This window comes from Cupressus sempervirens, chromosome 9 (genome assembly GCF_028749045.1).
Source record: "Cupressus sempervirens isolate cs-2001-9-10 chromosome 9, ASM2874904v1, whole genome shotgun sequence".
Lineage (NCBI taxonomy): Eukaryota > Viridiplantae > Streptophyta > Pinopsida > Cupressales > Cupressaceae > Cupressus > Cupressus sempervirens.
This window is the reverse complement of record NC_143126.1, coordinates 393357741-393501919: the sequence shown is the minus strand read 5'-3', so window position 1 is coordinate 393501919 and position 144179 is coordinate 393357741. Positions and strand designations below refer to the sequence as shown.

Below are 144179 nucleotides of genomic sequence, written 5' to 3'. Positions count from 1 at the left end.
AAATTAATTAATAATAAAATAAACTATATTAAAAACATTAATAATTAATAATTTTAATTTAATTAAAAAATCATTAAAAAATATGTTTTAGGCTTGCTGGCCAAACCATAACTACCTGCAACAGCCTTGGGCATGTTGTGACAGTTTGAAGTCTGCCTATGGCAACCCTTTGGCCTACTCACAATAGTCTTGGTATTGCACGTAGTAGCCAGGGTGTCACCGAAAAGAAGGAAAGGAGGAGAGTGGGGGTGGGGGGTGGTGGCCCTTGTCCACCAAAACAAATTTTAATTTTTTTTTGTTTCATTTTTTTTTAAAGGAAAACAAATCCACAAATAGAAAGAAAGGGAGGAGGAGGGAGGTAGGGTTGGTGGGTTGCCTCCCCAAAACAATAGAAATTTTGCAAATTAATAAATATATGTATTTATAATTAATATAGTAATCACAAATTACTGTGATATATATGTATATATGTATATATATATATGTATATATATGTGTATATATATATACACACATACAGATATATATATATGTATATATATATATGTATATATATATATGTATATATATATATATGTATATATATATATATATATATATGTATATATATATATATGTATATATATATATATGTATGTATATATATATACATACATATATGTATATACATATCTATATATACATACATATATGTATGTATATATATATGTATATATATATATGTATCTACATATATATATCTATACATATATGTATAGATATATATATTTATATACATATATATATACATACATATATGTATGTATATATACATATATGTATATACATATATATATATATACATATATGTATGTATATATACATATATATACATATATATGTATATAGATATATATGTATATACGTATATATACATACATACATACATATACATACATATATATATATAAAATTCTCCCAATTAGATATGATATAGTAACTTGGTATAAACAACCAAAATTACAAATCCTTAAATTAACAAACAAGGTTTTCAAAACTGATCTCATTCATAAATGTCTTCAAGAGACAAAGAGCAATAACTTCAACACGAGGGTTTCAAATCTCCGATTTTCATACAGATGATCTCAAAATGAAGGACAATAATATCAAGAACAAAGGTTTCAGATTCAATTCATAAACATAGTTTTCTCAAATGAAGAATGATAACAATCACATACAAGGGTTTCAAATTCAATTCAATTCTGAAAATAGTTTCGCAAACATAGAGAAGATAGAGAAATCAAGGACGAGCAACTACTGCACAAACCCACAAGATCCTACCTAGATCTAATGCTAAAATAATGAAAGCACAAAACATAGAAGAATCCCTTCTCTTTTGAAAGCCCTCTTCTTAGAATTCGGCTCCTCCAAAGCTCAATTATTGCAAAATGAGCTTTAGACCTCTGATAAGGAGTTACCCCTAAATTTAGGGCTTTGATTGTGCAATCATGTGAGAAGATTCATTGATTTTTATCTTTTATTATTTTATCATATTTTAAATTTCATGCACAACCTTTTTTCCATTTATTTAAAATATCTTTATTAAATAATTTTTTTTCGTCGTTAATTAATTTATTATATTTTAATTTCATGAATAAGCTTTATGCAGTTTAATTAAAATAGATTTTTATTAAATTTATGTTTTCTCCCTCTAGTTAATTACGAGACATTTTAATAATATATTTATTAATTCAACTAATAATATTATTTAGAGTTTATTATTATTATTATTGATCGGTAAATGACCAAGCCCTTGATAATTTTATTAATAAAAGGTAAATACAATAGCTTTCTCTGTTCAAACGGGCATTGGTAGGAAAGAACGGAGAGGAAAACCTCCAGTTTAGCCTGGGACATATGTCCTTTATTATTACAACTCTAAAAGGGGCATATCCCAGTCAAATCAAATAAATCCATTACAACTTATTTCAATTACAAAAACTAAGGGAACTACCCCATGAAATTAAATTAGATAGAGATTACAGCTATGTTTCATTTAAAACTGAATTTGAATAAATTCCTTGAAAAAGCTGCAACACCTTACATTGATCCTCTTCTCATATTGGTTAAGTTAGATATCCCTCTATATGATCTTATCAATCAACAAGGTTAGTAACTTTTAAACATATAAAATAATAGCAAGTGTCATACGAAGAATCTCAGGATCCTAACCTTAGGTAAATCATAATAAACAATAGATATATCTACAAGCTAAAACCTACCAAATATAAATAAAATGTCAAAGAAAAGAACATTTAATCCAAAAACATGAGAATAATCTAACCAACATTTGTACTACTATCTTAGAGAATTAAGAATAGTTAACCTAACTTAAGTAGTGAAAGATCTTAGTCCATGCAATGAAGTAAAACAAATCCCAACTCTTGCTTTGTTTGAAACCAATGCCAGACCCAAAGCAACCATTATCTATTCTAGGAACTTAGCTAAATCTATTTAAGAGCTATAAGAAATACAATGCCAAAGATAGTTCAAGAACAAATCAAACATCGTCCCTCATTATTCACAAACAAACATCTGTCTTACAATGCATCAACCCTCTTGCTTATACAAATATAGAGATAGGGGAGAAAGATAATAACCAGTCCATCCTAATAATTGATTAAACTTTCATTGCCCAAGAGAAATACTATGCCTCCCAGACTAATGCAGTCAAAATCCTTCTTGTCTCTAAACTGTCTAATAATGAAACGAAAACTAGAAAATTTGAACTGAACTATCTATCTTAGAAGTGGTTGATTTCCATATGAAACTCTTGAAACTAATTAATAAACACCATATGCTTAACCAAAAAAAAAAAAACCCTTCTCAAAGATTACTGATAAATGACCATGTTATGCAATCAGATTATCATACATGCTCTATAAAGTGAAAAATGGTAATCAAATCTACTCATTAAACTGAACTAACAGAGCCATCAAATAGTATTAATAATAGATTTTATTGATATGTTCATATGTCTAATTATAGGAACATACTGTAAGGTTTATAAGTAGCTACCCACATTGGTATTGTATCTGTATAACCTGTTACAAAACTTTACCAGGATAATGTGACATGCTTAACTATAGCTAATACACCATGATATTGTATCTATAAATTGTTACAAAATTTGATATACTTCGGGGAGTGCTGTGACACAACCAAGGGCACCACCCCCTAGAAAACCTATTTCAAAAGATCATAATGACCTCAAAGACATCATTAGGGTTTTCCACTTGGAAGTTGGGAGGAAATTCAAATGCCGACTTACCCCTACTGGTCTTCTCTGCATTGGGTGTGCAAAACATTAGGCCATCCAAATTGTCAAAAGAAATTCCAGGGTGGATGTACACATTAAAGGCCTTGTGATAATCTATAAGCTAGTCCCTATTTTCCTCTACTACAATACCCCTCTAGTGAAGGAGAAACTGGATACTCACCACCATTTTGGGCCATTCTTTGAAGAACGTAAGGTTCTCCTGAATGAATAGTGATGGGCATTGGAATGCAACCTCCTGGTCCAGGTCCCCCAGTGGAAGAGCCATATACTTTTCAGGAACCACGATACAAAACTTGTTGTTGATACTCCTTATTGCGTGTTCAAGCCCCTTCCTCTAGGTAGGTTGGAAAATATCACAGTAGAGGTGGATAATGTCATCATGCTCAACCTTAGCTCTTGCTAGGAAACCGATAAATGATCTGATAACGTTGCTATTTTTCCTCCAAGTAAATTCATAATTAAAGACACCTTCCCCAATTTCCTTACTCATCGCCATTCTTGTCATGTCATCCACCTAGTTCAAAATTCTATTCTGATGCTCTGGTTTCACCTTGCCACGGAAGGCCATCATGCGAGACTCCCTAGTATGGAAAACATGCACGTTGGGCTTCATTAGACATACACCGAGATCCAGTTAGCCACAAAAATGACAATAGTAGAACCTAACTCCTAGCACAGTGATGTGGAAATGAAGATAAAACCTAAATCAAATAATCCAAAATGTCTATTTGAAAACCTAGTGTCATGATGGCACAAACAATTGACATCATGAAGAAACCATGAAAGAAATCACCCCCTTTAAGTCATGATTGTGAGACACACAAAGAACTTACCATATTCAAAAAAATATTCCTTTATCGACAAACCACATCATGAGAAGAAAATCATGTGATGAGCAGGCCAAAAGAATAAATTAAAATATAAGATAAATAAAAACAAAAGGAAATAAGAGAAACTAAAATGGAATAAAAAGTAGAAAAAGAAGCCTAGGTTAGGGTATAGGTAAATAGTAGACCCTAACTCACATTGACGATCTGAAGATTGACTCCATCAGCTCCTTTATTGTCTAGCTGGTCAGCCTTTTGAATCCCTTCCTGAAATATATGTTCTATTTACCATTCTGCAAGCTGGTCTAGCAGATTTAGAACCTCGCTTAACTTTGAATTAAGAATCTAGTTAGGGGTGGCATGCTTTCTTAACACATTTAGGATGATCTAAGAATCACCCTCTATGATGACCCTTTCTAGACCTAATTCATGGCAAAGTTGGAGTCCTTTTTCTAAGGCCTCTAATTTAGCCAAATTGTTAGAAGTAAGATGAATTGAAGTGGCTTTCTTTGCAATCCATTTACTTATATCATCATTGATGATGCAATCTATCTCTGCCATGCCTAGGTTACCTCTAGCTATGCCATCAAAGTTGAGCTTGAACTATTTGTAAGGAGGGGGAGACTATTTACAATTATTTCTAAGTTCCTTACTTTTCTTGAGATAAACTAGGGGAGGGTTAATCAAATTGGGTCATTACTTCTTTAGGAGGTCATCCAAAAAGGAGAACAATCCTTCCTCTATCACAGTCTTCCTGAGATGGCAGTTGATTACTTCCACAATGCTGGCCTCAATTTTTAAAACTAACTCCTCCGATTTCATCTCAGAATCTCTAAAAATATGTCTGTTTATTTAGAGTTTATTATTAAAAATAGAACTCCTAAATAATAATTATTAAATCTAATAAATATAAATACACCTAAATTAGAACTTTAATAAAATCTTTTAAATATTATTCTTTTATTTAATTAATTTTTTGATTAATTAAATATAATTAAATATCAAATTTCTTTATAAAATTTCTATTAAATTAAATCATTAAATTATATTTTAATTTGATTTAATTAAACAAAAAATCACAATAGACCCACAAAACCAAATATGACAACTCAACTAAAGACAAAGAACATAATCAAACTCTAGAGTCCTACTTTCTAGGACAATTGGCTCAGGTTAGGATTTGGACTCAAGAGTTATCTCCCCACTTATACCATTGAGATATTGCGATAGGATACACTCATCCTAGCAATTTAGGGAAGCTGATACCTGGTACCTCCAATCTGGATAAAATCCATGCATGTACATACATATATTCTAAACTAAATAGGCAATGGTAGGGAGTGGTACATCATGTAGATCCTGACTAGCAAGTGACCATGGCTCCCTCCCTCAACCACATTAGGAATGACAATCATAAAGTAAAACATACACGTATACCATACACATGCAAGTATGAGGTAAGTAACCATAGAAACTGCATATAAATCATTCCTCTAACTAACATCATGAAATAACTAAAAGTCATTAAATGAACATATATATCATCATCAAAATAATCTTGAAATAACTAAAATAAGTAATACCAAAGTAACTCATCATATAATCAACTGAGTATGAAAGAATATCCAACAATCTGGAAAACAATGTCACTAATCATCAAGCATAAAGATAAAGCTAGCCTAAAAGTGTTTTGCAATATAATATGAAAAGTCAACTAGGGTTAGGCATTACATGACACTTTGATGTATTGCACACCCATTGGAGAACGGTTGTACAATACTTGTGAAGTATCACATTCCTTTAGGAGAAGTGTCACCCAAACCCTAAAAGTATCACACTCCTTCATTAGAAAGGTCATATAATACTAGAAAGTATCACACAGTGCTGATTTATAGTATCACCTGGGTCTTGGAAAAACCTATTTGGACAGACAACGAGCACTTTTTGGTTTGACTAGAAGTTTTTTAGAGGTGTTTTGGATACCCTTTATGGTGTTCTTGAATACCTTGGAATTGCATTTTGAATTCAGAATATTTTTGGATTCAAAATCATTTGCATCCTTTCATGGTTATTTGTTTTGGTTAGTAGTAGCATTTGGAGATCCGTTGGTGTTTGGATGGTTGTTTAGTTTTTTGCTGTGACCTATGTGATCCTCATATGTTGAGTGTCATGTGCATTCATACTTTTTTTAATTTTTAAAAAAATCTTGGCTTATATTTATCCTTGTTCCAAGGATCTCTAGGCGGGGCATTACATCTAGTATCAGAGCCCATGTTGCTACATGGGGATCTTTGTGTTATGCTTCCACTATGGTGTTGTTTTTTGTATGTGTATTGTTAGTTACTAGCTATTATTTTGATATCTTGCAGTGACTCTTATGCTTGTGGCTCGTATGTTCTTACCTTATCTGGTTACCTCCTTAGTGATACCTCTTGCATGGATACTTGGTGGCTAGGGTGGTATCTGTAGCAATAACCATAGGGAAGAACACCAAGAAGAGGAGCATCAGGATGGAGAAGGAGAATAGGGTAATAATGAACAAAATGGCATTGGGGTATTAATGTCAATGCTTCAGGAGATTCTTGCTCGGTTGATCCCTCATGTAGAGAAACATTGATAGGATCATGATCAGGAAGGACGTTAGAGCATAGAGAGGAGAAACAGGTGCGTGATTGTTCTCATACTCCACTGGGTGGCCAAAGGCATCATTGAGGTGGTAAGGACCATTTGGATATCAAGAGATCACTTCAACAATTCAAACCACCATTAGATAAGGGTAAGGGAGGTGGCCTCAAGGCAAAAACTTGGTTACTGGACATGGAGTGTTGCTTCACCATGTATCCATATGCAACCAATATGAGGGCCCATTATGCAATTATGTAGTTGATGGACCACACATCTGTCTGGTGGAATATCGAGGGGCAAAAGCTCCAGATTAGCATTGTAGATCTCACCTAGGAGATCTTTGAGTAGAGGTTTTGAGAGAGATTCTTATCTCCTCAGTTTAGGGAGGCCCATATAGATGAGTTCCATGAGATCAGACAATGGACCAGTATGAGATTCAATTTTTTGAGCTTAGATAGTACTCTTGCTACAACCATGATGATTTACTCTTGACTCATCATTTCATCTAAGGCCTTAATGATGCCCTTATTAGAGAAGTTCATATGCATTATCCTAGGACACTTGTTCTTGTTGTTGAGAAGACACGTATTGTGAAGAATAATTTGGCTAGAGGCTTAAGTGGTAAATTAGGTTCTCAGAACCAAAGTACATGGAACTTAGGATAGGGTGTACAATTTACCCAATCCTTAAGGAATATCCAAGCTTAGTCAACACCCTCTCAGGGTGGTTACCAGCATAAGAATAAGATAAATTTTTGGAGAAAGGGTGGATAGTCTTCAAGTTCTTTAGGAAAGAAAGGAGATAACCGAATCCATGGACAAAAACCTTAGTAGGATCAACCTCATCAGAGTGGTCAATAAAACTCTAGTACGAGTAGTGCACCTTATCATAGCACTACTTAGGGTGGCCATGGAACAAGTCCCAACTTTGGAGGAAACTGTTACTCTTGTGGTCAGCCCAACCATAAGTCTTTTGAGTGTTCTATTAAACCATTTACAAGACCTGGTAAGAGTGCAACTAGATATGAGCCTATGATGGGAGATGCTAGAAGGAGTCATCGAGTATTTTTGACGATTGATAATCATCAAGCTAAGCATCAAGGTATGGTAGTTGAGGCTATAGGTACGTTGCATGGCATCTTGTCTTCAATTTTGTTTGACTCTGGTGCTTCAGATTCTTTCATTTCACCATCTCTTATTCAATGATGTGGGCTAGTGGCAACACATTAGGTTGATAGGTGGTAGGTTGAGTTAGCCATAGGTTCCAAAGTGTCTGTAGATTCTTTGGTTAGAGATTGTAGTTTGAATTTAGGTACCTTTACCACCATAGTGGATCTTCATATCCTACCTCTGGGATCGTATGATATTGTCTTAGGCATGGATTGGTTAGCCACCTATTAGGAGATTATAGATTACCACTGTAAGTTGATGCAATGTGTTGATGACATAGATGGGCAGGTGGAACTTTAAGGGTTTCGGAGACTAGTTTCACTTCGAATGATCTCAGCTAATCAGCTAAAGTGGAGTGTGTGGAAAAGTTGTTAGATTTCTTGTTTTTGTTAGTGATATTGAGGAAGCTGAGAGCCGTACAATGGCACTTGATGATCACCCACTCCTTCATGAGTATGTAGATGTGTTTCTAGATGAGATACCAAGTATGCTACCACAATGTGGCATTGATATTCAAATCAATCTCATACTAGAAGTGGAGTCAATTTCATAAGCTCCTTATCGCATGACTACTTAGGAGCTGAGTGAGCTCAAATTATAGTTGGAGGAATTGTTGGCCAAGGGCTATATCCACCCTAGTGTATCTCTATGAGGTGCACCAGTCATCTTTGTGAAGAAGAAGGATTGATCTTTGCATTTGTGCATTGACTTTTGATAATTGAATAAGGTGATGGTGAAGAACCGATATCCCTTGCCAAGGATAGATGACTTGTATAATCAGATGAAGGGAGCACGAGTGTTCTATAAGATTGATCTTAAGTTGGCATACCATCAACTTCATATCTAGGAGGCTGACATTCATCAAACAACTTTTTGTACACGATATGGACATTATGAGTTCACGGTTGTACCCTTTGGGTTAACCAATGTGCCATCAGTGTTTATGAGTTTAATGAATGGAGTATTTCAAACTTACCTCAATCAATGCATCACTGTGTTCTCAAATGACATATTGATCTATTCAAAGACTATTGAGGAGCATGAGGTCCATTTATGTTAGGTGTTTTAGTGTTTAAGAGACTATTAGTTGTATGACAACTTGAGTAAATGTGGGTTCTTCTAGTCAGAGGTGAAGTATCTAGGGCATATCATCATTGGTGATGGTATAATGGTGGATCTGAAGAAAATATGACTATCATGGATTGAAGGTACCCACTAATGTTTCAGAGGTTCAAAGTTTCATGGGATTGGTGAGTTACTACCATCACTTTGTGAAGGACTTCTCACGAGTAGCTCATCCCATTACTTATCTTTAGTGAAAAGGGAAGAAGTATGTTTGGTCAAACTAGTGCAAAGTAACATTTAATGCTCTTACTAGTGCACCAGTCCTTGTAGTGCTTAATCTTGTAGGTGATTTTATGGTTTGCATAGATGCTTCATTGGAAGGTGTGTGCATGGTGTTGATGCAAGATGTTCATGTGATTGCATATGAGTCTAGAAAACTCAAGGACCATGAGCTTAACCAACCCACTCATGATTTAGAACTTGTGGCCATAGTGCATGCTCTAGTTTGTTGGAGGCATTTCCTTTTGGGACACATGTTTGAGTTGCATAGTGATCATGGGAGCTTGTAGTATATTTTTACTTAGCCAAACCTTAATGCACGACAACTTTGCTAGATGGAATTCTTGTGTGAACATGACTTTGTTGTTCACTACATTAAATAGGAAGAGAATGTTGTTGTGGATTCCTTGAGTAGGAGGCAACATGAGATATTAGTGATGTCATTGGGAGTGGATTTGCAAGGCCGTATCTTGGATGCTTTTCCTAGTGACACTTGGTATTAGGAGGTGAGGGCAGATATTGAGTGTCGATGTACCCTTGAGGGGATATTTTTAAGTTATTTTCATGAGTCCAATGGACTACTATGACACTTGGGACATATCTATGTGCCATTGTTAGGAGATTTTCATACCTTAGTATTTTTAGAAGTGCATTGTGCACCATATTTTGCACATCCTAGTGTTAAGAAGATGCATTCTGATCTAAAACAACTATACTTTTAGGTAGGGATGAGGTGAGATGTTGCTAATTTTGTTGCTAAATGTCTCAAGTGCTAGAGAGTGAAGGTAGAGCATTAACATCTAGAGGGTCCTTTGTAGTTGCATGCCATTCTCAAGTGGAAATGAGATATGATATCCATTGAATTTATCATAGTGTTACCTATGTCATCATGAAGACATGATTGTATGTATCATGGTAATAATGGACAAGTTGTCCAAGGTAGCACATTTTTCACCCATGAGAGCATCCTACATAGCTTCTTCTATAGCACATGTTTTCTTGGAGGATATTGTTCCTTTGCATGGGATCCCTCATTGGATTATTTTAGATAGAGATCCAGTGTTTACTTCTACATTGTGGACATCTCTCTAACATTCTTTGGGCATGTAGCTCAATTTTAGTTTGATGTATTACCTAGAGACCAATGGTCAGATGAAGAGAGTGAACTAGGTTCTGGAGGACATGCTTCACATGTATGTGGCAGATAGGCATGTGAAGTGGGAGGATTATTTATACCTTGTTGAGTTTGCATAGAACAGTGGGTATCATAGTTCTCTTGGTATGTCACCTTTTTAGGCTTTGTATGCTAGACCATGTCGTACCCCTTTAAGTTGGGATCATTTAGAGGACTGAATTCTTTTAGGTCTAGAGATGCTTCAAGATATGGAGCAGTAGGTTGTTTGTATTAGAGAGCATTTGGTTACTACTTAGGATAGATAGAAGAAGTATGTTGATGCCCATAGGTTGGATCGTCACTTTTCTATAGGTAACAAGGTGTTTTTGTGAGTGCAACCAAGGAATAGCCCCATTTGTTATGGGAAAGGCTCTAAGTTGGTGCCATGTTTTGTTAGACCATTTGAGATCCTCAAGAGGATCAATGCTATTGCTTATCAACTAGTGTTGCCACCTAGCCTATCACACATCCACAATGTCTTTCATGTTTCCATTTTGAGGCAGTATATTCTTGATGTAACCCATGTTCTTGATTGGGATGCTTTGTAGGTGGAGGACGAGAAGCTTACTTTGGAGCCCATATGTATCCTTCAACATCATAGGTTGATTTTGAGAGGTTGGACATTGAGCAGGTAAGGGTCCAGTTAGACCCGAGCAATGAGATCTCTGTGACTTGGGAAGATGCTACACTTTTTAAAGGAATGTATGCCTATTTGTTTATCGACTTCTAGGAGTAAGCCTATGCTAGTGGGGGAGGATATAGTGCCTCTTGTGTTTGCAGTCTGAACCTTGTTATATTTTGATTCGAGAGATAATTGATACTCATGTTATGTTTCATTTGAGATGACTTGAGGGTCAGATGTTATACTTTGATTTTAGTGTAATAGATGTTATATTGTTATGTTATTTAGTTTATCATATTTGCATGTGGATGCCATTTTGAGATGATTGTAGGTCTATGAGGATATCTGGTATTTTTGACATATCTCTAATTCTATTATATGTTGGATTTTATGCTATGGATATTTACTTCATTATGTTTCATTATGCTTTGTGCAAATGTTAGTGATGTAAATAGATTATTTAAGTATAATTGAGTAAATGGTAAAATTATGTATTTCATGCATTTATTGCTTCAACTATGTTATTGTATGTAATTGCACTTGATCGTGTGTTTTAGTGTGTAGGAATTATATCCTTGGCAGTGGCACATGGAGTTAGTGATTCAATTGTTCATAATTTCCAATGTCATCCTTGTATGGTTGACATACCCTTAATTAATTGTTTAAATTAAACCTTTTGGTGATTATTAAATCTAAACTCATTTGTATTATGTGACTAGACCAGTGAGTGTGTCTATGCATTTAGGGGTTCACATTGTGACTAAATTTGTTAAGGAAATTTATGTGATTTGGGTTTTTGGGCTTTAAACTTTATTGAATTTAATTTTTGGTAGCTTTGCCATAGCTAAATTCCTATTACTAGAAATTACTTGTTTTCATTTGGGTTGATTCAGAGCCTAGCTAGTCTAATTGGCTATTTGCCCTAATCAATTATTCAATCGAAAAGTGAATAAGTATTGAAAGAGGAATTTAATTCCTCACTTCTCACTTTTACAAAATACAAAATTAAGAGCTTTTTTTGAGAACCCTCTTTTGGAGGATCACATTTCTATTTGGTGTGAGAGCTATAGTCATGGGATCTTTGTGAGGTCAATCTCATTGGATCCAACTTGGGGAGATCTTGTTGTGTTGTGATTTTTAGTAGTTTATACACGCAATTTTTATGGTTTTAGCCCCTTTTGCTATCAGGTAGGGCCTTCCCAATTTCTTGTTTTAGCTCAATTTCTTTATCTGTTTCTAGTAGCTATTTTTTTGGAGGTTGAAAACTAGTGTTCCCCTCTATTTTTTTTTGTTAGTTCTACCCAATTGGTCAGGTATGAACATTTTCCCAATTTTTGGGATGAGGGTTTGGGTTTTGCACCATTGTGTTGGCCATTTTGTATACAGTGTCAAAACCCAAACTTTATTGGATTTTTGAGGTTTTTGTGCCCAAATACTAAATGGTTTTTAATTTCAAAGTTTTCCAGTTTTAGGGTTTTTACCTCATTTTATGTGCCACCCTATTTTCTCGGGTTTTCTTGGCATGATGTGGGTCATGGACCTGGATCATCCATTTGGATGTTAATCAGACCATTGTTGTACTTTTATGTTGCATTGAGATGTGTGTCACATCCATCCTTTGGAGTCTATTTTTTTATTAAGTGTATTTTTGCATTGTGTTCTCATCCAGTCCTTGTGCAATGATCTTTGTGATGGTGGTGCACCACACATGAGCACATGCATGTGCATTTTTTGGATGACTTGTGAGGCCTGATCTTCTGTGGTACTTCTGGTAGTTATGACAATTGGGGTTGGATTGGAATTATGCATGCCTAAGGGCATTCATCATTTGATGAGCATGGGTAGGGTAGGATAGCCTATTTAGGGGGCTTCTATCTTGCAACCTAGTGATCATTGTGCTCAGAAGGTTTGTAGATGAAGTTTTAAGTGATAACTAAATAAAAATACTGGGTGGTAATAAATTTAAGATAATTGAAACTAGATTGTGCATTTTGTTGGGGAGAGCAGCTGCCAATGCTAGCTTGGGCTTGTCGATGCCAAGTGACTCTCCATGATGTCAGCCCCCACATAGTAGCCCATTGAGTGTTTGACCAAAACATGTTGTACTTGCATTGTTTCATGATCTTGGTTTTAGTCATCATTACTATATGATATGTGTTTTAGTAGTCTATTTTACATGTGTTTGTGGTTGGATCTTTATCTCCATCAACACAATAGGAGTGGACCTATAGGTTTCACATGGTTGGAAGCCATAACTACCTATACCACTAATTAGGACCAATGTACAGAGACAATCTATTATCCTAGTGCGACCATTGTTGGATGTTTTCACTTGGTACTTCAGGTTCTAGAGTACGCTATCTTATGATTTATGATTTCATTGGAATGCTTGTATATCATGTTTAGATGACATTAGTATTGACGGATTTCATTATTATGGTGTTTGATATATGATGTTATGATCTTATCTTCTTAGTTGGGATATCTATTGCTTTTGGTTTAACATGTTAGATTTCATATTCATACGATGTTATTACACTTTAGTAGTGACATCCTTCTAAGATAGCTTTGACTATCTAGTTGGTAGTTTGGGATGTTATGTGCAAGGGATAGCTAGGACCTTTGAGGTTTCATGACACTATTTTGGTTAGGAGGAACAACAAACTTAGCTTGTTATTTTTGTATATTGTGATGTTTCTTTCATTTCTTTCCCTTTACTTCTATGTTAGATGGTTATATGCAGCTTCCATTTAGTAGTTATTGTTTCTAGTGTCTATGCCTCAACTATGGATCCGATACTCCCTAGTGTGGAGGTTTTGACTTCTGGTTTTATTCCCTTGTTTACCTTGGAACATTTCTTGCATTTCTTGGGTGACCATGCATCAACATTAGGCGATACTTTAAAGTATCACACACCTAAAGAAGAAGGATCATGTGATACTGGAAAGTATCTCACACTTATAGAAACTCTATCATGTGAAACTTTGATGTATCACATACCCATTGGAGAAAGGTTGTACGATACTTGTGCAGTATCACACACATTCAGGAGAAGTATCACTCAAACCCTAAAAGTATTGCACTCCTTCATTAGAAAGGTGATACGATACTGAAAAGTTTCACACAATGCTACTTTAAAGTATCACCTAGGTCTTGGAAAAACCTATCCAGTTCAATAGTGGGCACTTTTTGGTTTGACCAGAAATTTTTTGAAGGTGTTTTAGATACGCTTTACTATGTTCTTAAATACCTTGGAATCACATTTTTAATTTATAATGTTTTCAAATTTGAAATTGTTTGTGTCCTTTTGTGGTTAGTCATTTTGGTCAATAGTGGAGTTTGGAGATCTGTTGGTGTTTGGATGGTTATTTAGTCTTCCATTGTGATCTATGTGATCCTTGTATGTTGAGTGTTGTTTGCATCTATACTTTAAAAGAATAAAAAATCTTGACTTATATTTATCCTTGTTCCAAGAATCTTTGGGTGGGGCATTACACTAGGAGCTATCAAAAGGTTATACATGATTAAATCAATATCATGGTTGGGCATGTATGCATATGTCCAAGCGAAGTTAATTTTCTTTTCTTGAAAGAATTGAGTGAATTGTGTATTTTCTTCAATTGACAATGACTGAGCTAAATGTATGATCTTGGGAGACTCCTCTATACCTAGGTTGATAGACTATGTAGGCTTAATTAAAATTGATAATATATCTTGGAAATAGATCAAAAAACTACCAAGTACCTCATCTTTGGGCACTTTGAAGAGGTTTTCACCCTTAGAAACATCTTTGTTTTTACTATGTTTTGGCTCTGACACCACCACAAAATGGTTTTTGTCATCAGTGCTCCTTTTTTTCATTTTTCATTTTAATTTAGAACTAAGGTACTTGATAATTAACTTAGTTAGATTAACAGTTGGTTAACTAGTGGAAGAGACTATTGGCTCAATAGAATTTATATAGAAAGCCATCTCATAATCATTTTGGAATGATGGTAGCTCAGGCCTTTGGTTTTGTATGGACCAATCAATGAGGTAAAGATACATAAGGGTTAATGATGGGGAAGCTTCAAGGTTATTGACCTGAAAGGAATTGTCTCTAGTGATGAGAGTCTATAAGGAAATATGCAAAGGTACTTAAATTGGGGTAAGACCTAGGAGAATCAATGTGGTCCACTAAATCAAATTAACTCATCAAACCCTATGAAATACTTGTTAATTGTGTTGGTTTTTTTAGTATAAAAAAGTGCAACATCTACTCCCACTTCATGAGATGCATTAGAAAGAGAGTCCCATTCATATTAATTTGAATTAGTGCTTTGATTATGAGCTATAAGGTGATCAATATTTCTTCTAATTCTTTTTCTATTAGGATCTTTTGTGTTAGACTCATCAAATTTAGACTGTCAAATTCAGGTTGCCTAGAAGTGAAAGCCTCAATAGTATGATCAATGAGTAGCTCATCTTCTCCTCAAAGAATTGAGGTAGACAAAATGAAATTATCCTTTAGAATATTAGTAGTTATAGGTTGAACCTCATCATCTGAATCACTAGTCATAAGAAGTTCTTTGTCATAGATAGGAAGATTGTTATCAACCCCACATCCTAAGACAATTAAATCCTAACCCTTACAACCTTTAGTATGACTCATAAGTATTCAACATGGGCATGCTTATTATAATTCAAAATTTTTTATTCAAGGTAACCCATCTTCTTAAGAAAATGATAAACTTTTCTATACCTCTTGGGAGAAACAAGTGTAGCAAGTATAACCTCGTTGACTGGGTCTTCCTCCCTATATATCCAATGCCTAATAGCTTGATCTTCTTTTTCATCTTCTAATGGGATTGAGGATTGAAAAAATGTATCATAGATGTTCATAGATGAGGATGAGGGCTTCATGCTATCAGATGGATTGCCATAGGATTATGCAGAAACTAGCAATACAACAATAGAGTCCAAAGTATATTCCCCTATACCAATTCTCATCATTTTTAACTTCTTCTCACAAGTAGCAAGAGAGGCTCTAACTTTATTAGAAGGTTTTTTGGATGGAACTAACAATTAAATGATAATGAGTATGTTTATTAACATAGAGTTAGCTCTAGGAATCACAACTTCAGTACCATTAAAGGGAACTTTATACATTGATGAAAGGTTGATGGCACCGCTTGTATATCATGTATCCATGTTCTCCCTAGAAAAAAATTATATGCAAGTGGAATGTCAAGAAATTGGAACACCACATCATTTTCCATAGGACCAACTTAGACAAGGAGTACAATAAGACCTTTAGAAAAAGGTTCAACCTCGTCATAAGCTTTGATTGTGATTTTTCACCTAGGATCAATAGAAAATTTAGATAGGCCCAATTTTTGAACAACATTCAAAGAGATAATATTTAAACTTGTACCATTTTCTATCAACACTTGTCAGACTTAGGTAGAATGAATTTGTACTTCAATATCTAATGCAAGGTTGTGAGGGTGGCTAAGAGACTTGTCATCTTCTTTGAAAAATGTAAGGTAATATGGAGAGGAAATATGATTCATCATAGTTTAGAACTTATCTAAATGACTATCAATTGGGACACTAGTTGCATGTAGAGCCTTTTTGAGGATCTCCTTGTACAAAGGAGATAACTCTAGTAACTCAAAAATAGACATTTGAGAGGGCTTTCGTTATAACTAGCTAAAAAGTTCATAAGTAGACTTAGCAATAGTAAAAATTTTCTTAGGAAAGGTAGCTTGTTTAAGATTATCCACAACATTAAGGAAAACTTTGGACTAAGCCCTAGTGATAGAACTTATTCTTTCACAACAACAACAAGAAGAGGAGCCTACAACCCTAAGTGAATCCATAGGTCTATTGTAAAGTTTTGGTAGGAATCAAGAGTTCTCAAAATCACTTTAGGCCTTTCATCATCGATATCATAGTTAGACTCTTGGTCAAATTTGGGTCCCATCATTTAGACACTATCCTCAATAGGTTCAAGCATGTTTATGATATTTACATATCAAGTCCATACAACAACTTATACTCCTTACTAGTTGTAAACCATCATGTACATACATGCTCTAAAATAATCTCTTGATACTTGGTGAGAAAATTTTCAACTTCTGTTGGATTTCTATGAACACTAGCATTACTTAGTGCACTAGGAATCACAACAAAACAAACTTTTCCTTTCTTTATATCTTTCACAAACTAATTTCCATTAGCCATGTAAATCCATACTACGGTATAATGATTTTCATCAAGTGCCTCTATCATAGGTAGCAAGACTTGTCTTTTTCCATTTTCCCAAATAGTATATTGATTTGATCTACCATCATGCAATACTTATCTAGCATATTGCTAGGTTCTACCCAAAAGTATATGGGAAAAATCCATAGGCATAATATCACATAAAACTTCATTGTAGTAATTCCCAATCTTTCATCTCACACGACATTATTCACTTACAAATAATTTATGCTCATCGTTGATCCAAGAAACTTGATAGGTTTTAGGGTATCTCATCCTCTACAACTACAACTTATTAACTAGCTCCTCTAATGCTAAATCTTTTGAACTACCGCTATCAATGATTACCTTACAACATTTTCCTATAATCTTGCATTTGGTCTTGAAAATACTTCTCCTTAGGAGGGATTCTCCATGCATTTTCTCATTACACAAAGTTCTCCTCACATTTAAAAACTTCCCTATTTTAGGTTCATTTGGTAGACTCACAAATTCTCCTTGGACTAGAATATTTCTGTCACTACCTTAGTTTTCTTATAGTCAAAGGCTCTATGTGCTTCTTTACCACATTTGAAATAGGTTACATGAAATCCTTCTTTTTCATAACCACCTCAGCAAGAAATACCTCTTCCTTAGTAAGAACTACCACCTTTCTACTCAGTCTTGTCTTTCTCATCACCTTTCCACTCATTTTTTCCTTATCTTGTACAATATTATTAGATCTAATATTTTCTCTATAAGATATACCTATGCTTATTTGAAATAATCCTCCTCTACCTCTTTGTCTTTGTTCATGCTTCTTTGTCAAGGCCTCCTCATCTTTCAAGGTATATTGATATTCTTCTTCCATACCATCCAATTTCACAAAATTGATCTCATCTTGAACTGTAGTCCTCAAACCATTCAAACAGCTAGCTACTTTCTCTACCTCATCATCATTGTGTTAATATATAATGTCCAATTTATAGAACTCTTTAGTATACTCTTTTACGCTCATATCCTTTTTCCTTAAAATTTGCACGTTCCTTAAGAAGTTGTCTTGGTAATCACTAGGGAGGAACTTATTCTTCAATTTGTTCACTATCTTCACCCATGTCCTGATCTTTTTTCTCTCTTTAATTTGTCTATAAATTTGCAAATATTTCCACCAAAGTGAAGCATGATGCTTCAACTTGGTGACTTCTATCTTCACTTTCATGTTATTGGGGGTAGCTTCAAATTCAAAGAAATTTTCCATCTTAGAGATCCAATCCAACAGAGTGTTGATGTTCAACCTTCCATCATAACTAGTAACCTCAACAATAGGCTTAGAATGTACTCTAGATAAAACTCTCAATAATATTTCCTAACTAGATTCCACATCAGGTTTAGGGTTAGGATTTGGTGCACTAGGATCTCCTTCATCATCACTAACATTACCAAGATATAATCCTCTCCTTTGGGTTCTCTCAACAACATATAATCTTACTATAATTTGTATCAACATGTCCATAATCACATTATCAAACTTTCTCCTACCAAGAACCATTTTTCACAATAGGTTACTGCAAGATCGTAACCTTCTATAAGTTATAGGTCAAAATTTAGATCCACCACCCTATAAATAAACCACTTAGGGTTCTCCACAATACAATCTTCACAAGGATGAAACTAATATTTTATACCACCTTACACAAGGTGGATATGATAACTAGGGTCAAGGGCTCTCCTAATCACTATACAATCTCATCGAGTTAACATAACAAAAGAAAATTACAAGGAAACAATGCCAAAAAGGAGAGAGAACCAACAATATTTCATTAATTTTTCAAATTTTCATCAAACATGCCCTAATGTGAGGACTTTTGGGTTACAACCAATAAAATTATTCAAACATAGAAAATATCTTCCAACTTGCAATATCTACAATCTTCTATTTAGATTCCAACCCCCATAACCCTAATCTCTTCCTTTCTTAAACATTGACCAAGACCCTCTATTTATACTTTCCAAAATGACTTACAAAAGATTCCAAATTATTATATGGAGAAGGCTAACCAACTAATGGTCTATACACATCCCAACTATTGATCCAGTAGATTAAATCATGACAACAATTAAATACACAAGTCATCTATCAAATAATAACTAGACAACCAACTCAATAAAGAAGAAAAAGATATCATCAAAAAATAACAAAAAAAAGTCACCAAGGAACTTAGTGAACATAAGACATAATTCCACATGATGAAAGAAGATCTCAAGCCACCTAGTGAACAAAGACAAAATACCTTTACTGAGCCAATCAACAACAAAGTCATTGAACAAGTCCACAATGATAATTGAGCACATATCTACTGAGTAGGGTAGTATTACAACTTAGAATGCTCCTATATAAGGAAGAGAAGGATACTCATGAGGACAACCTGAATAATACAACAAATAATAAAGAAATTATGATTGAAGCAATGGACATGGTAGGTGAAATTGATAATAGTGATCATGAGGATCATAAACATGAAGAAATTCATAATCAACAAGAGGATCAAGGGTAACAAGCTATGGATATTGATTAGAATAAAATGACATCTATTGAAAATGAAGATAAATCTTCAATTCACATAGTAGATGATAGTAATAAAGTGGAAGTTAAATCCACTTCACCAGTACAAAGACCAAATATGTAAGAGATTACTGTCTAGTTGAGAACTATAAGGTAGTAGCCACAATTATTACTCCTAACACTTCATTCCAAACATTGTTGGAAAGAAGTAACTTGAGAAAAGACATTAGCAAGCTAGTTAAGTAAGATGTGGATGAAGATGCATTTATGAAAATATCACTATTTTCATATGCAAAAGTAAAAGAGCAGTCTGAGAAGAATTCAAAAAAGCATATAAAGATTTTTGAAAAAACCTTAGATTGTAAAGGATGCTACTTGCTCCCACAACACTTCCAAGAAACAAAATTGCAGAGCATTTGATCAAGGTAATAGAAGAATTTGACTCTCCTTATTCTTTACTATCAAAATTAGCTAAAGTAAGAGCATAGAGATGATTTGAATTAGAATAGTTCCACAAGTTACGTGTAAACACAACTAATGACATATAAAAGAGATTAAAGGATGTATTCATCAGGAAAATAAAGTCTACATTTCCTACACCAAATCAATAAAACATGTAGAAGATGCCAAAAAATTCATCAAGGAAGATAAGGAGAAGCTATTGAAGCTAACTACTAATTTTGAGCAGAAGGATCTAAGTGTTACTGTTATGGATAAGGTAGTTAACAAAACATATGGTGTCATAAATATACTTGTGTTTGTGTGTATCAGAGAGAGAGAGAGAGAGAGAGAGAGAGAGAGAGAGAGAGAGAGAGAGAGAGAGAGAGAGAGAGAGAGAGAGAGAATATTAAGGAGATTTATCTTATTACAAAGTTTGTTAACCCCCAAACTTGATATGCTGCAAAAGGAACTTGAAGTATTCAATTTTTCAAGGGAAAGTAATGAATCTTTTACACCACTGGACCAAAATGGACAAGAGATAGTAGCCTATGGTATATGTTTGGTTTTACAAGTAGCATAAAATATGAAGAAGACATGGGATACAAAGTATAAGACTTTGAGAAATTCTTTTGTAGACTTGTCGGGGTATGTAAATTAAGGATGGTTGACACTATAATTTTGACTTATACATAAATCACCCACCTTTGAAATTGATATCACAAGGGGAGCACATACTCAATGTAAAATATATGCAAATAGGTAGTTAGGTAAGTAAAAATGGATTAGTTAGATATGTAAATATACTAACAAGAGTAGAAGAGTATAAACCATGCTATCATCTACCCAAAGGAGTCAGTAGAAAAATACAAGACACCCAATATAAAAAATATACAACCACATAAGTAACAATAAAGATTATCTTGTTACAAAATTTTAGAACATTTTATGAATGATGTTTAATTATCTATCTTCTTCTTGACTGCTAAAATCCATGGTGGTATATTAGACAGGAGATGGTATGATAGGAGACCCACTCATGTCCATGCTTTTTCCTTGGGCTTCTAGCTCCCTTCATCTCTTAGTTTCTGCACTAGCTATGTCAGTGGGATCTTGATTTTTTTAACCTTCTTCAGTGACGTGTAACCATGATCCAAATCTTTTATATCAATTGTCCCCTTCCCTTACTGAAGGATCTTAAGGAAGTCCCTTTCTTTAAGTTTGAAGACCACTAAGACCTACATAACAACATCAATAATTAGGAGTCTCTTTTGAAACTCAGTAAGATGCCTAGCTTTCCCTTAAAAAAATCATTGTTCCTAAATTTCCAAAGTAGCCAGAGCATGTCAGAAGATAAAATAAAGCAAAATGAATAGAACAATTTATTTCTACATAAGATCATACTAGAAATGATGTTGTGAAAATAAAATTTCCATCAAAGAAAAAAATGAAATAGCTTCCAAATCTCCCTCGAAAATGGGCAATGGAGAAAAACATGAGAGCCAGATTCATCCCAGTGACATACTGAACATATATTGTTAATTCCCCTTGGTTTTTTAAAAGGAACTTTATGAAGGCACATCCTACAAAGAAATCATAAAATTTTAGGTTATTTCAAGTTGGACCATAGGTGTAGGAGATATTTTTTCCATGTCTTCAAGTCAAGGGAAACGTTCTAGCAATAGTTAAGGCACTCAATGATGGTATAATTGTTTGTAAGGGTAGGATAAATAGACTTGGACTTGACAAGCTAGAAGGGATAAGAATCATATCAATGCAACTAGAAATAATAGGAGTCTAAAGAGTAACAATTATATGATACTTTTACCTCTTGAATAGCATGGTTAACAATGCAATAGGTTCTACTATGGAAGTTAGGTAGATTAAACATGGTTTTCAAACTATCCCATTGAATAATAATACCATCTTTGAATATGTCTTTAAACACACAGATTCCATCTTGAGCCCATTTCTTTGCTAAGAAGCCCTAAACAAGAGCACAAGGTTTGTTATTTTTCTTCAAATTCTAGGATATGGATCCCTTCCTACACCACACATTACCTAATTCCAATCTCTATATAGAACCCAAAAGTGGTCTGAAACTACTCCAAATCTCCCATAATGACTTGAATACATTAGTTTTGTTAACATAAAATTTGATCTTGGGTGATAGAATATCCAACATATCCATGCCATTCTAGAACTTAGCTTGACTAGGACATCCTCTATTGATATTTCTCCTAATGAGGACCTTCCATGGTTCATTTCCTTTGATGGCTTTAGTAATTTATTTTATTTCTAAAGAAACACCTTGAATTCTAGGGTCTTTTTGCCCCAAGCCCCCACTCTCTTTTTTTTTTTGATGCACCAGCCCCATCTAATAACATGACCAGATTCCCCCCCTTGCCATATGACCAAAAGAAGTCTTAGATGAGTTTCTACAAGAATCCAAATTGACCAATATTGAAATACCATGCTAATGAAAAATACACTTTATATCATGAGAGATTTTTTTGACACACTTGGATTCTTCCAGTTAGTGAGAGATACGAGGAATTCCCTTTACTGATTTTTATGGTAACCTTCTCCTTGATCTAACTCCACATGTTGTTAATATTGGGATTAAATGCAAAAGGAATACCTAAGTATTTAACAATATGATTTGGGCCTCCTCCCCACCATATGCTAAACTTGTTGCACCAAGCTGGGGGGTGTTCCTCCCATCCGAGTAGGATAGATTTTCTTGTGGAAATCTTACTTTCTGATGCATTACAAAAGAAATCAAATTATTTTCCTAAGCCCTTCTATCTTTAGCTTTTTTCTGCCCACTAGCTTAAACAAATTCTACCAAGAATGGAGATTAAGGCTCCATTTGTTGACTATGTCCTCATGGTGCCAAATTGGAGATTTATACTAATTAATGATTTTGATTTATTATCATGAAAAATAGGGTGGCCAATCTTGAAGATTTTGGTTGTAATAGGATGTTGACCAGAGAGAGTAAATGGGATAACTTGTACTAGATTGTCTCCTTGAGGTTCAGAACAACTGAAAAAGTATTTATTAAAGTACACCCTATCAAGACCGCAATAAATTCTTCTATCTTTTTTCTACAAGTTCAGCCATATATACCATATGCCCCTTGAATGGGACTTCATACTAGCAAGAGGGTCAATAAGATTGAATTTACTGGTAAATCTATTCCGTCTGTATTCTTCATTAATTTTCTAGTCAAACTTAATTCCTCCACATTTATTTTGGGTCTATTCTACCATATTGAATTCCCTAACCACAACACATGGAAGGTTAGGTAGAGATGGAAGCCACTGCCAAAGATTAATTATGTCATAGAGATCATTTGGGGCATAGATCAAGCATATACCAAATTTAAAGCCATTCACCTTGAAGAAAACCCAAGTGACCCTATTGCAAGGAAAGTATCTCAATTGATTAATACAATTCTTTCACCTAGGTCCAACTAGGATAGAGGTGCCACCTTTTCCTCTAGTTGGGTGTTTGATAGAGAAGATAAAAGCATCTTTCCAAATACATTTATCCAAATTAAAGCCTACAACTTTAACTTCTTGAAGAAAAAGAATACCTACCTCTTTAACCCATTGAAGGAATCTCTTAACAATGTATTTTCTATCAGAGGATCCCAATCCTCTCACATTCTAAGAAGCCAATTTAACTAATCCATCACAGGTTATTATTTATCAGTTTCCATAGGGGAGTGAAAGCTTTTATAGCAATCAAGGAGCTTCTCTCTTGTAATGTTGGAAGGATTGGGGTTCCCTTGAAATTGGTGAGGCCTTCCTCTTTTTCTTCTCTCCACTTCTCCTTTAACAAGTAAGAGTGGGTTTGACTTTCTAGGCTTCTTCCTTTTAGTATCTAAAGGCTTAGCTTTGAAAGTGAAAGAGCCTCACTCCATAAGATTCTTTTCCTTAAGATCCATCCTTATAATTCCATTTGTGAGGTTATCTACATGCACCTCCTTCCTAGTCTGACCAACACCTCTATGGAGATTGGTATTAGCATTTAGTTTCATACTTCCACCATTAGGGTGAATTTACCCTATATTTGGGTGAAGAGGTATTGGAGGAGCATCTAGAATAACTATCAGATCAAAGTTATTTAACCTCTCATTGAACAGTAGGCAATCTATAGTGCCAAGTATTTGAGGTTCCTCTACATCAATATTAACCTCCTTCCCATTGCAATCACTATGAGCCTCCATAGGGTTGTTGGTGGAAGGAGAAGAAAACATAGAATTCCCCCATAAAAGAGTATGTAAAGACTTCAAAGATTTCAAAGACTTATGGAGCATAGCTCTTTCATCAATTCTTTTGAGAGATAACTACTGAGCATTAAGATGGTTATTAGGAGTGAAGGGAGGTTACAACCAAGACTAAAACCCACATTTGAAATCTTAGGCAACATTTCTTGCTCATCCATTAAGTTCTTCTCATTTCACGAAGTCAAATCACTGAAGGTTTTGTGAGATTTGAGATTATCCAAGGAGGCACAAATTCCTTCAACATCTTTCACCCAATCTTTGCTAGTTGGGATATGATGAGGGATCTTTGAGTCAAAACATAAATCAACCTAGAAAATAGTACATTTAAGCTTTAGGGGGTCCTTTAGAGCAGAGGGGGATTTGATGGAAGGGGGGAGAACATGAGACAAGTTTGTCTTCTTCAAAATAGGCCAGTCTTTCATTTTATGATCCTTTAATCTACATAGGTAGCATGGATTAAGGCCTCTTATGTATGAGATTTGACAAAAAATTGGGGATTTATCCAAGTCCTAGAAAATATGGTTAGGTGCATCTATGCTAAGGTAGATAGACAACAAATCCCTCACATAAGAATTAGGTATTAATGTGTTGGAGTAGTCAATTATCAAGACCTAACCAACTGGTTCTAGGAGTTAAGGAAGAAAACTCTAGATATAAGGTGGGAGGTTATTGACCATAACCTTTCCCAAACTTGAAAGGGAAATAATTTCTTCATTAACAACATCCATGGACCATGGCAGGGCTCTAAACTCACATCTACCAATTTTCCAAAATTGACGTTCCACTATCTCTTTTTGGGATTCAGGATTAGTAAAAATCAAAATGAAAAGACCTTTTTGTGTCATGCAACAAAAGGAATAATGGAACCCAAAATTTTGACTCCAAACCTTGAGAAGCCATTCATTCAAGAAATTCCTTAATGACAAGTTAGATGGCTCTATTGCAACAAAAAAATTGCACAATTCCTAATTCTATCTTTCTCCTTAACTAACTCTAATTGTATTTGATCATTAGGCCTAATGATGAAATTAGGGCAAGCTAGGTTCTTACCTCTAGTTTGATCCCTTTGGGCAGCGATGACAATATTAGTACTTGGTCATGACTTGATAAATTGTGCTCCTAAAGGGATGTCTCTAGAACCTTGGAGTGCTTGTTTGAAAGATCTTCAGTTGGCTTATTGTTCTTTCATTCCACTCTCTTGTCCATGGTTAAAGCTCTTTGACGCTACAACTTTTGATGCTTGAACTTTGTTCACATGGGTTAAGGGTTTGTAAAATGGGTTTGACATAGGAGAATAAGTAGTAGCATGAACATTTTTGTGGGTAGATGCCTTATTATAATGGGGGCGGGTATGATTAATGCCACCTCCAAGAGATACAAAAGCCATTAATGGTTGTATGGTGTATTGAAAAAGGCTATATAACCTCTGAGTTGCAGAGCCCTCCTCCATCCTATTTCCTTTCAAGTGTTCTATGGTTGTCCAAGACAAAATGTTAGATGTTTTCATTTATGGAAACACTATTATTAGTTAAGTTCTCTTATGTTAAGGATAAAGTTTTGGTATGTCGTGATAAATAAATTGTGTAAGTATACTTAGAAAGAACTACCAAGTGTTACATAGTTGAAGTCATCGAGTTTCACTAGAAGTAGATATATGGTTGTAATTTTGGAGTGTCACATGTTATTTTTATGTTTTCTAATTTAATGGTATTAGTTGGAATGAGTTTTGGGTGAATTACATGTAGTCAGTATGTTATCATAGAACCAAAGTATATGGTAAAAATTTGATAATTAGACAAAGGAATTGAATTTTCTTGACAACTCAAGTACTTAGTAATATAGGGAAAACATCCTATATGTTTACCATCACTTAGAATATTATGATAATAATATTTGGAAATGTGTAACACATTTCATAATTCAGGTCGACTGGACAGAGCTAAGCAAAAGGGTATATAAGGAGATTGTTAGAGTAATAAAGCATTTTCTTATTAATTAAATCATATTGATTTAATTATCAAGTCACTTATTATCTCTAGTTGAATTAAGCTAAAATTTGAGCATATAATAATTATTTCTTTTATTAATTATTATCATGCAACCTAGCACTAGTAGAATTGGCCTCATTTTTTGATAATAATTGGTCAAATTTTTGACTCATGTTGGTTGAATGATCTATAATTTTTTTTGTCACTATTTTCTTCATCAAAATTTTGACCAAGTCTTGTGAGCATTGGAACTTTGATGCAGAATTTGGTCAAAAATAGCCTCCATTGTTAATGAGAATTGTTGTTAAACTTTTGACCAAAGCATCAACCATGATGCCAAATCCATGATGAGATTGGTCAAAAGTTTGACCAAGTTTGGTTGAAATTTTGACCAATACTATTCCTCAATCGACAAGGATGCCAAACCCACCATGAAATCTTGGTTGATGCATTGGTCAAAAGTTTGACCAAACTTGGTTAAAAGTTTGACCAAACTTGGTTAAAAGTTTGACCAAACTTGGTTAAAAGTTCAACCAATGCTTACCAACATTGGTCAAAATTTCAACCAACATGTTTTATTTTTTAAAAATTGCCTAAAGATAAATATCCAAAGTAATCATCGATGGTAGCATAGTTGGTGATTAGTTTGGATATTTATCTTTACATCTTTGGTGGGCCTGCCACCACCTTGAGATGAGATTTCATAGACCTATATTGATGGCACTTATAGAGACATGATATTCTAGTATGACATTGTTCCATCTCCTAATTGGGAGATGTTGGGAGTTGGCCATTAAATTAGTAAACATCTATTAGATCTTGTATATTCTCATATGTGGGGAACAAGTTATGATAGAAAAACCCTTGATATCTAACATCTATGAGCTATGCATCTATAAGGTTATGGTAGGTTAGTGGATGATAAAGGACATCTCTACTTGTGGTTGCTTGAGTAAGGATGGTGCCAGATTCTATTGATGTGGTAAATTTTGATGACCATAGTGGCACTACAAGTGGCTGCAGATGGATGATGTTCCCATCTATCAGGTCGTCCCATTCCCTATATCTAGACCATTGAGAGGGAGAAAATATACATGTGAGTTAACCTTATCCCATTGATGCTTATCTCCCTCACACCCACATACGTTCATAAAAACCAGACAAAAGGAACAAGGAACTAATTTTCCTTTAGGTCCTTGTTCTAGGAACTTAGTAGTTTGTTCTATGTGCATTTTAACATTTCACATCACCCTATGATGAATCATCAAGCAGATAACATAGTTTGAACTGAAATGTTAATGCAAAAAAACATATACAATTTTATCTACACTTTTTATGAATAACATTGATACATATTTATAATTAAGATTGGACATTGAATGAGTAGAATATATCAAAGGTAAACCAAAACAAACATGATTGAATCCACACACAAAACAAAGGGTGCCCACCACGCTTGATATCATATTCATAAAATGATTGAAGCTCCTATGACACAAGGCCTCTACCAAATGATTGAAGCACCAAGTTCAATCTAGGTCAATGCATTTGTATAATTATAGATAGCTTCTAGGAAAAATTGTTTTCACTATTAGAAAAAGTGCTAATTGATTCATTTTTTACATCATATGTTTTATACTACAAGTCATCATTTTGTCCTAGATAATTTTCCAACGAGCTCACACTAAATAAAACCTAAAAAGTCTTTCACAATGCAAAGACCTCAAATAGAATTTCATTAAAAAATATTCCTCACTACTCTAAGAAACTAACACCTGTGATGAAAAAAATGATTAAATACACACACAAAAAGAGGGTACCCATGATGCTAAATATCATATTCATAAAATGATTGAAGCTCCCAGCAACACAAGGCCTCCACTAAATGATTAATGATTAAGGCACCAAGATTAAGATGACCCATGCATTCATTTAATTACAGATGGCTTCTAGGAAAAGTTATTTTCTAGTGTAGTATAATTGCTAATCGATTCATTTTCAATATTATAAGTTTTAGATCACGCATCACCATTATATTCTAGACAACTTAGCACCAAGCTCACACTGTATAAAACCCAATAGGGCTTTCATAGTGCAAAGACCCCAAATAGAATTTTATTAAAAATGTTCCTCACTACTATAAGAATTCAAGCTATTATTTATACTCATAGGCAAACAAAATGTAATCCATAAGCTGAAACTCTAAAGTTAATGCTTCTCCTGAGTTCACAATTTCCATTTGAAAAAACAAGTTTAGTGAAAATAATTTGAAACTTTCATAATTAAACTAATTTAGACCAGTTTAGGAAGACAATATAGACACCACAAGTTAGACATTAGACATCTACTATTAGATTCATACAAGCCATTGCACTTTCCTCAATCTCAAATATGGCATATTGCAAATTTGGAATAGTGAAGACACCAAGACTGCCAAGAATGAAAATTTCAAAAGAAAGTACCCATTTTATCACCACTTTGAAAAGGGGTAATAAATTCTTTTACAGGAACATGAATTGGAGAAATAGGCAAATATAAAAATTAAATACAAAACAAAGATGACATGGTACCGACTTTGTAAACATTAAAAAAACTTCAATATCATAAACATCCCAATAATATTTTACTTTTAAATGGCACCTACAAAAGAAGAGGAATCATACCATACAAGAGTGCATCCTACCTATGGATACACTATATAATTCCTAAAGATATTGCAAAATTTCAATAATTTTAGTAGTCTTGTTGTATTGACATCAACTTAGGTAATGTGAAAATTAGTCTAAATAAGAACCCAAGCCATTTCAATTGCATTCAACATCTAGAACCTTGTAAATGTTCTGGATTCCCTACAAATAGAAGCATAACCCCTAGTAGAATGTCTAGAACATGGACCATATCCTCTAGTTGGGGCTGAGTGACTAGCACTAGACCATAACCTCCAATAATGCCATAATGACCACTACTTGGATCATAACCTCCACTAAGGCCAAAATGTGCAACACTTGGACCATAACCTGAAAAAGTGCCTGCAGTTGGACCATAACCTTTGGTGGAATGACCACCATGCCTAGTAATTTTCCATGGGGAAGTGTACATAGAGTATGTTTCAATGTCTTCCATCTCATTATCAACATTCTTTGCCTCCTTCCCTACATCATCATTCTCATGGTCTTGCCAATACATAACTTAAGTAAGAAAATTTGAAAATTCATATCAAGCACTATTACTATTTCAAGCTTACATAGAAAAAATAAAAATCAATCATTACCTCATGTCGATGTCTAGAAAATAAGAAAGCATTTAGTATTTACTAGTTTATCTAAAAAAAACTTATAAAAGTTGAATTATACTTACACTAAGTCACATATCATTGTTAGAGAAGTCATTGAGGTCAGCCAAAAATAAATCTACAAGAGTGGCCTGCAAGAGGGACAATTTGAACTTAGATAAGTCAATAGAATATAGTCTACATGAAAGCAAAATAAAATATATAACAAGTTGTAAGAGGAGGAGTAATAGAATTCAGATATTAACATCAGAATCTTTGGGGCACTAAAGAATAAAAGAAAAATTGTAAAATACAATAAGCAAAAATAACACATTCTTGAGTTGAAAGAAATTTACATAGTTCATATATTGTCAAAAACCTATACCGATTATATGCAATCAGTCAACTTGAAACTTGAAACTTTGCAAATGATCATGTTTCACTATAAAAACATGTACTAGAAAGGCCAACATTAAGAATAGGAAAAGTTTTTAAAATGGGACTAATGTATTAGGCATACATGACATCTTCAAAGTTATCAACAAGTTTATTACTTTGCCAATCTAGTTCACAAAACTGGCTTCATCAACACCTGATCTAATTTTATCCTAGGATTGTGCACCCTTAAATAGGAAATATCAAGACTCAAAATGGAAAATCTACTAAATAAAGAGTTTTAATCCTATAATTGAAAAAAATACTACATAAGAGCAACTACTGAATTTGGGCAACCATGAATAGAAACTACTAACAAAACTCATGTTCTTGTTTACTGCAGGCACTACTAAAGTGTACCTAGGTTCCACATATGCATCCTATTGGAGGTGTTGTAATCTAACACTATGAGCATAGTAACTATGAGCTCAAATTCAATAGTTGCTTCTTTTTTATCTGAGATGTGACTTCAGAAACCCAACTAAAGCAATATCCTGAAGTCCTCTTCTTGTCACCTACATCTCCTGCCTAGTCAAAACCCATAATTCCCTGCAGCATCAATTCATCATTCCTTAAATATCTCATACCAAAATGTATTGTGTCCTTCACTTGCAATAACTCATTGTATCTACCTTAACCATAATAACCCATTATATCTACCTAAATATCTCATCACAAAATGCTTATCTAGTCAATTATTACATGGATGCATTGAGGACCCAATCAACTGCCACTATAACCAAACAATCTTCCAAATTGAATCGAACTCATCATACAACTTCAGATTTAGTTTTGTTAGATTATTGCTTATAGAGTTCAACTAAAGTTTTATTAAATATGGATACAATGGATACCACTCCTTTATCAAATATGGTGATGCTAATAATGAATGAATTGGAGGCAATCACTAACCTCAAGGTTTAGTTCTCTATAGTGTGGTAACTAAGGTCCCTAACTCTTGGTTGTTTGTATTGTTTCAACCTTCTCATTCTCATAGTTATTATATGGTAATGAAAACCTCTACCTCTCCTACAACTATATTGTCCTTTTGAAAGTTTGTAATGGGTGAGGAGACCATATTGACTTATTGACTTAATCTCCAATTGTTTTGACAATGTTACACTAATACTTGTGACTTTAAAGTTTTTAGTACAATGATGATTACCTAAAATTGAAATTTGATATATTTTAAATTTATTTTTATTAAAAGAATATAAATATGCTAAATATGATGCATCTACACTATTGATCACTAGTCTAACTCATAGACCTTATCTTTCACATGAAATTAAATCTATCTTTGATACCTTCTCTATTTTACATAGGAATACAAAAGTTCATTCCAAAAATCAGCTACACCCAGGTTACACCAATGGCTATAGTCTCCATTGCCACTACCACCACCATATTGAGAGAGATGTGCATCCTTGCATAGCTAGGACATTCCTATTATATCCAACAAAACAAGAGGAAAAATTGTGTTGTTCATAACTTATTTTAGGATTGACATATAAAATGGTAATGGAGAATTGTATGCAAATGTGCTCTATAAAGGCTTTGTATCTTTCTCACACCTGTATTAAAATCATGCCAATCATGTTAACTGGAGTTCAAGTGGACATGTTTAGATTGAAATTAATCATGAAAAAAAATTTAGGGCTTGACTGTGTGAATTAATTCTACCAATGTAATGAATCATAGTTTATGATCTTCTCTTTGCCTACTATTATAATTTCTTTATTCTAATGATAGATCATGGGGTATGATAGACAACATTCATGGAAATAAGTTTCATGCAATCAAATTATGATAGAAATTTTATCATGAATAAATAATAACTCTAAATAATGTAGTGTGATTTACTATAGTGCATGATAATAAAAAATTAAAATTTTTTGAGTAAAATTAGAAATAAATACCATATAAGATGACTAACCTTGAATGGCAAGGTCCCATGGTGCTAAAAAAACACCATTGGTTTCTTTTTTATAAGCAACCATTTGGTCTATACTTTTGTACGTTGTACTGCCTTCCATGGCTATGTCCCATATGTTTATACATAATTAAACATTGTATCATATCTCTATTTGTCATGAAAAATTCATTCAAACCTTTCCGTATAGCTTGAAACTATTTCAATTAGATTAGAAATTTTCTTTTCTCTTTTTTCATTTTGATGGTGGATTGTAGAATGTGAATATGAAAATATTGATAGAAAGATTCATATAATCTGATTAAGAAATATTCAAACTAATATTGTGATGATAGATCATAGAACATAAACCAAAGTATTAATAAAATTTAAAATATATCATATAATCTTATGTTGTTCCACTATTGCCACCATTATGATCCCACCAATGTGATGACACAAAAACCAAGAAATCTACCTCCTTCCAATACTCTCCATTAGTTTGTATAGAATTCAAGTGAAGAATCTTTGTCCCCTATTCATTGGGAGCCTATTGACACAAAATTTTGCACCCTTTCCTAAAGTTTTTACCTAAAGGAAACCTTGTATAACATGGAAACAATCTCAAAAGTGTGGGACTTTGAAAATAGAGATTGAGTCTCTGGAGAAGGTCACTTCCTTAATATCAAGGTGCACCTAACTATTTCTTGAGGAGAGAAGGGAGAAGGAATGCATGAAACCAAACTACTTATTCTAATTGAAGAGGGGTGATACACCAAATAGTATTGTTCAATCTTATCCCTGCCTAAGGAAGCACAATTCATCAATTAATCATCAGATACAAAGATCCTATTTTAGCTTTGAATCAACAAGAATGAAAGAAATAAATCAATAAAAGGAAAAATATGTTGCATGATATATTAATGGAAGAAGGAGATACAATTGAGAATTATATTCATTCACAGGAAAAAGGGGAATTATAGTAACATAGCATAGAATACTACTGCTATAGAATCAGAGAAAAGACTGACCCTTGGAAAGGTTACAAAACTTGCTTTGATAGTTCAAGCATAACTAAGAAAAATTCCATTGGAAGCCAAAACTCAACTACTACCATTAAATTTTTTAGAGAAAAATCATTGCTGAACCAAGGAAGATTTGATCAAGGTACACATCTAGATATAGGAAATTTGATCTTTGCAAGCCTTGAGAAGACAAAAATGATGACTACTAGGTAGATGGATAGACAAAGTGATGGAGGAAAGGAACTGTATTGAAAAAGCAAGGAGAACACCCAAAAATGTGGCTATAAGAAATTAAGGACCTATTTGCCATTAAAGAGCTACTTGTTTCCATGTCTACAACCATGCCAAGTAAGTTGTGTTAGCATTTGAATAATCAACCTCACCACATGGCCCAATAATCTTTCATCATTTTGCCATCAAATCTAGTTTCCATCATATGTTGACCCATTGACTACCTCTACTTGTTCAAAGTTATGCAACTTCAAGTCCTCTTTAACCGCATGGCCTTGCAAAATCATGACTACCCCTATGTATGCCTAATCATTGCTTCAACCATAGTGACCTAATGAGTATTATGATCATTTCTTCATAGTTGATCTATGCCTTGGCATTTAAAACTAGTGACTAGGCAAACTAGCTTTATGTTAGGTTTTCCTAATCACTTTTGCCCAGTCATGTCTGTCTCAAACCTTTTAGTCTTTAAAGCCCTAACTTTGTGAACACAACACTTTGAAGCATCCTTTCCACTTAGGGGACTATGCAACTAAGGCCATGCTGACAGCTTTGCTTAGTCACAATACAAAATGCATTTGGGCACTTAACTGTCATGACTCAAAAAACAAAATAAAAAATAGCCTCTTTGCTAGGTTGCAACATAAAATGTTATAATCAAGAGGAATGACTTGACTACACGATCAGAATGAAATTGACCCTTCTCAATATTACTGCATTTAGGGCATTAAAATTTATTTTACCTATGAAACTATGAAGCCATCAAAATTGACTACCATTTCCTAATTGCAACCTTAACTTAGGTTTGCATTCAACTCCCTACAATACTATGAAAAAGAGGATTGCCACTTTGCAACCCTGACTCTAAGTTAAGCCTAACCTCCTATGACTGTGCAAAAAAGGAAGATCACAACGTCACCACTTAAGTTGTTAACCTAGAGGTTAACCCTATAAATGAGTGATCAAGGCAATCACATCATTGCCAACTTAACTCTAGATTAGACTTGACCCTTTATGACCTTGTGAGAACATGTAAATTAGACTGCTAGAGTTAATCTTTGCATGGTTGTAGCTTGAAATTGATTGAGCTCAAAGCTACCTATGATCATGTGACCAATGGCTAATCACATGGTCACCACTAAAATGTAATAGTTAGCCTTTCAAGTTGCAAAGCCATGGTAACCATGAACTTGAACATTTTGTACCATCACAACCCATTATATGATTAAGTGCTAACTGTCTATGATCGAGCAAAAAGGAATAATCACATCATTGTAGCTTGAAAATCCTCCTTTGATACAAAGTTATAAGGTTTAGGGATAAAAGGATAAGTCAAGATTTTGTTGTATCCCTATTGGTCTACATGACAATTAATGAGTAAGATAATAGACCTAGACACATGGCTACCCCCTGGTTTCATGAGATTAACAATAATTGGAAAACAAGGGGGGGAAAAATGGTTAAAATTTATGGAAACTTAGAGGGGATGCTTGCCTGCTAAGCATGGACCACTGACCTTTGAGAAATCCATTGGGCTGGAGTCACAAAAAATGAAACCTTTACACTGTTTGAAGCCACCAAACTCTGCCTCTTCTATAATTGCAAAAAACTTCAAAAACTCAACTATCTTTAGAGAAATAGATTGTTCTTGTGCACTTATTGAAAATAAGGAAAATTTGAGAAAACACCTACTCTAATATATATAGAAATTTATAGAGGAAATAAAAGTCAAACAAAGCCATTGATTGACTTATTGAAGTAGCTCCCCTTTTTTTCTACTTTGGAATGCTTGATATGTTCAAGCATCATCCTTCTACCATTATGTGGCTAATTGCAATACCATAGTTCACTAGAATATCACACAAGAGGTGGCTCATCTTTACATTCATATCTCTCACTTTGATGAATTAAATCATCCTTTATGTCTTTGAAGACCAAAAAATTGTCAGTAGCCTCTTGAGAGAAACATATTCCTTCCAACTATTTTATTTGTTCTTGCTGCTCAAAATGTTAAGCTAATGTCAACCTAGGTAGGACCTCCTCATTCTTAGCAGTGAAGGTAGGGAGTTTGAAAGGGGCATTTTCTATCTCATCCTTTTCATGCACTAATGAAATATTTTTCCCCCATTGCTCCTTCATACCTTGGATCAAATTTGGAATGACAATGTCTTGTTCATGGATAACATAGATTCTTGGTTTAGGTTCATTCATATTCTTGAATGGATCCAAGTAGTTTTCCTCCCTATCAAAGAGAGTACAATTCATGTCTGCAGGACCAACCATGTAAGGCTCAATATGATTAATATAAATGACTCTGCCATTATGAAGGTCTTTGTGCCATTTCTAGTTTTGAAGAACATTTGTGACCAAGTAGTAGCAATACACCCACCACTAATCTTAGTAGTGAAATCTCTAGATAAGAAAATGACAAAGTGTGTAGGGAGATCTATAACAGTTAAGTCGTACAAAATAGTGTAGCTAGGACATGCATGAAGGGTCACTTCTAAATCTCTAAATACTCTACTATTCTACAAGAACTGTCATCAAATTGAGTAATCCCATTAGTCATAGGCTTATATTTTATTCCTAGTTGATCAAAAATCCTCTTAGGCATGACTGAGGTACTAGCACCAAATTCTCTCATGCAATTATAGATTATTTTATCTCCTATGATTAAAGAGATATAAAAGGGAGGAGGCTTCATTTTCTTACTTTGTCTTTCTTCCTTGTAGGTTTGTGCATGGATGGTTGAATTTGAAGATCCACCCTTCATTGATATAGGAGTAGTCTTAGACTCCTCCTCCTTCTTGCAACTTTGTCCTTTACTTTGATTTTGAGCTGAGGCAGATGCCCTATTTTCTATCCCTGAACCCATGGCATGCATAGCTACAATACTATTGTCCTTCTAACCTCTACCACCAAAATCCTCCTTACCAAAATAACATAAGAAGCACCACCTTGCATTTGAGCTTGATATCCAACATTGGACTAATTTATATCATACTATTGTCCTAAAGTTGTTGGTTCCTCTTATATAATCAAGGCCTAAGAAAATAGAACTTGATCATTGGATTGATAATCATACATGTATCCTTGTTGTTCCTGAGTGAGGTTATTTTGATGAATAATTGCTCGTGACTAATTTTGGGTTGCATAGGGCATGCCATTGAAAGATTTATTTTGGGTCCATGGAGCCTACCCTTGATGTGTTGGCCTATTTGACTTTAAATTTTAATTGCAAGGCTGAGGGGAGCTAACAATTTGGGATTTTTGTCCTTTGAGGGTTGTCACCTCATTTCCAAGGGTCTGGATTAACAATTGCTTCCCCTTCATACTTTGGATTAAAATCTACATCATGCTCTTCAATTTTCCCATCTCATTTGAGGATGTAGAGGCTATTGAGGTTATGGCTAGAGGTTGGCATGTAGATGTGGTAGGAATAGGGGCTACTATAGGTTGATGATTAGGCATATTTAGGGATAGAGGCATTGGAGGTCTTGGAGCCAATTTCCTTCCTTGGATCAATACATTTTCTACCTTTATGGCAATTTCATAAGTAGCTGGCAAGGTGTCCCCTCCAATGGTCTGCAAATTGGTACCAATTTCACTATTAAAGGCTTTGAGGTAATATAAGAAAGCATTACCAGAGGGGGGTTTTACTGCAACATGTATTCTATCCCATGTTTTCTAAAATCTATAGTTAAAATCAGTCATATATTCATGGGGTGCTCTCTTAATAGTAGTTAGTTGTTCTAAAAGTGAGAGGTGATCACTCTTAACTTTAAAATGCTTGCACAACCTTTCACCTAACTCATCCCAGTTAGTAGTTGAATTATGTGGTAATCCACTATACCATTATAAGGCTTTCCCCTTTAGAGATTTAGCTAAAAGTTTGACAACAATATCATCTTTTGTAATACCATGGATATTATAGATATTTGAGATTTCTTAAATATTCTCTAAGGGAGAAATGGAGGTTTGACCAGTAAAATCTGGTAGACTTTTAAGGGCAGCTCCTGGGATATCATGTCTTTGAGCTAAAACAAGAGGGCTCCTACCATTGAAGGTGGAAAAAGCATGCACACTAGGGAAAGCCATATGAAATAATGATCTATTCAGATGAAAAGATGGTACCCTATGTTGTGACCTATCAACATGAGGAGTAGAAAGAGATCTTACAGGTGTATGTGTCACTATTGAACTCCTAAATGGTGATAGAGATCATCTATTTATCTATCTTCTAGGATTTGAAAATGAAAGTTTAGTATATTGAAAAGTACCTCTAGAAGATTTCCTTATTTGATCTTTGGGTATGAATCACAACAACTTTGGTCTAGAAACCAAGATATGGAGATGGAGTTGCCAAGTACTTGAATGTGAGCCTCCTAAAGGCTAAAATTCTAAGAGTAGCACTATTTTCTCAACATATCTTGAAGTTCTTTTCTTTGACACCAGTGAACTAGTAGACTTAAGAAATGCTTCAATATCTATCCCACCAAGCATGCCAAAAATTGTTGACATGAAAGTTTGTATCCTCACCTAAAGTTTTTACCTAAAGACAACCTCGTGTAACATGGAAACAATCTTAAAAGTGTGGGACTTTACAATTAGAGATTGAGTCTCCAGAGAAGGGAGACTTCCTTACTATCAGGGTGCACCTAACTACTCTTGAGAGGAAAAGGGAGAAGGAGATGCATGAAAATCAAACTACCTAATCTAATCTAAAGGGTATGATACACCAAAATAGCCTGTTTAGTATTATCTTTGCCTAGCAATGCACTATTCACCAATATAATCTCAAAATAAACTTATTCAACCTTTGCATTAATTCAACAATTACATGTAGATTAGGAACCAATGAAATGCTATAAGGAAGGAACTTCACTTTATATCATTCAAGGCCAAATAGATATAGTCATGTAGATGGAATAATAGAGGCAATTCATTAACAAAAGAAAGAAGGTTTTGCACTTATATTAATGGGAGAATAAGGTACAACAAAGAAGATATTCATTCATAGGCAAAATGAAATTAGAGTAGTGGAGCATATAATACTACTGCTATAGAATCAGAGAAAAGATCGACCCTTGGAAAGGTTACAAAACTTGCTTTTATAGTTCAAGCATAATTGAGAAAACTTCCACTGGAAGCCAAAATTTAACTACTGCTATTAAATTTTTTAGAGAACAATCATTGCTAAACCAAGGAAGATTTGATCAGGGCACACATATAGATGTAGGAAATCTAATCTTTTCAAGCCTTGAGAAGATAGAAATAGTGGCCATTACCAATCAGACTAGGTAGATGGATAGACATAGCGGTGAAGGAAAGGAACTATATTGAACAAGCATGGAGAACACCCAAAAAGTGGCTATAAGTAATCAAGGACTTGTTTTCCATTAAAGAGATGCTTGTTTTAGTGTCTGTAACAATGCAAAGTAAGTTGTGTTAGGATTTGAATAATCAACCTCACTACATGACCCAATAATCTTTCAACATTCTACCATCAAATCTAGTTTCCATCATATGCTAACCCATTAACTGCCTCTACTTGTTCACGGTTTCACAACTTGAAATCCTCTTTAACCGCATGGCCCTATGAAATTGTGACTACCCCTATCTATGCCTGATCATTGCTCCATAGTTTGTTTTTACTTTATTCCTTTAACCATAGAGACCTAATGACTACTATGATCACCACTTCACAATTGATCTATGCCTTAGCATTTAAAACCAACAACTAGGCAAATAAGAATTGTGTTAGGTGTTCTTGATCACTTTTGCCTAGTTGTGGCTATCTAAAACCCTTTAGTCTTTAAGGCCCCGACCATGTAAACATAACACTTTGAAGCATCCTTTCCACTTAGGTGACTTTGTGACTAAGGCCATGCTGACAACTTCACTCAATAATAATACAAAAAGCATCTGGGCACTTAATTGCCAAGACTCGACAACAAAGGAAAAAAAATCCTATTTACTAGGTTAGAACATAAGATATTGTAGTTAAGGGGAATTACTCAATCATGCGATCAACATGAAATTGACCCTTTACAATATCACCACTGTTAGGGCCTTAACATTTATTTTACATGCAAAGCTGTGAAGCCATTAGAATTGACTACCATTACCCAGTCACAACCTTAACTCAAGTTTGCACTCAACTCCCTATGATGTTGCAAACAAGAGGATCACCACATAATGACCCTAACTCTATGTTAAGCCTAACCTCCTACAACTATGTGAAAAGGTGAAGATCGCAATGTTTCCACTTAAGTTGTTAACCCAAAAGTTAACCCTACGAATGAGCGATCAAGGAAATTCCAATGTTGCTAACTTAATTTTAGATTAGATTTGACCCTTTACAACCTTGTGAGAACAATGTAAATTAGACTCCTAGAGTCAATCTTTGCATAGTCACAGCTTGAAACTGCCTATGATCATGTGACCAATGTCTAATCATATAGTCACCACTAAAATCTAATAGTTAGCCTTTCAAGTTGCAAATCCATGCCAACTATGAAGTACTTGACCATTTTGCATCATTGCAACCCATCAGATAGTTAAGTGCTAACTACCTACGCCTAAGTAAAAAATGATAATCACATCATCACAACTTGAAAATCCTCCTTCGATATGAAAGTTATAAGGCTTTGGGATAGAAGGAAATGTCAAGATTTTGTTGTATCCCTATTGGTCTACATGGAAATTAATGAATAAGATAATGGACCTAGGCATGGCTACTACCCTAGTTTTCATGAGATTGGCAATATTTGGAAAATAGGGGGGCATGGGAAAAATGGTCAACAAAGCCTAGAATAGTTCAATTGAAGCATTATAATCCTACAAACAACCAATCGAATGTTTATAACATGGATACACCATTGCAAAAAAAAAGAAAAAAGATTGAAGTGAATACATTGTACAACTTACCAGAGCTTTTAATGTTGTAAGAGGACTCTTATTAATCGAAGATTTCCTATTGCTTGGAATTCCTACCCAAAGTAGATAGACCATGGAATTAAATTGACCTCTGCTTATTGAGTCCCCAACAAACATCAATCTCTTTCCTCTCAACTTCTCTAACATATCCTTACTATTGAACCTGATACAAGATTTTAAATCTAATATCTACAACTAATAGTTATAGATGTTCTTAAATTGACATATTTTGATCGATATTTCTTGGTGCACTACCAATGTTTGGGTTCTACATTGTAGATCTCTCTTAAGGTTGGTTGGATCAATTTTTAGGTAAATGGACCTTGGATATACAAAGATCAATGAAAATGGATTGTTCATCTTAGCTAAATGGATTTTTTTCAAAGTTTTATATATTTATGATAGAGTTCATTATTTTGGAAGACTTGTTGTAAACAATTTGAATTAGATTTTGTATACTGATTTTATTTATCAACATTGGTGTTAGAACAAAATTGTCAATATGAAAATTTATTTATTAGAAAAACCATTTACTTGTCATTGATTAGAAGAGAAGCCTTTAATAAATTGGCCTAAGCTAGATTTATGATAACCACATTTAAATAGATATACTACTTTAAGTTATTTATCATTAGCAAGAAACTAAAGAAAAGCTATCCATTAAGAATATCTCAAACAAAAAAGAGTTCATTATTTTAGAAGATTCATTGACAAGATTCTAAATTAGATTTTGTAAACTAATTTTATCCATCAAAATTTTATATTATACTCCATGATCTCTTGTCAAAAAAAGTGTCAAAAATAAAATCTACCTATCATACATCAAATTAAGAGAGAACTCATTTACTTATATTGATCAAAAGTTCATCTTTATGAAATTGGCCTAAACTATTGAAAATAAAATTGATTCATGAGAACTACATTGAAAATAGATAGATGACAAGAAACTAAGTAGAAGTTTCCCATCGAGAGGAGTCCTATTTATTAATTATATTTACATGTAACTATTATTTCTGTTTGAGGTAAATCCTAAAAAGTGGTATCAGAGCCAGACAATCATCATTTTTTTTAGCCAAATTGTCGCCATTTTTTTAAATCTAGACCATTGTTATTTTCTTTTTTTTTTAGCGATCCTCTACAGGAAGGTCTCATGGTTGAGTGGAGTGATGGCAAATGAGGATAAGCCGAGGGTTGACAAGTTTAATGGGCAAAAATTTCAATTATGGTAGATGTAAATGGAAGACTATCTTTACCAAAAAGATTTATGGAAGCCATTGGAAGGAATAACCAAGAATCAAGGAACTATGACAAATGATGACTGAGATCTTTTAGCTGGAAAGGCACTTGGAAGAATTTGATTATGCTTGGCACCATCGGTGGCATTTAATATTACAAAAGCAAAGATGATAGAAGAGTTGATGGAAACCCTAGTGAAATTGTATGAAAATCCCTTCACTTCAAACAAGGTATTTCTCATGAAGCATTTAATTAATATGAAGATGGCAGAACGTAGATCTAATGAAGATCATTTAAATGAGTTTAATACTATTACTAGTTAGTTAGCTTCTATGGGTATTAATTTTGATGAAGAAATTAGGGCTCTCTTGTTTTTTGTTCTTTTCCTAAAATCTGAAATGGCTTGGTAATGGTTGTGAGTAATTCTATTTCTGGATCTAATACCCTAAAATATGATGATGTGATCAGTGTTATTTTGATTGAGGAAACTCATAGAAAAACCTTAGGTGGATCTATATCAGGAAGTGCTTTCAACACAAAAAGTAGAGGCAAAATGACTGAGAGAGGAAATAATTCCAAAAATTGTGGGAAATCAAGAGGAAAGTCAAAGGGGAATAGATCCCTATCCAAAGGACTGAGAGATTGCTGGTACTATGGTAAAATAGGGAATAAGAAGAAAGATTGATGGACTCGAAAAAATAATGAAGGAGATAAAACATAAGAGAACAAGGAGGCAAACATGGTAAGTAACAAGTTTGAAGAGGATGCTTTGCTTCTATTTTTAGAAAGTATTGATGATTCATGGGTTTTAGATTCTGGTGCTTCATTTCATGCTACACCTCATAGAGGCTATTTCATTGATTATGTCTAAGGGGATTTTGTGCTTGTTTATTTGGGAGATAATGAATCCTATTAGAATGTTAGAAAGGGAAAAATTAAGATTAAGTTGAAGAATGAGAATCATTGGCTACTACATGAGGTAAGACATGTTCCAAGGCTAAGTAGGAATTTAATTTCAGCAGGGCAACTCAGTGATGAGGGTTGTGTAGTTATTTTTAACGATAAAAGTTGGAAGGTTTTAAAATATTCCCTTGTAGTAGCAAAAGATGTGAAAGTAGGCACGTTATATCTTTGTACAGGTCATATTGTTCCTTCTACTTTAATTGTTTTAGAGAAAAATGAATGTCTAGGAACAATTGCTATAGTTGAGTAGGGAGAACAAATAGCTATTGTAGATTTTGATATAGTGCTATGGCATAATAGACTTGGGCACATGAGTGAGAAAGGTATGAAATTACTTCATTCAAAGAAATTTTTACCATGTCTAAAATGTGCAACGGAAAACAAAAGAGAGTGAGTTTTGTGAAGGCTGGGAAGGAAAATAAAAGTGAAAAATTAGAGCTTGTGCATACAAATGTATGGGGACTAGCTTAGGTAACTTCCCTTGGTGGATCTCATTATTATGTTACATTTATTAATGATGTAAGTAGAAAATTATGGGTTTATTTCCTTAGACAAAAATTTGATATATTTCAAAATTTTAAGAAATGGGAATGCTTGGTTGAAAATGAGACTGGAAAGAAATTAAAATGTCTTAGATTTGATAATGGTGGTAAGTATTGTAGTCATGAATTTGAAGATTATTGCTCCACTAATGGTATTCATAGATAGAAAACTATTCCAAGGACTCCATAGGAAAATGGAGTGGCTAAATGCATGAACGAGACTATAATGGAGCATGCAAGAAGCATGAGGTTGCATGCTGGATTGCCCTTAAACATGTGGGAAGAGGCTATCAATGTTGTTTAATATTTGATTAATAGAGGTCCCTCTACTCCTTTGGATTGTGGTATTCTAGAGGAAGCATGGACTAGTAAGAAGGCGAGTTATTCTTTTCTTAGAACCTTTGGTTGTAAAGCATTTGCACATGTTGATTCTGAAAATAGAACAAAGTTCGAAGCTAACTCAAAGAAATGTGTATTTGTTGGATATGACATTAATGAATTTTGTTATAGGCTTTGGGATTTTGAAAATCATAAAATTGTAAGAAGTAGGGATGTCATATTCAATGAGAAATTGTTGTATAAATATCTGTTGCAGCAACATGAGAAGAAAGAAAATATTTATGTAGTGCTGGATGATACTCCAAAAGCTAATTGTTGATCTATAACAATAGCAACAAAACATACCACACATCCCAACGAATGTTAGATGGTCAACAAGGATAATTAGATCTCCAACAAGATTTTCTCCTTCTTTGTATTCTATTTTACTTGTTAATGCTCATGAACCTGAATGTTATGATGAAGTTGTGTAGGTGGATACAAATATTAAGTGGCAGTTTGTAATGAAAGAAGAAATGGATTGTTTGATGAAAAATAAGACATGGAATTTATGCAAGCTATCTATAGGTAAAAAGGTTTTACAGAATAAATGGGTTTATAGATTGAAAGAAGAGGATGGACGTAAGAAATTATTTAAAGCCAGGTTAGTTGTAAAAGGATTTTCATAGAAAAGGGCATTGAATTTAATGACATATTTTCTCCTATTGTTAAAATGACTTCTATTCACACTATTTTAAGTATTGTGGCTACTGAAAATTTACATTTGGAGCAGCTTGATGTTAAAAAAACCTTCCTTCATGGTGATTTGGATGAAGAGATATATATGGCATAGCCATAAGGATTTGAGGTCAAAGGTAAGGAGAATTGAGTGTGTAGCTTGAAGCAAGCACCTCAGCAATGGTATCTAAAATTTGATAGGTTTATGCATGAGAATGGATATAGTAGGTGTAATTTAGATCATTGTGTTTATTTTAAGAGGTTTGATAATGACAACTACATTATTTTTATGTTTATATGTTAATGATATGCTTGTAGCTAGGTCTAACATGGATCATATTAAGGGGCCGAAGTGCTAGTTAGCACAGGCATTTGCTATGAAGGATTTGGGGGCAACAAATAGGAAGAATAGGAAATTGACATTATCTCAAGCTAATTATATTGAGAAGGTGCTGCAACATTTCTCTATGGAGAATGCTAAAGTTGTCAACACATCTTTACCTGGTCATTTGAAGTTGACTAAGGAGATGTGTCCAAAGACATAAGAAGAGGATGATAAGATGTCCAAGGTACCTTCTGCTTCCATTGTAGGAAGCTTTATGTATGCTATGGTATGTACAAGGCCAAATATTGCACATGCAGTGGGAATTGTTAGCAGGTATATGAGTCATCCTAGAATTAAGCATTAGAATGCAATAAAATGAGTTCTCAAATATATGAGAGGAACATCTATTAAGTGTTTACACTTTGGGTTCTCTACTACTAATTTATAGGGCTATGTTGACTTAGATTTGGCAAGGGATATTGATAGTAGGTGGAGTACTATAATTTATGTATTTACTATTAGTGGGGCAACTGCGAGATGGGTTTCTAGGTTACAAAAGGTTAATAATTTATTCACTACAGAGGTAGAGTATGCTACTACTATAGAGACATCCAAGGAGATGATATGGCTTTAGTTCTTCTTGGAAGAATTTGAACACCCTTAGAAAGATAATTTTTTTTTATAGATAGTCAGAGTTCCATTCATCTTGCAAGGAATTCAACTCTACATTTAAAGGAAAAACACATATAGTTGTGGTACCATTTCATTTGATTAATTTTGGATGATGGACAATTAAAGTTGGAGAAGATACATACAAATGACAATCTAGCAAATATGTTTACAAAGGTAGTGACAAGGGAGAAAATGAACTCCTCTTTAGCTTTGGTTAGTCTTCTTGACTAAACAAACGTAAAAGAATAGTAGAGTTTAGGGTGGTTTGATATTCTAGTGGGAGCTACAGGTTTAGTAGTGCTATGATTAGTCTCCAAGTGGGAGGCTATTGTTGTGGAGCCTGATTAGTTTCCAAGTGGGATATTGGTGTGATGTGGAGCCTAATCAGACTTAGAGGTTTATTTGGTAAAGTTTCCCTCCAAATTATTTCTATGGGGCTTTGGGGGTAGTGTCCCCAAGATGGGGTCAAGGGGTAGTGCCCCAAGTGCACTCCCTATTGCAGTATAGGGTGTCTTTGAGGGGCAATGCCCCCACAGGGTTTTTTGGGGGAAGTACCTTTGAAGCCAAAAATGCTCTTATATTGTAAAAGTTGTTGGCTACTATTTTTCTATTATTCTAGCTCTAATTTTGTAAGCGGAAAAATGCTTATATAAAAAGGGCTTAGGGTTAGGGATTTTCACAATGTGTGATGTGAAGAATGGTTTTGGCAATGGTATTGAGCTATAAGAGATTATGGATTGTACTCAATTTTTAATCACTAGATAATAATAATATTGGACTTGTTGTTGGTGGATGTAGCCCAGGGATTGGGTGAATAGCATTCAATCTTGGTGTCTTGTTTTCTCTTATGTGCGATCTATTATTTTTTGATATTACCTATATATAATTAATAAAAAAGAGTTCATTATTTTAGAAGATTCATTGAAAAGATTCTAAATTAGATTTTTTAAACTAATTTTATCCATCAAAATTTTATATTATACTCCATAAACTCTTGTCAAAAAAAGTGTCAAAAAGAAATCTATCTATCATATATCAAATTAAGAGAGAACTCATTTACTTATCATTGATCAAAAGTTCATCTTTATGAAGTTGGCCTAAACTATTGAAAATAAAATGGATTCATGAGAACTACATTCAAAATATATATATAAGAAGAAACTAAGTAGAAGTTTCCCATCAAGAGGAGTCCAAATTGAAAAAAGACTACAAACCTTTTGCAAATGAGAAACCCAACTCATTGCTATCCCACCAATAGTAAATATATAACCTATAATACTCCTCCTGGTATTAATATCTCCTACCAAATTTGTGTCAACATATCCCTGTAAATAAGTAGTAGAGTCCCAAAAGTGTAAAAACTTACTAGATGTTCCTTTTAAATATCTAAGAATTTATTTAATTGCATTCCAATGCTCAATTCTTGGATGACTCATGTACCTACTAACAACTCCCACTGCAAGTGCAATATTTGGCCTTGTACATATCATAGCATACATCAAGCTTCATACAACTAAAGTATAAGGTACCTTGGACATCTTGTCCTCCTCTTCTTGTGTCTTGGGATACATCTCCTTAGTCACCTTCAAATGACTAGGTACAGGTGTGCTAACAACTTTAGCATTCTCCATAGAGAAATGTTGTAACACCTTCTGAATATAATCAAATTGAGATAAAGTCAATTTCCTATTTTTCCTATCTCTACAAATATTCATACCAAGGATTTGTTTTGTAACTCCCAAATCCTTCATAGAAAATGCATGTGCTAACTAGCATTTCAGCCCCTTAATGTGATTCATTTTAGACCCAGCTACAAGCATATCATCAACATATAAACATAAAATAATGTAGCTATCATCATCCAACCTCTTAAAGTAAACGCAATAATCTAAATGATACCAACTATATCAATGCTCATGCATAAACTATCAAATTTTAGATACCATTTTCGACATGCTTGCTTCAAGCCATATAAACTTTTCTTCAATCTGCCCAAGCCTGATTAGGCTCCACATCACAATAAAACCAATTATGTAAATTTTACCTAGGAATGGTACAACCATTTTGCTGCCATCTCCATTTCTCATAATCTAAATTTGGTGTCCCATTTGGTTTGAAATTTATTTGGGTACTAATGTATGGATAATCTATAGCATTATAAAGTTGATATGAAGCATCATGAATCCACTTGTCTTAAAACAAATTGCATTTAATTTCTATGAGACTTGTTACAACAAAATTTTCTCTATAAATACTATCATTTTTACCTAGATACAATTCAAAGTGTTCATCACTCCTTTCTACAACACTGTCTTGAATTCTAGCATCTCTAGTTATGCAAAGAACTATTAAGATATATAACAATAAAGAACATCCCCATTAAAAAAATTGGACAATAATCTTTTACACTTATCTAGAAGAAATAGCATATCATATTCATTGATCAGAGCATCATAGTCATAGCTTGTAGTAATAAAGGGGCCTCTTGCTATACAACCAAAGTTGGTTCCTCCATGATACTATAAATTGTGCAACTCAAGCATTAATTCTACATATGATGTTGATGAAAGAGTTCTATATTGTTAATGTTGTATGCTCCAATAGGTATCTCACATCATTCACATAATACAATAGAGATAATACCTGCTATATGTTAAAAAAGTTTTCTACCTAATCTATTTTAAAGATGTAATATACCTATATGTGGAGCATAAATGGAAATGAATAACTTATACACTAATTATCTAAATGATTATCTAAAGGATTGAAGATGGCCAAATTCTTTTGGAATGCTCACTAAATTGAGGCCTTGTATGATTACTATCTTTTTCAACACATTAAGACATCTTATTGAATTGGAAATCTCTAGAATTTTCCGCACCTTGAAATGATTAACTCTCTCAGGTGCACAAAAGCCTATTTAACATAAAACATTTAGAAATTAGTAAAACATTTAATTTATAGATTTAAGAAAGTTGAAAAGGAAGATACTTACATTGATGTCACCTTTCTAAAATTCTTTTAATTGATGTTTGCAAGATAACCAATATTCATAGATATTTTAACCTCATAATTGCATAGCACTTGAAATTAAAATCAAGAGATTTTTCCTTTGAAACTCATTTATAAAGATTTTCAAGTTAAATAGGAGAACTAACCAAACTAAAAGAACCACAAGTACTCAACAACTCTACAAATACTTGCATGGTCTTCTATCTATGCTCTATGGAATCTAAAGGATCAAGCTTTGATTTGACATTTAATGTGAATGTGACATTCAATGAAAGGTGTTTGTAAAACAACATTTGAAAGGTCAAAAGAAACATCAAAGTTATGCTTCACATAATAGAGTACATCAAATTGCTTTTGCATGTAAATTTAATTAGAAAGAATATTTTAGGCAAATCCATAGTTTCTAATTGATGATGACTTCGTATGCAACATTGGGAATTTCATTTTGGCTTAAAGACTACCTTCTAAAGGAGTGATATATTGGAATAAGATATCTTTATGAAAATCAAAGATCTTTTAGGTGTTGCATACCTACCCTACTGTCTACCTTGACCTAGAGTAGTGATACTTGAGCTAGATTTTCATTACATCAATTTGTGAGTAGCAGCTACATGAAAAAATCCAGTCTCTAAACATATGTCTCTCAACAATCTTCAAACTCACATATACCTTTTGTGTTATGAAATCTGAAACTATTATATAGGAATGGCTCTTAGAAAGCTATATTAAAATTTTGAAATCGGTAAAATTTCCAAAATGCATATAAATTTTTGCAGATTGACCTTTTTCGCAAAATTTGGAAAATATGAAAATCACACACTCCACACATAAACAACGCTTCTACACAAAAGTTAAGTGCCACAAGAATTTATAGTGTCAGGATACATAGGGTATGTGCTAAGAATTTGTGATAAACAATCCCTAGCTTGGGTATGTATACTTGTGGGTAATGCAGTACATAATGTAATTATAAAAATGGTACATTTCAACCCTAGTGTGCAGTAGTCACATATTGCCCTAGTGAGAGAAAGGTTGCTAGTATGAATGCTATAGGGGCCCACTCATCTCTAGGTCGAGAGAAAAATATAAGGAATACACAAAATAAATTATTGAGAAAATGAACAATGAAAATATTAGGACAATATCACTTAAACTGTAAATACAATATTATACTAACAATAACACAAACCAAACCACCACCTTGGTGCTTCAAGTGGTTTTGATACTAAGGTAACTTGTATCTCGCAAAGGTTTATGATAAATTGGTATGCTATTGCAAAGTTCTAACCTATGAAAGATAAAAAAATATAAATATGAGATAAGAAGAATATTGTGCAAACCTTTTGTTCCACAATTAAAGAGGCTAGAAATTCCAATAATGTTATGCTTGACTACAACTTCAATGCAAAGATTGGGGTGTTTGGTTTAGCCTAGATATTGGAACACAATAATTTGTATTAGATTAAAATTACAGCTAGAACCCTCGGTTACCTGACTCTTGAGTGTGTGATGACAGGAATAACAAGCCCTAAATCAAATGTTTATAGTTTTGGGGTTGTGGCCTTGGAAATTGCTACAGGAAAGAGAGCATTAGATGTGAGCTTTCAATAGCATCATATGAGGCTTGTGGAGTGGGTATGGGATCTCTATGGTTTAGGCAAAATTTTGGATGCTATAGATATAAAGTTAAATGGGGAGTTTGAGAAGGCTGAAATGGAACAATTGGTAGGGATAGGGTTGTGGTGCTCCCATCTAGATCTAGTTGCAAGACCCAAAATGAGGCAAGTGGTAAAGTTGTTGATGCTTTAAGATTGAGTACCTAATCTTCCTCTAGAGACTTATACCTATAGCATAGAGTATTGTCCCATCATTCTAGACCTACAATGAATGAAATCTATTAATTAATGAAGGTATGTTAGTTTGAGCTTCACGTGGTTTTGAGAATACTTTAATATTCTCTTCTTAACAAGGCCAACCATGTGAAGATGGAAGCTCATTTGGCCTCATCCCTCCTCCCCCTAACATCAATCTAAATTTTCCATTAACATCTGATTACATACTTTGTTCATTCATTTATCCATTTATGAACTATAACATTCAATCAATACAATCACATAACATTCAATCAATACAATCACATAAAATTCATTAATATGCAATACTAATCAAGACTTCATTAACACATAACAATATTCCTTAACATGACATAAAAATAAAATATTAATATACAACATTCATAGATAATTACTTAAAACAACATTCTTTCATTATCCAACAAAGTTTATCAAAGAGCATTTTTTAAAAATAATTTCTTATTTTTGTTTTTCTTAGCTTTCTTAAGGAAAAGATTGATAGGAGCATCAATATCTTCCTCATTCTCCTCCTCTTAGGGCATACATAATGTCAAATTATGATGTCTCCTTGTATTTTGAGGAGCACGAGGCTATTGCACTAAAGGAAGCTCTGTTGCAATAACAAGTAAATGGGTTAAATTGGCATTACTCTTTTTCTTTTTCTTTTTTACTATTACAAGTATTTCATTAACTAGTAGAGCATAACATGCATTTTTTTTACCTGATAATGCCACATCATGTACAATAACATTTTGATCCACCACCACCTCAACATGTTGAACACTTCAAACATGCTCCACTCATTCACCATGATGTTCAACATGCTCTAAAATATTCAAAAAAAGGTTTCATGTCAAATTGCAATTGAAAAAGATAATTCTATTCATAATTGCATAATTAATTTCCAATATCAAATTAATAACTCCAACACTATGATGCATATCATGGCCTTCATCACACACAGGTTCTGTGATAGGATTTGAAGGTTGCAATGAAATGTTATGCACATTGTTATCATTTTTTGATATATAAAATAGGAATAGTCAATTTATTTTGGAAACTAACACCAGAAATGAAAATTTTCAACTATTAAATTTGATTTACTTTTCATTTGACCAATTTACCTATGTCTCATTTGGTGCACCAAATTCTTGGCTTTGGATTTCATATTCTTGGGGTAGGCATGCAGCCAGGACTTTATAACCTTCCTTCAAGGAATTTTTTTTCTCTTCATCCGTGGGCTCTACATTGAGTTTTGTGCCCAGTGTTTTTTTCTTATTATCATCAGTTTTGAATGTATGATTTGATTAAACAATTTTTTTTTAACATTATATAAATAAAATTTATATGAAATTCCATTGTTGCTACTTACAAGTTGAGAGTGAAGATTCATATAGCCACCAGAGCCAAGTTTGTGTTGGCCAACCTTTTGAAGTCTCACTTCTATAGATTTTGATGTGTCCTAAAATCTATGAAAAATTTGAAACATGTTAGATTATATAAATAAAATGATCACTAAGTAGTGAATGATTACATTCTACTTAATACTATCATGACGTACCTTCATTTTTCATTTGCTGGTTGAATTCCTCTACCATGTAGCCTTTTCTCTTTTGCATCTTCCATTATTTCATTCCACTCCATTGGTGGAACCATATGAAGATGCTCATGCTTTTGGTTAACCTTTAGAGCCCTTCTATATTGGTCCCTCATAGTCTTTATATGTTTGGATGCTCTTTTAAAAAGTAGGGCACTGTCAAAACTATTTTTCCAAAGAGGTCCTCAAAAAATATAATAAGCTAATTTGTTTAATTCAAGACCATGTTCATTCCATATTTTTTGAAAAAATGAAATTGTTAGATCAATAACTTTAATATAGTATGATAAATGGAAGAAAAGAAAAATATTATAATTATGATACGAAACTACATATCTTTTATGAATGGTGGGTCCAAATAGCTTCAATATCATTTCAAAAAGACTATCATAGAAATTATCATTTCTACAAAAAGAGTGGCATTAAATCATTATGGAAAGAAATAGTGAAGTTTTTAGAAGGTATGATAGAAAATTCTAGAACAGAAGCTACCCTAGAATAAAAATTAGCTGAAGGTAATTATAATAAGAAAAACTAGATTATAGATTGAATTTCTAGTGCAAATTATATAATATTAGTGCTATCCTTTAATTAAATTAAAATTTGTGTTGTGGGTAATTATGTGATGTGTTGATTCAAGTGACCAGTGTTTGGATGATATAATTCATTTGAGGTTGTTGTTCATGACATACAACCAAGGGGAACAAAATGTATTTGAGTTTTTTTTATAGGAAATAACAACATATATCATAAAATTGCCGTGAGAGTGGAAGTGCCTCTTGAACTATCATATATTGGTGTGGACTATCATTTTCATTAAACAATAAAGTGAATCATTTGAATGAGTGGTAGGTTTAGTTGATCACATGGATATTTATATGGTGGGAATGGGAGGAAAATATGAATATAATCATAGAAGTGTTGATGTCTCTTCCTTATCCTATACAAACTTTTCATATTTTGTTTCGCATAGTGTGTATATGGAGGTAAATATCTTAAAAGAGAAATCTTTTTCATCTCTATTTTTGTGCAGAACCAGGATAGACTTCGTCCTCTTCAATAAATGGAACCTTCACTATGAGTGAATGTGGATCATTTTATAAAAGTCAAAGATTTGATTGCTGGAGATGATAAGAGTGAAAAGAAAAGAGATACAAATGAAGCTCTAGAGAATTTTGTAAACAACCATACAACAACACAAGAAATGGAAGGAAATAAGAAAGAAAATGAATATTTTATGCTCTTCATTGATGAGGTGAATTCTAAACCCATGATGAAATTGTGCATCACATTATAAAGTTAAGATAATTCATTATCAAATTTTATTCATGATATGTTGACAAATAAAAACACAATAGAATTAGTTAATTTTGCATTTATGAAAGAGCATTGTCAAGTCATGCCATGGGATGAGTAATGTGTAGAGGCATCTTATCATTTTTTTTAAAAGACCAAGCAATTGATCTTTGTAAGGAAGTTGTGTATTGCTTATTTTGCAGCTACAACCAAGATCCATGACACCTAGTGCAATTCTGTCAGCAACCTACATGTCCATTTGTAAATTTTGTAAGAATACAATGCATTGGATAGTAATGATAGGGATGAGAAATCAGAGATATTTCCAAATTCCAAATATCAAATAGAGTGGGAAGTATTGCATATTTTTTGGCATGTATGGAGAACTCAGTCAGGGAGGAATCATCAATGAATATTATTTTCAATATTGAAGTTGAGAATGATAGGCACACAGTAATGGTGACGAGAGGAAAAATGAAATCAATAAAAAAGATTTTAATTGTTGAGATGCATGTCTCATTCATCAACACACCATTTTTTTCAATGTTTGAGTTGAGAATTATAGGCACATGGTGATGGTGACAAGAGAGGCAAAATGAAATCATTAACAAGGACTTAGACTTGACCTCATCAACGAAGCTCCAAATAAAAGAAGAGGAGAGGAAAATATAGATTTCTTAAGAAGTATTGAGCTTCACCTACTTTCTTACACAAAGCAAGTAGATCATTTAATTGGGAAATCAAATAAAGTGGGTTATGTAGATTCATCTGATGAAGTACATATAGTGATTGCAAATCTCTTCTAAACTTTATGATTTTAGAGTTTCTCAATTGAAAATATTACATCACATAAATAAGAATTAAGGTTTACTGAATACCAACATTTTTGTCAAAAGAGGAGATATTCAGGCTTTATCTACAAGCATGTAACACCAAAATTATAATTGATCTATGGACAAAATATTTTAAAGTCTAGATGTTTGATGCAAAACTTGAGATAATTATTAAATTAAATAAGAGTTTTAAGAATCAATTTCACATATTTACTAGCATTTAAAAAGATCTACCCTTCATAACTATTTCAGTTCATCATGTTAATGATGTGGGTAAATGTCCAATATGCACTGATGATTTTGTATTAGGAGAGGAGGCAATTGAGATGCCTTTTCATCCAAGCCATATATTCCATTCTAACTATATTCAACCATGGTTGCTACAACAATCCACTTGTCTAACCTGCAGGATGTAAATTTGGTCAAAACTATTAGTAATTCTATTCATTGTATGGTTTTATGCTAAGACCTCTATATAGTGAGGCAATTGTACTTCATTTATACTTAGCTAGTTTGATTCTCTTAATTACTTGATCAAGAAACTTATATTTTCCATATAAATTTATAAGGTATTATCTTATCTGTAAGAAAAAAATTGTATAGCCATACATGGGCTAATGTATTTTACAAATCAATTCAAAAGGGAGTTGGCATTAATGGAAGGTTTTTATCAAAATACTTAGATATCACATTTTAAGATTGGATTTCTAGATTAGAAGTATTAAATAGTCAAAGTTGACTTATTTTTTAAGCTTCATTTTTTCCTAGTATATAATATTTAAGACTAACCATTTTATGAATCAGTCATTTCCTACTGTCTCACCTAGTGTTCGATAAGATCCCTTTGTCTTATTAATTTCCTTTCCCCTATTATGTACTACTCCAAACAACATCTCTCAAGCTACTAGTGTACTCTTGTATAGCTTTTTGAAGATGTATACTTGCATACTTATATATTGCCTTCATCGCACTTAAATAAAATGGGAGGATTTCTAGGAAAGAATAAATTCAAGCTTCAGTTCTTTGTGGCAACTAGATTCAAAGCATCTTACCCAATTTTTTATAGATTTTCATTTGGGTTAAGGGATTGGATTATAATTGGTTAAAGTATTGAGTATTCACCATGAAAATCTAAGGTCAAATTTCACATGTAAATATATTGTATGAAATCCTAAATTGACTCTAATTGGTTTATAGTATAAAAATGGTTGATTGTTATTAATTTCATATAACTTATTAATAGGATATTTATAAACTATTATTAATATATATAGATAGCTATTGAGGTATTAATTGGGGTCCTATGCTTATATCTTAATTTCATTGTGATTTATGCTCTTGAAATAGAATTCCAAGCATGATAGTAGTGGTTGAGACAATGTTTTCATTGAGGTCTCTTTAACTATTTCATTTGGATCCTTTATTTTTAGTACTAAACCTTTTGTGCTTCTTTTTTTGCCTTTTCCTTTATCTTTTTTTGTTTTGTTTTGTGTTCTTTTGTATGTGGTTTTATATGTTAATATCCTTAATTTTAAGTGTTTCACCTCTCTCTTTGTCTCTCTTTCTCTCTCTAGCATGAGATTATATATAGGATCATACTCTTACTAAAGTGAAGGCTAAATGAAATATTGTAAATTGTATCCCCATATAATTTCTTTCTTATCTAGGTCCCACTAAAACTATGTGACCTACCACATCCATTTTTTCTTATCCTATCTTGATTCTACACATATTCATAATATCATCTTTCCAAGTAGGATCTTTGTACCAAATTTAGATCCATCTTGGGAAGAGAAGGATGATTGGAGAGGACAAGGGTAACTTAGGGTTTCTCTTTCCCTAAAATTTTCCCCTATCCCCAATGGTTGGTATCAAATATAAATTGGGCAATATTTATTTGGTTTTAGTAGGGATTATACGCCTATTTCAGTCTCATTTGAGATTTGTATCCCAAATGGCTAGGAGAGGTATATAAACAAGGGTGCCTCCATCATTTACTAGATGCTTATGATTATCCCACTAGATGAACATTAATTTCAAAACCAATTCACAGTCAAACTAAAACATTTAAAATGTCTATGTCCTCCATCTAGACTTCTCTCCTATCTACCTCCATTGACTTTCTGGATGTGTTGGTTGTTTGTATTGTATTCCAAAATGCTCATATTAATCTCATATATTATGACTATTGTATCATCGTGCTACATTCTAGGCCTTTCTTCTAAGATTTTTGTAGAGGCATTTTGGTACCAAAATAGTTTTAGAAAAATAATACATTTACAATACATGTATGTTTTCTATTTAATTATTTGTGGTAAGTTTAATGAAATTCTATTTTTATTTACATTTTTTTGTAACAAACTATCCAATCATACACTGCATTATTTTAGGGTCATTTCCTTGTCATTTACCTAATTTATAAGGACTCTATTTGTCATTAATAGTATGTACATTTCATTTAGGCACTATATATTTAGAAAATATTGTCATTTTCAATTATATAAAAACAAAATATAACAATACTAATTAGTATTGTGAAGATAATTTGGTGGTACACAAATAGTTGAACTAAAGAGATCAATTAGAAGATATATCTACTATTATTTGAACCTAAAATTTAATTCAATTAAAAACTAGTTTAGACATACGCATGCATATATTTTAAATGCAAACCTTTATGTATCTACATTAGTAAAGATGCTAAATGATTGATAGTTCAAATATCAATGCTAGACTAAAAGTCATTCATTATATGGAAAAGGCATTAACTTATGTATATTTTCTTGTCTTCAAAAAAGGTTTTTGTTTTAGATATCCTTTTAATCCTCATCTTTGTAAGTTTCCAATTCACTTCAAGGTAATGAATTTTAATCTAAGATCTCTCAACTATATTTTTACATCAATACTTGTGATCAAATGAAAAGAGCATCACATCATCAAGGTATAAGACATTATTTCTCAAATACAACCTCTATTACATATCAACATAACCTTTTACCCATTTTTCTATACACAAGAATAGGCAGTAGATGTAAAGAATAGATGAATTCAAGGCATTTGATTCTATGTGTGGTCTACAATGAAATCAAACCACTACTGCAAGGAAATTTACTCAGAGATATTCCTCACTTCTTCAAAATTATTATTATATCTTAACAATACCTAAAACAAAATCCATGCATAACTTGACCTTCTCTTCTAACGCACTAGCTTCAACAATTCGTTAGCTAGATTTACCTTTTTAGAAATATTTAGTGTAGAAATAGGACTCAGGGAAATATGTGCTAAGTAAGATACCCTCCATAATGTATTAGTTAGATTAAATTTGTAGAGGCATGCAATATCAATGTAAAATAGAACCCAAGGCAATATATACTAAAGCAAATTAGAAGCCCTACTGAATTCAAACTTCTTTTTTAAGACTACCTTCAGACTCACCTTTGTAGAGGTATATAATATGATATGGTAGAATAAGACCCAAGATATTATATGCAAAGAAAATATATGTAACTTTAATTAGAGCCATATTGTGTGGGAATTCTCAATAGATTTGGAATGCTCACCTACTTTTAGATACTCAACAAGATCAATGCCACTTGAGCTACAAGCATTCCAAAGCCAAATCTCAAGTTGTGGCTTTGTGTGGGTAGCAAGCAAATAAATTAGCCATCCAATAACTTTGAAATAGCACTAACTCCAAAATGGCTCCTATGTGCATGTAGACTACCACCAAAAAAACTACATGAAATAAGAAATTATGAACCTAATTTTCTTTTGTTTTATTATGAACCTAATTTGGTTGAAATTTTGACCAAATTGGGAAACCCTAATTTGGTCAAAATTTTGACCAACTCAGGCATAAAGCCAAAAAAAAATGTATTCAACAAGCCCATTAAGGGCCTGGTCAAAATAAAAGTAAAAATTGACCTATAATGTACTAGTGTAGGTTTTACCTTTTAAGGTTTTGATCTCCTTTATAAGAATTGATCTCTTTGTAATAATTCATTCACTTTCAATTTCTCTTTTTTCTTATCAATAATGTCTCATCTATAGATCTAGGAATTCTAGCCTCTAGAGCTTTTTCTTCTCTCTTTCTATGATATGTGTTTGCATGTAGGTGATTCTTGGGAACTATGGGGTTGATCTTTCATCAACTTCAATAGAGATAGTTTTGATATGAAAAGATATATAATGAGAATTCTATGGTATGATTATGTTATGTGAAGTTTTTTATGATGGTATGTGTATGATTCAATGGTCAGATTACACAAGAGGTTATATGGGCATAATTAGATGAGAAAATAGTTCAAGGACTAATTAGACATTGAAGATATCAGTGTAATCAGTTTTGGTACAATATCTATATTACTTGTATTGGTTGTATAGATTATATATTATTGTATAAGAAGTAATATCCTCTCTTAATAAAACTCCTAATAGGGTTGAGGGCTCTAAAAAGGTGAAGTCCTCTAACAAGAACAAATATACTAAATGTATGCAATAAACTCCTAATAAAGTTGAAACTCTTAACATGGTATTTTTTATTAGTGCATCATTTTATGGGTAGCATCCCCACTAGGTTTTTCCCTTGGTCATGGTTTCCATAGTTAAAAAAATATGATAATATTCAAGTTTCTTTACGGCACACTCTTTTTTTTTATTCAATTTATTTTCTTATGCATGTTTATGGTTACTCTTTGAAATCCAAAGTTGGGTTAAATTTGTAGGCTCTGACTACAGTGAAAGGACATATTATATAGATGTGACACCTACTATATACATGAAAATCCTTCTTTTTTGGGAGCATACATAAATAATAAAAAATTAGTTGTACATATATATTATGATTCAAATAAACCAAAATATAACTAATCTACTTGAGTTTAAAAAAACAATGCAACCAATGAAAGGATTGCACACAACATTAGAGAAACTCAACAAGGGAAACTAAATAAGACTTGTTGGTGTGCTCAAGATTGAGGGACATGGATGTTCTCTCCTCAAACATAACTCTTGAATCCCAAGATGATAAATGATAAATAGAACTAAGCTAAGATGAACGAAGAACACTTTCAAGCAATGGCTATAGAAGAAACCATGCTTGAGAGAATTCAAGGATATAGAGGTGGATGCAAATAATCAAATTAACAATGCAAATCTAAAATGAGAAATCAATAGCTAAGATGTAAATGCAAACAACTACCAAAGGTAAGCTCTAAGCATGAAAATCTCTAAAAAGCTCTAGCACTATATTAGCAGGATAATAATGCAATGAAGAAGATGAGAAAATGCTTGTGACAAGGGCTCTATTTATAGGCTTGAGGAAGACTTGAGGAGGTGATATCTATGTGTCATCCACATAGGTGCCACAAGAGAGAAACATGGGCTAAAGGAAAAGTGATGCAAAATTCAAAAGGAGCCTTTATGATTTAAGTGGCTCAAGATTTCCTCACACATGTGTGAGCAACCTTGGGGAAAGGAGTGGGGGACAAGGATGTAAGAGTCCTTTTTGGAGAATTTAGTGAAAGGAGGGCTCCTAGGAATTGAGTTGCTCACACATGTAGGCAACCATTTATGGGCTAAAAAGGCATTTAAGAGGGAGCTTAGGATTAATAAAGTGGGTTTAGCTAGTGGGTAGGCTTAGAAGGATGAGAGTGATGGGTGGTAGGCTAGGTTTTAGGTGGGATTAGAATTAAATTAGATGAAATTTAATATAATCATAGGATTAGAGAATTTAATAAAGTGGAGGTATTTAAATAGATTGAAATTTTTTTAAAAGGGATTTATGGAGCACTATGCATTAAATAAATTTAACACATTAGAGGGGATGCTTTTAAATTAAATTTAAATACTTTAGGAAAGTGAACCTATTTAATTAAATAAGTATAAGAGTATGCCAAATATAATTAATTAATAAATAATCAATTACAGTATCAAGGGAAATATTAAATTAATTAATATAGTGCTTGGGATAATTTTAAACATCTACACCAACTACTACTAGGATGACATATTTGGTGGATGTGTCACCTACTAGTTTTCATGTGACTTTTAAATAAAGTTTTAAATGTGCGTACATGCACAAGTGTGTTTAAATTTGTATATTTTAAACAGTCCACATGCACATGCGTGTGTGTACAACATATAGTAGTATTGGATTTGCAAGGGTCAATCGATATTTCACAACCATATGATGCTCACGAGACTCAGTTCAAGGGTTACTCTATTCATATGTGCTTAGATGACTCCCTAGTTTAGGATATGGTATTTTTAGTTTATCATTGGTCTTCTCGAGATTTTTTTTTATGATTTGACATTTATGTTTCTAGGAGATTATATATTCATATACCACATTTATATGTATTCATTACATTTATAATTTATAATTAGATATTAATGCCTAGTTTAGGACATGTGTATGTATTATATTTATGATTTAATGTTCTATATATATATATATATATGTGTGTGTGTGTGTGTGTGTGTGTGTGTGTGTGTATACACATATATGTATATATATGTATATATATATGTTTATGATTGAAATCTAGATATATATATATATATACATATACATATATATATATATACATATACATATACATATATATATATACATATACATATATATATATATACATATACATATACATATATATATATACATATATATATATATATATATACATACATATATGTATATATACATATATGTATGTATATATATATACATATATGTATATATATATACATATATGTATGTATATACATACATATGTATATGTATATGTATATATATGTATACATATATATATTCATATACATATACATATGTATGTATATACATACATATATATATGTATATATATATATACATATATATATGTGTATGTATATACATACATATGTATATGTATATGTATATGTATATATATACCTATATATGTATGTATATATATACATATATATGTATGTATATATATGTATATATATGTATATATATATGTATGTATATATATATATATGTATGTATATATATATATATATGTATCTATATATATATATATATATGTATCTATATATATATATATGTATATATATATATATATATATATATATATATATATATATATATATATATATATGTTTATGATTGAAATCTAGACAACTTTCTTAGATGATATCATTATAGATTAGATGATTGAACATTAGGTATGATTTGATTTGATGAATTTATTAGGTTACTCAATACTATACATCATTAATGATTAGGTTTATTAGATAATTAAATTGGATGATTGGACATTATAGATGATTTGATCAGATAATTTTATTGTAGATGATCAAATTATATATGATAAATGATTAGATTGATAGATGATTAAATGATTTGATTTTATACAATATTTTATTTTATTTAAGGATTTGATTATCTATGATTTGATCAGAACCTTAACATATATAAGCAATGTCATATATTAAAGTAGATCAATTTAGATAAGTCCTAAAACATGAAATATATCCACACATCATACATTAAAGTAGATAAATGTATAGATAGGTCCTAAAATTTTAGATAAATACATGTGTCATATATTAAAAATGAGATGAATGTAGACAATTAATAAAACTTTAAATAAATCCACATGCCATATATTAAAGTAGAACAATGTATACAAATAAGTCCTAAATCATGAAATCTATCCACACATCATCTGTTAAAGTGGATGAATTTAGATAAGTCTTAAGACATGAAATATATCCATACATCATATATTATAGTAGATCAATGTACATATAGGTCCTAAAACATTAAATACATGCACATGCCAAATATTGAAACTTAGACCAATGTAGATGATTCCTAAAACATGACATATATCCATATTTCATAAATTAAAGTAGATCAATGTATAAACAAGTCCTAAAACATGAAATGTATCCACATGTCATATATTAAGGTAGATCAAAGTAGATAAGTCCTAGACATGAAATATATCTAGGTCATATGGTAAAGTAGATTAATGTATATAGATAAGTCCTAAAACATGAAACACACATAAGTAATATTATTTATGGATAATATCAAGTGGTTCAAAATTCTCATGGATAACATTTAACATTCTGTCAAGGTCCTCACTATCTAATCTCCACTTGTGACATCCACATTGAGATTTAGCTAGATGGAGAGAAAGGGAGGTAGCACCTACTACTAGGTGACTATATTGAAACACCTTATTGGCAAGTTGATAATCAACAAGGTGAATTCCATGTTGCACTATATTGATTTATTTGAGATATGTTCCCTCTAAAATAACCAAACCTACACACCACATTTATGTTAACAATATATCATTAAAATAATTTTATTTATTTATTGAATATATCAAATTTGAAACATAAACTTGTAGGAAATGACATTCCATAACTTTTTTCAAGTTCAATTAGCACCATCTTCTCTATGGTGCAATGCAATAAATAGTAATTAACTCTTGTATTTCTAGGCTCATCAAACACTGTAAAGACATCTCTTGTGAAGAAAACATGTACATGATGAGATACATTACTTCAAAATAAATATATATCACTAATTTAAATTAAATTCTTACCAATTTTGACTAGTCATTAGATAATTGTGAATTGTTTTTAAAACCATCAAAAAATCTTAATTTATATCAAACACATAAAAAATTAAAAGATTGACTAGGTAATTCAAGCAAATCCCAATGGCCAAAAATCAGCCAAAGAAAAACTTGTTAGCTTTTTCCCTAGGGGGCTCTCTCAAAACCCACTTCGAGCAATAGGGTGAATGTTAACCCTATGGCAAGACATATTTTCAATTAGTTAAAAAACACTTAATTCATTCAAGAAGGTTGATTAATACTACAACTAAGCTTTCCTTTAGTTAGCATGCTTCAATGTATCCCAAGTAGATTGAGAACATCTAGTGTTAATCGAGCACTACCATATGGAACAAGTTTGCAATATAAACTAAGTCAATAGTGTGAAATGAGTCATCTTTATTCGCCAAGTGTTTTGTATGAATTGAGCATCCAACACAAGGAAGGGAGCACAATGTTAGCCAAGTGCCAGAGTATTACCCGAGTTCATTATTTCATCCGAGTATCAACATAACACCTAAATACATAGTTTGATCTGAGTATCAATATTCAGTCAACCTAAAGATGTAATTTGATTGTTGAAAATACACTTTTTCTTTTTCTTTTGTAGATAAATTAGAATGAAAATATTCTTTGATGGTTATATAAGAAAGGTGAATTGTTTTGTCTAAGATGTGAGAAATAAAATATAAGTTGATGCAGGAGCATCCTTGGTTGGCTGGAAATCTTAAATGTTGGGGTATTTTGGCTTTGGAGTTGGAGGACTTGGTGAGTGAAGAGGTGTACTTGGTTGATACTAAGTTATTCATGATTTTTGTGTTAACCAAGTGATTCAATTAATGAAGGCATTCAACGATGCTTGTGGCACTTGACAGATATGGTAAGCTCAGTTTACACTAGGTGATTGACATTAGTGTTGTCTGAGTTACTCGGTTAGTGAAGGGACTTGGTCCATGAAGGAGGAACTTGATGTATATTGTGGCTTGGCTTACATTGGGACTTGGTAGAAGTGTTGCCTAAGTTAGCTCAATCAATGAGGGAGCTTGGTTATTCTTGGTGGAATATTGATGCTTGGCGGTGGTTTCTGACACTCAATTTGGTCTTGGTCTTTATGGTGTCTGAGTTGTCTATGAGACAACTTCTAGCTTTTATTTGGGTTGTAGGTAGTTAAAGAATGTTGCAGTCAACTTCTAGATTATGCAAATATTTAACGTAAGGGTTCATTTTAATTGGTAATGGGCTAGGCTGAATTGTGGCTTAGTTGGATATAAGTAGGGGGATTTGTGGATTTTTAAGTGATAATCATCAAGCTTAGAGAAGAAGATGAAGTGTAGGAGTGAATTTTGAGAAGGGCTAGTTGAGGCTTAGAAAACCAAGAGATTGCTTGGTGGGCTTGTGAGCACAAGTTGAGATTTCCTTAGGGTTTTCTACCAGAGTGTGGATCTAGACTAGCTAGTGTTGGGATTAGATCTTGAGGGATCTTGAAGAACTATTTTGTAATTTCTATTGTATTTGGCCCTAACTTGGAAGGCCTTACAATCAAACATATTGCATGTAAATAATTATTTTATGAATAAATTCTTGATAATTGGTATCAAATCTTGCATTATTGTTGTGTTTCTATTGTGTGGTAATTTGCAAGTATTTGGATTACCATTAGTAGGTGTACCCTTGGAGTCTCACTGCATCAAGTGGTATTGGAGCTCAATTGTTCTTGAGTGTGTAGGTCAAGCACCAAAGTTGAGGCAATTTGCTTTAGGGCTTGGGTGAAGGCTAGAAGAGAAGGTTGATCTTGTGAAGTTGATTAATCTTTTGGATTTGTGGATTTATTCCTTTCGATTTGCAAAGGGTCTTGGAAGATGCCTCCAAGAAGATTAGACCCTAGGGTGATTAATGATCTTTGTGATACTATGGAAGCAAGGTTCTTAGAGAAGATGTTGTTGATGAAGAGTGACATGATTGCTAAAATTGTGAGTGCTATAGGTGGTGTACCTCAACATGTTAGTACTAAAGATGGTTATGAGGAAGTTGCTAAAAGCTTCGAAGTTCTAGATTGAGTGGTGAGGACAGAACTAATAGTATGAAGAGACCTATGGGAAATAAAGCTGGTCAATTTGCTAGGCTTGGATCTCAGTTGAAGTTGAAGCATAAGATGGAGGTTTCTAATTTCTTAGGTAATTTGAATCCTAAAGACTTTTTTGATTAGATTGGTGAATTGGAAGACTACTTTGATCTTGAGGATATTGAGGATGTTGGAAATTTGTTTAGTGCTCCCCTCATAATTTGTGACAAGGGCTTAACTTCCTCTTGTGTACTATAAGTTGAGTGGTTTTATCAATAATTGACATAGTGATCTTTTGGTGTAATGAAAAACCCACTCTAATTAGTGGTATTAGAGCTTGGTCACAAGATTGAATCCTCAAACCCTTAGATAATGTTGAGGGGGAGATTGTTAAAAAAAAATTCAGTGCTCCCCTCAGGATTCATGACAAGGGCTTAACTATCTTTTGTGTACTCTAAGTTGAGTGGTTGTATCAAGCATTGATATATTGGTATTTTGGTGCAAAAATAACCCCACACTAATAGAGGATCCACTCAGAGTAAGGTTGGGAAAAACTAAGTTGAAAGGACATGCATCTCTTTGGTGGAAGGAACTACAAAGAGACAAAGAGGAGGAAGGTGAAATGAAAATCACTAGATGGAGGTTGATGGTAACTATGTTGAAGGATAAGTTCATTCCTACTGATGATGAACTTGAATTTTTCAAGAGGTTGCATAATTTGAAGTAGAAAGATATGTCTATGAATGATTATACCAAGGAGTTCTACAAGTTGACTATTTGATCTATACATAGAGAATTGTCAAAAGAGAAGGAAACTCGGTACATTAATGGTCTAAGATTCAATATCCAAGATGAGGTTGGTATGTTGAAGATTGATTTAGTTGAGGATTCTTATCAATATTCCCTGAAGGTAGAAGATAAGTTGAAGAGGAAAATTCAAGGTAATTCTAGAGGGAAGGAGAAGCAGGATAGCTTGATAAAAGCTAAATTGAGTGCTAAAGATAAACCAAATCCTATTAATTAGAAGAGAAGGATAGGTAGAGGTAAGTTTAAGGGTACTTGCTACATATGTGGTGAAGTAGAATACATATTTTATGAATTTCCTAAGGTTGGTAACATAAGAGCTATTATTTTTTATGAGGTTGAAGACCATGGTAGTCAACCTAAGAAAGGATAGAGTTTACTAGCTTAGTGAGTATTGATTGGTCAAAAGATAATGGAATCTTATTAAAGGACTAGTTGTAGGTTTGATGGTAAAGTCTGTAAGGTAATTATGGATGGTGTTGGTACTAATAACATTGTTGCTGAGGAGATGGTTCATAAACTAGGTTTGAAAAGAATGAGACATCCTTGTCCTTATAGGATTGGCTGGTTGCAAGGTGAGCATGCTTTGGAAGTAAGGGAGCAATGCCTTGTTGATTTAGATTAGGTAGTATAAGGATCAAGTGTTGTGTGATATTGTGGACATGAATAGTTGTCATTTATTTCTTGGTAGATCTTGGTAGTATGATTACAAGGTTGTGCATGATTGTGCCAAGAATGTGTTTCCAATTGTGAAAGATGGTCATTCCCTATTTCCTTTGCAAAATAAAGAGCTTAGTAGGAGGAACCTGAGTATTGGCAATTGAGTTGAGTTGAAGGATTCTAAGAGGGTGAGAGATTAATGTGGAAGGTAGACCTATGGAACATCAATGATGGATGTGAAGAAGCTGAAGAAGATCAAGGGAAAGAATGTACAATTTGAGGACTTGGAGGATATGTATGTGAAGTACCAATTTATGATTTATGTGTTGAATCCTAGAAGATGTTCTTCCAACTTTTAAGAATTTTTTTGAACCTAGGGTGTTTGATGTAGGAGCATCCTTGGTTGGCTAGCAATCATACATGTTGGGGTATTCTGGCTTTGGAGTTAAAGGACTTGGTTAGCAATGAGGTGTTACCCAGTTGATACTGAGTTGTTCATGGTTGTCGTGTCAACCAGTTGACTTAATTAATGAAGGTATTTGGTGATGCTTAGGACACTCAAAAAATACTATAAGATCAGTCTACACTAGGATCTTGATAATAGTGTTGCCTGAGTTGCTTGGTCAATGAAGGGACTCATTTTGTGAAGGATGAACTCATTGTATACCATGGCTTGGTTTGCACTAGGAATCGATAGTATTATTTCCTAAGTTGGCTAGGTCAATGAGGGAGCTCAATTATGCTTAGTGGAATGTTGATGCTTAGTGGTGGTTTCTGGCACTCAATTTGGTCTTGGTCTCTATGGTGCTTGAGTTGTCTGTGAGCCAACTTTTGGCATTTAATTTGGGTTGTAGGTGGTTAATGAGTGTTGTAGCTGACTTGTGGCTTATGCACATATTTAATGTAAGGTTTTATTTTAATTATTAATGGGCTAGGATTACTTGTGCCTTAGTTGGATATAAGTACCGGTATTTGTGGATTTTTAAGTCATAATCATCCAACTTGGAGAAGAAGATGAAGTGTAGGAGAAAATTGTGAGAAGGGCTAGTAGCTGAGACTTGCCAAACCAAGAGATTGCTAGTGGGCTTGCAAGCACAAGTTGAGATTTCCTTGGGGTTTTCTACTAGAGTGTGGATCTAGACTATCTAGTATTGGGATTAGATCTTGAGGGATCCTGCATAATTATTTTGTAATTGCTATTATATTTGGCCCTAACCTAAAAGGCCTTACAACCAGGCATATTTGATACAAGAGAATCCTAGGTTTTCTTAGGGACCACTTTGGAGTTCATGAGAGGAGGCTTAGTAGTTGCTTTGGAGGGTTCTTGGATTAGTACTTGGTCAAAGAAGGCTAGGTTCTTGGCATGCTCTAGGAGCTTGGCATGGTCTTAGGGTTTGGCATGTTGTAGGAGCTCGGCATGGTCTATGGAGCTTGACATGGTCTGAGAGCTTAGCATGGTCTTAGAGCTTGGTATGGTCTATTGTGCTCAACATGTATTAGGAGTTTGGTGATGCTTGGGAGTTTTCTATCACTTGGCAGTGTGTTGGTACTAGCTAGAGTTCTTCGTGCATTTAATGCATGTAGCTATGTGATCATGTCATGGATTGATCTAGTAGTGTGTGGACCTATGTGTGGTCTTGGTTATCTCTCCTATGTGCATTTTATCTTGGTTGCAAACTTGAGGGTTGTCCTAAGTATTTTTGTGTAGTTATCACATGTTAACTATGGGTTAATGTGAGGGTTAACATTCTTGTATTTAATGTTTGTTGTGAGCCAACTTCTAGCTTAAATATGCATTAATGCAAGGGGTTTATTTAAATTTTAATTGCTAGGATAACTTGTAGCTTAGTTGGGTATAAGTAGGGGGTTTTGTGGAGTCTTTTAGTCATTCATTCATGGAGTGATACATTCATTTTAGAAGAGTGAATTTGGAGAGTAGCTTAAGGGCAATTTTTCTTAAGTTTGTGGATAGAGCGTCGAATGGGAGGTAGTTTACTACAGGATTGTGGTGGAGTTTCAAGTTTGTGAGAAGAGCTAGTAGATGTGGTTTATAAATAAGGAGGTTTCTTGGTGGCTTGCACACACAAGTTGAGATCTTGGAGGTTTCTACCAGATTATTATTATGTTATAAATCTAGACTAACTAGGATAGGATTGAGTTGGATGTTGAGGGATCTTGCAAAACTAAATTTGTATTTTTTGTTGTAGTTGGCCCTAACCCAAAAGGCCTTACAACCAAGCATATTTCATGTAAATAGTTATTTTATAAAAAGAGTTGTGATTTTGTATCAGATCTTGTATTACTGCTATCTTGTGTTGGGTTTCTATTGTGTGGTTATTGTTGGGGCTAGGAAATCTCCTTTAGGGATTCTCCTACATTGCACTACATCAGGTGGTATCAGAGCAAAGGTTTTTCTTGAGTGTGTAGATAGATCACCAAAGTTGCGATTGTTTGCACCAGGACTTGGGTTGGAGAAGTAGATTTGAGAGGATCTTGATTTGGTGGTGGATTTTGTTTCTAGAGTCCTATATCTTTTGGTTGCAAGGTGGCAGATCATGGTTCTAACTTGTGAATTATAGAGGGCTTGTAGATAGATTGATGGATGTGAATATGAAAGGTTGATCTTGTTGAGGCATAATCATAGAGAGTTTATGGATTGTAGATCTATAATCTTGGACTTGTGATTTGGTTTCTAATTATTCATGTAAGGTGGAAGATTGTGATCTAACTTGCAAACAATTTGGGTTTATCACAAGGAGTGTGGGAAGGATTTGTTACAGAGGGCTTGGGAAGATATTGGAAGATGGATATGAGAGGATTAGACCTTGGTATGATTGTAAATCTTTGTGATGTGGTGGAGATGAGGTTTTCTGAGATGACTACTCAATTTGAAGCTAGCTTGGCTAATTGAGTTAAGGATGGGGTGAGGAAGGAATTTTGTAGATGTTTATGGAGTTGGAGTCTATCGATCTAGAAGAGAGTTCTTTGGCTAGTTAGAATACTTGTTTGAGAGAGAAGATGGAATAACAAGGTCAAGGTGGAAGAGTTTTGTTTTGTTGATCAATTTGTGGAGTCTAATATAGAACCTGTAGAGAACCTTGAGGTTGTTGATGAGGCTATTCCTAACCTTATTGATGCTAGAATGGAGGTTGGTTTTCATGATTAGTTGGTTGAGTCTAACATGGAGATTATAGAGCACCTTGTCATAGATGATCTAGTTATTTTTTGTGATGATTTGCATGTTGTAGAGAATCTTGTTGTGAGCAATGAGGTTGTTGGTGTTGTGAGTTTGGCATGTGTTGATGGAGATCTACATATTGTTGCTAATGTGGAGTTTGTTGTTACTAGTTTGGATGCACTAATTACTACTATGGTGAGGATTTAATGATGAAGCATTATGTTCAATTTGTTCCTAGGAGTGAGCATGTTGATTGGATGGTTGAGATTCTAGTGTTTGACAGAATTATGTAGATGTGGATGATGTGCATATTGGTTTTCTTGTCTCTATTGGAGTAGAGGACTTTGGTGAAGATGAAGATGGTCCTTTCTCTCTCTCCTTGGGCATCAAAGTGTGGGACAAAATTTTCTATTTACCTAAGGAATCTAATGCAAAAGCATCTTGGGTTTGCTTAGTGACTACTTTGAAGTTCATGGGAGGAGGCTCAATAATTTCTTTGGAGGGTTCTTGGATTAGTACTCAGTCGAAGAAGGATTGGTGCTCAACATGCTTTGGGAGCTTTGCAGGGCCTTGGAGCTCAGCATGCTCTGAGATCTCGGCATGGTCTATGGAGCGTGACATGGTCTGGGAGATCGGCATGGTCTAGGAGCTTGGCATGGTCTTAGGGCTCAACATGGTTTATTGTGCTTGGCCTGTATTGGAAGTTCGGTGATGCTTGGGAGTTTGTCATCACTCAGTAGTGTGTTGGTGCCAACTAGAGTTCTTAGTGCATTTAATGCATGCAATGTATGATCATGTCATGGATCAATCTAGGAGTGTGTGTGGACCTATGCGTGGTCTTGGTTATCTCTCCTATGTGCATTTTATCTTGGTTGTAAACTTGGGGCTTATCCTAAGTGTTTTTGTGTAGTTATCACATGTTAACTACAAGTTAACATGAGGGTTAACATTTCTATATTTTAATATTTGTTGTGAGTTGACTTGTGGCCTAGGTGGGTATAAGTAGAGGGTCTTGTGGAGTCTTTTAGTCATTCATTCATGGAGTGATTCATTCATTTTAGAGTCTATGGATAGAGTGCCAAATGTGAGGCAATTTACAACATGATTGTGGTGGAGTTGTGAGTTTGTGAGAAGAGCTAGTGGTTGCAGTTTAGAAATAAGGAGGTTTCTTGGTGGCTTGTGAGCACAAGTTGAGATCTTTGAGGTTTCTACCAGACTGTTGTTATGTTACAAATTTGGTCTAGCTGGGATAGAATTGAGGTGGATATTGAGAGATCTTGTAGAGCTATTTTTGTAATTGTTGTTGTAGTTAGCCCTAACCAGAAGGCCTTATAGCTGGGCATATTGCATGTAAATAGTTATTTTATAAATAAAGAGTTGTGATTTGGTATCAGATCTTACATTGTCATTATCTTGTGTTGTGTTTCTACTATGTGGTTATTGTTGGGGGCTAGGACATACCCTTTAGGGATTCTCCAACATTGCACTGCATCAATATTGCATGTAAACAATTATTTTATGAATAAAGTCTTAAGAATTGGTATAAGATCTTTCATTCTTATTGTGTTTCCATGGTGTGGTTATTTGCAGGGAGCTTGATTACCTATACTAGACTCAGAGTCTCGTTCCATCACAAGTGGAAGAAGTGAATATGGAGGACAAGAAGAAGATAAAAAAGATTGATTAACAAGCTACCTAGTATAAAGGGTATAATAGAGACATATCTATCATACTCAAGTGATTACAATCTTCAAAGGATCTATATCAACAAATCAAGTAGTTAAAAAGGATCATCTTGGTGATTGTATCCTAATAGTTGGATCAGGTAAATCTTCTAACAAGATGGACCTAGTAGTCCTTAGTAAAATATCTTAATAGAGCACATACTTCATTGTATTTTAAAATCCTTTCAAAAGGTGGACCAAATAGTCTTTCATACTCCTAATACAGTATATCACTAGAACTTATTAATTATAAGCCCTAACAAGCCAACTTTATTACTGCAATAGTGAAGCATTGTGGGTGTCATCCCCGCCCCAATTTTACCTTCTCCTTAGAGGTTTTTTGAGTTACCAAATATTGTGTCAAAGTCTTATGGTGTTGATTTCTTAATTGATTTATGTTTCATGTATGATAGGAGATTAGACAATCCTAATAAAAAAAAGAAAAAAGTATTCTAAGTTAAAATTATAAGTGGTTCTTGATTCACCCCCCAACCCCACCCACCGACCCCCCCCCACTCACATCTCTATTAGTATATTTCCAAAAATTAGTATCTAAGAAAGGTTCTCCTATCAGAGGCTTATAAAATTAAAAGTAAATATTTGAGGAAATAGACATTTATATATTGGAGAAAGTAATTAAGAATGGAAAACTAGATCCACATATGGCTATGGAACAAGTCAAGAAACTCGAGGAGAAACTCACTCATTCTCTGAAAAGAAGAAATGAGTTAGCTATGCACATGAATGAAAATCTATACAAAGAAAAAAGAATAGAAGACCTTTGCAAAGAAAGAAGTTTAAAAGAAGTAGATGCAACCATAGAAGGTCTACTTGGAAGGAATATTATCTTACAAGAAGAAGTAAGAAAATTGAAAAGAGAATAGGAAAATCACCCAGTCAGGCTATGTGAAGTCATTGAATAAAGAATAAAGAAGTAAATGACAAAGAACTAGCAGATGAAGATAAAATATTACTTGCAACAAGATTAGAAGAAAATACCAATAAAATCTAGCATCTATTACAACATTAGGAAGACGTGGAAAATTAGCTAGATGATGTAAATCATGAAATCATGAATCTAAGAATAGAGAATGATAAACTCAAGAATGATCTAAGATCTAAAAAAGAACTCAATGAAAGAAGGTTGAGATCATAAGAAATTATGAATCAATTGTATGAACAAACTTTGAATAGACCTAAAGGCACTATTGGCTTAGGGTATACTAATCAAGGAGAATAGAAAAAAATAGGCCTACAAGTAACAATTATGGAAAAATAGGTCATACATCAAAAATTTTCTAGAGTAATACTATGCAGCCCAAATTCAAAGGTTATTGCTATAATTATAACAAATATGGACACAAGGCAAATGAATATAGAACTAGATCAAACTTTGAAGGCAACCACTTCACATGTCACAAGCATGGTCACAAACCTATTGAGTGTAGATAAAAACAATGGAATCTAAATAATCTATGCAATGGAACTAGCCAAGGAGCATTTATTGGTTGGGACTACAACACATGGGGAAGATATCATTTATGTGGAGAATACAATCACATTGGAGAAAATTTTATAAGAACTCACTTCAAGAAAAGACATACTAATGTGAGATGTTATGTATGCAAAAAGGTTGGTCATTTGTAAAGAAACTGTATGAATTGAGCTACAAAAAATCCTAGTGAATAAAATAAAGGAAAAATAAAGGTTGAAGAGATCAAAACTTAGTTCAATTAGAAATGAGTAAGGAAATCAAAGGAAAACACAAGGCAAGACAAATTAGCTATTGTCATCCAAACCAATGGGTTGGGTGAAGCATTCACACCCAACTAAGCATTCAAGGAGATGGATGGAACTATGAATCCAAAGAAAATCCTACATCATTCGTAGATAAGAAAGAAAGATGAGTCCAAATCTATATACTATGATGCACTGGGACAAGTGGAGGGAACTATGCTTTAACCAAGTTGAATTTCATTTATAACTGAGCCATTAAGCATCATTAAGTCAAGTAAAGTTAGAAACTAGTTCTAACTAAGCTTCATAATGGACAGTTCATGCCAAGCTCAAGTTTGAAGATCCAACTGAGTCATCTTGCTTACCAAGTATAGAGCATTTATTAGGCCTTAAAAGTTGAAGTTTTTAGAAAAAATGAAATCAAGAGCTTATTTTCTCACTATGAATTTAGAGATTTGTTTGAGTAGAGAAATTTTGAGCCCCAAGCAATTAAGAGTAGGTTGTAAAGAAAATTCGCAACATCACAATTCAAAAAATTTATCAATTAGTAAAAATTTTCATTCACCAAGTGAAATGACATCCAACTCTAGCATGAAGGAAAAGAAGGGTTCTAAATATATCAGAAAAGAATGCAGTTTGTAAGGCACCAAAGTTCAAGCTTTATCCTATAATTGCTAAGAAAAAAATTCCATGGGAGCTCACTTGATCATCCCTCCAAAGGTACTATTAATTCATGATATTAGGTCATTTTACCACTACAAAATTTGCAAATTGGGTTCTTTCAAGTCAAATGAAGCATTTGGTATGATGTGTGAGGATGGATTGTTGAAATCCATGCATAGATATTTGGATGTCAAAAGTTTGACTCATGCACTACATATGCCACATAATTTCCAAATAAAGTGGAGTAGATATGTTTTGAGTAGGGTTCATGATATGTCTTTTTGGCTCAAGCAACTTGTAAAGATCACAAAGAAGATGATTGATCAAGTCATGAGTTATCCTATCTTGGATAGACCAAGAACCATCATAACACTATTGAGGTTGATAAAAGATTAACCCCATAGCTCCCAAGAATCACCTACATGAAAACACTTGTCATAGAAAGAGAGAAGCAAAAGCTATAGAGGTTGGTATTCCTAGATCCACATATGATTCTTGATGAGAAAAAAGAGTGATTTCTATTATCAAAAGTGAATGAATAATTACAAAGAGACTATTACCAATTTTTACTAGTTTGTGCAAATTGGTAGAACTGCTTTTAGCTATTCTTAGTAGGGTTTTTAAGGATGTGTTTTGCTACTTAGGGTTTTCAAAAATGTGTCTTTCCTCCTAGAAACCCTAGGGCATTTATGTTGTCACATGTTTTGAAATTGCTCATAATTGACATGCCAAATCTTTCTTATATACCGATATCCCTAAATCTTTTTGATATTTTATCAAATTGCATCTCATGCTTCTTAAATCTTTTAAGTTGTGACATTGTGAAATTTATTTTGGCACAATGCCACTTCTTTATCACCACTGACCATTTCAAAGGATGTGAGGATGCAAAATAGTCATCAACAAGTTAATGCAGCTTCACAAATATTAAAGCTAATTATCAAGTTAAGGGTGCAAAGGTGTGATTCAATGGGATCACATGATTACAATAGGTTCATGACTTAAAGGTTTTTAAGTTGTAAAGTCATGATAGAAGGAAGTAGTTGAATGACATGGGCATCACAACTTCACAAGACTTAAAGATACCCAATGGTGATGATGTCACACGATGGACAGGTTTTACTATTGCAAGAGTTTGAGGGACATCAAAAGAAGAAAGTACAAAGAGGCCCCAACATGAGATCTCCACTAAAGGATCCTTGTTGGTCCAACAATGTGCATGTTCCTATGGCAAAGAAAGGGAGAATGACCAAGATTTAATAGGATATTGACACATTGCAGCATTGGCCACACATTGGCATCTTAGGAGATCTTAGTGCATTGAAGGAAGAAGGATTTCTTGACACCTAAAATGTGGCCACGTGTCTCAGAACTTAGCAGAACAACTTTGTACAAGGGCTTTTAAGCCTAAAATTGATAACAAAGATATAATGATCAATTAAAAAATTTCTAATCATTTTTTAGGGGATGATGAGGATCTATAACCCATGGATGTTCTCAGCAAGTATGAAAGCGATGAGATTGCACCACATGTCTTATGTGTCAAAGGATGAAGGTAGGAGATGGCATGATCATAGGTAGTATCAAGCAGATAGATATTTCAAGTTGTAAAAATGCAAGGAGCATTTGACAATTAAAGGAAATGGTCATCACACCATCACAAGTGTTTGAGTTATAGTGAAATCTTAAGTTATGATGTTGCGAAGGGTTAACATGGCTGTTAAAATTTAGGACCATCACAATCTCGCTTGCAACTTTTTCTCTATTCTAAGCTAAAAATTATTGAAAGCCCTCAGCTAATGAAATTTCAAGAAAAGTACAAAGAATGCAAAGTTGAATAAATTATATCAACATTCCATTAAGGTGGTAGAGACCACTAGGTTTAGGGTTCAGATTGTAGGAGTAGGAGGAAATAAGGTTGAGGGGTGAGCATTGATTGCTCAATCTTTACAATAATGTAGAGATATGATCTTAAAGTAAAGTAAAGAAAAAAGAGACTTAGATAAGATCAGATTCTCTAAATGGCCCAAAAAGGGAAATAAATGTTTTGGAGGCAGTTGGAGATATTAAGGCTCTATTAGTAGGAAGTAGTTGAAGATTTACATGATAAGGGAAGTAGAGGAAAATCAAAATTAAATTAATGGGTCCTGTAGTAAGTGTCACATGTCGATCCTACAACTACTTTCCTTGTTTGGATCACATACAAAGAATGTTTTAAATGTAACATTCTAGAAATATCTCGATATTTTTCCTTCCAATTATTTTAACATGTACCCTCCCATCTAAATCTTGTCACAATCCTTCTATATATAAGGATTTCCAAGATTCAGAGTAAAAGGGTTCTAGTTTTTATTCAAAAAAGTAGTTTTTTGTGACCTCTTAAGAGTCCATAATAATTTATGTAGATTATTTTGTAACCAGTTTGATGAAATATTATTGAACTACCTTTGAAGATTGAATAAAGGAACAATTTAGAAGCCCTTCTTGTGTTCATTTTGTTGTATAAGTCATTGGTTTGATATAACTTTTTTGATTTATTTTGAATCCATGAGTTTGTGTCTCAGTTTTATCTACAAGTGATTTTTTTTGGAAATATTCATACAAATTACAAGTTCTGAGATTGTGCTTCTTTTTTGGTGTTTAACTATGAGTACCATTATTCTTGTTAGCAACTTGTTTAAAATATTTCCTTCTTGTGAAGTATTTATGTATGAATTTTTTGAGGTTAGTGCCAACCTTGAACTCTTCAGGAAGGATTCATCGTGTCAGGGCAACAATCTTCTCATCTTAATGTTTTGGTGCATCACCTTAAGTTCGGTTAAATTTTTCCTTCCAGTATTTATGCTTCATGCAAGTAATCCTTCTATCTCTTTCCCTTCCAAGTTTTAACCGTATGTTTGAAGAAAAAATAAGTTAAGCATATAACAAGATACCCTAGAACTCAAAGATCCACACATAATCTTGGTACACCCACTACCTAGGAGTGTTTCCTTATTACTCAAAGTAATTGAGTTTAGTGTTCAGGGTGCAACTTTTAGAGATAACAATTTTGGCACACCTAGTGGGACCAAAAAGGTTGTTTTTAATATTTTCTTTGTTGTTTTTGGTGTGTACAATAGAAAATTAACCTATTTAGATGTAAAAAAGTATATACATTTGGTGACTCTAAGTTGTGGAAAAAGATATTAGTGCATATGACTTATGAGAAGAGCGTAGACAAGGAGTAGTTCTACAAGTTTTGAATATAAGAAGATGTCCGCACCTAGAAGAAGATGTAAGACAACTAAGAGAGTCCAAGAGACCCTATTCATACAAGGAGGGCTAGATCCACTCCTCCACTAGCAAGTCCTATCATTGTTGTAAGACAAGTCATCATTCCAAGGAGGAGAATTTTCTAAGCACCAATGGCAAGGAAATATGCATTTGATCCTTTTAATCAAGGAAGTCCACTAATTTTTGCTCAACATCATGATATTCCTCTGACTGCTTTGAAAATTTTACCAAACACCATTGGAGAAGGACAAACAACATCTTTTGTGCATATTAGAGATGTTACAACATTGTGTAATGTGCATCATGTTATTTAGGAAGATGTTGCTGTGAAGCTACTTGCAGCCTCGTTCAAAGGAAAATCTTTACAATGGTTTCAAATCCTTGTTGTGGGCTCAATTGGTTCATAGGATGCATTTGGAGATATCTTGACAAAGCACTTTGAAGATAAATTGGACTTTTTGTCCCTTGTTGAGCATCTCACAACCATCAAACATGATCCTCATGAGAAAATGATGGACTTTGATTATAGATTTCAAAGAACATGGAGCAGAATACCAAATCTTGTAAGGCCTTCAATAAACCATGCTTTTTAAAATTATTTGAAAAGTTGAAATAGTCACATTTTTGTTATGATACAATCTATGGGAGGTTCTTCATTGCTACAAGGTTATGATATTGTTGTAAGAGTAGAAATTAGTCTTATTCAGGTAGACAAGTTTCCCCTAGGCCTCCAATGCCTATATATCTAGATATCCAGCCTAATATACCTTTGGTTGTACCACCTATTAATCCATTGCTGACTATTACAAGCCAAGAAGTTATAGTTGTAGGTCCTTCACAAGAGATGCAAGAGATAATAAATGACCAACTTAAGATAGAAATCCTTATACAAACCTTCAAGAATGAGTTGGTAAATATTAAAAACTAGCAATTCTAGGTTAGGAAGCCATACCAATCTCAAAAATAGACCACAAATCAACTAGCCCAATAGCAATTTCAAGGTCAATATCAAACAAATAGGAAAACTTACCAAGATAACCCTATTGATAGGCAAAATTTCAACCAAAGACCTTTTAGGCCTTATGCCCCCCACGCCCACTCCCCCCACACACACCCCCAGCCCCAACTTTAAATGCAACTCCTCCTATAAATATTGTTAGGGATATTGTTCTTTCTCAAAATAACTTAGCAATAGACTATGATTGGTGTCACCCTTGCAATCAACCACACAATTAGGCTATGTGTTGTAATGGAGTGATAAATCAAGCCTTAATGGTTCAAAGTGCATCTAGTACATAGCATGCATCTAATGTTGAAGCTTAGAAACAATAAGAGGTCCTTCTTGTAGATGATACTTACATAAACTAGCAAGAGGAAGAAAATTGTGTTGTAAATAGAGATAATGCTCCAAGTTTTGTATGTGCTAGAGTGAAAAAGAGGGCCTTAGAAAATGAAATAGTGACAAGTAAGGATGAATCAATTGAGAAGACATACACACCTCAATAACATCAAAGAAATCCTCCTATTGCTACTCAAGAACATCCATGACAACAAATACATCCCATTGATTCTAAAGTCCAATCAAAAGTACATGCCATTGTACAATTTAATATTCTATATAAAATGAAAATAATGAGCATCACAATGTCTATGTAGGATTCTTTAGCTATTCTAGGGTAAACTAACTTGTTGAAGGAGGCCTTAGCAATAGATATTCCAAATCAAGTCGTTGATGAACCTCACAGGGCTATATTCACAAACCAAGAGGTTGTTACTTAGGAAAACAAGAAGAAGGGAAATTAGATCCAAGGTAAGGACATGAAACCTCTGCCATTTTATGTTTCATTGGTTATAGTGAACAAGTTGGTTAATAATTGCATGGTAGATAGCAGAGCCACAAGATATGTTAAATCCAAAGAGATTGAAGACCAATTGGGGTTAAAGTATGAACCTTTAAAGAAAAGTGCAGTTTAGTTGGATGGATTGTGTGTTAATATAGTGGGTCTCATAAAAAATGAAATTTTAATACTCCACACATATCCCAACTTTTCTATTCCCCAAGATATTTTTGTAATAGATTTGCCTCCATATTTTTCCCTTTGTTTGTCAAGAGAGTTAATAGCCAAGATAGGAGGCTACTTATCCATAGATTGGTCACACATGTTATTTTGGACTAGGTATGGAGCCAATATAACAAGCATGTCTAAATTAATTGCAAAAGACCACATTGAGCCTTACATACCCAGTGTGATCAATGCCAATTGTAATGCATTTGATCAAAAGAAAACCTTGTTTCCCAAGATACAAACACTTAATTTGATAGTATCCCTAATGTTTTTTTATATGAATGGGCAATAGAAAACACCTTAATAGATGGGACCAACAATATTACAGATACTGGTCTAGGAAATTATGTATTCCAAGAGGCTAGGCTAGTTGTGCCAAACCTTGTCAAATGTACAATAGATCATTTTGAGAAGAAAAACAAGGTTGGGGGATTGTACTTTGATGGCTTTAGGAGAAAAAATGGTTTAGGGAGGGAGCAATGTTGATCTCTCCTTGTGGAGACAAATATTATGCAACTTTCCATTTTAGCTTTGTATGCATGAATAATATAGCTAAATATGAGGGACTAATTTAGGGTTTGGAAATAGAAGTATTTGGAGATAGTGATTTAATGGTCAACTAGGTTAGAGGGTTTTATATGATGAAAAATGACAAATTGAAGAGCTAAAAACAAAGAGTTTGGGACATAATTGAAAACTTTGATGCTTTTAATGTGGTTGTTGTCCCTAGAAAATTAAATTAGTATGTTCATATGTTAGTTGCTATAGGAGCATAGTTGGATATAGTTGAAAATGTTAACAAGAAAGATATACAACAACATATCAAGATTGTGGTTAGACCCTCTATACATGGCAATGATGTTAATTGGCAAATTTTTGATAGTGATGAACAAATTTTGAACTTTTTTGCTTGAAGAAGACATGTTTTCAACCTCCAGTCAACATAAATTAAAACAACAATATGGCAATCAGAAAATACAACTAAATTCCAATAGGCTACCCAAAGGGTTGGTTACTCTAGAATTCATCTTTAACACAAATGGCCAAGCCAAAAAGAACAAAACCAGCTTGTTGGTTTAGCAAGATTATTATGAAGATCTATAAATTTACAATGGTAAGGCAAGTCCTGCTAATGAAAAAAAATCTTATATTCATCTTTTTAAAGAGGTTCAATGATGTTTTTTCTTGGGAATATGAAAATATCAAGGGTTTTGATCCACATCTTGCCCAACATACTATTGATTTAGAACCCAATTTCAAACCTATAAGGTAGAAGCAAAGGCTGATCAATCCAAAACTTGAACCTTTAATGCAAAAGGAGGTGTTGGAATTCTTTCTTGTAAAGAACATATCAAGTGGATTTAAACTTGATACCAAGAAACAAAGATAGGGAAAAGCCTAAGGATGAGCTAAATCCTATATTTAGCAAGGCTTAATCTCAATTTTGGGCCAATTAATAGAGTTGATAGAACTCACTTCACTTTAGGCTTTGCTAAGCTAAGGCAAGAAAACTAAAGGACTTATCTTATTAACTTGGTATTCTTCTATGCAAGGCTATCCCCTATAGTAGAAATGATCAATATTCTTCTACAATTTGCTGATATACTTCTTGATTATAGTAGCTAACTACAACCAAAGAAAGAAATAGAAAACAAGTTGTGACCCATATTTTTATCTCTTCAATAAATAAAATGGGAAATTGATATTGTTGTTGTGTAAATGTCCTATAGTTATATGAACGTTCTAATATGCCTTCAAACTTTAGGATGGGCTACTGCCTTATCCATTGGGCTATAGAGTCAAGGATTAGCAATTTAGACCTTTTTAATCAACTTGTGATTAAGAGAGTCAACCTTAAACTTTTAGTTTCATTTTGATTCTCATCCTTTTCATAAACGCTAAACCTTATCAATTATAGAAAGCAATTACTTGATTCTTTAAATCAACAGCAATTAATAGGAGATATACAACCATTTAGATTGCATTAAACTAAAGAGAAGACTTATCTATTCAGTCTCAAAGCTATAGATATATGAAAAAGAGAAAAAAATTCAAAAATTATGATAATTAAGGATAAATCCATCTATTTTTATTTCAATATTATTGATAAAACTCAAAATACAACATAGGGATAAATCGACTTTTCCAAAATGTTTTCCTTTTTGTATTCAGATATGCATATAACTAAACTCATTCAAGTAACTCCATAACACTATGGATGGATTGCAAAATAATAATATGACATATATGAAAATTCTATGGACAACCCCCCCCCCCCCCCCACCCCCCAACTTCTCATCTTGGGAATCCGTATATAGGATTGCAACAAGCTACATGTGAGAGGAGGACATGTCAAAATTTTAATGGAGACAAAACTTTTTAGGAGATGTACATAATAAATACATAGATCATTCTTCCAAAATATTGATCAAAAAGATAAGTACATGAGGAAGTAGAAAAAAATTAATGTTGAATATTTGATCTTTTATTCTCCTTGTACTTTATCTACCTCATATGCAAAAATCTCAGGTACCTCCTGCAGGTAGAGCATTTATTTCACCCACTGCTTCCCAAACATAAATTTCTCTTTTGGTGGGCCAATTAGTATTCTTCACCTCTTGTAGATCTTGAGTGGCCTTGGTCCACCTAGCATCTATAATTGCTTTGGATTCAACAATAAACTTATTCAAATTTATTTCACCCTTAAAAAGAGAATCAACCAAAGTATGGAAAGGGGAATCAGAGGTATCTTCAAAAACTACTACTATAGTCTCCCCCAAAATGTCATCAAAAGAAGTTGACCACTCTTGCCAGTCCCTCACTACATTGGTAGCACTAAGTATTGATAGTATAAAAGGTTATACTCTATCAGACAAATTTTTTAATTTACCTTGTATAACTTGCAATTTACCAGTAAAGAAGCCACTTAATTCTTTTACCATCTCTAGGCCCTCCTTTACAGTGAAAATTTTATCAGGAAAATCTAGATTTTTAGCCATCAATACAATTAATCTATCTAAAAATTGAATGTAGGGACCGCATAGGCAAAAATTGGGTGTTAACCATGAGAGTGCTTCATTGCAAAACTGCTTAGCACTTTGTAAAGCAACAAATGAATTATGAGCATGTTGTGATATATTCTTTAAAACATCAACCCTATGACTTATCATACTTTTAAGGATCTCTATCCTTACATCTCCTCCCTGCTAGACTGATTGAGTGTCAATGCTCATTCTCCTTGGCTATGAGGATTCATCCTCCTCTATATCCTTAGTTTGAACCAAAGCCTTATTAGTGTCCTTGACTTGCATTGAAGTCCCATGTCCTTCTTCTTCTTGAGCTAGAGCCATTATTTGCTCTACCTATGCTAGTTGCTCTTTGAGAGATGCAATTTCATCCTCAAGTCCCTAAATTTTAGCCTCAAGCTTGGCAATATTTTCCTTGTAGACATGACTGCTCCTAAGATTATTTTCATAGAGCTTCCTAACATCAATATAATCATGTATAGACTAGGCTAATCTTGTCTCCATTTCCTCTACCTTGGCTTCATTCATAAATGAAAAATGTTTTAATGCCTTGGAGATTTCTATGCTAGAGGTGTCTTATAGATTTCATATAATCATGTTTCCCTCTTCTATACTTTGCACATCCATTAGTTTAGGTTGTTTAGAAGCAGGGGCCATGCTCTAGACTGCTAGGGATTTGGTTTCAATGTTGAAACTAGTCCCTCTCTTCAATCCATCAGCACCAATTGCTTCATAGGAGATGGTACTTTTTTGCCTTCTAATCTAATCAAGCATAAAGGCTTGCTTCAAATCCCAACCAGGCACTAGTAACATACCACTTCTTTGAATTAGATCCATGGCCTCCTCTAAAGTCATTACTTCACTTTCAAGGTCATAGGCCTATAGTTTCTCAATCAATTTCATCCTCTACTCATCTGATTCATCTAGTTTCATTTTGAGGACAAGATCACTTTGTTTAATCTTATATAAAAAAACTTTTGAATTCATTGGATTTGATGAACTCATCATCCTCCAAGAATTGTTGAGCTTGGATGATCCTATCATCGTGTCTGGCTACTACCAACTCTACATCTATCAAGGTATTTTCTGTTACATCAGCCCTAGTCTATAAGTAATTTTGCCTCACGTTAGCAAAATATTGACTACTTCCTGGTAAAATTTGCAAGGTCCTTTGCCTAACCTGTGGAGGGATCTGAATAATCTTCTACCTCTTATTTCCTTTTGCCATCCAAGATGCCTAGGGTGCATCCTCCTCCTGTACCTCAAGGGTCACATCAAGTTCTAGGCTATTAGGGAAAAGTCTTTCTTCTTCCCCCTTTGGATGTTCTGGAAAATTGGCCATTATCTCTACATGGTCTATGACCATTTTTCTAATTCTTTGGGGGTAAGGAATGTCCTTGTAAAAACCTACAAATTGGGGATCAATTCTCTTCAATTCCCTTTCCACCCTCAGAACATCATCAAGCTTTGCAAGATTATCAGTTGCCTCCCCTTTTGCTACTATGTTTGGGATGATTTCTTCATGGGGTAGCTCCTTGGAATTTTTCAATACATGGTTTCTCATTTCTTTCAATATTGCCCTCATGCATCCCTTAGAGTCATACATTCTATAAGGGCCCATGCACAAATTGTAATGGTCTAGGAAGGAATGAATAGAATCTAGGGCCTTCTTGCCAATGGTAAAATCACCAATTTTAAAACATCTATGCAAAAATGTTCCCCTATGAACCTTAGGGCGTAGATACTCTCTATTCACCATGTACAATTGCCAAATAAATTCAATTATTCCTAATCTAGGAGGAATGAACTTTGGTAAAATATGGGGTGGTTGGGGATCATCATAGAAAAGGTAGGAAACAAGAAAATATCCCCACAATTATAATCTAATCTTTTCCCCTCAAGCAACAGGGCTGGTGTTATAAGACCTTTCAAAATTTTATGGGCTCTAAAGTACCCCAGGTCTAATATTTTCATTTTAACAACTCTAAAATTATTGAAAAAGGAAACAGAATCAGAAAAATGGTAAATGCTATCCCATACCTACGTCCACAGCTACACTAGAAAATCTCCATTCAAATCAAAAGGTTGATCAATAAAGTCAGAGTTGATGTATCCCACATTTTTATGGAGAATCAAATGCATCAGTAGGGAGTAGTAGGGGAAAGTGAATTCTCTCATATCTCTAGTCCTTGCTCTGGCAATGTTGTCCTTCATTATATCCATAATATAACTAACATAGTCATATTCATAGGCATGGTAGGCATCTTGCACATCCCTAGCAATTACGTACTCTACTCCCTAGACCCATCGTTTCCTACAACTTTGTGGACACCATATATAGTATTGACAAAATAACTTTTGAATTTGTCCAAGGCCATCTTTTTCTAAATTTTCTTTGGGTAATCACCCACCTTCTTTAAATCAAGCTCCCATGAAAGAATTGGGGTTTGCCTCGAATCTCCTCTGTAAGTCCTTCAAATCTACAGGTTGACCCATTGCTCTAGTTAATCCAAAGGCTACAATAAAAGATTCTTGATCCAAGGTACATAAAACTATTCCATCCTTTCTGTGAAAAGAGTTGGTGGCTAGGTTGTAACACTAGAATAGGGCCTTCATCAAATCTACATCCACAAAGACCTCTAGGAAAATTAACTTGGTAAGTTTCTTCTTCCATGGATTACAAATAGGAACTTTCTTCTCACTATTGCAATAGAAGAAGTAGAAGAGTTCATAACCCATAACATCAGGGCACTTGGCATCTCTTCACCTAGCATATGGATCAAAGAAGACATGATTATCCACAAAGTTTGCATTAGTAGATCCTAGGAATAGTTTCATCCACTCTTCTAGAAATTAGCTAGGCTTCTTCTGTCTAGTTTTAACTTCCTTTGAGGTTGAGGTCTCCGAGACTACCATATATGAGGCTTGGATTTCTTCCACTTCCTAGTTTGACATTTTGAAAATATGCAACTGAATTACCTAAAATTGAAAATGTTCTGTCTCTTATAAGCTTTGGAAACAATAATTCAGAATGCATAGAAAACACAAGAAAAGCTCAAATTCTCTCTCTTTGCAAATGGTGAACTATGATAATGAGAAAAGAAGATCTTATAAGTTGATATGTGTAGACTAATGTCTATGTTGCATTGATTTCAACATGCTTGAAAAATGATCTCAATCCCTTCTGTCAACTTCATGGAGTGTCACCATTAATTTCCAACTATGCACTTTTCGTACTGCATTCAAATCTAATTGGTTGAGAAGCCCATATTTCATTTCTCATCTTCATATTTTTTGTCAAGATTAGATTCTATAGTATTATGACAAGGTGGCTGAAAAGATCTTTCCTAATATTGCACCATTGTTTTGATGGCCCTCCAATCTTGTGACACCCTTTTTAAATTCATATCAGCCAATCAAAAATGGTGGTAAAACCCCTTATGATCCTATGACACCCATTGTTTTCATAGTATTGGCATCAGATCCATCTCATTCTACGATCTCTCAACAAGAAATTTTGCAACATCGCAGATCACCTTCTTTTACCCTATGATCATATGATCATAGTTAAGCTCATTTCTTCATAACATCACAGGGGATCCTATTTGTTTTTATGATATTACAAAAACTATGAAACCTTTATCTTGTAGCATCAGTGACTTGTAACTTTTCTTGTGCTATCTTATAATCAAGCCCTAGTCGTGACATTAGAGAGCCTCCTTTCATAACCCTAAGATCTTAGGATGAAGGATTCGTCATAAGATCAAAGATCAAAAGTTACTATTCAACTTAAATCTTTCCTAGTCCCACAAATGCTGACAATGAACACATTTGACACTCATATACTGGCTCTATCCAATCAAGAATTGGACACCTATCTTGACAACTCACCACCTATTCGCGTTTATAATCCTTACAATCTTATGATGATAGAAAGCCATGCCATTGTAACACAACCTTTATCCCTTATATGATCATATGAAAATTCTATTGTCATAGCATTTGAGCCTTCAAAATAAAGCTTCCTAACCATACGACGAGCATCTTGAGATCGTAGACCTCCATCCTTCACTTTACGATCTAACGATAAACACTTTAGCATAGGATCATGACCACACCAATTCTCTGCTCCCAATGCCATGATGAATCCTTTATCACAATATTAGAGAAGACCATAACATGAATAAAATAAAATATTATATGATCATATCACACAAAGGACATTGTATGATTGGGGAAGCTCAAAATCTTACCTATGATAACATGATACAATATTAATCATGAGATCGAAAAAGATCCTCATGCTTTCTTATGATACCATGCTAACCCTCCATCATAACATTTTAGGACACAAATTACTCAGGAAAATGAAACCTGCTCACTTATATGGCCTAGGGTTAGGTAAAAAAAATGGAGATCAATCAAATTTGTTAGGGTTAAACTGCAAAATAGAAAAAATATAATCATAACCCTTTTTAAATAATTCAAAAATTTCTCCACACAATTTAGAAATTTATCATTAGTGGAAAAAGGAGCTACTAGTGGTTCTAGCTGGGGATGATGGATAGCTCTTATCCATGCAAGAATTCAAAATTTTTGATTTGAGTAGACCACACACCTAAAAAAGTTAGCTAGAACTAGAGACTATACTATCAAAATGTACATATATACAAAGGCTATACATATCTACACAAGTATTTATAGAGACACAATATTCTTGGGAAGTATAATACCTTTTAATAGAAGTATCTTTTCAAAAATTGCCCATGAACTAGCAATTCTTAAAGACATCCTGACAATTCTTTAATGAAATATGAATCTTCACCCCTAGAAGAGTCAACCAAATAAGGCCCTAGCCAAATGGGATCAAACTTCCCATGTTTACCTTTATCTTCTAGCCTTACATTCCACATCAAAACAAGATCATCAAATTGAAATTTTCTAATCACTGCCTTCCTGTCATACAAATGCTTTGTCTGTAGCTACAATTTTAAATTTCTTGCAGAGGCTTCTTTTCTTGTTTCTATTAATCCAAAAAATTCATCAATCCTCTCATGAATGTCATCAATGATGTTATTATCTTACATCTGAATATAGTTATACAAACCTATCAGATTATTCTAAGGCATTCTGGCCTAAATTCCATATACAAGGTCAAAAGGTGTTGATTATCACTCTATCAAACCATATAGCTAACTATAATTTTGAGTCCCAAGCCTTTTTGTTATCATTCAAGGTCCTCTTGACGACTTTTAAAAACCTTTTATTTCTAGATTCTACCTGTCCACTTCCTTGTGGATGATAGGGTGAAGAAATTGATCTAGTGATGCCATACTTTTTACAGAATTTGATAAATTCTTCATATCTAAAGCACATAGCATTATCAATTACTATTCTTTCAAGGCATCCAAACCTTGTAATGATATTATTGAGTAGAAAATTATTCACCACTTTTTTGGTTGAATTTCTAATAGGGATTTCCTCAACCCACTTTGTGAAATAGTCAGTTGCAACTAGTATCCAAGAAAAACCACTACTAGAGGTAGGTGAGATCTCACCTATAAAATCCGTTCCCCATTGCTAGAAAGGTGCCTGGACTTCAACTAATTTCAAAGGTGTATTTCCTAAGAATTTTAATTTTCTTGCAAACCTCTGACATGAATCACATTTTCTCACCAAAATTTGAGCATCCTTAAAAAATTTAGGCCACCAAAAACCTACCCTCATAACCTTATGGGCTGTAGTCTTTGCCATATAATGTCCCCCACATATTCTTGAATGCATCTCACTTAAATTTTTTTTAGATTTTTGTTGATCAATGCATTTTAGTAGTACACCTTCAAATTTTCTCCACCATAACATTCCATTCACAATAATATATCTAATTGAATGCAATTTTATAGTCCTCTTTTCACTTCCTGTTAGATGAGGTGGAGGGCATATGTTATCAGTAATATATTACATCTTTATACTAATCACACTATTCCATATCACATCTGCTAAGGCTAAGATCCTAATCTTTAGCATTTATTTTATTGGCATCCAAATTTGTTTGTGCCATGAGCTTTGCCAATCCCTGAGCTCTTACTAGCTTAGTAATCTAGATATCTACATTGAATTCTTGGATTCTATTAATCCATCTACATCTTCTGCCAGATACTTTTTGCTAAGAGAAAATATCCTTCACTACTACATTTGGTACAAAAGCTATGACAATAGCCCCTACAAAATAATATCTGAAAGCCTTGATAGCCTTGACAAGAGCACATGCCTGCTTCTCATTAATATCATACTTCAATCATGTAGGTTGTAGGGATTTACTAAAAAATGCTATAGGTTGTTCATGTCCATTTTCATTTTTCTAAAGTAAAATTGCTGCAATGGTATGAAAAGATGCAAAAGAAAAAATATGCATGGGCTTTTCATAATCAGGGGTCCTAAGAACTGGAGCATTCTTAATAGAATTTTTTATTCCTTGGAAAGAAATAGTAGGCTCACCTTCCCAATTTATTGTAATACCTTTTTTTAGCATCTTTGAATTTGACCTACTAACTTCAACAAAGTTAGTCACAAATCTCCTTAAAAATTTGACCTATCAAAAGAAAGATCGTATACCTTTAACATTTTTTGGCCTTTGGACATTGTCAATCACTGCTACCCTTTTAGGATCAATCTTTACCCCCTCCTTTGAAACTATATGGCCTAAAATTTTCCCTTTTGTGACCCCAAAGGTACATTTTCTTGGGTTTAAAGACACGCCATACTCCAAAGCCTTGATGAAGATCTTTTCAAGATGTCTGCAATGATCTTCAGCCTTCTTAGAATATGTAGTCAAATCATCTTGATATACTACCATGAATTTTTCAATATAATCTTTGAAAGCCACATCCATGGCTCTTTGGAAATTTGCTCCTACATTTATGAGGCCAAAAGGCACTCTTACATACACATAAGTTCCCCAAGGGGTGGTAAACATTGTCTTGAACTATTATTTTTCATTAACAAGAGCCTACTTGTATCCTAAAAAATCATCCATCATGGACATCAATTTTGAACTAGTTACTTGTTGAAGCATGGCTTCCATATTGGGAAATCCATAATTATGTTTTAAAGATGCAATAATTAGGGTTCTAAAATCAACACAAAGCCTGATATTACCATTCTTTTTGCTAATAGGTACCAAATTAGACACCCATGAAGAATGCCTAATTGGATCAATAATTCCCCCATCCCTGAGCTTCAACAATTCTTCTTGCATCTTAGGGGCTAGAGTAGGGTTCACAAGACTTTGCTTCTACTTGAAGGGTTTCACATCTTCATTAAGAGGTATGACATGCTAGAACAAGTCTTGCGTGTAAGCTTTGAGGTCATCATAAGACCAATCAGAAACATGTCTAAATTTTCTTAATAAATCCATCAAAGACTTTTTGATCTCAAGGTTTAAGGTCTTACCAATGTATACTTTTTTTGGGGAATTGATTGTTCCCAAAATGATTTCTTCTCATTTTTGTGGTTTTTCATTTTGTGCATTTGAGTGTACTCTATCTTGATTATCAAAAGCGCTTTTCAATATAACCAAACCTTTGGGTACCTTTTTATTTTTCAATTGTAGGATCTCTTGCCCAAAAAAATTTTCTCTCCCATTAATTGTTTCTACCCATGCACTGTAATCAAGTTCCTATCCATGATATTTGTCCTCATTGAGTATAAAATTTAGGTTATCTTTGTCATCCTCAAAAACTTACCAATTGTGTACATTATCTAAGATTGAAGGTCTATTTTTTACTTCTACAGTAGATACACCGGCAAATGATATATCATCAGGCTTTATGGCCACATTTTCCAATAGATCTGCCATCTTATTATTACTTTTGTCTTTCCATATTATCCCAAAAGCATCAAAAGACTCAATCATATCCCAAATAATATTCCTATATTGCTTCAGTCTTTTATTTTTTGACACATATATACCTCTAACCTAAGAGGTAACTAGTTCAAAATCACTAAGAATGTATATTTTCTTGATTCCATGATGTGCTGCAACTTTCAATCCTAACAACATAGCTTCATATTCTACAACATTAGTGCTACATGTAAAGTTTAGAGAAAAGAAATACCTAAACATATTCTTATCTAGGGAGACAAACACAATTCCGGCTCCTAATCCTTCCTTTGAACTTGTTCCATGAAAATACATGTTCCACAAATTTGGAGAATCCAAGCAACATGTAACTTTTTGTTCAATTAGTGCAGGTAAATTTTCTACTTCTTGGATGATCAATTCAACTCCAAATGCATTCACATCTATGTCTATGAAACAAGTTGTATCTTTGTCAATATCTTCCTCAAAGATATGAGTTACTCTTGGTTCTCTATTAACCTTGATGGCTTTTTCCCTTACATAAAAAGTGGTATATGACAAATCACATTGCATACTTCCTCCCATTATAGCACTCCACTCTATTGAAAGTAACATCCCATAGTGGGGGGGGAATATCTACTACAAGGACTGCCATAGTTAGTTCTTCGTTAGGATATGTAGCAAGTCTGAAAGGTAAAGCATTAATAGTACCTATGACAGGTATCTCTCTAGCATCCATTTCTCTACATCTACCTTGTCTAGTATCAACTCCTAAACCAAGGGCCCGGATAACTTTGAAAGGCATTATGTTATTTGAAGCACTTGAGTTGATCATAAAATTTTCTAATGTCTTGCCCTTTATGATCAAACTTAGGAGAAAGGGATCAATATTCTACAAATATGCAACTGATGAGTTGTCTAGGTACATCTGGGGTGTTTGAGACCTGACTCCATTATCCTCTTTTTCCTTTTCTAGAACTGGGATCTACAATGTACTTGCTGGTTCGTGTGTAATAAGATTATTTTCTTGTATTTGTCCTAACCAAGACAAAGCTTTTCTCTTATGTTCATCTATCCTAAACATCTCTACCAAAGGAACTTTGACTGTGATCTATGATAGCATTGAAATCATATTAATTGGATCATAAGCAATATTTTTCACACTAACACCTAAAGGTATAGGAAATTGGACAACAAATGGATCCTTTTGCTTAATAGCTTCATATCTTATTTCCTTTTTTGAGATAGTTGGCTTACCAATTTCTTCATTCTAGAAATGGACCCTTTTCTTTTTTTCCCACTTCTTATTCTTACTTTCCTTAATCTTAGGAACCTTAGGAGGACTCTTCTTATTTTCATGAGTAACCTTTTCAGCATTATCTTTGATGAAAATGCTAGATGACTTCAAGGGGGCATTGTTTACAACTATATTTCTCAGATTGTAAGTACTCTAGACTTGTGCAACTAATTCTAAAGTGATCCTATCAATTTATTCATTGGAAGGTTTTCTCAAATTGATGTGATTAGTAGTATCTAAAGTGTTACATATGACATTTTCATCTTGATCTTCACTATCAGAAAACACTTATTGGTGGTACGTATGATACAAATTTCTTTGGTTTGTAACATTATGGTTAGATTCAATAATATATAATCCTCCATCACTATCACAAAGATGAATCATGTTACATGTAACATCCTCTTGATCTTTATCATTTACATCTTCATCATTTTGTACTTGTTGATTTGTAGTAAAAGATTGAGCCACAACACAAAAATTAGGAGAATGTGGAGACTAGAAAATAAGACACCAAGGGACATCATCACATCTATTTATAGAGTTTCTTGGAAAAGGGTATGGTCTTCCTTTGTGTAATAATTTGGTATAGCTCTGATACCATGTAAGAATTTGCCTAAAGGAAAAATTCACCCAGGAACTAAGAACCCAAACACAAGTACAACTATAGACCAAAAATGGATATGATCAAGTAATCAGAGTATATCCTCATACATTGCTCTATTTATTATGTAATGTTCAAACACACTAGGAGTGCCTATATATAAAGGCCTCTCAGGAAGCACCTAGAATGTCTCTAGAAAGAATTGGGAGATAAGATAAACATTAGCAATGAAGCACACACCTTATCCAACACTCTAGATGAGTAGATAAGATTACGAAGGTTGTAGACACCATGTGCTTAATTAGTGTGCTAACTCCTATGTTGTAGACAACATGTGCATAAAAGAGGTGTGGACTCCTATGTTGTCAACATGACAACTCAAAAAAGTACACATACTCCTAGGCGACTAATAAATAAATAAATAAAAATGTGCATTAACCTAAGTAAACTTAAGTAAGTGTAAATAGTAAATACTTATTTACACCAACACCCACCTTAGGTGCAACTTAGGGGAATGCACTTAAGTTCACAAGAACTAGGATGAATATCCTCAAGAGTGTCTCTGACATCTTCAATGTGAGACTCCATCAATAGACCTGCAAGGGTGGGAAGGAAGTCTTCACATGAAGGTAGATTAGAAAAACATAAAGGGTCCTACTGCACTAAATCTGAAGCATCTGTGGTTGGAAAAGGATTAGTAGGAGCAATAGGAGCTGGAGGTGTGATCTCATTTGAAGAGGAGTCAGTTGCAACTAGAGGTATGATATCTTCTAGAAATGGAGGAATGTTTGAATCTCCATACTTCTCCTAAAGATACATCCAATAATCATGTGGAGGCCATATCTTGGCAAGTAGCTTAGAATAATCAGAAGAAGAGAGACTGGTAAGAATGATAATGATCAGTCTACCAATAGGTGGCTATTGTTCATCAATGATCAAGTCGTTGGAACATAAATAAGGAAATACTTCCTTATGCTCTCTTCTAAGATGATCAAGGGCTATAGCACTTCATGTGTCATAGTTTATTTTTGTCAAATTTGCTCTAATTCCATATCGACATGTGGAACAATACTCCTCTTCCATGATGGACCAATCAATGTAAGCTCCAAAAAACAAGAATAATGAATGAAAGAACCCCCCCTAATGTATGATTTAGGTACTTGATAGCCACTTGCCAATTTATGGTCTATTTCTAAAAGCATTATTTCTATCTACAGAACCTATAATATGATTACAAATTTGGAAAGTAGAAGGAAAAAATGCACTTTCAAAAAAAGGAACCTAATTTGGAGTCTAGATGAGCCCATATTAAGCATTTTAAGTGGCAAAAATTGGGATTTGTGAGTTTTAGAAAAATTTAGGAACAAATATCTCAAACCACCTATACCAATGTGTAGATCATGAAATTCTACCCCAAAACAAAAAAAAATTGTTTGCAAAAAAGAGTCTGTATGAGGGAGATATTGTTGTTTGAAACTCGATGTTGCTGTTATTTTTTCTGAATCTCCACAATGCCTTCAGAAAAAAAATGGCTCTAGATTTTACCTTAGATGTCCAATTTGGATGAAAAAAAATCCAATTTGGGGGTTTTTGGACCTTTTGAATGTGATGCAAATATCTGATTTGCACTAGCCAACTCCAATCTTCACTTATAAAAAATTCTCTTCTATGGCCCTATCGCCAATTTTTTTTGAAAAATAATGTAGATCCAAAAAAATAGTAGAGATGAAGATGAAAAAAAATGTAGATCTGAAAATTAAATGTATAGATCTAAAATGATCATACCAATGCTACAAATTGGGCCTTTGGGTTGCAGGTTTGCAAAAAAATACCTCATGATCGACTTGGCCTAGGGTAGGCAACTTTATAGTCAATTTTACCTGAATCAATGTTTTGAACACAATGACAAGGTTAGATCTAGCTCTAGACACTCTCAATAACAATGATACTCTAGATTCGAGATGAGCTGCTAAAGAAACAATGGTCTTGAATAGCTATGTGATGAGAAAATCTCCAAGAGCTCTGATACCATGTAAGAATTTGGTATAGCTTTGATACCATGTAAGAATTTATCTAAAGGAAAAATTCACCCAGGAACTAAGAACTCAAACACAAGCACAACTATAGACCAGAAATGGATATGATCAATTAATTAGAGTATGTATTTATACATTGCTCTATTTAATATGTGATGTTCAAACACACTAGGAGTGCCTGTATATAAAGGCCTCGCAAGAAGCACCTAGAATGTCTCTAGAAAGAACTAGGAGATAAGATAAGCATTGTCAACTAAGCACACACCTTATCCAACATTCTAGATGAGTGGATAAGATTAGGAAGGTTGTAGACACCATGTGCTTATTTAGTGTGCTAACTCTCATGTTGTAGACAACATGTGCATAAAAGAGGTGTAGACTCCTGTGTTTCCAACATGACAACTCATAAGAGTACGCATACTCCTAGGTGATTAATAAATAAATAATAAAAAAGATGCATTAACCTAAGTAAACTTAAGTAAGTGTAAATAGTAAATACTTATTTACATGAACACTTTGCCCATGTTCCCTTGTGTGGGATTAGGAACTAGATTTCCATCCTTCCATTGAGTAGTATAGGGATAATTTTGCATCCTAAGTTGTCTATTAAAATTATTATTAAAAGGATCTCTCTCTGGGATATTTATTTTGTTTGTTTGGGGAGTTGGGGGATTTAATTTTTTTAATAAACTTAAAACCTATCCCATTGTATCATCTTTAGGTTTCTTTCCTAAAACAAGTTTCTCATTATCTTTCTTTCCCCTAGGATTGAATAATTTAGGGTCATCTCTTTTCCCAAGTTTTCTAGCAACTTTGCTATTATTTTCAATATTTAAAACCATCGTATAAACATCCCTTAATGTTTCTGGATCTTTATCCCTAAGGACATAAGCCATCTTACTATCAAAAGCATTGAGGTAAGTAGTACGACACACATCTTCATTCAATCCCATTACTTGTAAAAGTTTATACATACCTTTTTGAAACTTGACATTGAAATTAAAGGCTAATTCATTTGGGTTCTTCTTTATATTATTGAAATCATTCAGCATGAAACCAATATTAGTCTTGTCACCATATTGTTCATTGAATAGGGTTTCAAGATCACTCCATGATCTGGCACTATCATCAGGCAATCTTCTGAACCAATCTCTGGCATCCTTAATTAGTGAATGAATGAAAAGTTTCATCACTACATCCTCATGTTCAACATCATAATCATTAAGCATATCAATGAATCTTTTGAGATTCTCGTCACTAGTAATAGCATTATTTCCAACAAACTTGGTGACTTTGTCCCTAAGGTCATTTGAAATAGGATGAGGAAAATCAAGGATACCTGAGAAAGACATCTACCTATATTTTTCCATATAAATTAGTTTCCTTTGGGAAACTAGGATACTTGAAGAACTTGCTCCAATAGTCTAATTTTGGAAAGGAGGCTGAGTTTGCTAGAGAAGTTGGAGAAGGGGAAAATGGCCAATAGTAGCAAAAGTTGAAAAAGGGGCTACCAGTGGGGCACTTTTACCTGTTGTGAGAGGACCAACACTAGATACAGTAGGTAAAAATTATGAAGGCTGACTTGGTTGAGCTACTAAGGTAGAATTTGATTTTATGAACTAGATTTTTCTTCTAGCCTCAATAGCCTAATCTTCATTTTCTACCATTTCAAGTTCCTTGGTAAGATCTGTGTGCTAAAATGTTGTCACACTTCTATGAATCATTACATGTAAGAAAACTCAAGAATGAGCCCTCACAAATCGATCCATAGCTCTCTACTCATAGAGTGCAAGGGTTTGCAATGGAGGCCCTCAGTTTGACCTATTTTTGTGCCCATGCAAGTACACCATGAGATGAGAGATTCAAAGAGGAAAAACAAGAATGCTAGTCTCCATGATCTTCAAATATGCATGAAAATAAGATCTAATCTATGAAAGAAAAATCTAATCTATAAATGCAAGATTAAAGCTAAAAGCCCATGATGGGTGCAAGAGAGAAAAAGACAAGAAAATAGAAGTTCTCCACAAAAAGCTTTTGTATTCAAACTCCTTCAAAAATTGGTCTTCAAACCTGCAGCATAACGATAGCATAATCATGGGTGTCTAACATGAGGAGAGGGCTCTCCCTTATAAAGAAAATTATGGAGGTGAGAGGCTTCTCACAACCAATATGGGATAATAGAGCTTGATCCATGTGAGACAAAATTCCACCAATGAGAAAAGAGGAGTGGTTGAGAAGAAAGTGGTGATCCATGTGAGACAAGATTCCACCAATTAGAAAAGAGGAGTGGTTGAGGAGAAAGTGGAAAGATAAATCCCACTTAGATCACATTTTTAAGTGTAGAGAAATTAAATAAAAATAATTTATTTTATTTCCTTTTTTCATCAAAAGAGATATTTAAGTGGGATTTTTATTTAATTAAAAGGGAGCAAGTTCTTTTTAATTAAATAGAAGATATTTAATTTAATTAAAAGAGAGGTTTTTCTCTTAATTAATTAAATGTGGATGAACTGTTTAATTAAAAGAGAGGTTTTCTTTTAATTAAATGGGGATTTTATTTTATTTAATTAAAAGAGAAGATTTTCTTTTAATTAAATAAGACTTGGAATAAAATGATCAATCTTAGAAATGAAATAAATCAAATTTGATCAAGGAAATTGATTTGAATTGATTTAATAAAATATCACAAACCATTGATTCAGAAAATTTGATAAATTGATAAATTGAATAATGGGGGCCCATAGTCTAGGCGACCATTTTTGGGTGCATACATTTGCCCCTCTTTGACTAATGTGTGATCGATTCGGGAACACATGTAGTCAAAGAAAGAAATTGAAGTGTGAGGTCAATTTGGGATCACAAAACAACCCAGATGTGTGGTCGACTCGGGAACACATCAGGACAAAGAATACAAATAAATTTTAACTTGAAAAAGTCGAGGATAAAATTGATAAAACTGAATCAAGGATTGAAATTGATAATTACTGCCCCCTCGTGATCGAAATCGAAATGAGATAGAGGAGAAACAACAAATTGATAAATTTGATCAAATCAAACAAAAGATAAGGTTCTTGATGTAAGATGAAAGATATAAGAATCATAGAACCAAGGTAGATCATCAAGCATGAAATATTATGCCCCAAAGGTGATTTAGAAGAAAAGAAGTGGGGAAAAAGAAAATGGAAGATAGAAGTTTGAAAGATATGGAAAGAAATAGAAATAAGAAAAGAAAAAGCTCCAAAAATCAATCAACTGTTTAAGATAGAAATTTCGATTGAGATCACGAAAGAAAATAAGGAAATGAAGATCAAAATGTGACCACAATTGATTAAATGTCCACAATAAAGATGAAAGGAGAACCCTCTCAAACTCATAATGCAGCCTAAAAATGCAAACTAACATGAAGTCTAATAATGCAAGCTACATGAAATGCAATGGTGTACTTGCAAAAGAGCAATTGTAACATAGGATTTTGTGTTCATCATTCATTAGAGAATGTAAAAGAACTTATTTTCATCATTGGGCAATTATTAACGGACATCGAAAAATCACACAATCGTCACTAGTCACAAGCGCAACTATGAAGATATGAATGTAATTAATATCGGATTGGAATGTGGAAAGATTCTAACATAAGCATCAAAGACATAAAGATCAAGATGACTTCGATATTAGCTTACCCAATTTAATGTAGCAAAACCATGCTCGCATCAAGGCATAGATGCCAAGATGACCATAAGAATGGTTGTGCAAAAACAATCAAGGATGATACCTCAAATCTCCTAAGTGTTTCAAGGGGACAACAAGAGACACTCTAGAGTTTCAAGACCACACACACAAGAAAAAAACAAATAAAAACATGTCCCATGCCCCAAGTCTTCTAGCAATGCATCATGGAGAGACTTATCAGACAAAGACACTCAACAAAAATCAATAACAGTTAGTACACAGAGAAAAAAAATCATGACATAAGTCAAGCATTAAGTGTTGCGTTTAAAAATTTAAGTGTGTTAACTGATACTGAGTTCTGAGGACAAGGATCAAATGCTTGTAGGAAGGTAAGATCACATGATGATATTGGGTAAGACCAAACCAATAAGTGTTGAAAAACACTCGATGTCAATGGGTGTTGAAAAACACCATTTGCGAGGTGTCCTAAAGACTCACACATCTAAGAAACCAAAGCTAACATAGTTATGCCCCCTAGACAAAGACCAATTCCAAACCAAGGTAACAAGGACAAGGCATGGTGGAGAAAGGCTAAGTGTCGAGGACATGTGCCAAGAAATAGGGGTGCAAAGGCCTCAAGTAGTGCCCGTTTCCAAGTTTTCACCACTTGGATTTTTTTTATTTTTATTTTTATTTTTTTTGTTTTTTTTTTTTTTTTTTGCTACCAAGGCGCCTGTTTCCAGGTTTTCACCAAGGCACTTTTTCTATTTTTTTTGAATTTTTGATTTTTTTTTTTTTTTTTGTATTTTTGGAATATATAATTTTTTTGAAGATACATCAAAGTGCCTTTTGCTAGGTTGTCACTAAGATGATCATTTTTTCAGGACATTTTTCAATTTTTAGAATTTTTACAATATATCATTTTTTTGGATTTTTTTTTTATTTTTTTATTTTTTTTTAAATATATCAATTTTTTTGAATTTTTTTCAGGATCAATAAATATGTACAAAGATGCCCCTAGACAGAATGGGCATTATGGATAGAACTTGTTCAAGTGCAAGACATTGATAGGATCAGGAAGCTGCTCTCCCTCTGCTGTAGATAGTAAATAGGCACCTGAACCAAAAGCTGCTGTAATAATGTAAGGTCCAAGCCAATTAGGTTCAAACTTACCCTTTTGATCTCTATTCTGTTGATTCTTATGATTCACACGTAGGACAAGATCTCCCACTTGAAACTCTCTAGGGTGAACCTTTTTGTTGAATGCTTTTGACATGCGCTTTTGATAGACTCTCATATGGTCAAATGATGCTTGGCGTTTCTCATCTAAAAGTTCTAACTCTTGAAGTCTCATGGCACGGTAGTCTTCATCTGTAACTAGACTTTTGAGAGAAACTCTAAGTGAAGGAATTTCAACCTCTAAAGGTAACACTGCTTCAGCACCATATGTAAGAGCAAAAGGAGTAGCCCCAGTAGGAGTGCGAATACTCGTTCTATAGGCCCACAAAGCTGGATTTATTTGTAAATGCCAATCTCTACCATTCTTATGAACTGTTCTGTGCACGATTTTAAGAATGGTTTTGTTTGATGCTTCTGCTTGACCATTCCCTTGTGGGAAATAAATAGAGGACCAATGTTGTTTTATCTTAAACTTCTTACAGAGTTGCTTAAGGTCCTTATTTTTAAACTGACCTCCATTGTCAGTGATAATATCAGAAGGCACTCCATATCTACAAATAATATGATTCAAAATAAATAGAGAAATTGTCTTTCTCGAGGCAACAGAAAGTGGGACAGCTTCTACCCATTTAGTGAAATAATCAGTGGCAGTAATAATAAACTTGTGTCCAGATGACAAGTTGGGATGAATTTTCCCAACAAGATCAAAGGCCCACCGTTGAAATGGCCAATGAGATATAGAAGGAATGAGCTCCCTACTTGGAGTATGTATTAGGTTACCATGTTTTTGACATTTTTCACATGACTTTGCAAAAGCTACTGCATCAATCTGCATTGTGGGCCAATAGTATCCTACCCTAACCAATCTTCGAGCCATGGCAAGACCATTAGAATGTCCCCCACAGATACCCTCATGGATGTCAACTAACGCTTGATCAGATTCATCCTTTTCTAAGCATCTAAGAAGTGTTCCATCTAGACCCTTCCTATACAAATCACCAGAGATAAGGGAGTGATGAGAGGCATTTCGAATAAGGTTTCTGCGTTCAGATCGGTTAAAGGTTTCAGGTATAATCCCATCATGAATGTACGAGTAAATGGCACCATAACGAGATGACTAATGACCAACAAGGGTACAAATAACATGACTTTCTTGGGAATCATAGATAGGGTGATGTAGCTCTTCCACCAAGAATTCAAATCTTGATTTATGTTGCTCTAATTGAAGAAGTGAAGCAAGTGTAGCCATAGCATCAGCTGCCTTATTTTCTATTCGAGGAATTTGCTGAAATGAGACAAATGTGAAGTAGAGTCTCAAGGAATCAACCATTTTCTTGTAAGGGACCAATTTATCATTTTTTGTTAGAAAATCATCATTGACTTGGTTGATTATCAACTGTGAATCTCCATAGATGTGTAACTCTGTAATTCTCCATTCTATGGCCATCTTAAGTCCATTTGTTAAAGCTTCATATTCAGCAATATTGTTTGTACATGGGAATAATAACTTGTAAGATTTAGGAATTGCGTACCCATGAGGAGAAACAAACAACACACCAGCTCCTAAAAATTTTTACATAAAAGACCCATCAAAGAACATCTTCCATGTTCTTTCAGTCAGATACATGAGGTGCTCATCTAGGAAATCAACTTGAATAGGTGCATCATCTTGTAGTGGAAAATCAGCTAATTGATCTGCTATAACTTGTCCTTTGATTGCTTTACGCTCAATGTACTCTATGTCAAACTCTGAAAGAATCATCATCCATTTAGCAAGTCTACCTGTGAGGGCAGCCTTACATAGTAAGTACTTGAGTGGATCTATTTTTGCTGTGAGGTGTATAGTGTGCGCAAGCATATAATGTCACAACTTTTGGGAAGCAAACACAACTGCAAGGAAAGCTTTCTCAATACTAGTGTAATTAACCTCATATGAAACAAGAGTACGACTAATATAGTATATTGCTCTTTCTTTCCCATGTTCATCAAGTTGAGCTAATAATGCCCCCAAGGCATATTCTGTTGCTGAAACATATAGGATAAGTGGTTTTCCTGGGATAGGAGGCATTAAAATAGGAGGATTTGCCAAGTATTTCTTGATCTGGTCCATGCTCTGTTGACATTCATCATTCCATACACATTTGACTCCTTTATGTAAGTTCTTGTTGAAAGGTTGAGCTCTGTCTGCCAATTGTGAAATAAACCTCCGTATAGATTGAAGACGTCCTTGAAGACTCCTCATTTGACTAATATTTTTAGGAGGTGGCATATCCACAATTGCTTGAACCTTTTCTAGATCCACCTCTATCCCTTTTGCTGAAATAATGAATCCTAGTAATTTGCCAGAGGTAACTCCAAATGCACACTTTTTAGGATTTAACCTTAGTTGAAATTGTTCCATATGATCTAGAATGACTTCTAAATCATCTAAGTGTGTGTTTCTTTTCTTAGACTTGACCAAGGTGTCATCCACATAATCTTCCATGTTTTTATGCATCATATCATGAAAAATAGTTGTCATAGCTCGTTGATAGGTAGCTCCTGCATTTTTTAATCCAAAAGGCATAACATTCCAACAATAGGTACCCCATGCACATGTAAATGCAGTCTTTTCTTGGTCTTCAGGAGCTATCTTAATCTGATTATATCCAGAAAAACCATCCATTAAGGAATAAATCTCATAACCCGCGGTCATATCCACTATCATGTCTATATTAGGAAGTGGAAAATCATCCTTTGGGCATGCTTTATTAACATCTCTAAAATTTGTGCAAACTCGAATGGTTTTGTCATGTTTTGAAACTGGTACAATGTTTGATATCCATTCAGCATAGGCAATAGCTCTTATGAATTTTGCAGCAAGAAGTTTCTCTAATTCTGCCTTGACTAAGAGAGCTATGTGAGGATGCATTTTTCTCAATTTTTGCTTAACTGGTTTAACACCTAGAGCTATGGATAAGTGATGCATAATAAGATTAGTGTCCAACCCTAGCATATCTGAATAAGTCCATGCAAAATTAATCTTCTTTTCTTGTAAGAATTTAGTATCAGCTTCTTTTTTCTTGTGATGACAAAGACTGAGCCAAATGTACCATTTGCGGAGCTTCATCCGTACCCAAATTGACTGCTTGTGTTGGTTCAATAAGTACTGAAGATCTATCTTGAAAATAACTAGGAAGAGAATCAAGTACCTCATCTTTAGGTTCCTCAGAGAGGTTTTCACCCTTGGATACGTCCTTTGTTTTTACTTTTTTTGGTTCTGACACTGCCACATAGTGGTTTTCACCATCAGAACTCTTTTTCTTTTTCTTTTCTTTTATCTTTATTTTGCGACTAAGGTACTTGATATCTGGCTCTGTCATACTAGCAGTTGGTTCACTGGTGGAAGAGACTACAGGTTCAATGGCATTCAAATAACAGGCTATTTCATAGTCATTTTGAAATGTTAAGATCTCAGGTTCTTGGTTGCATTGGGACCAATCAATTAGATCAGGATGAACAAGGGATAAATCAATGACAGGTTCAAGATTGTGAATATGGATGTTATCTCTAGTTTTTGAAGATTCTAGGTCTGTCAAGTAACTTCCTAAACTACCCAAATCAAGATTCATCCTCACAAGCGAAGAATCGTCCACTAAGGCAACATGCGAGTTCAAATCCTCTAATCCTACATATGATTCATTGACTAACTCAGTTTGATAACTATATGTATGAACAACATCAACATCCATATCAACTGTGGAAGATTCTGAGAAAGAATCCCATTCATACTCATTAGAATCTTTTTCAAAGTCTCGACTAGGATGCTTATACCATGAATGCTTGGGATGTCTAGATGTGGAAGCTTCAATATCATCAAGAGTCACACTTTCTTTTTCTAAATTGGCAACTATCTCATGAGATACCAGATTATTTGAATCTCCCCAAAGGAGATTAGTAGAAGGGACCCAATCTTCACACATATCTTGTTGGTTTTCTGAATTAGGTATGTATTCTTGTTCTTCTTCACTATCTGACTTATCAAGGATAGAAGCAACATTCTTACTTTGATCCACATACCCTAGGCCAACTGACTTCTTAGACTTGCATCCAAAAAGTTGATGATCAAGAGGTTCAGCGCTAGCATCCAATCTATTACTAAGAGGACCATGTCCAGGATAACCCATTTTCTTGACAAAAGAATACCCTCTTCCATAAGCATTAGGTGAAGGAGTGAAATCTTCATTGTGCAAATACTTCTTTTCTCTATAAATCCAATCTCTAATAGCCACATCTTCTTTCTCATCTTGAATAGGCACTGATGACTGTACAAATGTGTCAAACAATGTCATAGCTGAAGAAGAAGGTTTCATCTTTTGTGAAGGTTTACCATAAGACCTAGGTGAAACTGGTAATGCAGCGAGGGAGTTGAGTTGATATCCCCCCATGCCAAAGTCTATGGACTTAAACTTGTTCTTGCAATTAGTTAAAACTGCATTAAAATAAGCTGCTTGTCTATTAAGGGGAACATGAGTACTTTCTGAAATCGAGTTGATAGACAAAGTATTATCCCCAGGAATGCATATCTCTGTTCCATTGTAAGGAAACTTGACACACTGATGATAAGTAGATGGTACTGCTTGCATATCATGAATCCATGGTCTCCCAAGCAAAATGTTGTATGCAAGGGGTCCAGCATCAACTATTTGGAACAAAACATCTTTTTCCACGAGGCCAATCCTAACAGGAAGGACAGCCAACCCCTTTGAACTTCTCTCTGCCTCATCATAAGCTTTGATAGTAATCCTTCTTTTGCTATCAATAACATGTTCAGAATAACCCAATGTCTTTAAAAGACTCAAAGAACAAATATTAAGCCCGACACCCCCATCTATCAACACACACCTAACACGGGTCCGATGTATCATAACCTCAATATGAAGAGCAAGATTGTGCGGATGACCCAAAGATTTATCATCTTCCTCCGAAAAGGAAAGATGATGAGGGCTTGCAATATGATTAACCATGTTTTGGAATTGATCAACGTCTAAATTATTGGGGACATTCGCCATGCGCAAAGCATCCTCAAGAACCTGTTTATGTCTTGGAGACAACTCTAAAAGCTCAAAAATTGAAATCTGAGCAGGGGTTCTTTGCAATTGATCAACAAGATTATAATTTGACTCGAGATTAACCATTGGTTTTGAAGGAACATTCTTGGATTGCACTTTTTTTGGTTTACTTGGTTGGTTTGAACTAGGTCCTTTGATAACAAGGGGACCTTGACTTCGTGTAACAGCATTGAGACTTTGAGAAGACACTTGCTTAGGTTTACTTGACTGGTTTGAATTGGGTCCTCTAATGACAAGGGGACCTTGAGATGACTCTCTAGAGTGAGTACCCCTTAACACCAACATAGATTTTTCACCAAAGGTAGGAGAATTCAAATTTAAATTATAACCATTGGGATCTTTATCTTCCATCGTGTTGACACTTTCTTCTACAACCTCAAGCATATTGATAACATTTTCTGCATTTGAATAAGTGTAATTGATTGCAGCCCTACCATTCTTAGGTTGGGAAGCTTCCCCTTTCTCATATTTGGGCAAAGGCTCTTTGAATGCTATGTGATCAGCATTGGTATTTAGTCCATCTATTTTAAGTTTTCCATTCTCAATAAGATCTTGAACAATATGCTTGAATCTCCCACATTTTTCAATATTGTGTCCAATGCCATTGTGAAGCTTGCAATAAGCCTTCTCATCCCACCACCATGGCTTAACTTCAGGTATATAGAACCTTGCAGCATCATAAGGGTGCACAAGATCACGTGCAAGGAGCTTTGTAAATATCTCTTCATATGTCTCACCCAATTGGGTGAAGTTACGTTTCTCTCCTTTAGGCCTTTCTTGATATCTTGGCTTGTTACTATGTTGATTAGCACTGGCCAAATGGAGAACAGCTTGGTCTTTAGGATTTGAGGAATATACAACTCCATCATTGACCACTTGTTTGTTCTTATTCCAATTGATGTTCTTTCCTTTATCTTTTTTGTTGTTGTTATTATGACCATTATTGTTGTTGTTTCCATTTTTGGTCAAAATACCTTGCTCTCTCAAAACATCCTCAATTCTAAATGCAGCTTCAATCATGGTATCAAAGGACTCAAAAACCATCTTCTTAACTTCATACTTCATCTCAGGAACCATATTACTAATGAGGATTTCAATCTTTTCTTTCTCAGGAATAGTCCTAGAATAACGAGAGCATTGTCGTCTCCATCTTTGCAAGAAAGTAACAAAGGCTTCTCCTTGATTTTGCTTTGTGTGACATAAGTCCAATAGTGAGACAGATCGTGAAAGATTGTATGAAAAGTGTTGAACAAATCTTTGAATTAACTCAGGGAATGTCTTAACAGGAGGAGTTATATTGGTAAACCATTCCATGGCTTGAGCTTTAAGACTCCTTGGAAATAATCTCATAAGATATGAGTCTTCATGATGAAACTCAAAACTCATAGTATAGAACTGACGCACGTGATCATTTGGATCCCCATTTCCATCATATTTGTCATATTGGGGAATCTCAACTTTTCTAGGAAAATCTTTCATGTCAACTCTCTTATCAAAAGGATTAGGGCAAATTGAATCTAGTGAAAAAGAACTCTTGGGTGCTGATATTTGCTTCATTTGTTTCTTCAATTCATAAATTTCTTCTTTTATGGAAGGATCATGCTTTTGAATCTTCTTATCCATATCAAAGTTGTAAGGAACCTTAGCACCTTTATTGATTAAATGTTGAAAGCATGCATCTCTATTTTGGTCCATATAAGCTTCCATACGTTGTTGAAAATGTGGATCTTGTGGTATAGCCATGAAATCATAAGAATTATATTCAAAGTTGGAGCTAACACCTCCATATTGTGAACCATGATGAGCTTTTTGTGAAGGTTTTCTTGAAACTCTAGGAGGTGTTGGTCTCCTATAATAATCATGTCTTGAAATTTTCCTTCCTCTAGGAGTAGGAGATTGTGAAGATGTTCTCCCACTTTGTGGAGTCTTAGGAGGGGTAGATGGGGGAGAGTTGTTTCCACCACCAATGTGCACATTGTTAAATTGATTGTCAAGTTGTGAAGTCTTAAAAAAATCTTGTTCCTCTTGATGGGATTTCCTTTCCATCGCAATAATAACTTGCCTTTCTTCCTCTAGGCGTTGAAATTGTTCTTCCTTCTTAGCTTGTTCTTCTAGAAGAGCTTTTCTTTCACAATCAATTGCTTTGAGTCTTCCACTTGCATAACCTAGAGGTGTCATGAGTGGTGTACATGGTCTTGATTGTCCAAACCGATTACCAGTAAATGTTGCATTCACATGAGCACTAGAAGGCTCACCAATTTGATCATCATGTTGGGCTTCCTCTTCTTGATAAGCATAATGTCTTCCTTTCTCATCCCTTTGATGTGCATCCAAATACCTATCCTCAATAAGAGGTAAATTTGGTCTACTTCCACGAGTGGGATCACCACTCAAAAGGTCAACATTATACTCACTACTCTGATTCTTCTTGTATGGCACTCTTGTAAAACTCATATCCATAGCTGAATGAGGTGATGCTAAGGGTGTACTCAACTCAATAAGATCACCACTAAGGTCACACAAAACTTCAGGAATACTCTCAGGTGATTGAATAGACACAGGTTCCTTTCCCTTACGTCTTCTATGAGTTTGAACTAAAGGTAATTGTTTAAAGACAACTTGAGGTTGCTTTCCTTGATCTACTTGATATCTTGTTGTAACCGGCATGAAAGAAAAAGTACTAATTGATAGGATAACCTTAAGAAATGTTGGTACAAAACAAGGATAGTAAAAGCACTCACTTGTCCAAAATAAATGTGATAAGATTGAATTTTGCAATAGGCATAAATCAACACTACCACAGAGGTGCTCACAACTTTGGGTGAATACCCTAGCACATATGGACCAGGAGGATGATTTACCCAAATTATAAATAATTAAAATTGATTTTTTTTTTTTTTTTTTATGAAAGTGTGGACAAGAAATTACTAAAACTCTCCAAGTGTAATATCAAAGGATCCAAGTGTATATCTTTCTCAATAAGGACAATTTCTATCTTACCAACTCCAAACAAGGTCTCTTGTGAAATCAATGACTACTAATTCAAGAGGTCAAAGCATAATAACCCATGGTGCAAAAAGGCTTTTAACAATGAGAAAAGTAGCCTAATCCAAATAGGACCAACCTAGGAAGACTAGGAATAATGGGATAACAAAGTTATTCGATCGTAAAGTCTCAACTCAAGAACTCAGATTTTGTTCATTTTAAATATCCAACTAGATGTATCAATAGATTCTTTATCATAAACCAAGCACGCAAGATAGAAAATAGGGATTTCAAGCAAACAGTCTTCAAACAATGAACAAGGGGCAAAGCAACCTTGCACATGAGCAATCAAGTGACTTAGTTTATGCTAATCCCTAGGAGAGCTAATTGTCTATGTTCTCAAAAAGTTTCACAATCATTGCATAGATCCCTAAAAAATAAAAGTTGGCCTCTCTAAGGTTTTAAGTAATGGTTTGACTCTACAACTTTTATGATTCACAGGGGTGACCTCCAATCTCGGCGCACCGAGGTTTTGACACAATCTGAGAACTTAATCTTCAAGAGCTGCTAGGGAGATCTGACAACCCACAATGAACCATACCCCATGGAGATTTCTTCCACGAGGATATTTATATAGCGATTGTTGCAACCACGGCAGAAGTGGCTATTACCACTTGAGGTTCTGTTTGCAGTTTTCCCTGTATAGGGATTGTCTGCTATGGTTAACCCTCTCTAAAGGTGACCGACTCACAATAGTGGACCACAAGGGGACTTAGCTTTTAGATCCAAAGATGTGGAACACTTAACCCCTCACACAAGCCAAAACGAGTCCACAACTTAAATATTAGTGAGTTCTAGAAAGCACAAGAGGGTTGCCAAGTGGAGCACTTAAGGCTTCTATCCTGTAGACCCATCCCCTTTAATGTGGTGCTGATCTTGCAACCACGGGGTGGAATGAGGGGTCGGCGGATTCAGCGAGTCCAATAACCCAATATAGCTATCTAAATCTATCACTAATAATCAAGCTTGCTAAATAAAAATCAATGGAGATTACAACCTAGTATCAATTATGCATGTGTTTGAAAAATAAAAGCATAAGCAAAACACACAAGCTAGACACATGAGAGGTTCATTTTAAAGTTCCAAATCAAAGTGTTATCAGCCAAAGAAGAATACTTGAAGTCCTCGCAATGCGCTTAGTAGATCTTACCTATTTTTAACAACTTTAGCACTTTTTTCCAATGAAATCATAACTTGCTGCTATGCTGTTCCAAAAAAATCAAAAAACATAGAAAAACCCAAAACAGTGAGCAGTTAACAGAAAAAAATCAGAAAAACACGAAAATCCCTGCAAAAAAAAAATACGAATAACCTAGTCAACATGATTAGACCTTTTTTTTTGCTATGATTTTGAACCCAAAAATAGAAATGAAAAGAAGAGACCCCTGGTAAAAACTAAAGAGCTTTCCAAAAATGTAAGAAATTCAAAAAAATTTCTTCATTTGTGCCCTAGGGACCCAATTTTTCAAAATAGGCCAAGATTCATCAAATCGAGTTTTTGATCTTTAATACGGCCTCAAAATTCAAAACACAAAGAAAGAACCTCCATTAGAATTCAAAAAGATTTCTGAAAATGTAAATTTTTCCAAAAAATACGCTAATTTGCGATCAGAAATGGCTTTTTATGAAAAATAAAGAGAAATTCATAACTCACGAAAAGCATGTCAAAATGATCTAAAAATCGAACTGGGAAATGTTAGGCACATAACCAACTCACAAAAAAAATTTTAGAACCAAACTCTAAGTGGTTTAAAAGATATGATTGAATCTTTAAACCAACTAGATTTTTTGCCTGCAAACCAATCTATATATGGGTTGGCCTTAAAACCAAAGTGAAAAATTTACAAGAGCACTTGATTAGATCCAATATGCTGCTGTAAAAAATCAGAGATGAAAAATAAAAGTAAATGGAGCTAGAAACTTGATTCAAGCCCCACGGTGGGCGCCAAAAATGTGTGCTAAAATGTTGTCACACTTCTATGAATCATTACATGTAAGAAAACTCAAGAATGAGCCCTCACAAATCGATCCATAGCTCTCTACTCATAGAGTGCAAGGGTTTGCAATGGAGGCCCTCAGTTTGACCTATTTTTGTGCCCATGCAAGTACACCATGAGATGAGAGATTCAAAGAGGAAAAGCAAGAATGCTAGTCTCCATGATCTTCAAATATGCATGAAAATAAGATCTAATCTATGAAAGAAAAATCTAATCTATAAATGCAAGATTTAAGCTAAAAGCCCATGATGGGTGCAAGAGAGAAAAAGACAAGAAAATAGAAGTTCTCCACAAAAAGCTTTTGTATTCAAACTCCTTCAAAAATTGGTCTTCAAACCTGCAGCATAACGATAGCATAATCATGGGTGTCTAACATGAGGAGAGGGCTCTCCCTTATAAAGAAAATTATGGAGGTGAGAGGCTTCTCACAACCAATATGGGATAATAGAGCTTGATCCATGTGAGACAAAATTCCACCAATGAGAAAAGAGGAGTGGTTGAGAAGAAAGTGGTGATCCATGTGAGACAAGATTCCACCAATTAGAAAAGAGGAGTGGTTGAGGAGAAAGTGGAAAGATAAATCCCACTTAGATCACATTTTTAAGTGTAGAGAAATTAAATAAAAATAATTTATTTTATTTCCTTTTTTCATCAAAAGAGATATTTAAGTGGGATTTTTATTTAATTAAAAGGGAGCAAGTTCTTTTTAATTAACTAGAAGATATTTAATTTAATTAAAAGAGAGGTTTTTCTCTTAATTAATTAAATGTGGATGAACTGTTTAATTAAAAGAGAGGTTTTCTTTTAATTAAATGGGGATTTTATTTTATTTAATTAAAAGAGAAGATTTTCTTTTAATTAAATAAGACTTGGAATAAAATGATCAATCTTAGAAATGAAATAAATCAAATTTGATCAAGGAAATTGATTTGAATTGATTTAATAAAATATCACAAACCATTGATTCAGAAAATTTGATAAATTGATAAATTGAATAATGGGGGCCCATAGTCTAGGCGACCATTTTTGGGTGCATACAAGATCTTCCTTTTCCTTTCTTGACTTCTCCAGATCTAAATCAAGCTTTGACATGACTAAAGAAGTAGGCTTATTAGGGAGATGTGGCTCATTGATTTGTATCCTAGCATCCTTTTGCTTTCCTTTATCCAAGTCCTTCCTATGTGCCTCTTCCACTGTAGTCTCCAAAGGCTTATAAGGTTGAACCTATGTAACAATAGGGACCTGATACTTTTTAAGAATTTGTTCTTGTTTTTGAACATCAGTCCTCAAAACATTGCTATCTCCAAAGATGTCAGACTGTAGATTGGAAGACCTCTCTTCCAACCTCCTATTCTACTCTTGCAAGGAAGCCATTCTCCTAAGTAGGTTATCTCTTTCAATGATAGTATTTATAATAATTTTCTCCTTTTCTTTTTCTAAACACATGTGTCTAGCTTCCTCATCCACAACTTTCTTTCTGAGAAGGGAAAGCTTTGGAAATAATTCCTCATGATCTATAATAGCAGTCTCAAAATCCACTAGTTAAAAGTCTATAAGGTTTGCTACATATGGTTCATGTCTAGGGCTAAAACCCATCTCCACATTTTCCCTAAAACCCCAACTATGGTTCATTTCATTGACCATGTTTGGTCTACAACAAAAATCCCCTATAGGTGACATATTTTTATCTTAGAAGACCTTTAATGGGGTTAAAAAAGTTTCCCCCAAGAGTGCAACTTCCTCTGACTCATTACTTTTGGAGGATAACTCCTTCTCATTTGTAGGGTGATATAATGATTGGGCTGACACATTACTTCTAGGGACCCATGTAGAATGAGTTAGTTCAACTAGCAGTGGTATCTTAGGATGATTTTTAGTAAAGGCACATGCATTCTTCCTTTTCTCAACCATTGATTTTAGGATTTTCTCAAAATTTTAGCACTAGCTACAAAACCTTGACTTGAGTCACCACCCTATAACAAGGAAGTATGAAATAAAGCTAGGAAAAGAAGCAAAACACTTGTTCTTGATGTTCTATAAAAAATTAGCTTGATAGTAACTTCTTAACTCCCTAGTAGAGTCATCATTTTGTTGGAGTTCTTTCTTGTAAAGAACATATTAGGTAGATTTAAACCTGATACCAAGAAAGAAAGACATTGACAAGCATAAGGATGAGCTAAATCCTATATTCAACAAGGCTAAATCTTAATTCTAGGCCAATTAACAAATTTGATAGGACTCACTTCACTTTAGGCTCTACTAAGCCAAGTTGGGAAAACCTAAAGGACTTATCTTATTAACTTAGTATTCTTCTATGCAAAGCTGTCCTCTATGGCAGAAATGGTCAATATTCTTCTACAATTTGCTGATATACTTCTTGATTACAGTAGCTAACTACAACCAAAGAAAGAAATAGCAAACAAGTTGTGACCCATATTTTTATCTCTTCAACACATAAAATGGGAAATCGATATTGTTGTTGGGTAAATGTCTTATAGTTATATGAATTTTCTAGTATGCCTTCAAACTTTAGGATGGGCTAGTGCCTTATTAATTGGGCTATAGAGTCAAGGATTAGCAATTTAGACCTTTTTAATCAACTTGTGATTAAGAGAGTCAACATTAAACTTTTAGTTTCATTCTGATTCTCATCCTTTTGATAAACCCTAAACCTTATCAATTATAGAAAGCAATTACTTGATTCTTTAAGTTAGCAACAATCAATAAGAGATATACAACCATTTAGATTTCATTAAACTAAAGAGAAGACTTGTCTATTCAGTCTCAAAGATGTAGATATATGAAAAAGAGACAAAACTTTAAAGATAATGATAATTAAGGATAAATCCATCTATTTTTACTTCAGTATTGATGATAAAACTCAAAATACAACACAGGGATAAAACCACTTTTCTAGAATGTTTTCCTTTTTGTATTCAAATATGCAATATAACTAAACTCATTAAAGTAACTCCATAACACTCTGGATAGAATGAAAAATAATAATATGACATATATGAAAATTCTACACACAATCCCCCCTCTACTTCTCATCTTGGGAATCCATATATAGGATTGCAAAAAGCTATAGATGAGAGGAGGACACATGTCAAAATTTTAAGGGAGGCAAAACTTTTTAGAAGATGTACATAATAAATACATAGATCATTCTTCCAAAATATCTATCAAAAAGATAAGTAGCTGAGGAAGCAGCAAAACATTAATGTTGAATATTTGATCTTTTCTTCTCCTTGTACTTTATCTGTCTTGTATGCAAAAATCTCAGCTACCTCCTACCGACAGAGCCTTTATTTCACCCACTGCTTCCTAACCATAAATTTCTCTTTTGGTGGGCTAGTTGGTATTTTTCACCTCTTGTAGGTCTTAAGTGGCCTTGGTCCACCTTGCATTCATAATTTCTTTGGATTCAACAATAAACTTATTCAAATTTATTTCTGCCTTAAAAAGAGAATCAACCAAAGTATGGAAAGGGGAATTAGAGGTATCTTCAAAAATTGCTACTATAGTCTCCTAGGTCAAAATGTCATCAAAATAAGTTGACCACTCCTACTAGTCCCTCACTATATTGGTAGCACTAAGTATTGATGGTATACAAGGTTCTACTCCATCAGACAAAATTTTCAAGTTACCTTGCATAACTTGCAAATTACCAATAAAGAAGCCACTTAATTCTTTTACCATCTCTAGGCCCTCCTTTATAGTGAAAATTTTATCCGAAAAATCTAGCTTTTTAGCTATCAATACAATTAATCTATCTAAAAATTGAATGTGGGGCCCCCATAGGCCAAAAGTGGGTGTTAACCATGAGTGTGCTTCATTGCAAAATTGCTCAGCACTTTGTAAAGCAACAAATGAATTATGAGCCTATTGTGATATATTCTTTAAAACATCAACCCTATGACTCATCATACTTTTAAGGATCTCTATCCTTAGATCTCCTCCCTGCTGGATTGATTGAGTGTCAATCCTCATTCTCCTTGGCTATGAGGATTCATCCTCCTTTGTATCCTCAATTTGAACTAAATCCTTAGTAGTGTCCTTAACTGGCATTGAAGTCCCCTGTCTTTCTTCTTCCTGAGCTGGAGCCATTCTTTGCTCTGCCTATGCTAGTTGCTCTTTGAGAGATGCAATTTCATCCTCAAGTCCCTATATTTTAGCCTTAAGCTTGGCAATCTTTTTCTTATAGACATGGCTCCTCCTGAACTCATTTTCATAGAGCTTCCTAACATTAATATAATCATGTATGGACTCGGCTAATCTTGTCTTAATTTTCTCTACCTTGGCTTCATTCATAAATAAAAAATGTTTTAATGTCTTGGAGATTTATGTGCTAGAGGTGCCTTGTAGAGTCCATATAGTCATGTTTCCATGTTTTGTGCTCTACACAATCATTAATTTAGGTTTGTTAGAAGTAGGGGTCATGCTCCAGATTGCTAGGGATTTTGTATCAATTTTGAAACAAGTCCCTCTCTTCAATCCATCAGCACCAATTGCCTCATAGGAGATGGCACTTTCCTACCTTATAGTCTGATCAAGCATAAAGGCTTGCTCCAAATCCCAACTAGGCACAAGTAACATACCACTTCTTTGAACCAGATCCCTAGCCTCCTCTAAAGTCATTAATTCAATTTTAGGATCATATGCCCACATTTTTTTAATCAATTCCATCCTTTGCTCATTTGATTCATCTGGTTTCATTTTGAGGACAAGATCACTTTTTTTAATCTTATATAAAAAAATTTTGAATTCATTAGATTTGATGAACTCATCATCCTCCAAGAATTATTGAGCTTGGATGATCCTATCGTCCAATCTGGCTACTGCCAACTTTAGATTTTTCAAGGCATTTTTTTCTACATCAACCCTAGTTTGTAAGTAATTTTGCCTCATGTGAGCAAAATATTGACTACTTCCTCATAAAAATTTCAAGGTCCTTTTCTTGACCTATGGAGGGATATGAACAATCTTCTACCTCTTATTTCCTTTCACCATCGAAGATGCCTTATGTACATCCTCCTCCTCTACCTCAAGGGTCACATCAGGTTCTGGGCTATCAAGGAAAAGTCTTTCTTTCTTTTGGCAGCTTGGCCATTATATCTACATGGTCTATGACCATTTTTCTAATTCTTTGGGGGTAAGGGATATCCATGAAAAAACCTACAAATTGGGGATCAATTCTCTTCAATTCCCTTTCCACCCTTAGAACATCATCAAGCATTACAAGCTCATCAGCTACCTCCCCTTCCACTACTATGTTTGGGATGATGTCTTCATGGGGAAACTCCTTGGAATTTGGCAATACATAGTTTCTCATTTCTTTCAGTGATGACCTCATCCATCCCTCAGAGTCATACATTCTATAAGGGCATGCGCACAAATTGTAATGGTGTAGGAAAGAATGAACAAAATCTAGAGCCTCCTTGCCAATGGTAAAATCACCAATTTTAAAACATCTATGCAAAAATGTTCTCCTATGCACCTTAGGGCCTAGATACCCTCTATTCACCATGAACAATTTCCAAATAAATTCAATTATTCCTAATCTAGGAGGAATGAACTTTGCTAAAATATGGGGTGGCTAGGGATCATCAGAGAAAAGGTAGGAAACAAGAAAATATCCCCCCAATTATGATCTAATATTTTCCCCTCAAGTAACAAGGCTAGTCTCAGAAGACCTTTCAAAATTTTGGGGGCTCTAAAGTACCCCGAGTCTAACATTTTCATTAAAACAACACTAAAATTATTGAAAAAAGACACAAAATTAGAAAAATGATAAGTGCTATCCCATTCCTGCATCCATAGCTACACTGGAAAATCTCCATCCAAATCAAAAGTTTGATCAATAAAGTCAGAGCTGATGTATCCCACATTTTTGTATAGAATCAAATGCATCAGTAGGGAGTAGTAGGGGAAAGTGAATTTTCTCATATCTCCAATCCTATCTCTGGAAATGTTGTCCTTCATTATATGTAGAATATAACTAACATAGTCATATTCACAAGCATAGTAGGCATCTTGCACATCCCTAGCAATTATGTACTCTACTCCCTAGACCTCATCAGACGCATCCTTTCCTACAAATTTGTGGACACCATATATAGTCTTGACAAAATAGCTTTTGAATTTGTCCAAGGGCATCTTTTTTTGAATTTTCTTTGGGTAATCACCCACCTTCTTTAAATCACCAAGAACATGTTGCAACAATGCGGGTCCTATAAAAGTATTGGGGTTTGCCTTGAATCTCCTCTATAAGTCCTTCAAATCTACAAGCTGACCCATTGATCTAGTTAATCCAAAGGCTTCTTCAATGAAAAATTCTCAATCCAAAGTAAATAAAATAGTTCCATCCTTTTTGTGAAAAGACATGGTGGTCGGGTTGTAACATTGGAACAGGGCCTTCATGAAATCTACATCCACAAAGACCTCTAAGAAAATTAACCTTGCAAGGTTCTTCTTCCATGGATTACAAACATGAACTTTCTTCTCCCTACTGCAATAGAAGAAGTAGAAGAGTTCAGAACCAGTAACATCAAGGCACTTGGCATCTTTGCACCTAGCATATCTATCAAAGAAGGCATGATCATCCGTAGAGTTTGCATTAGTAGATCATGGGAATAGTTTCATCCACTCTTCTAGAAATCAGCTAGGCTTTTTCTATCTAGTTTTAACTCCCTTTGAGGTTGAGGTCTCTGAGACTGCCATATCTGAGGCTTGGATTTCTTCCACTTACTAGTCTAACATTTTGAATATATGCAATTGAATTACCTAAAATTAAAAATGTTCTATCTATTACAAGCTTTGGAAACAACAATTTAGAATGCACAGAAAACACAGGAAAAGCTCAAATTCTCTCTCTTTGCAAATGGTGAACTGTGATAATGAGAAAAGAAGATCTTATAAGTTGATATACATAGACTAACGTCTATGTTTTTAGATTAAGGTAAAAGCAAGTTTTGAAGGGGGCTCGAAACCCTTTACAATATAAAGAAAGATTTACCATGAAGCTCTACCAGGTTTTAAACGGACCTGAAACTAGCAGTATAATAGAACCAGGTAAAGGACCTAAAACCATCAAACACAAGTTAGGGACCTAGAAAGACCGACTCGATAAACTAGATAAACCTCCCAGACTAGAAAAGCAAGGACTAAGATTTCAATTTCACTCCCTTTTTATGAGAATGCAAAATCATATCAAATTGAGGGTGAGACTTTTTAGATCTTTTTCTTTTTACAGGTATGCATCCCTCCTCAACCAATGCAGCCTTTGACTGCCACTTTTGAGCATCCAGGAAAGTTGGAAAATCATCAAAACTATGGCTAGGACTAGCCATCACAACATGCAGTGATTTGGAGTAGCAACCACTGGATTGAATACCAGTTCCAACAACAAAATCAAAAGGACATACATCCTTTTGACCAGGGCAAACTACCTTCAAATCATCCACCAATTTGGGACCAGTATTCAGAGAACCAGCATTATCACAAATATTAGATACTTTCACTTTTTTTCCAAAGTCATTTTTCACATTATCTCGACCAAATTCAAAAATAGGGGTACCAGAAATAGCACCATTATCAGAGATAATAGAAACAGAGTGTACCAAGCCCATAGAAACCTTAGAACCAGAGTCTTGACCTAGTTCTTCTATGGGATCCACAACATTGTTAACAAGACTAGAAATTGCATCAAGAGGACCAGAACAACCATCTTGGGCATCCACCTTGGAAGTAGAAGCATTCACCAACATAGAACCAGAATCCCCATCTACAGTAGAGGATTTGTAAACTGTATAATGTTGTTCCAAAACAACCTTCCACTAGGAGGAGGGCTATTTTTTTGAAGAGTTCCTATACTCACACTTAGCAACCAAGTGACCTGTATTGAAACAATTTTTACACCTAAAAGGGGGGCCCTCATAATCAATCCACTGAGTCCAAGATCCCTTTGAATGATGTAAAAGAAGCTCAGTTGGGAGACCCTTAGAGACATCAATATAAACTAGAATCCTTGCATAAGTAGAATGGTAATGCTCACAGGATTGGGGATCAACCATACAAAAATCCCCTAACGCCTCACCAACTTCCTTAAAAATAGAGTTCACCCAAAAATGAAGAGGAAGATTAGGTAACCTTACCCAAGTGGAGATTTTGAAAGTCTCCATTTGAGGGTTGAAATTTGGATGCCATGGTTTAACCATTAAAGGATAGCGGTGCTCCCAAAAAAAGACCCTATCACACAGAATAGCATTCCTGTCCTCTGGATTAATAAAGGTAGTAATGAAAAAACCTTTAAACAAAGGGTAAATCTCAATAGTATAGTAACCTATGGATCCCAATTCTTAGAAATCCAAGCATGGAGCTCCAAAAGAGAGGGCCAATAACCTTTAAAATGACATATAACAAAATCTTTGGAGAGATCCCTCGAATGTTCTTCAATTTCTAAAAGTGTCTTTTCCCTTAGAGTAAGAGAAATAGGCTTACAAGGGATACCACAGATCTGCTTCCAAAGCTAGCGACATTGCCAGAATTGGATGCCAGCACTTCTCTATTTCCAAAATTCCCAACAGCCTTGCTAGGTTTAGAAGCCATAGAGACCCTAGCACCCAAATACCCACATTCATTTCCAGCAACCTTTGTAGATGCTAAAGCTGCCACACCACCATTTCCAAAAACCCTAGCAACATTGTTGTTGATACCACAACCAACTTCCTTTCCAAGATTTTGAGTAGGACTAGGAGTAGATGATCCAGGAATACAAATAGGACCATGAGCAGAAGATTGAGGAAGCTTGAACCAGATGAGAAATAGGAGATTTAGGAAAATGAACATGACCAGATGCAAGAGATCCAAGATTTCAAACAGGACCAAGAGTAGGAGAACTAGTAATTTGAATGGGAGTAGCAGCCATTCAAATAGCTAGTTTTACAAGAGTCTACTATGTTGCATTGATTTCAACATGCTTGAAAAATGATCTCAATCCCTTCTTTCAACTTCATGGAGTGTCACCATTAATTTCCAACTATGTAATTTTCATACTACATTCAAATTTGATTGGTTGAGAAGCCCATATTTCATTTCTCATCATTATGTTTTCTATCAAGATTAGATTCTATGATATTACAAAAAGGTGGCTGAAAAGACATTTTGTAATATCACACCATTGTATTGATGGCCTTTCGATCTTATGACACCCTTCTTAAATTCATATCAGCCTATAAAAAATGATGGCAAAACCCCTTACGATCCTACAACACCCATTGTTGTTGAAGTATTGGCATCAAATCCATCTCATTCTATGATCTCTCAACAAGTGATTTTGCAACATTGTAGATCATCTTCTTTTACCCTACGATCATATGATAATAGTTAAGCTCATTTCTTCGTAACATCACAAGGGATCCTATTTTCTCTTATGATGTTATGAAAACCTTGAAACCTTTATCTCATAGCATCGATGGCTTGTAAATTTTCTTGTGTGATCTTACTATCAAGCCCTATTTGTGACATCAGAAAGCCTCATTTCATAACCTTGAGATCTGACGATGAAGGATTCATCGTAAGATTAGAGACCAAAAGTTATCGTTCAACTTAAATCTTTCCTGGTCCCACAAATGCTGACAATGAACACATCTAGTACTCATACATTGGCTCTATCTAATCAAGAACTGGACACCTGTCTTGACAACTCACCACCTATTTGCCTTTATAATCCTTATGATCTTATGATGATAGAAAGTCGTGCCATCACAACACCACCTTTATCCCTTATACAATCATATGACAATTCTATTGTCATAGCATCTTAGCCTTCAAAACAAAGCTTCCCAATTATATGACAAGCATTGTGAGATTGTAGACCTCCATCCTTCACTTTACAATCTGATGATAAACACTTTAGCATAGGATCGTGACGGCACCAATTATCTACTCCTGATGCCATGATGAATCCCTTATCGCAACATCAGTGAAGACCATAAAATGAATAGAATAAAATGTTATATGTTCATATGACACAAAGGACATCATATGATTGGGGAAGCTCAAAATCTTACCTATGATAACATGAGATCAGAAAAGGTCCTCATGCTTGCATATGATACCATGCTAGCCCTCCATCATAACATCATAGGACACAATGTACTTGGGAAAATGAAACCTTCTCACTTTTATGGCCTAGGGTTAGGGAAAAATAATGGAGATCAATCAAATTTGTTAGGGTTAAACTGTAAAATAGAAAAAATATAATCATAACCCTTTCTAAATAATTCAAAATTTTCTCCACACAATATAGATATTTATCATCAATGGGAAAAGGAGCTACCAGGAGGTTTTCAACCTCATTGAGAGCGGTATAATATTCCCTATCAAGCATACTAGTTGGGTGGCAAACCTTGTTCTCGTTAGAAAAAAGAATGGGGAACCAAGGTTACTATTGATATGAGATTGTTTTTAAGTGAAGAATCTATAATAGAACAATCATTATTTTGTCACTGATGTCAAACCTGCTACTTGCTAGTAATACAACTATTTAGTTGATTTAAGTAATATCATTTGTTTGATTGATAAAGTGAATTTCATCAAATGTGATAAAATGAGCACCTAGATGAAAGGTTGAGTTATGGTATGAAAAAGAGTACAAAATCAGTTAAGACAGTGATGATATAGTGTATTGTTTATCTACTTAAGGCTGCAAAGGTTGGATACACTGAGTAAGTCTAGAAGAATTGAGTCTGCCAAGCTTGACCAGGGGCATAATAGGTGCCAAGAAAAGTTAGTGAAAGTTGAGTAGACAATTAGTTGGAGCCAAGGAAAGTGAATATTCAGTGTATGCCAAGTGAACTTAGTGTAAGCCAAGTAAAGTTTAGTTGGAGTCAAGCATCAGTAAACTTTAGTATTTTCTGAGTTAACTAGTGGAAGATGAGTGGAAGAATAGTAAGTGATAACATACTGATGTTGAGTGCCAGTATTCATGCTAAATCATAAATTTGACAAATCTAAGCCCACTATTTTGTTTTCTTGAATTATGTGAAGCATGTTGAAGATAATTATGATGAGCTAGTGGTACAAAATTCAAGGTAAACCATTTTGTGGTGAATTCAAGAAGGATTAAAGAAGAAGTTTCTAGATAAACCAAATGTAGGTAGATTCATTATATCCTACCCAATCCTTCCTAACCTTAAAATGGGTGTTTGAGGTCAAATGATAAAAGGTCTTAAATCTCTATTTATAGAGAGAGCTAGTCAGAAGCAAAGGTTGTCATGTGTGAGAACCTAAGGAAGAAAAGGAGTCTGGGGTATTTTCTTCATTCAGTGGCCAAATAGAAGAGACTACTATTGGCAAGAAAAATAAGAAGGCTTAAGAGTATGAATGTTTGAAGGGTGAACAAGCTATCAGAGTTGAAGTGTGTGAAATCCAAGTAGAATGGAGGACTGAAATAAAGATCTATAATCTACAAGTGAGTTGTAATCAAGCCTAACTATTACTTTCTAATCATTGTATCAATCTAGGGTAAATCATTTGGATTAAAGTTGACCTAAAAATCATAGGTGAAACCTTTAACTAGGTGGCATTCCAAGTGAATGATCTAAAGTCTTCTAACATGGCTCACTCCTAACAAGGTGATTGAAATCCTCTAACCAAGTCACATTTAATAATGTGTATTGTAACCTTTAATAGGGTTGGCCTTTCATAGGGCACACTTCAGTAGAGTGAGAATTAGTAGCATGTTGCTAGTGGTTTTACCCAAATTGGCTTTCCACATCAAACCTATGTGTCAAATGTGTATTGAATCTGTTATGTTTCATGTTTACATTTCTGTAAAGTTGTTTTGACCTAAGACAATGACTTACAAAGTTTAAGCATTGTATGATCTAATGGATGCATGCATATGAGTTCACTAAGCTATGACAAGTTTTATTTGTACATTTGGACCTTGGATAACTAATTCACCCCCCTGCTTTAGTTATTCTAAAGAATTCCAACAATTGGTATCAAAGCCATCTGCTTAAAAGGACTAGTTTAAAGGTACTAGAAGCAAAAGATCATGATGTTAAAAAGAGAGGTACCCAAGCTTAACAAGTAGAACTTTCCTACATGTAAAATTTTGATTAAGCTAAACCTAGGAGGTCTTGGAGACCATGCACAATCTACCATCATCACTAAGCATGTTGATCCTGTAGGAGCCCCAACTACTCATAATCTAAAAAAGAAGAAAGAACACAACCAAGCAATGTTGGAGGTTTTCTCTGCTCTAAGTTATGTCAAGTTTGATGATATCAAGGGTTGTGATTCTACAAAGAAGATGCAGGATACTCTACACACTATTTATGGAGGAGACATAAATGTTTGAGAGCCAAATCTAAAAGTCTTATAGCTAAATTTGATGCCATGAGGATGCAAGAAGGTGAGAATGTTGCTCAATATTGCTCTAGAATAAAAGATGTTGTTAAAGCTATAAGAGGAGCTAATGGTATTATTGATGATGATACTATATTGAGTAAAGTACTAAGAACACTGCTGCCCATCTATGCTATTAGAGTTTTTTCCATACAAGAATTGAGATGTATACTAGATTCAAATCTGGCTCTACAAGGTTTGCTAGGTAGGCTCATTGCATTTGAACTCTCTAATTTGATAATTTTAAACTTAAAAATTTTGAATCTACTTTCCAAGCTAAGTTGTTATTAAAAGAACCTAAAGAGAAGAAGAAAAAGGTCAAATATGTTTGTAGTGATAGTGACATAGATGAGGAAGATGTAGAACAACTTGAAGCACTATTAGCAAGAAGATCTCATAGAGGCAAAGGAAAATTCAAATATAAGTTACCTATCATGTATTTTAATTGCAATTAGGTTGGTCATATTGTTGTAGGATGTCCAGAGAAGAAGAACAATAGAAGTGGTGACAAATACAAAAGTAAAATAGATGATGACAACAAAGATTACAAAGACAAAGACAAGAAGTCTTTCTACATTGTAGAAGAGGAAACCAAAGATGGATACAATGATCATGATGATGAAGTTGTGTATGTTGCAATGAAGGATGAATCTGATCATAATGAGGCAACTACACTAGTGTCTTATGAGAAGAAGAGTGATAGATGGATCATTGATAGTGGATGTTCACATCACATGACTAGATATAAAAGTAAGTTCATTATCCTAAATTATTATGATGGAAATAATGTAAGGTTTGGTAATGATGTACCCTATCTAACAAATGGAAAAGGTTCTAACAAACTCACAAGAAAAAATTTGTGTAACAAAATGTATTATGTTGAAGGACTTAACTATAATTTTCTGAGTGTCTCACAACTAAATACTTCAGGTTATAAGGTTGAGTTTGAAAACAAGATAGCTAAGATTTATGACACTAATGGGAAAGTAATTGGGAAAGGTGATCAAATTAGAGGTAATCTATTTTATCTTGATATGAATGATGCTACTTGTCTTGTTATAGAATTTGATGATGTGTGGTTATGGCACAAGAGGTTATGTCATGTTAATTTTGATAACTTGGTTAGTATTAGTAACATGAGAAGAGTCAGAGGTTTGCCTAAATTGAAGAAACCTAACAATATAATTTTCAAATAATGTCAGTTAGGAAAGATGAAAAAATCTAATTTTAAGAGTAAGACTCACACCTCTAAAGAAATTCTTGAGATTTTTCACACTGACTTGTGTGGAGCAATTAAAGTGCAAAGCTACAAGGGTGACATGTATATCATGATATTTTTTGATGATTATTCTAGGATGATGATAGTTATGTTTCTGAAACAAAAATCTAATACTTTTCAAATGTTTAAGTGGTACTTAGCAAGAGTTGAAAAGGAAATAGGTAAAAGCCTAAAATGTCTGAGATCTAACAGAGGAGGAGAATTTACATCAAATAAGTTTGAGATGTTATGTAATGGTAAAGGAATCAAAAGAAATACATCTGCACCTAAGATCCCTCCATAAAATGGAATTAGTGGAAGGAGGAACAAATCTATAATGGACTATGCTAAGAAACTCATGACAGAGAAGAATGTTTCTTTGAAAAACTGGAGAGAGGCTATAAGTATAGTTTTCTATACCTTGAATCATGTGTAAGTCAAGAAAGGTACTCATTCAATACCTTTTGAATTATAGTATGGATACTCACCCAATGTAAAATATTTTAAGGTATTTGAAAGCAAGTGTTATATTCTTAAAGATTTCAGGAATGGAAAATTCGATGCTAAAAGTGAAGAAGGTATATTCCTTGGCTATTCCACAAGAAGTAAAGCTTATAAGTGTTTAAATACTAACATTAACAAAGTTGTGGAAAGTGTAAATGTGAAGTTTGATAAATATACAAAGGTATATGAGGCTGAACCTATGAAGGAACTAGAGGAATACAAATCTATTGTATACTTTTATGAAGGTATGCCTACTGATAAAGATGTTGTAATTCAATTTGCAAATCAAAAACAAGTTTTAGTGACTATCAAGTCACATACAATGAATGTCAAGTTACATTTAAGAACCAAGCTATATCAGGTGCTAAGTTGTAGACTAAAGCTAAGGCACATTCTAATTCTAACATTAGTGTACATGAAAGAAATGTTGAATTACCTAATAGAGAAGTACATAGTGATTCAAAAGTTGATAGACCTAATGAGGAAAGTAGAGCAAAACCAAGATTCTCAAAGTATGTCAAAAGACATCACCCTATTGAATAAATTATTGTAGACAAAAATGCTAGACCGATGACAAGGAACAAGCTAATAAATGATACATATTTTCTAATCATGTAGGAACCAAAGTTAGTGAAAGATGCCTTAGAAAATGTGGACTAGATTAAAGCCATGAAAGAAGAGATTGAACAGCTTGAGAAGCAGACATGGACTCTAGTTTCTAGACCAAAGGAAAAGAACGTGATTAGAACCAAGTGGGTGCACAGAAACAAGTTAGATGAGAATGGTGAAGTCTTAAGATATAAGGCAAGATTAATTTGCAAATGGTATACACAAGAAGAAGGGATAGACTATGGAGAAACATTTTCCCCTATTGCAAGATTGGAAGGAGTAAGAACTCTACTTGCTTACTCTGCATACAAAGATTTCAAAGTTTATCAAATGGATGTGAAAATCGCATTTCTAAATGGCATATTAGAAGAAGAGGTCTATATAGAAAAACTAGAAGGATTTGTTGATGCTAACAACAAGAACAAGGTATGTAGACTACACAAATCTTCATATGGTTTGAAGCAGGCACCAAGAGCATGGTATGAAAAGCTTCACAATTATCTTGTGAAGATTGGATTTGAGATGACTGATGATAACAACAATTTTTACTTGAAGGCTAAGTTTGAAGAGTTGATCAATCAAAGATGAAAGTTATTGTCATGGCCTCCAAAGATAGGAATGAAAGAATGTCTATATGGTAAATGATCCATCTCAATGAAATGCATAGGTATATAGCCACTACAATCACCTAGTACATAGGATCAAATATTGACTACATAGCTCACTCCATCAAAACAAGAAAGAAATAGAACCAACATAACCCTCTGTAATGTTGAGAGGTAAGACATAAACACTAAAACTAAATGCAATATCTACTATAGAAAGAAGAACCAGGAATATTGAGAGTGTAAAAGAAGTATAAACACCTAAAATGGCATGTGTCATCGATACATAATGAAGCTAATTTTGTGGAAGGAAAACTCACTTGACAAAGGAATATGATGAATATGGCCAACATGAAACCCCCAAGGCACTTTATAATATAGTGCAAGTACAACAAAACACAAAGATGTGCAAGATCCCAAAATGTAATTGAGTGACACTTTATCTCAATGAATTTGCAAAAATACTACAAAAGCATGTCAAAAAAGATGAAAAGAGACATAAGGTTGATACAATATATAATAAAAACCATGAAAAACTATTTGAAACGAAAAAAATTGATCCCCAGACTTGAAACAACCAAGATATCCATTAGAATGCAAAAAAGAAAAAAACTAAATGGGATGTTCTTGGAGTAGAATCTGGAAAATAGAATGTCTCAAAATATGTCTCTTGGAATGCAAAATAGAACTCCTTGGTTTGACCATCAAAATAGCCATCAAAAGAGCACCAAAACTAAAAATAACCTACACCATTAGAACTAGCTCGGAACCATCTTTTTGATGGTATTCTATTTGTGAAAAATAAAGTCCAAATGAGCAAGTTATGGCCAAAAAAATATAGGTAGGTTAAAAAGGCATTAAAAAGAAAAAAATCACTACATTGGGATTTGTCTCAAAATATGCCAAGAAGCATGCCCACTAGCACAAGAAAATACCTTGGGAAGCACGCTAGTTTTGCATCAAAATTGCCTTGATTTGCGCTCCCAAAAATCTCAATTTGTGTGACCAAATATCTCAATTTGTGTGCCAAAAATCTTGATTTTCATACCAAAAATTAGAAAATTATTGCCTTGGGAAATGTGCAAAAAATCACAATTTAAAAAAGAATCTTTATTTTCACACAAAAAATTCAAATATCACTATCTCAAGAAATGTGCAAAAAATTAGAAAATCACTGCTCAAAAAATGTGCCTAATCTAGTAGCAATATTATTTTGCCTAGATTCCAACCATATCCAAATTGGACAAATTTTATATGAAAATAGGGGTCTTTGGGTGCTCTAAGCTCAATGGTGATGTCATTTTGGGGTCAAAGTGACCCCCAAATTCAATACAATATATCTCTAAAAAAATGAAACCCTTTAAAATAAAAAGCATAGGTCTGAAAGCCAAGCCAGATCTCTCATAAATAGAATAGGGGCATGAATATCTAGAGCTCTAATACCATGTTGAATTTGATGAAAGATCAACTCCACAACTCCTAAGAATCACCTTCATACAGACACCTATCACAAAAAGAGATAAGCAAAAGCTATAGAGGCTGGTATTCCTAAATCCACAGATGAGACATTCTTGATGAGCAAAAGGAGAGATTTATATTATCAAAGTGAATGAATAATTCTAAAGAGACCAATCCTTATAAAATAAGATCAAAACCCTAATAGGGTAAAACCTAGGTTACATGATAATAATTAATTAATTAATTAATTATTATATGCCTAAAGTTTAGCTTAAGTAAACTAGAGATAATAAGTGACTTAATAATTAAATCAAAATGATTTAATTAATAAGGAAATATCTTATTACTCTAATAAACACTAGCTCAAGACAAGCTTGCAAAGAAAACCCTAGCTGAATGTGATGTTAGAGGAATGAAGCTAAATAATGTTACAGACATGGAAATCAAGTTTGGGATCTATGTAATTTCTCACAAGCTATACAACTTGAGAAAGCCTAACAAGGTACCCTATGAGGTGGTTGACCTAGCATACTAGGTTCTGAAGAACACACTATCTTTTGACCTAGATGAGTTGCATCTGAGTCAATTAAGAAAGAACACAGAGAGCATTTAGGCATCAAAGAAATTTTTTTATAAGTTTGGCTCCTTACTAGTATGTTTATTTTTCTATGTACAAAAGTTCTTTCCTTCCAAGTGTAATGTAGTTTGGAGAAAGGATAGACCTATCATATACTAGATACATGATTGAGGAGAAAATGTTGATGGAATTATGGATACATATTTTGATAATTTTAAGGAAAATATGCAAACTAGATATAGGATTCCTCAACAACTAGTTGATTAGTATGAACAAGATATTTGCTTCCTAGTTGACTGTGATAATACTCATATTCAAGAAATCATACCTAGGATTGCATGGGTAAAACCATTGGGGTATGACATAAATATTGATGATATTAGGGACATCATTAAGGCTCTACTAAATGAGCCAACTGATACTAAGGCTACTTATTTTTTCATCTATGAAAAGACCAAAATCATAATATCTCTAGAAATAGAGATTCCTCAAATATTGAAGGGAGGAAAGAAAAAAGTGGAAAATATTCAAAAGAATCTTGACAATAAGAAAGACAAATGGAAAAGGAGAGGATGAAGAAGAAGAGGAGGAAGAACATGAAGAATAAGAGGAAGAAGAACCTCCAAAAAAGAAGGGCAGGAAAACTCCCAAGAAAGCTACACCTAAGAAGGAAGCTATGCCTATAATTTTAATTTCCAAGTGACCAAGGAGAAAGTGGAAGGTTTAGGATGACAATGATAAAGAAGAAGAAACTCATAACATCGAACTAAAGAAGCCCCCACCATTTTTTGAGAAACAATTAAAAGTAAGGGAAGAAAGTGGCATGACTGGATTCAAACACTTTAGATATGAATCTAGGAGCAAGGAGTAGCAACAACAGATAGAAGATGCTTTGGTTGAGAAGGTGGTCAAATGGAAATATGATCCAAATGAATTAAAAATCCAAGCTCTAGAGGCCTTACTTAAGGCAGTAACACATAGATGGACAAATGTTATTAAAATAGAAAGAGACATCAGAGAACAAACATTGAAAAGTGCCATGCCACACTTTACTAAAGAAGAAATCAAGGAGGCCCTGACCCAACATGAAAACAAGAAAACTTTTGGATTTAAATCCTTCCAAATATTGTCAAATAAAATAGATGAGGTTGTTTATTCCAAAACAAAGCTGTGGAAAACTAATTTTGAACAAGAGAATAAGGTAGATAAAGATGCAACACTAGATGTACAATCCATTGAAGAATCAAATTTAGAGACCATGGCAACTACGGTAAGAGCTTCTCTACCCACTTCTCTAAGCCAAGCCATTGTTACATCAAGTGCAATAAAGGGATTAAAGAGAAGGAAAAAGAAATTTCTACATGTTACAAATAGATAATACTAAGAGGGGGGGGGGGGAGGGGGGCGGTGGGGGTGAATTGGTATTTTACAAACTTTTTCCCACAACTGGATATTGTTAATTACTTTATAACTTGCATAAGAAAGTAAACCAACAATGTTGAAAAATAAATAAAACCATACACATAAAGAACTCATAACACAATTATTTGTTAACTAGGGAAACCCTGGCCAAGGGAAAACCCTAGTGGGGATGATGCCAACGAGATGATCCACTAAAAATCTTTTTTAAGATATTGACCCTATAAGGAGCCTATCAAATACATATAGTGTCTCAATCCCTTTTTAGAGGACTAGGACTTGTTAAAAGCCTCAACCCCATTAGGAGTTTTTTCAACCCTATTAGGAGTTGGTGGAACAATTACAATGTATGCAAGAAGATCCCACTACCCTAACATGCAATATACAAATAAGTTTCTCCATAAGAGTAGGTACACATACAATGTTGTCTCACTATTGTACTTTGTGAATCCTCTAATCATATACCAAATCTCACATTATACAAAGCTTGTATATCATATAAACTTCCTTCATAATAGTTCACATTACATTTCATATTCTCATTAGTTATGCAAGATATAATCTTTACTTATAACTCACAGATTAACAAAACTTTGCTTAGTTGGCCTTGATGCTTTGACACACTTGGTTAATTATAAAATGACTTCAGGGTTAACATCTAGGATGGTAGGCCATCATGGCTAAGTAATTATTTTGATAATAAAATAATTCCTTAAGCCATACTATGAGTTATAATATTGTGCTCTACTCTACTCTATTAAATACCCTATTAAATACCTGTACTAGTAATTCCTTTGTAACTAATGACATACTCTCTATATAGACCTGTGCAGTGACATACATCATCAAAAAATTATCATCGATCATTCCTCAACTGCGTGTGTCCTAGCTCAAACTCTATCATCCTTACACATTGTTATGGCCTCACAATGCATGCCCCATTTTGAGTGACAAAATGGGTGGCCCCTAGTTTCTAAATTCCCTATGAGGCATCAAGTCCAAAGCCTCAGTCATTTATGAATCTCCCCAGGTCTAGGTCAAACCCCAATCTTTAATTGGGAAGGGTTAGGCATTCAAATACAAGTAAAAAATCAATTTTATTGTGATTAAAGTGTGCACATATGCCAAGTGTTCACATGTGCACCTTACCCCCACTCCAAGGATGTGCATATGTGCCTATGCACATGTACACACCCTCAGGCATGCTCATCTTCAAAGGTACACACCTACAGAGGTGTACACTCTGCTCTCCCCTACTGACTAGATGCCTTAATGTGCATGTCACACATGCACACCATGCATACCTTATAAAAGTGTGCATGTGTGCAACTATGCACTTTTCCATTTCCAAGGAAAATTAACACACTAGAGCACCTAACAAGATGCACTAGTGTACAAAATTGACTTTTGTGGGGGGAAATCAACATTCTTGTCTGTTTTGACTATTGTTGACCCATTTTTTTGTCAGTCTGAGTCTTATGGATTCCTCTTTTGGGTTTTTCAACATAAGGTAATTCACGTTTTCATCATTGTACAAATAAATTGACAACCTCATTATCCATGGTATTGCATGTGCATGGTATTGGATAACTTGTGAGGGTCATAACTTTTGACCTAGAGCTCAAATCCTCTTGCAACTTCCTTCTTCTTATCTACTTCTTATTTCTTTTTTTAAGTCATGTAAAGGCTCATGCACCCATTAATTGATATAAATAAGGATGGAGACCTACTTATCACCATTTAGAGAGTCAATTTGCATATAATTAGGTTTTTTTAATTAATTTTTTAGCATGTGTTTCCATTTTAAGAGCTCTCACTATCAACACAAGAAGAGAAAATTTCCTCTTATCCAAAATTGGCTCAAACCAGCAAAGGCCTCCTTGTGAACAAACACAAATACATTTAACTTCAATTAAGAAAATTATGGTTGGTCGCAATGTTGCCCAAAACCTTGGAGTTGATCCTAGATTAGCATTTCAATAGAGGGGTTTGAAAGGATCCATGTTGTTAAGCATTGTACAAACTGAAAACTCAATTGAAGTGGCACTAGAAAGAGGGACTCATACCATTCAAAAGAGGAAAAAAAATTTGTTGTTTTAAAATTTTGAAGTTTTTGGAAGTTCAGAAACATTTTCATCTCAAACTATCAAAAGTTGCATAGGTGCACAAGTGTACTATTTTGAGAAAGTGTGCTTCTTTAGAGGTGCACTTTTCTAGAATAAATAGAAGCTCCTAGAACTTAGTCACTTTCACAAGAATCATAGTGATAAAGGGAAACCAAGAACTCCACCAATTCAAATTAAAAATTCCATCATCATCATCTACTCTACATTCTACTTCACACATTCCCATTAGTATACACCATGTCTTTCTTCAATGCCGAAAGTTCACCTTTGAACTTAACTAGATCATTATACAACTTGACCAAAAATATTAAAAATGTGTGCCCATGGTTCATCAATGGAGAATCACAATAACATAAGATCATATTAATTTTTTAAAGAAATCTATAAATGAAACCAAATTCAGCATATGGACATGGTATTTCACCTTTTCCTTTACATTTTGGGGAAAATGACATTCAATTGGTACCTCAATCTGCCACCTGCATTAATAAGGGATTGGAACTCTTTTGAGAGCAAGTTTCTGGAACAATTCAAGGTTTATATTGATCCAACTATCCTACATCATCAGTTCATCTCAATTAAGAGGGATCCCTACAAGACTATTTCACATTTTAATCTTCATTTCTATAGGATGTATCAAAGAATGGAGTTTCCTTACACTATATCACAAGAGGTTGTGATCCAAATCTATTTGGGAACATTAGATTTATTAATTGCTATTTTTATAAGAAGGCTCCCACCTAGAGACACTGTAGTATTGATAAGGTTTTCAAAGAGGTTGTTACATTCACAAAGTGGGAAAATACCCATGGTGAAGGGAACTTTGTGTCTTCCTTCACTTTGAATATTATAGCTCTTGCTGCTCCAACAATTACATACTTAGGGTATGAGCCCTAAAAGACTATATTATTTGAACAAAATACTTCTCCACCTACCAAAATCGAGAACAATATGGCTAGAGAGGTTAAGGCCATAAAGGATATGATGTCTCTTTTATCCAATGAACTCATCAAAATGAATTTTAATTCCTCAAGAAACCAAGGCAATCATCTAAGACAACCTACTACCCAGAACAATTATTTTCAAAATCAAAGCAGAAATTCTTGCCTTTATAGTAACATCAACAATGCAAATAATGGTATTATAGGTATGAGTCCAAGTGAAAATGGATATGGGCACAATGATTTTTTGAATCAGCCTCCCCAAATCATGGAGGAACAACCTTTGTAGTTTAGTGCAATGGTGTTTGAATAATGTGATAAATTTGGAGGAGGAGAAAATGATGAAGATGATCAAGAGGAGTTTGTGTTCCCATTCAATGAAGATGAAGAGCATGGACACTCAGGGATACATGTTTATTGTAGCAATAACATGAACACACAAAGTTTGAAAAGAAGAGAAGAGCCTCTAACGGATAATGTCTCTCTATGGTTACATATCACTCCTCTAGACATGTAGGTCTATAATACTCCAATTCATTATAAGGCTCCAACCAATATTACTTTGACAGTTTAGAAGGAATTACATGTAAATGATGAGGTTTTGAAAGTTTTTATGGATAAAATAACGAAAAATTTGAAGTATCTTGGAGAAGGATAGAATCCAAACATCTCTTGCTTTCTAACTATTGTCAGCTCCATTAAAGGATCCATTTAGAGTTGGAATGTGCTAGTTGCCATGATGTAGTATCTAATGTGTGAGCACAAACATATCAGCCTGTTGAAATTGTTGGACATAATGAAATTGTTTCAACTTTAGATGCTACAATAAGTGTGGATATCCCAAGAAATTTTGAGGATGCAAAAAATTTTGAACTCCCAAAACTCCATGGAGTTGCAAAAATTATCAAAGTTGCAAAAAATGATGGAAATGTTGAAGATCCCAAGGTTGGTGAGAATTGAATAAGGAAGTCATCAAGAAGAAGATATCAATGCTTCCTATTGTGATATTGATTCCCCATTGAATAATGATAAGATAACTCCCTCAAAACAAGATATCTCATTAGAAGAGATGGATAGAGTGCTTAATTTGGTCTCAAGCTTGACTAAAAAAACATCTATTTGTGGGTATTCTACACATATATCAAACCATGTAATCAATGAGCCATGTAGAATCCATCCATTTGGGTTCCATTCAGAAGTAAGTTTTCCTAATTTCTTGTTATCTTGGGAGATCATAATGGAGGGAAAGTATGATTTTGAATAGGCTTCTTTGGGACATGAAGGAGGAAACACCTTGATTAATGACATTAATGAATCCTATAATTCGAAAGGAAGGCTTATGATTGATTTTTCTAGTTTGAAGGAGCCTAAAGGTGAAAATTCATAGTTTAAGGATAATGATGGTGATAATAAGGACAGAAAAAATAATGTTCTATCTTTTGGGTCTTGTTCTGATAGCTATATACATCATCAACACTAGTATTTCCATGTGTGTGTGGAGTTGTGTACCATTAGATAAGACCACCAGAAGGAGAAATTACAATGTGTGAGTGTACCCCTATGGTGGGGGACTCGCTAGATTAGGTGATATCTTCCCATTATTCCTTTTAGTTTGATGATTTTCAATTTGAATATGATGCTACAGGTAAGAGAACTTGGTTGTGGATTAATCATGGTCATGGAGAGTTACCACAACTTCTGATTTTGTATGATTTGTGCCTAGAATTTGAACCAAGATTATTCAAAATTTTTTTTTTTGAGTACAAAGACAAATCAACATTTTTTTGGACTATATAGGGTGGTTCATTACTACTACACATAATGAGAAATCTACTAACAACCACCCCACATTCTTTTTATTTGAAGTTTTTTTGTATATATATTTTTGGTTTTTAGTCATTTTAGTTAGGTGTTAATTTTTTTTGTGTTGAGTCATTTTTATTTGTTTTTTTTAATATTTTGTTTCTTTTTTCTTTTTTAGTCTTTGAGTGAGGGAGTCAGTGTGTTTTGTTGGGGCTATTCCCAACATGTGGTCCATCCCAACTAGTCTCATCTTTAGAGAAGAGGTACTTCTTTGTCAAAGCATTTAGATGAAATTTTTTCTTGTACCAATTGAAAATAGATGCTACTTTAAGGTGTAAAGGACTTTTAGTCTTGAAATTAGAATTGTAGATCGATGGCTCTCAACACTTTACAAATTTAAAGATTGACTATATTAGTATTTTAAAATCAAGGTTGATAGTAGCAAAGGGATAGTTCAAACTTATTGGTTCAAACTATAGGATCTTTTCAAAGAACTACTAAGATTATTGTTTGGTGTGAGAATTTCCTAAAGTTCATAAAGAGGAATGCAAAATTATAAAACTAAAGAAAGAATCTAAGAAATGATACCACTGCCTTGGCCATGCAGTCTAAGCATGGTTACGGTACAGAAAGAGAATAAAAAGAAAGATGGTGTTAATAACTTAGAAAGATTCCAAAATGGCGAAAAAGGGTAATCTAGCAATGGGAATATGCACTCCAAAATGGCTATCCACTATCTATACAAATTGCTTCATGGGAGAATCAAATGGAAATGTGTGAGCTCCTTGAAAAAGAATCAAAAGAGGTTACTAAGAACCTAAAATGTAGAATTAGATCCCTCAAAATAGATTCTCTCATCTGGTCAAACAGTGATTGATACACAAGTTTTATGAGGATTCCTGATGAATGAACCAATGGAGTTAAAGATTGTTTCCAAGTTCCTAGATGCTCATGATAGACTACACTTTGATACATCAAAGGAAATGAATACATTGAGCACACATTAAGCTTGAAGATTCAAGATTCTCTAGTTTTGATTATCAAGGAACTTGAAAGCTGCTTGAAGTTTAGAATTCAGGTGTCATTTGAAACATGTTGAAAAAATTCTTGCTGATGAAGAAATCCTTTTGTCATTTCTTCCCATTTGTTGGAGCCTCAGAATGCACGTCCCATTCTAAGTCTCAAAATGGCCCCCCCCTAGTTTCTAAATTCCCTATGAGGCATCTAGTCTAAAGCCTTAGTCATTTTGGACCCTATCCTAGGTCTAGTTTAAACCTCAGTCTCTAATCAAGAAGGGTCAGGCAGTCAAACACGGGTAAAAGATCAAGTTTAGGACTTTATTGTGCTCAAAGTGCACACATGCAGACATACACACCTCACCCCCACTTTCTCAATGTGCACTTTCCCCCTCCCCTACTAATAAGATGCCATAATATGCATGTGCACAGGTGTGCATTTTGACATTTACAAGGAAAATTAGCACACTTGCCAAGGTGCGCTAGGTATTGCATGTGCATGGTATTGGATAACTTGTCAAGGTCATAAATTTTGACCTACAACTCAAAATTCAAAATTGTTTACACTATTGGAAAGAACTAAAAATCTAGTTTCATTCCCTAAAATAGTGAGCCTTCAACTTCCTATTTTTAAGGACCAATGAAACTTTCAACTTGGAATTTTGAGCAGAAGAACTTCGAAAAAGAACGTTTAAAAGGCCTTGAAAAGCTTGTTAAAAAAGATATGAAAAAGGTTCAAACATTTGATCATTTTAGAAAATCTAGATCACCTAGTCATAGTGCACAAAGATATGCCTAACATGAAGATGTGCAAGTGTACATAACACAAAGGTGTGGCACATAATGTGCAAGCACACAAATTATCATAACATCTTCATTATTAATAACAATAGAGATCTCCTCTAACCTTCACCTTCTAAGGAGTCACACATAAGTTTTGATTCATGAATTTACACTAAAGATCAAAGATATAGATTTTTAACACATGAAACAGAACAAGTGCATCATCTTTTGAAACTATTAATTATAAGATTCAACACATGTACTTTGGGAGTTTAGATAGAAGAAGTAGAAAGAGTTTAATTCTATGACAATGTTGGGCTATAAAGAGGGTATAAATAATCAAAAATGGCAAAATAAGTATGCAAGAGTGCTCTGAGACCTCATTTGAGAAAAACCCACAAACTACTTTCAAAACAGAGAACTTTGATTTTTTGGTGAATTAAGCACCTTGCAAAAATTCCCTAAAGGTGTGTAGGTACACATGTATGCAAGGTGTGCAAGGTGCATAAGGTGCGTAGGTGTGCTATTCACGAAGGTGCCCTAACAATTTTGAAGAAGTAACTGTGCACTGACAGTTAACTACCAGTTCCTAATTTAGAACTTTCCATGCACTAGAAACACATTCTAATGATAGTTCAACTCCTTGAAACACCCAAAGAAGTTCAAGCTTCCATTTTTAGAGTTTCCAGTGACTCTCAAGTCCTCTTGTAGCTTCATTCCTCTTATCTACTTCTTCTTTCTTTGCTTCAAGTCATGTAAAGGATCATGCACCCATTAATTGATATAAAAAAGGGTGGAGACCTACCTAGCACCATTTAGGGAGTTAGCTTGTATATAATTAGGTTTGTTTTATTAGTTTTTTAACATTTGTTTACATTTTAAGAACTCTCACTCTTAACACAAAAGAGGATATGTTTTCTTATAAATACATGGATGCAATATGTACTTAAGGCCATTATTTTGATGCAATAATATATGCTATTTGTGGTCTCATTATGAGTGTATTTATTCTTTCGAGAGTGTGTTGTGAATGGATGTTCATGAATAATAATGGAGCCAATGGTTTTGTTGTGTTGATTTGATTGTGCAATCTTTTAGTTCTTGTATTTGCCTCATGTTAACAAATTTCACTTATGTATCAAGTTGGAGAAAAGATCACATTATTGTTCTTGCATAGCTTCTTGTCTCACATGAGTGCACTTTCCATGGCCTTTTGATGCAATGAGAAGTGAAACATCTTTTAGTTATTATTGAGTTCCCATCGACGGTTGCATCAGTGGAATTGAGCAAGTGTTTCTCCTATTTGCATTGGTTTCCTACCTGATCTTTTTCGACAATTTAACTCATAGATGTGTTTTACTGTGGTTTATGTTCATCAAGAATTTCCCTTTCAAGTTATTTGCTTCAACCTCTTGTTACTTTATCTTTTTATTTACTTTGCTAACACTTGGTTAAAATAAGAATTCATATAGCTGGATCAATAATTTGGATTCATCATAAAATAGAAAATACCAAAAATATATCTCTTTTATGGTTACTTTTAAAAATATTAGATCAAACATCTTATCCAAAATTAGTTTGAACCAACAAAGGCCTTCCTCTAAAAAAATGCATTTTTCTTCAATTGAGTGGATTCTATTAGGTTGCAAGATCACTTAGAACATTGGAGTTGATCATAGATTAGCTTTTCAAGAGAGGAGTTCAAAAGGATTCCTATTGTTAAGCATCGTGCAAAATAACAACTCAATAGAAGTGGTGCTAGAAGGAGGGCCTCATACCATTCAAAAGAGAAAAACAACTTCTTGTTTTGAAATTTTGAGGTTTTAGATGTTCAAAAAATTTCTATCTGAAACTATCAGAAGGTGCATAGGTGCTCTATTTTGAGAAAGTGTGCTTCTATAGAGGTGCACATTTCCAAAATAAACACAAGTTCCTAGAACTTGGTCACTTTCATAAGCATAATAGTGATAAAGGGATACCAAGAAATCCACCCATTCACATTACATATTCCATCATCATTATCTACTCTACATTCTACTTCAAACATTCCCATCATTATGCACCATGTCTTTCTTCAATGCCTAAAGTTCACCTTTGAACCTAACTAGACCATTACACAAATTGCCCAAAAATCCAAAAAAAAATTGCCCATAGTTCATCTATGGAGAATCACAAAAAATAGAGAATCATATTAAAATTTTCAAATAAATCTATAATTAAAACCAAATTTAGCATATGAACATGATATATCACCTTTTCCCTTACACTTTGTGAGAAATGACATTCAATTGTACCTCAATCTACCACCATCATCAATAAGGGATTGGAGTGAGAAAGTTTCTAGAATAATTCAAGGTATATATTGATCCATCTTGTTCAAAATATAATAGAAAAAGTAAACTTTGGGGGAGGGGGGACATTCATCACACATCCATCTCATAATCTGCATATAAATTGAAATACCAAACTAAACATATTCATCCATAGCATGAAAAAAAATCATTCAACACATATGACACAAGATATTTGATTACCTAAAACCCTCCAATGAGAAGGTAAAACTAGGGTGGGGATGACACCCACAAATCTTCACTACTATAGTTGTAAAGTGTATACAATGAAGGTTACCATTGTTTGATCATAAACTATGATCTACCCTATGAAAGGTTTTCCCTATTAAAGGCTTACAAAGATTGTTAGATCTTTCCTTGTTAAAGGATTTTAACACCATGTTAGAAGTGTGTCTAGTTAAATAAATTCAACTTACAATGAAGTAAGCACCTTGATAAAGGATTTACAAAAGCCTATTGAGACTACTCAGTTAAAAGATTTTTATTGATTCACCTATTAGAATAATTTAGCCTTGATCCTTCAATTAGCACCTCTCTGCTAGATTTTTGATCACCTCTTTCTTTATGTATACTTGATCCTCTTTGATCTCGATCCTCTTTTTGGTAATATGACCAATCAATAAAATAAGGTGAGATATGTGGTTGTCATTTATGGCAACATATGTTTTGCAGTTTTAGTTATGATTATCTAGTGAAGGAAAATTATCTAAGTATTGGACAATGTTACAACAACATGACAAGATTTGTTGATAGTGGAATATTCTCTTGTGTAGTTAACCATAGATGCATGTCATCATCCTGATGATGCATACTAGTGCACATGTCCATATGAGAAACTGGTTCAAGTTATGGAGGAAATAATTATGCAGTTATCTCACATTACAAAACAGAGCATGTTAGCAAATTGACTTGTGCGACTTGCCGAATTGTTTTGATTACTAAATCTTGTTGAGCCAACTCTAAGGATTATATGTGAGCTAAATAAGGAAGAATTTATTAATATTTTTTATATAATTAAATAACTTCAATTACAAAGTTAATATGAATGTGATATTGTGATATGTGATGTGAAGTAATGTTATGTGATGCAAGATATGATACAAATTGATGTATGTGCAGTTACCCCTTGTATAAAGAACAGATAATTAGAAGAACTAGAAAGTAAAGCAAGTGATCTAGTGTTGTATGTATATCTATTCTCTTGAAGAACTTATTGTATATTTTCATGTTAGGGCAATGGGCTCTTCTTGCACACATTTGTATGTGATCCACCAACTCCTAACAGGGTCGAAGCAACTCCTAATAGGGTTGAGGCTTCTAACAAAGCCTAATCTCTTAAAAGGACTCAAGACACTATACATTCTTCATAGACTCCTAACAAGGTCAATATCCTTAGCTGGATTCTTATATATAGTGAATCATCTTGTGGGATTCATCCCCACTAGGGTTTTCCCTTGCCAAGGGTTTCCCTAGTTAACAAAATATGGTGTTATGAGCTCTCTTTGTGCATGGTTGTTTATATTGGTCAACATTATTGGTTTACTTTCTCATGCATGTATTAAAGTAGTTAATAATATCCAGTTGTGGGAAAAAAGATTGAAAATATTGTTTCACCCCCACCCCCCTCTCAATATTATCTATTTCTAACAATTGGTATCAGAGCCTACTTATTCAAAAGGGGCTTAATAGCTTGAATAAGATCCCTATGGATATGGAACAATTGAAGAAGAATCTTGAAGAAGCTCTTGAATAAATTGATCTCCTTACTGGTGAAAGAGATGGCCTAAAAGACAGATACAAAGATGCAAAAGCTTACATTGGTGAACTAAAGGACAAGATAGATGACCTAAAGCAAAAAAGACCTAGCTGTTAGAGTAATTAGTTGTTTTCACTTATTAATTAAATCACTTTGATTTAATTAAATAAGTTACCTATTACTCTAGTTTGCTTATGCTATCTTGTAGGTGCATATAATTAATATTTTATTAATTATATTGTGCAACCTAGCTTTTTAAGGCTTTAGGTTACCCTTTTTAGATTTTGATCTCCTTTTATAAGGATTGATCTCTTTGTATTTTTCATTATGAAGATCTGTTGAATAATATTTTCTTCGTCTGAGTTTTTTACATCAAACCCTTGCCTCTTCTTGTCTTTTTCTTCTACGTGACAAGTTTTTCACATGCGGGTTTTCTTGGGCTTCGTGGATTTGTTATGCACTTTTGCTCAAATCCTACATGGTATCAGAGCTAGATCTATTGTAGCTTGTTCGATGTTTCAGGAAAAAGGGAGAAAGGGGTTTAGCATATCTGATCTAGTGTTTTTTTAGGTTTTTTCTGAGAAAAAAGGGGGGTCACTATTTTTCAAAGTAGTTTGAGGCTAAATGGATGCTTCCATTAGATTCAGAAGGCTGTTTACGGTCAAGATTCATATATAATTTTTGTTTTTTGGCTTTCGTAGTGTTAAGCAAAAAAAAATTTACCCCTTGGGAGGCCGTACAGACATGATTTTCAAGAAAAAAATTTTAAAATAAAAAAAAAATTATTTTTTGGCCGCAACTGGGCGGCCACCACCGTGCCACCTCAAGGCCACCATCGCACCATTGTAACGTAGCCCAAGAGCCACCACCGTCGGTTGCACAACCCCAAAACCACCACGGCCTGGCTGCCATCGACAAGCCACCCACCCACCACCCCTACCAACAGTGCCACCGACGTCTTCTGCCCTGCAGTCGCCGCCCTCTCACGGCCCTGCCTACTTAGTAGCCCGCATGGCATTTTATTACATTTGGCACTTGCCACGTGGCCCCTACCATGTCAGCTACCCAGTCAACCCTCTGCCACATGGCCCTTTTACTGCCCAAATTTTTTGCCTTAAAATGCTGATGTCAGCACTACATTAACACACCTGCAGGCTCTCCAAGGTCCTTTTTGACCTACTCGCACTTTTTTGGCCGTAACTTGAGCATATGGAGGTATTTTTTCAATTCGAAAGAAGTGACAGAAAGCTAGTTTTGAGATGGAGATAGTGGTGTAGGAGTTTTCTATTTTTGATGCAGTTTAGTTTCCTATTTTTGTAGTTAAAATCCAAAGTTCTATTTTTGACTCTGGCGAGCATTTCTTGAGCATCTGATCTTTGATTTTGGACTTCTTTATATCACTGGAAAGCTCTTTCTATGCTCTTTTTAGTGATGTTGGTTGTTGTTCTAGATTATACTCCAAGTACATTCTATTCAGCCTTTTGTATTTTTGCATGTTGGTGGATATCTTGTTTGTTTCAGGTCTGGAGATCGATTTTGTTACTTCAGATGCTTTTTTTTGGCTTATACTTTTTGTTGTACTAGTCTTATGCTTTTTCTTATCATTGTTCATATTTATTGTAAGCATTTTTATGCAAACACACTGAGATAAAGTGTTACTCTTGTGTTTTGGGATGCTTTTCATCATTGTGGTTTGTTGTACTTGCACTATTTTATAAAGTTCCATGGGGGGGATAGCTGTTTGCCAGTTTTGTGCCCTCTTCCTCTTTTGCCTCATGCAGTGTTAGTGACACATGCCTTTATAGGTGTTTATACCTCACTCTTGATGTGTTTGGTTCCTGTTTTATAGGAGATTTTTGGCCCATCTTTTTAGTTGCCTGTCACCTCACCCCATCTACATTAAGGGGGGGTTATATTGTTGGTTCTAATGTTTCCTTGGTTTGATGGTTCATTAGTGTGAGTGATGTATTTAGTACGTGATCCTATATACTAGGTCATTGCAGTGGTTGGCTACCTATGCATTTCAGTGAGATGGATCATCTACCATATAGACACGCTCAATTTGTGCCTTCTATTTCTATGGAGGTTCTATAGATCAACACCTTTTTACAAAGTTTTGTGGCTTTTCATGCTTTAGTGGCTCTCTTCATGATCTCTCTTTGTTCCTTCTTCTGGAACATTCTTTGCTATCTCTTTTTGGAGTAGAGTTTTTCCCATGTGGTTTTCTCTATTTCTCTATTTCATAGAGATTTTTTATTATTGGGTACCTGCTCAAGCCTTGTTGTTGGGACCCATTTTTCTGCTTTCATAGCTGTGCTAGGTTAGCTTACCTCCTGAGCTTAGCTTAAGGGGGGGTGTTAGAGTAATTAGTTATTTTCACTTATTAATTAAATAACTCTTATTTAATTAAATAAGTTACCTATTACTTTAGTTTTCTTAAGCTATCTTGTAGGTGCATATAATTAATATTTTATTAATTATATTGTGCAACCTAACTTTTTAACGCTTTAGGTTACCCTTTTCAGATTTTGATCTCCTTTTATAAGGATTGATCTCTTTGTATTTTTCATTATGAAGATCCGTTGAATAATATTTTCTTTGTCTGAGTTTTTTAGATCAAACCCTTGCCTCTTCTTGTCTTTTTCTTCTTCATGACAGGTTTTCTGCATGCAGGTTTTATTGGGCTTCGTGGATTTGTTATGCGCTTTTTCTCAAATCCTACACTAGTAAGCAAACCAATGATGATGATATTGAAGATCTAAAGAAATAAAATGAGATCTTGAAACATGAGTTTAAAATAGTTGAACTCAAACCAAGTCTTAAGAAAAATGGAGGAAAGAATGAATCTGAAATAAAAGCTAAAAATGTAGATCTAAGATCCTAATTAAGAAAATTAACATCTTACTTGGAATCTATCAACTTAGAGCATGCATAATTAGAAAAATACATCACTATTGTGAAAGTTGAGTTGGTACAAACCAAATAGCAACTTGAGAAATTATATGCCAGTAGTGAAAAGATTGAAGAAAAAATATCTATACAAAAACCTAGTTATGACAAGACTAGACTTGGATTCTTCCTTGGACAATCCACCAAGAAATCTATTGAGAGAAAATAACCTGATACTCCTAAAGTCAAAATGGATCTAAGCACAAGCAAAATAGATGATATATCTAAAGACAAGGAGAATGTTACTCACTTTGAGAAACCTAAAGAATTTGATTAAGATGAGGACAATAGAAGAAAGGAATCTCATACCAGGTGTAATGAACTTGAACATACTAGGGAAGATTGAAAAGGTAAGTCTTTTAAACCTATTTCAAATTTTTATTGTAATAATTATCATGGATATTAAAATTATGTAGTAGATTGAAAGAAACCAAAATTTGATAATGATAAAGCAAATAGTAGAATGTTTAGGAACACTAACCATGTAGGCAATAGAAGAAGATCTCATAGTAATGAAAGTGGAGAAAGAAGAAAAATTGTTTGTTATAGATGCAACAATCTTAGACATATAGAAAGGAATTGAAGAGCACCTGGCAACCAAAATAATGACCAAAGAAGGAATGTAACTATATTCCAATTATGTAATAACTTTGTACACATATCAATTTTTTGTAGAATCGATAGAAGAAACCTTAATAAGAATTAGAACTATAGAAGAAATGATGATAGTCTAAAGGAGGAAATGAAGGAGCTGACAGAAGAATTTAAGGAAATATTTTTAAAGGCAAGAGAAACTAAATCATATAGTTCAGGAAGAAGCTCATCCTAATGTACCTAATAAGACAATAAAGTCAGTTATTGTCTATGACCCATCTTACTTGCATAGTGTGTCAATTAATAATATTTGATGTTAGAAATAATATCATAAGTTGTACAGTTAACAGTATATACTAGACATTGAGAGGAGTCTACAGTAAAGTGTGTATTGCTTAGTATGATTAGTATAAGGATATGTACGAATAATAACCTCTCTGTTATATAGAGACAATATTTTGGACTAGTGGTAGATAGGCATTTAATGTGAAGTATAGATTACAAAAGATTTAAAGGATGCAAATTGATTTATGAACATCATTTGCTTGTGCCAAATCTTAAGTGCAAGATTGAAGAGAGATTTGAAGTGTTGAAGAAGTTTGGAGATATCTAAGATCATTAAAAACCCTAAAACATGAAATTAAGGTATTTTTCAAAAAATTTGAGCATATTTTTAGAAATGGTAAGACAAGAAGTGTTTAATGTTAGTAATAGACCTATATATAACTTCAAGAAACACCCATTTGTTTCTCTACTTGATGACCCCATTGGAGCATTTTTGCAAGTGCTAGAAAATGTTTTTTATGTTGAGGACATAAGAGGTTATATTCACTATAAGATAGAAAGCATAGGAGATATTGAGATTCATAAGGAATTAGAGAAAATATGCAACAATGATTTGTCATTGAAACCTAGTTAAGCACATGTTCTATATGGACTTTGATAACCATGAATGGACAAGAATCATTCTTGGAAAAATTCATGATGACTTTCTATGGTTGGGAGATTCAAACATGTGCATTGATAATGAACTAATTCATAAGGTCATGGACTCCAAGAAGAAGGTAGAAAAAGTAATTGATTCTATCTTAAAGGAATTGGGAATGTCAAGAAAGGAATTTGAAGAGGTGAAAGGGATAGCTTTGGAAATGAAGGCCAGTGGTCAATTTGAACTATTGACCCCTACACCTATTACAGTGGTTGGACCTACTAAAGAGGTAGCAATTGCACAAATAAGTGCACAAGAACCTATAGTACCATATGTAGCAGTTATATAGCAGTGACCTTTGGGGAATCCAAAGAAAATAGAGGAAGCATCAGCACCAATGAAGTCCACAAGGCTTGAGAAAACCAAACCTGAGAAGAGAGTTAAGAAAACTACAAATGGACCTAGTAAGAAGAGAAGAACCTTGCAAATTAGTTACTCTAAATCTAAAGAAGAAATTGGTGACAGAATAATAGAACCAGTAAATTAGGAAGTGAAGACTTCAACAGGAAGAAAAGCATGGAAACCAAAGGTAGAAAATCTTAATATGAAAATTATTAATGACAATAAATTTGTGCAATTGAATAAGTATTATGACTTGTATAATAATATGGATAGAAGACACCTAGAGAATGTTGTAGTTAGAAATATGATCCTAAAAGATAAAAGGTTTGATAGCATAAGAGGTCAAATACTTGAAGATTTGTACAATAGACTAAGAAATAGGAAAAGTAGAGTAATTAAGGAAGATAAAAAAATAAGGATAAATATGGTGAAAAGGTTATGTATATTAAATAATGAGGAAGAGATAATGGAAATTCTGAAACAAATAGCACCATTGTTGAGAAATAAGAAGAGATCTATTCTTCTTATGGGAGGAAATTTTGAAGAAGTGAATGTGGAAACTCAAAAGGCAATAGTCACATACATGTCTACTATGCCTAAAGAATCTAAGGAGAGTGCACAGCCAAAGAATGCAAGCCCTATGCCTAAGGAGTCTAAGAAGAGTGTGCAGATAGAAGAGACAAGCCCCACTGTGGTAATAGTTAGTCCACCTCACAAATCTAAGCAACCAAGTGATTCACCACAAATTACCATTGGTAGTGAATCTATGCAAGTAGATAACACAAATGTGACAGCGGATAGAACTAAAGACCATTTAAAGATTTTGGCCCCAACATTGTTGGTAATATTGTTGATTATAGTACCTCATTTGATGAGGAAATAAAATAGGAGAAAAAAGGAAGAAGATGCACCTTCTACAAAGAAATTTGAATCTAGCATTGAAGTAGCTACTACAAGTGTGTCTTTAGCAATAGAAATAGTAAATCCATGTACACCACCTACGCAAGAAGCAATAGTTACTATAGCAATAGTATAGTCAGATGAAGAAGATGAGGCACAAAACCTTATATCTTCTTTAAGTAAACTCCTTGAAAAGAAGAAATTAGTCAAGTCTATTGAAAAGAATTCAACCTCAACTTTGGATAGATTGGAAAAGATAGTAATTTTTGTTGATACACCTATAAACATTCAACAAAGAGCAACAATTTTGTGCAAAACCTTTGATAATGAGTTTACAACACTTACCAATGTTGCTACAATTCAAGCATAGACTGAGCATGA

The 144179-nt window shown here is 34.0% G+C and overlaps 1 pseudogene; it reads right to left on the bottom strand.

The window, feature by feature from the left end:
* Positions 1 to 31609: 31609 nt before the first annotated feature.
* On the bottom strand, positions 31610 to 139043 carry LOC149538919 (uncharacterized; annotated as a pseudogene).
* Positions 139044 to 144179: the final 5136 nt, after the last annotated feature.